General features: G+C 38.0%; 3 protein-coding genes across 5 annotated transcripts in view; all 3 read left to right on the top strand.

Moving 5' to 3' along the window:
• Nucleotides 1-10,463, top strand: part of DPH6 (diphthamine biosynthesis 6) — a 215,752-nt gene extending 205,289 nt beyond the window's left edge. For all 3 annotated transcript variants that reach the window (XM_059819671.1, XM_059819670.1, XM_059819669.1), the window contains one exon: nt 10,237-10,463. In XM_059819671.1, the coding sequence (XP_059675654.1) occupies nt 10,237-10,352 (116 nt within the window). In that variant the 3' untranslated portion in view covers nt 10,353-10,463. The remainder of the gene's footprint in view (nt 1-10,236) is intronic.
• A 43,823-nt stretch (nt 10,464-54,286) lies between these two features.
• ZNF770 (zinc finger protein 770) lies at nt 54,287-57,991 on the top strand. The gene has a single exon (XM_009814264.2). The coding sequence runs from the start codon at nt 54,464-54,466 to the stop codon at nt 56,645-56,647; it is 2,184 nt and encodes a 727-aa protein (XP_009812566.2). The 5' UTR covers nt 54,287-54,463; the 3' UTR covers nt 56,648-57,991.
• A 9,879-nt stretch (nt 57,992-67,870) lies between these two features.
• AQR (aquarius intron-binding spliceosomal factor) lies at nt 67,871-127,477 on the top strand. The gene is made up of 35 exons (XM_059819243.1): nt 67,871-67,960; nt 68,820-68,876; nt 70,974-71,014; nt 72,035-72,070; nt 74,520-74,640; nt 75,958-76,098; nt 77,555-77,623; nt 78,104-78,204; nt 78,887-78,963; nt 80,207-80,271; nt 82,176-82,292; nt 83,259-83,372; nt 84,185-84,288; nt 85,085-85,187; nt 86,261-86,381; nt 89,282-89,423; nt 90,311-90,489; nt 92,363-92,530; nt 92,999-93,168; nt 97,979-98,220; nt 99,890-100,033; nt 101,210-101,279; nt 103,894-104,004; nt 105,589-105,698; nt 108,322-108,457; nt 110,127-110,336; nt 111,169-111,306; nt 112,202-112,273; nt 115,926-116,113; nt 117,780-117,951; nt 120,589-120,759; nt 121,486-121,571; nt 122,358-122,532; nt 123,721-123,834; nt 126,984-127,477. Exons 1-35 carry the CDS (start codon nt 67,877-67,879, stop codon nt 127,230-127,232), a joined length of 4,398 nt encoding a protein of 1,465 aa, XP_059675226.1. The 5' UTR covers nt 67,871-67,876; the 3' UTR covers nt 127,233-127,477.
• Nucleotides 127,478-144,179: the final 16,702 nt, after the last annotated feature.

Raw genomic sequence — 144,179 nt, 5'->3', positions numbered from 1 at the left:
ACTTGGATCGATATGAATGATCTTCATCGACCTAATAATGTATTTAACATGTTCGGTGCACTTTTATCTGGTTTTGTTACGATAAGTTGTTTACATTAGTGCAGCAGATTGATTTAAAGTTTCAGAGCTCTTTACAATGGTAAACATCTAGAAATAACCTCATTAGTTTGCACATGATACTATATATAAATATGTTATCCACTGTGCAAGCTCCTCAGCAGGTGTAAATTAGCATAGCTACAATTCACAGCAGTTGAGAGTCTGGCCTAGAAACTGAAAACGATTATTCCATCAGTATTATTTTAAATGAGCACAGCTTATCTTGATGTAAAGCAAGGACCATATGATCTTCTCCGTACCCAGTCTGAAGATGCTTACCACAAAGCCTTTTAGAAACCTTTTCCATTATTTCTAGACTAAATTGTCCCACCAGCAGATGTATGTGGGTGTCCGCTAGTTACATAAACGTCTCTTCATGGTCAGGCCTTTTGGATGCAGTATGTCCAATCAGGTATTTCTTAAACCCATCGGTTTTAGAGACTATTTAGCAGACTTGAATAAACGAACAAATGTGGAAGCTGTACCAAACATATCATTTGGGGACGTCAGAGCACTTAACAAACGTTGTTACAACCAAGTCCATGTGTAACCACTGAAGGACATATTTGCTTCAGTATGTCTCATGACAGCTTCTTAAAAAATACACTTAAGTGAATTTAACACTTGTGAAAGGTGCCAGATTGACAGGCCCTGGAGATACAAGTTCTTGAATTACCAGCAGGCACAGCCGAGCTTCCCACACAGAGTGCCCCACCAGTGACCCCAGCCCTACCTGGAGGGCACAGCGACCAACTGTCCTACAGCTTGCGAATCTGCGCCATCTCGTGCTCGAGGACTATGGGCCAAGAGTCAGTAGCTGTAATGTGACCGAAAGGTGAGAAAGCAAGTTTCACAATTACTGCACAGGTGCTGTTGCAGTTGATCATTTTCACACCAAGTTTGCAATTAATCTGGAAAAAAAAGATCAAGAAAGTGCGCATTTATCTGATTTTGCATACAACAAAAAACGTGTGTGAGCCTCTAGTGAATCCTGCAGTTTTATCTGTCCGCATAGGCACATTCAGATGACTATATGGGCAAACAAGTGCTTGTACATACTGTGAAGTGCATTCTTAGAAGCCTCTTGAAAAATGGCTGCTTACTGTTTCACGCATTTGTAATAATCTGTCTCCATTCATAACTCATCTCTGCTTGGTGTCATTACAGCCCATCCTCCCCAGAGATTTTGAGCACAGCTGGCTTGCAAGTTCAATAACCATCCACCCCTTAAAGAGATTGGGTCGTTACAGGGTTGAAAGATAGCACACAGGGAAAACAGGCTCGTGATCTTTGCACTCTGTCATGGTTTTAGAAAAAGCACAAGTTCTTCCCTGAGTGACTGTACTCAGAAAGTTCTGTCCTCCATTCTCTTTGAAATTATATTTAAAACCTCACTGTGAGTTCTGGAAGGGCATGCTTAAATGTTTCTTTATTTAGTGCAGAAGGTTAATGACATTTTAAACAAAAGTGCACATTTATAACCTTGTATAGGCCAATTCTCAACCTGTATATAGGACATGGCTAAAAACAGAACACTGGAAAACACAAAGCAATGAGTTTTCATGCTCTGCTATTTTCTAAGCTATAGCCGGCAGCTTGAAAGAATTATTATGGAAGCTAAATCTTAATTCTTTCTACTGAGAAAGAGCCATAACTAATGCACAGAAGAGCTTGGCAACATTTGTTTGTCTTTAAAAGAGTCACATTTCTTTCTGCAACTTGCCGTTGATGTGCATAATAACATACCTAATTTGACTGGTACCGTGTGTACTTTGGAAGGTAACTTCTGAATATCCAGAGAGAGTTAAGTGGCATGTAATTGTCTTAGAGATGGCATTTGGGATTGAAATCATAATTGTTATAAATATCAGTATAAAACTTCATTTGATGATTATGATTGCCTGATTTGCTTACCTCCTCAGCATTCCTGGTGCATCTGTCACACTGTACAGCTTTAGAAAGAGTTCATACCAGCTTTCCAACTAAGCTGAAGTTTAGGTTTCAAAATTTGGGAGGAAGTTCAGGAGAGAATGTATATGTGGGAGAGCATGTTTTAAGATGGTACTATCCATGAACTCTGCTTAAATATCTTACCTCATTCAGCCTCAGTTCTCCTGTGTAGGCTGTCTGCTGGGAAACAGAGATGGACCATTTTAGGTCTTCTCCTTCAGAGGTTTGTTCTCTTCAGTATGTGGTTTCTTGTTTTGTCTAGCCTAGTTTCAAATATCCAGTGTAGCTTAAGTCAGGTTTTGTTTTGGGCTGGTTTTTTTTGTGTGCTTGTATTTGCATGGAACCTCAATGACTTTCATTCATTTTATTACATAGTTCCTAATTTTAACTATATCATGTTAGAAATTCCACTTCAATCTGCTATTTACCACCCGCCAGTACTACGGTATCTTTTTTTCATCAACCACCTTTTTAAGATTTTTTGAGCTCGTAGCTGGCCTTTTGCTTGCAGAAAGGCAAAAGGCTTTTCTTGTCTGCTACTAAGAGGGGAGGAGGAGAATGCCAGGGACCTTCTCTTACAGAATGACAATACTCCACTCCCAGAAAAAAGCAGAGGAAGGGAAATAGATGGTTACCTGTTTTTCCTAAGATGTATAGTATACTTGGGCACCACTGAAAATATTATTTAGAAGCAAAGGCTTCCTAAAGTTTACCTGCCCCATTCTAAAGCTCCGAGGATGTATCTCAGTTCATTAGTTTGAAAACTCTTTATAGATGTGAAGTATTATTTTTAATTTTGTATAGGAAAGGCCAGAAATTAGAATACCATATTAGGGAAGGAAGGGAGAGAGGTTCTTTCATGACTGAGTTAAACAGAAGCCTTCAGAAGAACAGAAAGGGGTTGGTTCATTCCCATCTTCATGTAACTTGAATTACAGGGTTTAGTAAGTGAAACGGATCATAAGCTAAACCCTGCAGAGTCCAGAAAGCTCTAATTAACGCCCACAGCGAGTAACTTTTCTGAAATAGGTCTTTAATCAAACTTTGCTCTGAAAACAAAACAAAGTATCGTGGCAGCTTGATAAAAGAGATGCATTGCCAAGGCTGACAGGCTCACAATCGAACCAGCACTAAAAATAACTGTTTTGTCTACTAATTTTCTTTCAGATGCTAAAAAAATGCATTAGCTACAGTCTAACAAAACTTCCATAGTTACTCAGCCAAGTGACTCAGCTCTAGAAAAGTGAGGTTCCTGTAAATGTTAATGCCATCCCTGATTATAAGTGAGCCCTCTTTCCTTCCCACACCCTCCCATCGAAGCAGAGGAACAGCAGAGAGGTTGACGAGGCTGGGAGGGGAAGAGGCAACTTCTGGATTCCTTCAGAGCGAGTCATTTGAGGCCAGCTGTCCCTCTCCTCTGGCTGCTGCTGGTGCAGAGCACAGGCATCCTCATTGACTAACTAGTTTGGATTAAGATAAGCCAATCACCCATCTTTCTTCTATCTCCCATGAACAGTAAGGTCCACGGCCGCTACCTTGCACACTCGCAACTTCTCCTCACTGATTCTGAGAGCAGGAGTTATCAGTAAGGCATGCAGGGAAACACAGCTCATTTTCCTCTTCCTCTGCTCAGCTGTAGAAAGAGTTGCTCAGACTCCTGTGTGTACCCATACAAGCCTACAGCAACTTTCATTATGTTTTCACTGTAGCCTGTGTAAAAACATTGCTAAAACTGCTTTTTCGGGTTCGGGATGGGGACAAGAAGTTGCCTGCACAAACAGGACTAACAGTAAAATATAATAAAACTGTAGTCTTCCCTTTACTGTAGATTTTTGTCTCAGCACAGGAAAGACATGGACCTGTTGGATCGGGTCCAGAGGAGGGCCACAGAAATAATCAGAGGGGTGGAACACCTCTGCTATGAGGAAAGGCTGAGAGAGTTGGGGTTGTTCAGCCTGGAGATGAGAAGGCTCCGGGGAGACCTTATTGCTGCCTTTCAGTACTTAAAGGGGGCTTATAAGAAAGATGGGGACAGACTTGTTAGGAGGGCCTGTAGTGATAGGACAAGGGTAATGGTTTTAAACTACAAGAGGGTAGATTCAGACTAGATATAAGGAAGACATTTTTTACGATGAGGGTGGTGAAACACTGGAACAGGTTGCCCAGAGAGGTGGTAGATGCCCCATCCCTGGAAACACTCCAGGTCAGGTTGGACGGGGCTCTGAGCAAGCTGATCTTGTTGAAGATGTCCCTGCTCATTGCAGAAGGGTTGGACTAGATGACCTTTAAAGGTCCCTTCCAACCCAAACCATTCTATGATTCTGTGATTCTATGATTTCATTTAGTGAATGGTCTGCTGGGTGAAGTGTTACCCTGTTTTGTATGTGTCTGTGCCTACAACTCACAGTATTTTATGACCAAAATGGCAGAGTCCTATCAGTCTGGATCCTAATAAACATATCCTTCACAGAAGAGGTTGCAGTCATCTAAAATGGTTCTTTGGTATTAGGGACAAGCCAAAAGAGTATGGCTAATTTTGGCTTTAGTGCTTCCAGTCCAGGCTGTATTTTCATCTGTTACGTGATTACTTGAAAAAGACATTTGCATGGTTACAACTAGTTTGGTGTGAGAAGCAAGAAGCCCTTCAGTATAAATGGGTCCATAAATGCAAGACAAATTGAAATGTGACGAATCCTTGAAGAGACATTTTTATGAAAGAATTGTTTGTAAATACAGACTTGTGCAGATCTGCATGGCTGTTTATGCATCTGACCAGGCATGTGTTTGTAGAGACCTGAGTTCCGAATGCAACTGCAACTCCCTCTGTAATTTCTTTTTTTTTTTTTTTTTTAATTTTGGGGTATGTATACTTTACAAATAGGCCTGAAACAGTAAATTTGTGGGTTTTTTGAAATCCAAATTACGCCAGTTACTTTTTAATTTTTTTAAACAGATGTTATTATGTATTTACCATGCAACAGGAAAGCTCATTCATCGATTGTTGACTTTGAAAGAAGGGAGAGAAATCTAGACACAGCTTAAGAAATCTTCACAACATGGATTAGATTTTGAAAGTTATGTAGCAAAGAACACAAATTCTTTTATTGTCATAGTTTCAAAGACTGGCTTAGGTAATCACAGGTTTAAAGCAGTTTCACAGCCTTATCTAAATTCATATTAGTCATTTGTCTCATGTATCATGGCAACAGACTTCCCTGCAATTTAAAGCAGCTGCTTAACTCGTATTCAAACTTCCCAAGCCAGAGTGATTGAAGTGCATCATCAGTATTGCATGAAGGAGCTTGCATCATCTCTAATCTGGTCTCCCAAAAGGTGCTGGGGAACTCCCCTTTTTACCAGTCCTTAACAAAACTCAGTTACACCCTGATCATCATTAGAAATATGCAAATCATCACTATCCTGATCTTATAAGTAGCCAAAGTCAGACTGTAACTCACTCAAAACCAGAAGGACCAAGGGAAATTAGTGTAATAACCAGGATAAATAATCAGGAGTGTGTGGCTTCCAAAGCAAGTTCCATTCCCATCCTCCTAAGTTTAGTTATTGTTGAGTTGCCTTTTTTTGTGCATATGAATGCTTCCCACTTGAAAAACAATCAAGACTGACTTCAAATTTTATAATTTAGGAAGAAATTTATAAAAGCATTGAGTAACATATCTTTGGCCAGTTTTCCCTGGAACTGGTAGGCTCTTAGTATTTTTGAAGATTTAGCTGATATGTTTTCAAAATGGAAACACAAATATTTACAAGATGTTGCCTCCATTTTTGCTGTGGGCAGAGCAATTTTGAAAACCCGGTCCCTTAACAGGGAAATGACCAACATGACCAACATGAAATAATGTCATCAAGAATAGTAAAGAATACCATAAAGTACCATATGAAAAGGCAAGTATTGGGCTATGCAAAATGTCCACATTATTGTCATTTAAAATTTTCACAGCTGCAACAAAAAATCAGCACAAAATCATGTTTTGCAAAGGGACTCGCTTTTATATTCCAACAGTATATCTTTGTTTACTGGGCTTATTTTGGACAGCGAAGTATTAACTAAAATGAAGCAAGCCAATTGTACAGGGTTTTGTTTTAAAATCTTATATTCCACTATGTCATTTTATATTATCTTAAGTAAAAGTGTGGGGAAAATCCTGAACTGATTTCTTTGGCACATAAGCCTCATAAACAGCAGTAAAACCAGGTAATTTTTTAAAAGCACATTTTCCTTCCTTGCTGTGGTTGTAAACCACAGAGACAGTCAGCTGGATGTTTAAGAAAGGGAGGGGGGGTCTCCAGTTCCTCATGTTTCACCCTTTCATTGCTCTGCCTGATCATTTAAGGCAGAGGCTTGTTCAAGACAGCTTTAATTAAACTATGCTGTGGAACTGTATATAGATCAATGGAAATGATCCATAACAAGAGGCTAATCATGTATTTAACAGTGTTCAGTCCAGTTCAATCACCTTCTACCATTTCTGTGGCTTTACATTCATGTGGCAAAGCCTTGAATGTGTATATGTATTTTTTAATCCATCTCATTAGTGACCATATGCTTTGGCTTCAAGGGAGACAAGAACTGTCTGCAATCTGCCAGGGATTTAGGGACATCAATAATTTGTGAATAGTCATGTTGGTACTGGTCGAAGGGTTAAGTGTTCTGCACACCAGGGGCACATCTTTTGGGACTGGAACTCTTAGTCAACTGTTAGGAACCTGATCCCCTGTGAAGCATCTTTTCAAAGTACATGCTGCATGTCAGCTCTCCACAGCTGAAGCAATGGAGCTTTATTAGCTTGGGGATTTAAAAACCTGCTCTAAGCAATGTAACAGTATCTTTTGGTTAAAAAGCGAAGGAGAGATAGTAGTTGTAATATGAAAGTGATTTTTTATGTACTGGGCTAAATGTGATCCTCCTTTTTGTTACCATTTTCCTTTTCACTATGAACTATTAGATTACTCCTGCCCTGCAAATATCCAGTGAAGCAAGAGTACGGCAGCAATAATGGGGACCTGATTTTGGAAACATAAGTGGATTCTGTGGCCTCACCTCATACTGCCTAAATCCTGCTGAAGCCAATGACAGCACAGATGTAAAAATCATCTTCCTAATCATTTGGAATGACCCTTTAGGGGCTCCCAGGACATTGTTTTATCTACTTAGAGTGAAAAGCACCTTTAAAAACAATAGCTTATGGTGTTAGATTGTGCCATGTTATATGGAAGGGCTGCCAAGTCAACGTGAGAGATCATCAAACTACTGCTCTTAAGTATCCTGTCCTTACAGAGGAATGGCAGAAATAGATTGTAATGCCAGAATTTTTGGTGAGAGAGGGAAAGGCTTTGAATTATTTTTGTTCATTTTAAGTTTTGGTTATGTCCATATCCCTCAGCTGTACCCAGGTCAATAGAAAAATGCATATAGGTACAGAAAGAAGCTCTATATGGAACCTGTGCCCTGAACTTCTGCTGATCGGTTGGGGGTAGCAGGGATCCATCTTACAGAATGAAGCTCGCCTGCTTTTGACAAATTTCATGTGGTAATAATAATTAATGCTGACTGTCACAGGAAATGAAATTAAAAAATGCACAATACACACCACTTTTTTGCTGCTTGCTAATCAGCTGGTTTTGTTTGTACTTTAATAAACATGCTGTATCAGGGCAGATTAAATAACTTTAAGACCTATATCAATCATATATAGCTCCTGTTAAAGTTCCAGTAAACACAGTCACTGTAACCGCCTGTCCTTTACTTGTTTTCACTTTTAAGATCAACTTTTATAAATATGGCATGCAACTGAGCAAACATTTCCATAAGTGATATAAAGGAAAGACATTTTTGAAATCTTTGTATTTGAACAAAGAATTACATACTTCAGAAAGCACTCATGCTCATGACTGAGGCTCTTATTTATCTAAAAGCATAATTTGCATGAGTGAAAAAGATATAGATTGTGTCTTTATTAGTGTCATATCATTAAAAATATACAATTAGTATTGCAGGATTTAGAGTAACTTATTATAGCAGGTAAAATACATAGCTGTCAATTCTTGGACTATGATTACATAGGCTGACACAGATTTACTAATTGTGCATTGTCTTCTGTGGGACCTTAGAGTACAATTTTACTGTTTTAGAAGACCAAGTCTCCTCTTTTCAGGGGAAATTTGCACGAGCAGACTTTTATCCACATTTTTTAAATATATAAAGATGCACGTCTAAAGTAGAATGTTTTCGTATCAAACTATTTGATTTATAAGTATAATAAAGCATTTAGAGGCATATGTCCCAGATTTTCATCCACATTTCAATTATACATGCAGGCTTTGCTGCAGCAGTTTGCATTTGCAATAGAAAAGGCAGTGGTCTTTTGGAAAGGTGGCTCTTTCTGGCTGGCAACCAAGTCTGCTAGGGTGTGTTCAGATGTAAATATTTATGGCTATTTTGGCCATCTCAAAAAACCAAAAGAATGGAGTTATATTTCCAGATAGCCTCACTTTCAAATTCTCCCTTTGAAAGTAGTCCCTGGTTTTGTTACGGTAGCTTTTAGTACTGTTGCACAGCTTTTAAGCCTGTGAAAAATGTTGAAGACTAAAATTATATTTTCACAATTTTAATAGAGGAAAAAAAGGAAATGTAGTTTTAATAGGGTGGAATTGGTGATTTTTGAGGTGGCTTGCCTTTTCCCACTTCCACTTAATGCCTTCTGAGCCAGCACAGCTATAAAGTTTTCTGATGTCAAAGTTTAGAATGAAAACATTAGCTGATGCTTAATTATCGGGTCACTGCTGAATATCTCCAATACATAGACTGAGTCCCTTTTTACACACAACATGTAGAAGTCCTTTGACCTTTGAGGTGACTGTTGATCTTTGGCTCACCCTTGTCTGTTTTCACCTCTAATGTCAATGATGTTAATACAAAAGGAAGTCAGCAGAATTTCAGAAGACTGGTACTGTCTTTGCAACGTTTCATAGGTAGCATTGTCATTATTATATTAATTTATGCTACTGCTGCCAGGTAGCAAGAGAGAAGAGTTTTGGCTTCAGTGAATACAATTGCAAAATTCCTGTTTTATCCTGGATGAGGTAACACTTTGACTGAACTGCCTATTCACAGTTTCACAGGCACTGATGCCAAAAAAAAAAGCTCTGACAGTCTTCAAGTTCTGCCCTCTTTACACCCTCTCTAGCCAAGATTGCTTTGTGTTATAAAGAATCACCATAATCACAGAAGCTGTGGACAGAAATAACTTATTGAAACCAAAACCCATGGAGGCTGTACCTTACCATTAGGAAACTGCCTTTTGTAGGGTCATTTATATGGTTTATGGTAGTCTTTAAGGGTTCTGTGTGGCTGGATTTCTAGCATGTCCACTGAGCCTGCAACACGACCAGAAATGTCTTGATGCTGAATTTAAGTTGCCCATTCTTTAGTTTTTGCCCATATTCTCCTATTTAGATCTTCTCCGTTACCATTTCTGTTCCCATAATGGACTTTAAAATTACAAAATTCTGTCACATACCAGTCTCTTTACAGCTCTTTATAGCTAGATTCTGTATTTTTATCAGTTTGAATCTCTCTATAATCCTAAATATGCAGTCGTATGTGTTGCCATCCCTGGACTTCCTCCATTGTATCTTCAACATGGCATGCTTCCATTGATTTCAAATGGAAATCATGTTCATAACGTTTTTAAAATGGCCCACTTTAACTTTTAGCAGATTGATGCACCACAGTGGGACTTAAGAGCAGAATTTCCTTTATAGACAACTACGTGCTGATCATCCAAACATCAAAAATTACAAAGAACTGAATTTCAACTGGCCTTTAGTTATTTTTACTACCTGAACTTAGTTTCAGCTTGCTATATCTGTAATCAACAGACCACTCACTCACTCAAGGTTGAGAAACACGCTTTTAACTGTTTTGCTGAATTATGGCCTTAGGCAACGTGTAAAGTCAATCTCAAATTAGGTGATGAGGAGGTGGGAGATGGTGATTCTTCCTTCTATATAAAGTGAAAACTCAAGAGTTGCATTTCACTTTCATTTGTTAATTGCTACTCCACAATAATTTTAAAAAATGTATTTAGAAATAATTTTTAAGAAATAGGACACAATAGAAAATGAGACAAAGAGGATTCATTAATTGTTTTGTTTCTATTTTAGGACTGCAAGAATACCTGGAAAAATATTTCAGCAAGAATACCCCCGCTCTGATTTTAGCACCAGTGGTGGATTTACCTGGCAAGGAAGTTATTCATGTGACATGCTGGCTAAGCTAGCAGTTCAAAAGAGATGAGTTGATAGCAAGACACACATTCCATCCAAGAAAGAACGAAGAAAGGAATTGATCATAACTGTGTTGGATACTTTCATTAAGCAATATTGTTTGATTTAAGCAAAGTCATATTTAGCTTATTAATGATGCCTCATGATATGTGACAAGAGTCAGCTTTGTATGAACAATAAAGGTTTCTTTTCAAAATATTGTGCTTTTTTCTCACTTATTTTTAGATACATTCTGGTAATAGCTGGTGGCTCTTGGGAGATGTCAGTTGCTCTGATCACATCAGTTCTTTTGTTTGATATATTTAGGCCTGGTTAAAATAAATGGATTATAACTTCAGATCTTTTGGATAGAGGTGAAATCAGAACATTAGCTGCAGTACTGTTTTAAAGACTTGATTCCTTTCAATTCTAAGTTGAATTTACTGACTTCAGGCCAACTCATTAAGACTTTATTGGTGGCCAGATTTTAACCCTTTTGTTGCACCGGGGAAGAATGATTCAGAGGGGTAATCAGGATGCATGTTTTACCAAAGTGAATAATGGAGATGATGGCCAGCCTGTCGGATTTGCCATCCTGCTTTCTGAGGCAATAGTGGGCATACTCATGCTTTACATCTGGTAGGCAGCACTTATTAAAGAGCTACCAATATTCCCCAGGGCTTCAGTCTTCTTCAGAAAATCAACAGGAGTTTTACCACTGCTTTCATTAAAACAGGCTCAGAGGCATAGGTGAAGCTCCTGTCGATTTCATTGCAACTGATATTTTACTCATAACATGATATAAGATCAGTATAGGAGAGAAAGCCTTTTGGACTTTGCTTGGGGCAGTAAGGCACTGTAGAGAAATCTTGTTTTCAGACAAAGGCTGTAAAATTAAACCTTCAAAAAAGAGTATCAAACCTTTGCCTGTGTTCTACATCTATATATTCTCATTGCTTCTCTTCCAGTGTGTGAGCACTGGAGCTACATGCCCAGCACTCCAGTTGTCCTTCTCTTACACCAGCGTATATCTGAGACAAAAGCCACAAAAGCCACCTGCATGGCAGTAAGTTTACATCGGGGTGACTAAGAGGTGGACTTAGCACTCCAGCTTCATTTTCTTACCCGCACCAGATATGCATTTGGCAGCAGCTGATACGAAGCCAGTGACTAAAGATAAGAGGATCTTCCTCTGTTAGATGCTCTGTGTGTGTCCAGCATATTATGCTGATCATTACTCGAAACAGAGATTATAAAATGTCATTGTTCCTTACCATTACATCAAGTAATACAGCAGAGCTGCCATCCACTTTAATAAGAACTATTTTTTTCACCGTTATTTAAATATCTTTAGAAAGGGGAAGGTGAAGAGCTTTTTATATACCAGTGTATAAATACATGGATTATTAAATTAAATTTCTTAAGAAAAAAGGGAAGAATCTGTTAACGATATATTAGTTCATTAGCATTCAGTATCATTTTTAGGTTAGACTTAAACATACTTGATTATTCTTTCCCATGACCAGAAAAGAACTTGTTAATACCTGGATGTGTCTGTTTTGTTTGAATTCTACTCTTTTAGAAGGCTAAATAATTTTCTTACTTCTCCCTGGAAATACCAGTATTTTATTTCTTTCAGTGTGGAGTGCCCACAGACCAGAGACACGAGCTGGACTGAAATAGGAAAAGAGAAACAGATGATACTTTCAGAGAGATGAGGGCAAAGCTTAATTTTTCATAGACACATATGGAAGTCAAATAGATGGTATGAGTTTGACTACGTCTCCTCTAGCAGTCATTTTTTTCATAGTAAGTTTAAAAAAGATACTCAAACATGCTGATCTTGGGTTTTGTACTGTACTGCATATTTTAAGGTGGCAGGATGTTTGCTCCTAAAGAAACCAGCTTTTTCTGCAAGTTTTCCTGCAAGATTCGTGGCTCAAACTATCCTTCTTTTCCCCAGTAGATGTGCATTGAAAAATGGTAACAGAATGCATTGGTCTGAAAAACAGTGTGATTTTTTTTTTCTCAACAGAAAACAATTTTTTTCCTTTTTTGAGACGACTAGAACTTCAATAGGCTTACTTTGTGAATAGCTAACAAAGAATAGTTTGCTGACCTTTTCTCCTCGAGAGGCTTCATACAGCTTCTAAGTGGTGTAAGTAACTAAAACTATAAGCTGGGTCTGTGGTGTTTTAAGTATGAACAAGGCAAGTTGTTCAACAACGATACGCAAGGTAGGTGAGTAAAGTGATGCTCCATATAGAGACCTAAGACTTTTATAATAGAAAGAAATAACTTAACACTTTTATCTGCCTTATGCTGCCATACTTCCATCATAATTACTGAGTCCTACTGCGACTAAGTTGTTTCACAGAGCTCTTTTTCACCTTCTTTGTAACAAAAGTGCTAGCTGAAGACGGGAGGTGGGGAGGTGGGCACGTGCGCACTCACGCACACGCACACTCATATGTTTTAGCGGAAAGAGGGAAAGACAATAATACTTAAAATCTATAGATGCAGGGTTTGTTGGTTGATTCTTTTTTCATGACTAGCTTTGGTGAGTGTTTACCCCAGCAGGTTTTAATCTTGAGATTATAAATTCATATATTGTGCTAAGATACTGGTTTTGAGGACTTTATATATATGTACACAAATTCTTCTGTTTCTCTGATTTCTACTAAGCCTGCAGGAAGATGTTTTGTGTGCCTGTTAAGACACAAGAAGTTGGCTGATCTAGGTTCCAGCGCTCAGAACGCAGAAGGGCTATGTAGTAGGTGGGAAAAAGTCTTTAAAAATGTAACCCGAGGTTTTAATTTTTCTTTTCTCTGCTGTAACAAGTGTTAGAATATGGCTTACACATCTTTTCTTTTTTTTTCCCAAAAGAAATCTATGCCGTCTTATAGATCTTTATGTTAGTGAAATTTTGTCTCCTGCCTCTTTTAAAAATCTCTCTATATCAATTTTTTTAATTGCTTGAAAGCATGTTAAAGTGAACTGACCAAATGGGACTGCAAGACCAAAACTGATTTAATAACTTTGTGTTTTAGTCATTTCAAAACCCAGTGATGGCTACAGTACCAGCGAGCCTTTACAATGCACATGGCTAAGCTGCTATAAAGGCACCAGAGCTGATCTTCCTAAATAGATTTAAAGATGACATTGAGATATTTTAAGCAGAGCTTATTTAATTTTTTCCCTGTGAGTTTTATAGTTAGGTGATTCAGGAGCTGATTTGTTACACCAGATAGCATTGCTGCATCTTTCCTCTTAGCCTTCAGAAGTCTGATGGGCATTGGAAGCAGGATGTCTCATGAGTATTAAAGAGGTGATCTGAAGCAGCTCTTCTCTTTCAAGGACATCCTGTTCCATCCATTATCTCCTGTCTATGTGCAGTAGTCTAGTCTATCAAAATACAGTGATTGAATAAAACTTTTATTTCAAATAAATGAATGCACTGATTTAATAAAAGGTTTGTACTGCATGGTATAATAGTTCTCTAAATGAACACTGAAATCCTAAAATACAGAAACTTTTCATGTGTCCAAGTTAAATCTTTGTTACTTCTTTCAGGATGGGTTTGGTGAAGCAAACCTAGTTTATTCTGTCTGTTAAAGGAAAACTGTCCTGAGCTTTCTGAGTAGTAACTGGCACTTATTATTTAAGTAACCTGCTTTTACTTTTATAAATGTCTGGCATTGGCAATACATATTAAGACTACTTGACAATTTACTAATTTATGATCTCTTTAGTTGTATTTTAATATTTTTGGCAAGCCAGCCTGTGTTGATGTATTAGCCAAACATTCAAAATACAGACTTGAGATTTTGAAAGCTTCTTTTTTTCAACTTTCATCTGAACACTGAATTTTTTTGACATATTTTAAATTTTAATTTTAAAAAACAGACTGGGTACCTGTGAACTGAACCCGTATGTTACATGCAAGTGCCCTTTTACTGATGACTCACTGCTCACAATTTCTTGGCTTTGACTTCTGTTGGATTAATTCATGCCTAGGTTTCCTGCTTTTCTTATAGTTTAGAGCACTGTCTGCTTTTTCCCTATATTCCCAAATAGTCAGGTTCTTCCAAGGATCTTCTCACAGGATATGTCACTGGCAGCAGTCTCCTTGTCATTGTCTTGACTCTCCATTTCATTTGCAATGTTTGAAAACTATTTCTTGGATACGTCTGCTCATCCTCCATTTCCTATTAACTTGCTATTTTGTGGTTGTACCATTTATTCCTAAATCATTTTGAAGTACTGTTTGCATAACTTAACCCAGTTGACAAGACTTACTGTCCACAGTAAAAACAGGATGTGCTCAAAATAGGTCAGTTTTCACTTTTGTCCTTCCCAGCTTTCAGAAATTCCTGCTCTTCTCTAAATTCTTCAAATTTCCAGTTTAGAAGAAAATAATGTTTCAGAACAAAAAGATAAGCTGAACTAAATGCCCTGAACAAATTGACAGCTGCCCCAATCTAGTAACTTGTTAGGGGACTCCAGAGTCAGGAGGCATAGGTTAGGATCACGCCACCCCTTTCCTGGGTGAGTTTAAGCATATCCATTAGTTTTCTTGTGCCTCTATTTCCATATTTGTAGCTTTGAAATAATGTTTTCTCACCCTTGTAAAGGTGTTGGCAAAGAGATGCTATGTTGTAGTCATACAACCTGCAATAACAAAAAGTTTAGACTGAGTGAGCTGCACACCAGAGTGTGAAAGTAATGTTGTAGTGGGAACCATAATGAATGTGATCACAGATACCTATTTGCATGAGCACAATCTGGAGAGCTTTTCTCCCAGAACACTGCCTGCAGCAGTCTCAGATCACAGGAGAAGTCTGTAATACATCTAGCAACATTAACGATACAGTTTACAGCGTGACTCATCCCCGATGATCCCAAAGTGCTTTACAAGTCCGTTGCGCAGAATTTGCCAGGGTCATCACCGGGACAGCCACACACACGCTGGAGGCCTCCTCTGCACGGTGTGAATGTAGACAGGTCTCTGAGGTTATGCTGCTGGGAGAAGAGCTCCTCCGCTCTCCGCGGTCCCTCGAGTAGGGGCATTTGCTTTGGCAGAAGAACAGTTACCATAGAGTTCAGCCTCAAAGCCGCATCACCAGGCAGCCAGCATTATTACGTACTGGTACTCATGAGAAGACTTGTTCCACTTTAGATTTTGCCATGGTAGAAGGGAAAAAATCCCTCTTCTGGGCTCCGTCAGGCAGAGATCTATATTCTCAATAACCATAACATCCTTGGTACATCGTATTATTGCCGTACCCCCACTTTACAAGAAAGACATTGTTTCTCTGAGATAGAAGTTGTGAAATTGCATTAGGGGTGCAAGCTTGTGCAAGCTTCACCTTCTCTGATTCCCGTGGTTTTGTTGGTAGCTGCCTTGACAGTAGCTTATTTTGTAGAAGAACAGGGGTCCAGAAGGAAGAAATACGTTTCTCAGATGTAAGAGTTATCTTGTTGCAACAAAGTTCAGTCCTACTCCCACACAGACCCAAGCGTTCTGCAGCAAGACCCAGATACATGCAAATGTAGAGCCTTTTGTAACTGAACCAAATTTGCACAGCTCTGGAGCTGGATCTGTTAAGGTTCACAGCAGGAGGTGTTAAATGATATGAAATAATAGAAAGGAAACATAGGCAAGAAGGAATAGTATTATTAGGAACCAGTGAGGAAGCCAAGCTTAAAAGGCAAACAACAGGTCTAGGGACCTAAGGGGTTTTTTTCTTTATTTATAGGATGTCTTTGAAGGAATGGACCCTGGACTGTCTTCTCACTATTACTGGTTGTAACTATTAAAGATTAACATATGAAGAACAAAGAGGAATAAATAGAGTTTCCGGGAAAGAGATCCAAAAGTGCACTTTAAAACACATCTCTCATCCTTTCAACAAGGTATAAACCAGCAAATGCTTCAACTACCCTAACAGTGTGCTTTGGTATGGCTTCTGAAGGTGAGGATGCCTGAAATGAGGGAAATACGCAAGAGGAGCCACCACCTGTGTGCCATCGTGCTGTTAGGGAACATTCCTCCGGGGCACTGGCACAAGGAACGTGGCTAATGGGTCTTGACTGGAGAGCTATAGCCCATGAATGTGCTTCTCATTTGTACTCCTCCTTCATCAAGGTGCTACAGTGTACCAAGATGTTGATTCAGGACTTGCCTTTCATTGTTATGAATCTTGTTTAAAACTAACCATTTAAATACTAAAAATCAGAATATCTTATATTGCTGCTCAGATTAGGCAAGCCAAATGTGATTCTTTTTATGCTACACTCCCCAGCGCAGACAAAAAGCTTTCTCAGGTTGAGATCCTGCCACTCACGTAATTATTTAGAGAAAGACAGCTCCACTGCTTCAGCTCCGGTACTTCACAAGAGGAATGGAAACATTAGGAAAAGTTTTTTCTTTGATGTAGAATATGCTGCCACTTTTTTGTTATTAAAATAGGAGCTAACTTTAAATAAATAAAATTTTGCCTGAAGGCTTCTGAAAACTAATGTTGTGTTTTGACAGTGTCATTTTTCTGATTCCTGAAAGCATTATGTGAGTTAGCTCAGGACTTCATCATGATTTTTCTTCTATGCTACATACAGTGAATTATTTTTTCAGCTCTGGATTTTATTTGATTTCTCTCTCTCACACACACACAGAGTCACATCACCGTGCAACTTTCTTATTCGACAGGCGCTCCCCAAAGCTGTTTTTTCGCCCTTTTCAAGGGCAGGTCGATCAGCTCTCTGTAGAGGAAGTGAAAGAGAGGGTGTAGTAAAGTGGAGGCAACTACCGCTATTTTTTATTGGGAAAAATGAATGAAAAGCAGTCATCTTTGAAAGTCTTTGAAAAAGAAAACAAACTAAGGAAATGAAGAAAGGTCACACAAAAACCCTGCGAGAGGACAGAATTTTGTTTAAAAAAAGCACGCTACCATCAATGTGCAATTTGTATGTAATGCCTTTTTAATTAGGCTTGTAGGTTTTATATCCTCTGAATTTGTGCTTTGCTATAAAGGATATTGATATAAAGATGATACAGGACTTTGAGAAGAAGCAGATAGTCTTCAAATAACAGTTGATTTGAGACCCCAGTCTTTGACGATAATATATGTCCCTCTTCAAAAAAAGTAAAAAATTCATTTAGGTGTATGCTCAACTAGAAAACTCAAATAATGTGTGCTTAGTGAGAGAAAAAAGATCGCTAACAGCACAATGTGTCTCACAGCATAAAGTGCAACGCTAAAATTGCACATTGCTGAGCATTCTTAATGTGCTGTGAGCAATTTCATACACTGTATTTCAAACACTGAGTGCACACTCTAATACGTACATATATCAGGGGCGGCCAAACTTTTTGATATGTGTCACAAAGTGATTTCAAGAGATAAAAAGAGCTGGCTAAAGGACTTCAATTCCACTTTACAAGAACTATCAAGGTTTCAAATTTATATTTACTTCCTATTTGAATGAAAATTAAAGACTTTAAATGGGGTTTTTTTTTGTTGTGGTTGTATGGGGTTTTTTCACCAAAAAGGAATCAGGTCAAAGTGTTTATTTTCTTATTGAAAAGGTCAGGTTTTCTATTCAGATTCTTTGTTTTCTGAAATTACCAGAAAGCGTTGGACCATGGAAAGCTTTCTCTTGCAGAACCTGTTGCAATTTACATCTCTTAAAATGTTTGGTTAGAATGCCAAATTCTATTTAAAAGATTATTTTTTTTCTATGATACTTCGAGACACCTTATTTCAAATAAAAAAAGAACCTTCTCCCTCTGGTGTAAATAGAGTTCAGAGATGTGAGCACAGTCCTCAGAGACAAGAACTCAAATTCTGATGCTGGCATTGAACTTTGCAGTGGTTGTAAGTTATATATTTATGACCTCTTCCCTCCAGTAAAATGAGGACAGCTGTAATGGGTTAGATTAGATTGTTGTGAAGATTCTCTTGTAAGCAGCGATAGGTCTACAATGAGGTATCCTGTAAATGGTATATGTCATCGGAAAGGAGAACATGTCCATTGCTCTTTAGGTCCTTAGTTGATGAGGTAGATAATTTCGAGTGCTGAGTGAGCTGTGAATTACAGAGACTTTTTAAAATACAACACTGAGAGCTTTTCAATTCTTTCTGATCTACCTAGCGGACTTCAGGATGGTACGGGGATGCTATTGCAGGTACAGATTGGCCCAGGAGCCTGGAGCATAGCACAGGCTCCTGTCTCCTGTACAGCTGCAGGGTAACTGTCCAGGCTGTGTCTGGGTTTGTTCATCTCCACACTACACAGCCCTACGTAGCATAGGCATACTTTGACTTTCAGGGCTATTCTTACATTTTCATGGTTTTCTCTGTGTCCTCAAAACTAGAAAACAGCGGTTTTAATCTTACTGAGATTTTTAAAAAATTACTTCTCCACAGAAGTTGTGGGGTTAAGAACTGCAAATAGGGCAGGAGGATTGAGAAAACTGCTTTTTCTCTTCTGTCATCAGATGTTGCATGCCTTTGGTCTTTGGACGACTCTTCTTTCCTTTGTTACCACCGTGTTTCTCTTTTCTCCCCTTTCTATCTTTCTTTCCCCCTCTTTGTGTTCCTATTCCTCCTTTTTGATTTTCTTTTCTGCCCTCTCTCCCTGACACTGTCTTGCGCTGTCCAGTGTATGTTCAACAAAAGGAAAGCTCCACATTAACTCTTCTTTTGCAGCCATATCTAAGGACCTTAAAAATCCAAGTGAGGATGAGGACCATCAGCATAAGTGAGCTGGCACACAGAAAAAAAGCTGAGCATTGCGGCTAGCCCCCTTGGCATCAGGTGTATCTAGAAATACAAACTGTAACCACCTGATGGTTTCATAGATCGAAGGTAAGGTGAGCAAGCCTTCCATGCTTTTACTCGGGTTTTACTTGCATCTCAACAATGAGACTCAGTAGTGAAATATCATCTGTTGCCTTTACCAAGCCCAAGCACTCCAGGTACCTTTTTCAAAAGCACCTAAGTGACTGGGAACATAATTCTCCTTTTGACTTTGAGTAGAATTTATGCTCCCAAGTCATGTAAGCGCCTTTGACAAAATGTTTCTTGGGAAGGTAATGTTTTATGATCTGGTAGCTTGAACCAAGATTTCCAAAGTTTACCAGAGCAGACCTTATAAATAAACTGTAAAGCCAATCTACTGTGAAAGGTGTTAGTATAATCCTTGTTATTCCTTGTCTCTTCTACTCACGAGATGTATAGTTTTAAAGGAGCTGCACAAAGAGCGCAGCCTGCTTAGGCTGAATGTTGCAGAGCAAAGCCTGTCACAAAAATCTGAGCCTTTGCATAGTGGCTCAAAGAGGAACTGATTTCTTCAGCAGTCAAACACTGGAACAGGCTCCCTACAGAGGTGGCTGATGCCCCAAGCCTCCGTCAGTGTTTAAGAGGCATTTGGACAATGCCTTTAACAGTTTGCTTTAACTTTTGGTCAGCCCTGAGTGGTCAGGCAGCTGGAGTAGATGATCATCGCAGGTCCCGTCCAACTGAAATATTCTAGTCCAGTCTGTTCCGACCCTCCGTCTGGCCCGTTTCGGAGTACCGAGCAGTCAGGGCTCTGGGTCTGTTGTTACCCAATGTAAGGTCCCAGGTGTTTGATAAACATGGTACAGGTTAAGCCCGTAACCAGTTAAAAGCCCTGCCGAAAGCCTTTTTAACTCTTCCCGAGCAGAGGTGTCACTGACGCCACAGTGAACACTCGGTGCTGGCGCTGACCTGATTTTTTATCTTTCTTGTTGCTTTCACAGTCTCCCCCGAAAGAGAAACGCGATAGAGCCGCTTCCGCCTGTGCCGCAAAGAAAGCCTCAGCAGCGTCCCAAGAGGCACAGAAAAGGGGGTTCTCCCCCCCGCCCCGCGCCCCCGTCCCTCCCTCCCGCGCCTGCCCCTCCGCCGCCCGCCGCCGCCCCCCGGCCCGGCCCGGCCCCGGCCCCGGCCCCGGCCCCGGCCCCGGCCCCGGCCCGGCCCCGGCCCGGCTGGCGGCGCCATTCCGCGGGCAATGCTGCCCCCGCACGCTCCCGCCGCGCAACAGCACGCCGCCGCCGCGCGCCCCCGCGGCCGCTGCAGGGCGAGTCTGGGGCGCGGGGACGGGGACGGGGACGGGCGGGTGCTCGGAGCCGGAGGCACAAGCCCCGAAGGCAATATTAAGCCCCGCGGCGCGTGTTGTGCACGGCTGGGACACGAACTCGGTGGCCTCCGCGGTCCGTTTTGGAGGGGAGCCCGAGGTCCTGGAAATTCTGCTCTCGCTCTGCTATTGTGCAAACCGGGGCGCAGTGGTTATGGTTAGCGATTAACGATAATGACTATCATTCCTGATTAGTGCATGACGTCTAATGTTCAGCGAACACACACACACAAAACCTTATCCTACAGGTTTCTGCATTGCAAACTTAAGTTTTTTGTTACTTCTGTGTTACTGATAACACTTTTGTGTTACCTTTTCGGTCCTAGAACTATAAATACAAGAATTGCATACAAAGCAAATATAGAGAGATCTGAGTAAAATTTATCAACTAGGAGGGTGGGAGAAAAAGGTTGTAGCATGAACCATTGCCAAAAGGAGAGTTAAAACGTACTAAGAGAAGTCTGCTTTGTCTTATACTTTTTAAAACCCTTCTGTCGGTTGCTATCTCGTGCTGCAGTTTCTTCCATATGCTCCCTACACCCACTAACACACCCACCTACACGCGATCACAATTTACCAACATACTTTATGTCTTTGCTGAATTAAAATCCACACCATCATTCAAATAAAATAAAATAAACAGCTGTTTTCTTTCCACAAAAAACTAACATTTTCTGACTTGGCACTTGCGAAGCATTTGAAAGAAACAGGCTGCTGGAGATGCTTTTGTACTAGCACATCATGACACTGCGCAGAAGGCCCACGGTTGGATCTAGACGCATACCAGTGCATTTAGGACCACTCCGCTTTGGAAGGGGACACTTCCCAGGAGGGAGGACTTAGAAGCTATGCAGACAATGGCAGATTGTCCAAGTTGTCACCGAGATTCCAGAATAGGTATCAGTTGACTCTCCAGGCCTATTAAATAGAGTATTTAAAGCAGCACTGACAGGCAGAGCACCGCAGAATCTCATTGCAGGTATTTATTTCAAGGTCTCCCTTCCTACTGGAGAAGCACAGCTCAAAGTGCAAGCACCAGAGACTGTGGCTAGCATTTACCCTACCTGTATTATCTTCTGTGTTAGATGCCAGCTTCAGACTGAATTCCCAGCTGAAATTTGAAAGTGCCCAGCACACAAAGAAACGGTAGGACGTTAGGGCCTGGAAAGAGTCTGCAGTAGATTATATTACTGTGAATCCTGTGTTGGCATCCATCCCTGCAGTTTATCAGCCATGGGCCACTGCACCTCACTCTGAAGATGAAAAGAGCTAAAAACATGACAACCACCTCAAGTTGCCACCTCAATATGAGTATGTCTCTTTGCTGTACCACTCCTTTCTGACTAACCGTTACAACACAGCTGTCCTAACAGCTGTGGCAGGAACCGTTTTCTCAGATCATGTTGGTCACAGCTGAGGGAGCAAGGATGCTGCACTGTACAGGCAGAAAGCAGATAGAAGAACAGTAACTAACTCACAGGTGCCTTGTCATCTAGTAGAATCCAAAGACCTAGATTACACACCTGGTTTATTTATAAAACACATTGTGAGACACAGATCCCAAGAATACATTCCTTAAATTGGTTGTATCAATTTCCCAGGATACTGAGTAGGTACATACCAAGCCAGCTGGCAGGAATGACTGAAGGAAGGACTCAGATCCCTCTCTCTCAGCTCAGGTGCCATTCAAAAGTCATAGTCCTGAATTCTCTCCTAAGGCAGGCTGGACCTTGCACAAAACCCAACCCAGTGCTCTCCTCTTTTGTTGTGCAATACAGTTCACTGGGATATGGGGCAACTATCATCAAATGCATTTACTGCAAAATTTGGAGAAAGGTTTTGAATCAGTATTAGCTGTTGGAATACTGTAACTATCGATCACTGACCTATTGAGTTTCTGGCTCTTGCTGTAAGCTTTAATAGGTTCAACCAGTCTTGGGTGCTTAGTGTCACTGCTGTTACTGGGTACAAAATTCTACACCTAGGGAGGTGGAGCAGCAGCCAGTGATAAAGGATGGGGCACCAAAGAGAAGATGTTTCACCTCCATTTCAGAACAAGTCAACTCAGAGCTGCCCTCTGATAAAAGCAGCTGAAGCACATCTTACTGTAGCGATAAGAGTAGTCTTTATGCTCTCCTTCCCCCAAATCACTCTCTTTTGTTCCTCTGCAGAGGGAACATTCATAAACCTGGTCTATACCAGGGCTCAGGGAAAATCTGTGATGTTGTTTTAGGGTCTGTGAGCTAATATTTCCTAAAAGTGGCACATGTTGATGTCTCTCTTTTGACTCTAAGGCCACAAGTCAGTGCACTATGAGGACAAGAATCCAAGGAAATACATAATTGTGTTGTCTACCTTAAACATCAAAAACACGAAGTGGGGCCAAAGTGAATGTCAGTAAGCACCATAGTTAGCATCAGCACAGAAAATGGAGGGTCCAAGACATCAGTAGTATTTTCTAAGAGGCTACGCCTTGTATTGCTTTTAGGGTACTGGAAAGTATTTTATGATACTCGTTTTAGGATACTGAAAGCTTGTATTTCTGGGGCTAGCTGAGCAGATGGTTATAGAGAAATCCTGGCTCTCCAAAGCAATAGAGCATTCAGCCTTTACACATGACATGGACAGAGGGGAATGCACTGGCTCCAAAGCTGGAGGAGAGCAGTGGTGAAACCTACTGGTTTACTGGATCTGGATAACTAGAAGAAGGGAGTGTACCAGGGAGAAATAGAAAAATGAGGATATAGGAAAAAGAAGAGAAACAGCCATGCTAAATAAATTAAGAGGGAGCAACGAAAGAAATAAGGAAAATGCAGAAAACTAGTTTTTTACCTTGTCTAATCCACTACTCTTCCTCACCTTATACATAGAGGGCAGGCAATGATAGTTATATATGAGAGAATGCACCACACTGTCAAATGAAAACAGCCACATTTTAAAATCAGTATTTTCACTCTTTCATTTTGTTCTCTTTTTCCAGTGGTACCACTTATATTCAGAATTTATGAGCAAATAGAATCACAGAATCACTAAGGTTGGAAAAGACCTGTAAGATCGTCAAGTCTAAACATCAACTAACACCACCATGCCCATTAAGCCATGTCCCACAAATAGGTCCCCCACAGCAGCTGTGCTGGGTCTGGCTGGAATTAACTGGGAGTTACTTTCTTTATAGCAGTCCATACGGTGCTGCTTTTTTGGATTTGTGGCTAAAACAGTGTTGATAACACACCAGTGTTTTGCCTACTGCTGAACAGTGCTTGCACAGCATCAAGGTTTTCTCTTGTTCCCACTCTGTGCCTCCCAACGTAGGTTGGGAGTGGGCAAGAAGCTGGGAAGGGACACAGCCGAGACAGCTGACCTGAAGTGGCCAAAGGGATGGTCCATACCATATGGTGTCATGCTCAGCAATAAAAGGTAGAAGGCAAAAAAGGGGAGATTGTCTTCCAAGGTGGCTACTGATTGGAGATTGGCTGGGCATCGGTCTGCTTGTGGGAGGTGGTGGGTGATTGCCTTTGCATCACTTGACATCACATTTTTTTTCTTCACCTTCAACTTTATATCTCGACTCATGAGTTTTCTCACTTCTACTCTTTCTTTTCTCTTCCCCATCCCACTGGGGTGATGGGGGGGAATGAGCGAGCAGCTGTGTGGGCACCATAGCAACATTAACAGAATTTCATTAAGTTAGTCAAAATGTCTTGAAATTACTCAAATTGCTAGTTTAAGCAATGTATTCTGGAATCCAGAAAATCAAACAAGCTACAATACCTTCAGACCCTTCAGTTATCTTCTCGGTTTTGGTCCTATTATTCCTCTTACATAAATCAGGCTGTCATGGAAGGCAGGGGAACCTTTGCATTGCTTTGACTACATGAGGACCCGAGGAAAAGAAACCTGTTACAACAGGTCTTCTAGGATGGACATTAATCTGTATTATTTGCTGAAGATGTCTTGCAACATGGTGCCCCAGACCTCTTTACTTGAGACACAAGAAAAGTAGCTAGTGAAAACTAAAGGTAGGAAGCAGTCTGCTTCAAAAGTAATGACAATAAGGAGTAAAAGAGAAAAGAAAAAGGAGAAAAACTCTCAGCACTCCTTCCCTGGGTATTGGGAAGCTGATTTTGGCAGCTCTGCAGGCTCAGAGCTCTGCTAAGATGTGTTCTTTCTTAATATTTTAATGAGCTGAGCAATTGACAGTCCCAGCTGAGTACTCGTATTTGTTGCTGTTGCTAAGCAAAACCAATGGTAAAAAAAGCTCCTTTTTCATCTTCTAAATCATAAATACAACCGAACCATTTGTTTGATATGTGCAGAAATTCATTCTACCTCCATGCCAGCTCAACCCACGTATGTCAGTTCACTCTCTCATGTTTTTCGTACATACTTGTTCAATCTCTCCAACATATCCCAGGACATGTCCAGATTTGATTGTCCTGCACATGCTATATACCCTTCAGGCCACACAGAGTTTGTTCAGCTTATCCTCTTCATTTGCACTCCAGCATAACCCACTGTAATATAGATTGATGCAGGTTCTCTGTTCTTCTCCATATTGTCTGAATATCTTGCCTTGCCAGCTCATAGAGTTTTAGAGTTCAGCAATGATTGTCAACATAAGAGATGGTGGGAGATTTTTGCATTCTTTCTCTCTCTCCTTCTCTTTTCAAATAAAGAAACCTTCCACACTCCCTTCTCTTTGTTGCCTATTTATCGAATAACTTTTTGTATTTCTAATTCTCCCTTTCCTTTTCCATTCTCTTTTACATTTTCTTTAGCCATCCATCTACATTTTCCTTAGCCATCCGAGTTTTCACTCATGGATAATTAAAAGAAGTTCTAGTCTCATGTACATTTTGGTAAGATCTGATATCATCTCTCCAACCCTGTTCTTCAATGGCTTGTCTGCTCAGAATCTGCTTTGTGATAAAGTTTTATGTAATGTGATATTAAACAACTTTGTCTGTAATGTGAGTAAGGAAGTTGCCACTTAAAATGTTAGTGAATCATAACTAACTGTGGGATCCCACTTCGCATATTCAGAAGATATTTCTGGTTCCACTCTTCAATCTTCTCATGATATGTTTTCATTTACTGTAAGCTACACTTAGAAGCTATTGGTAGGAAGTTCCCTCCACATCAAAAATGAAACTATCCATTCCTGACCAATGCTGGTCTTTGACCCTGAACCCTGACCTGTAAGGCATAGTCAACAAGCATTTTGGGGCAACACAGATAACACAGTTCCGGTTTGAATGGAAAGGCAGAGCAAAATAAGCAAACTATCATTAGCCCTTCACAGGTCATTGCTAATAGGGCAGCAAGAGGGGAAATCTCTACCCCTTGGTGATACTGTCTGACATAAGTGCTTTTATGGCAGACAAAGAAAAGATGCTGAAGAAAGAACAGTAAGTAGGAGAAAACATTTTCGGTCACACTGAGTGTTTAGCTTTGATGGATCTTCTTTTGACTATGGAGTTCAACGTTACAATCGTGCTACTCCCAGGTTTTTAATATACTGAGGTTACTATAAAAACACCACCAACAAAGAAAAAAAACCCTAACATAGCATCATTTTTCATATTCCAGTATAGCAGCACTTCCTGTTCCAGCACAGGAGAACTTTGAGCACTCATGAGCTCATTGTCACTGAGCACTTTGAAGACAGGCTACTGGACCGCAAAAATGTTTTCTATGTTCACCACAGTTCCCTTTTTGTCTGTCTGCTGGGCACAAATCTTGAGCAAGCTACAGTGCTCTACCTCATTTTCTTCAATCTTTTTCTCTCGTCTCTGGAATCCGCACCTTTCAAGTGCAGTTAACCAATCACACAGGGAAAAGGAATTTAATAAATCACATAGGCACACTGTGAAGGATTTTCATGCATTCCTTTCCTATGTAAATGGTCTGTAACTTTTTCATGAATCAGGCCCACAGACTCTTTATTTCACACTTCCATCTTCTTTTCCCTGTAGAATTGCTATTTAAATGATCCTGAAACATTTGAAGACAATTAAAGGTTAGCTTTGCCTATCAGTGACCTACCAGCAATTCCCTGTAAAGCTCTGATGTATGTACACTGTTTGATCTACAGCTGCTTGATTTCAGGAAGGTAGAAGTGTTTCCATACTGCTCTGAACTCTAGGTAGGGTTGGAAAATAGGCTCAAAAGATACCACAAAATAGCTACTACTTCATTAGAGCTTCACACAGTTCTAGGACACCATTGTGGATCGCCAGGACTTTTGACTTCCTTCAAGTTTTGAGCAACATATAAATCATTAAGAGGGTTTGGACTGCCTTGCTAGAAAGATTTAAAGGAAGTTCAAAAAATACTTTTGGTTGGTTATGTATTGTTTTTTCTTACAACAAGCCTTAACAGTATTTTTTTAGAAATTGTATAGCCTTTATTCCCAGAAGCAGAAATGGAGACTTACAACAGTGGCTGTCTTACGAAGAGCAGAGTTATGTTGGGGGAGGGATTTAAATTAGTGTACCATACGGTGCAAAAAAAAACCCAACCCAAAACTTGTGATTTCTATATTGCAGCAGCCCCACCAGGCCTGATCTGCATGGGTTCTTAGAGGAAATGAAGGCTGCTTGCCAGCTTGGAGTGACCGCATGCAACTTGATCAAAGGTGGAGTACGAGGTACCAACCAGTAGAGACTTCTGCAGGGATTGGAACAGCATATATTTTGAAACAAGGGATGAAATATGGTCATGAAAGCTGACAGGAACTCAGCACTTAACTAGATTTTGAGTGAATTGTGAAATATTTGGACAAGATTCTTTTCCTTCCCCTCCAGCCCTTTCCAACTTCCTCCCTCTGGAAAAGCACTTTAATATGTAGAATATAAATTAACAGGTCTCCAAAAGAGTTGATACACATTTGAGAAAATATTGTTGCACAGCATGACTGGACAGTTTTATTCCATTTGAGACAGATTCAAAAGATGGAAATTACTATAATATTGGATGATGGAATAGCTCCAAACTCTTTCAGCTTCGTCTGGAACAGGCACAGCTTAGCTACTATTGTCTTACATAGTGACAAAATATAAATACTATAAAACATTTATAAATAATGAGTGCCAAATGGATCACATTGTAGAGTTTTACTGGAACACGTAAGTCCTGTTATTAATCAGACATTTATAAAATTTTTACCACCGATCACTTAAGACAGTCATCTGTCCGTATATGTTGTCTTCTGAAAAAAATAAAAAAATAAGGAGATGGAAACAGCTCTGTGATTTATTCAAAATCTCTGAGACTGTTTCTGCCAGTGTGTGTGCTGATAAATGTTATGTTAACAGGTTCTCTGTTTGTTTAACATTCCCCTGAGGAGGGCTCAATGTGATTTAAGCAGTCTCATATATTTAAAGTACAGCATTAATATCTAGTCTGCAATGAGAAAGACAGAAAGGGTCACAGGTGGCACAGTCACTAGTCTTGCGGTTGATAGCCTTTGTTTATTCACATCACAAAATACAACTGATCTTGAAAATCTTGATTTAGAAAACATAGTGTGGAAATTAGTGTGTCCTTCACTGCAAGACTAACAGCATTGTAGGAATTTGTCCAATAGTAGTCTACTGTCTGTTTTCTACTTCTTTGCCTAGGTTTGCATGTGGTTTGCTATACATCAGCTTTTCCTTAAAGGAATCAGAAGGCTTTTTACAACAGATTAATAATTCCCCGTCCTCAACACACACACACACAGGCACACATTCACGCTTATCTTCTTGGAAACTATTTTCTAGAACATTTTTCCTTGTCAGTAATACAGATGTGATGAATCAGGCCTCAATTATGATTCCAGTTGCATTCCTGTTTTCCAGAGAGCATTTGGAATTGCTAAAGTAATTCAAAGTCTTATATCGTTGCCTTTTTGTCATGAATATTTGTTATGCCTTGCCTGCATTTGATGGGCATCTGATTAAAACGAAAAAAGCTGAATCCATAAGACACAGAGGCTCATTTTTATCACTGTAGACAGACTGAAAGTAAAAACTGCTGCTATAGAGAGCCCATTAGATCAAGTAATCCCAGTAAGGTTATGCAAAGCTGGTTGTTTTTTTTAAATCAAACATTATAGAAGAAACATTATCGCTGAGTATCAGCCGTGGGAAACCCAGGCTGTTAGAACTTAATGAAATACCTGGTGAGAAAAGCTAATGGAGACTGCTGTGTGTCCAAGTTTTGATTCACCTGCAATTGCCAAAGCCCACACATCAGGCTCCAGGGGCAGAGTGCTCTCTAAAGGAGGACTTAAAGAGTAGATTATCTAGAATCTGTCAGCTTTCCTTTGGGTGAAATCATAAAGTTGACAACCAGATAGTTTTACTTTTGGATGAGCTGGCTCCGAGGTTGCAGAAGTTACAGAAACTGAGGTGGCTGTAGCCCCTCTAACATCTCCCCTTCTGATTTACCGTTCATATAATGTAGTGCTTGGTGTGTATAAATGAGATTACCCCTAAGAGATATTAATTCCAAAAACTGGGTCTGCTGTTTATTCATAGATTCAAATAACTTTCTCTTGGTCTTCAAGCCCACAGGCTAACTAAAGATTTCAAAAGAAGGGCAGAGATTCAGCACTGCAAGGCTTTTATCACCAGACACACAGCTGCCCTTAGGCACTTTTCTGGACTTCCTAAAATACATCACCTGACTACAGAGGCGAAGATGATTTTTTCAGATAATGTCCTAAAGATACTGACAATTTTGGTGACTTTACTACCTTTAGTTCAGGATGCTGGTCAGCAGCAGCCTCCACTACCTGAATAACTACTGACTGGTCATCATCATTCTCTGGAGCCCACAATGAGATATTAGGGCACGTTCAAATCATGATCTATTTTCAGAATCACTAGAAGGGCTTTACCACTTCTCCTAAAACATTGATTCAGTGACTGTTATACACACAAGCAGAAGTCTTGATGTATTTCAGTTAAGAGCTATACTTCTAGACAAATGGCTACTCCTATAACTGAGGGATCCGCCAAAGGAAAACCAGAAAATGTCTGTAACATTACCACTGAGGTCATGCTTTTATTAGATGCAGTAAAATGTCCTCAAAGTGCAAAAATTAAATCATTTTTCATTGTAATATATTTAATTAGAAGATTATGTTATGTCCAACTACACGTTGCTTGCAAATCCCTTTTGTCAAAACTTCTTTTAAAGGAGAAAGACAGAGACAACACAACACAAATAATTGAGTACCTGATGATCCTGTTTATCGTAGCTCTCTGTTTCTCCACTTTTTATTCTTCATCACCTGAGTTGGGTGAAACCAACACTTGTCACTTGTGGATTTAACTGCTTTGGACATTTCTGAATAGGGCATGTTATTGGGGTTTTTATGTCAGTCTTAACTAGCTGTTCTTTTTGCCTTCATGTTGGCTGGTAAGTGTAATCATACCACTGTCTGTCAAGATACTGTCCTCTTTAACAGGTGCAGAAATGTAGTAGGCTGGCAACTACTGTTGTCACTGAATCCTTACTGTGTCTTTGAAGTAGACAAAGATAATTATTTGTTGTTATTTCACTGAAGTTTCACAAAGTGGAAGTCCAGGTATAAGAAGATGTCTTCAGTCTGTGCTTTAAAACCTAGGCCTTACTGGCCAACGCTCCGATTTCGTACAACCAGTAATGTGCTGGAATTCGCAGTAACCAGCTGCAGTGGTGCAACCACATAAAATACCACATGTGAGGAGACACAGGAAAAAGTCAAGACAGTAAAATTAGAAACATGTACCCCCAAAGCCTTTTTAGTGGTTGCAACTAAGTCCAGTGAACTTTATTAAAGTGAATCTGATATAAAGGAACCCAAGGTCTGGACACTCTCTAAAATTTACCGTGCGATGGGTTAAGTATCTCAGATAGAACATAAACATTGGGGAAAGCTTCTTCTCTGAGCCAGACCATGAAGACAGTTTGCCAATATGGAAACAAGCCAGAAATGCCACAGTGAGGGAGGCGTATTTATTTAGCAGATTCCTACCAACTCTGGCAAACAGACAACGTAAGAGCCCTTGATCTTCTGTGTGGATCTATGGGCATCTGCCACTCAGTTACACCTTGGGGGTTTTTGTACTTTTCATACTTTAGGAAAAAGGAATCAGTTGGAGAATGCATATTTATTGTCATGAAATGATTCGATTGGGTCAATGTGACTAATCAGGGACTTGGAGCCCCATGGTCATGTATGTAACCAGTGAAGAAGATAGAGAAGAGGAAGGAGAAGGAGAAACTGCTGTGGGATACGTCCTACTCCTGACGAGCCTGGAAGTAAAATCTGCTGGGTCGCAGTCAGTGACAGGATCTCCACGTTTTTAAGTACTGAAATAGTATTTTTTGTCTGCTGTCCTTTCTACATAAGCCACTTCTGAAAACAAGCAAATCACATCCTTTTGTTTGTACTTAACCGCACCATCATCAGCTTCATCTGGTGGGCTGTTGCTTCTTGCACAGGAAGAGCTAATAAGCAGTAGGTGCCTATCCAGCTCCTCCATTGCTGCTCATTTTAGAATGTATGATGATTTACACTGCAGAATACTGTGCCATGTAGAGATTTCGATACCACAGTCATTACTATAGTACACAAACTTCTGTCTGCAGTGCATTAAGCAACATATTCCAATATCCACATGTAGTCTTCAGCAGCTATGTAGAGCTGGAGTGCCTTGCTCATAGCCTGCAGGTTAGGTGAAATTTGTAAGGTCAATTCAGCTACTGACATATGTAATTCTCTTTCCTCACTCTTTTAAATAAGGATCAAAACACAGATGGATTGGCCTGGCAACCTGCTCAAAGGATCAAACAGTTCCTCTCCCAGGTACGTACATACCAGGTGATAAGGGATGCTGATACTCTGGTCATACATTGAGCACATCTGCTGGTGACCGTATTCTTCATTTCCTTCTGCAGTCAGCTTCTGCAGTTTCTTCAGGCAATTTATAACACATGCTTTCAGGCCGGGGGGTAAAGGAGTTTTTATGAGTGGGATCAGAGAGCAGTTATTATTATTATTTTTATAGTACCAAAACCATGCAGAATTCTCTCTATTCTTCCTAGGAGAGCTGAAAATCCAATTTAGATATGATGTAGCAAAATGAAATTTAAAAAACCCCAAAACATAGAGCAGCTGGAAGAGGGGTAAGGACAGAGGTTATAGCATTACAGCTACATGGTTGGGCAGCAAAGGCTAGCATGTAAATGTAAATTTAGCGAAGTAAATTTATGAGAATAAAATAAAATAAAATAAAATAAAATAAAATAAAATAAAATAAAATAAAATAAAATAAATCTATGTCTTTTGTATCATGGAATTTAGTAATCGTAATAACAGAGGTCTCTGTAATACACCAAATGAGGTTACTCTTGCTACTAGAATGTCCAATCCAGAAGAAATAAAAGTTAACAACTGATCAAATCAAATTAAAATATAGAATCCCCAGCACACCCTTTCATCATGCTTTAATGGCATGTAAAAAGCACATACTTAGATAACCAAGTGAATCTGAGCAAATCTTTGTGCACAAATGTCATGGTCAAGGACTTACCTCAGCTTTTTACAATATTCTTTTGAAGAGCTGCAAATCTAAACCTAAATCTAAACCTAAATTCAAATGTATAATTACTTAGGGTTTCTATACCCAGAGACCAATCAGATAATTTGAGAAAGAAAAGCCAGTCCAGCATACAAGAAATCTTTGAAATGTACATCCCATTTAAGTGTACATTATAAGCTTGTATATAAACAACAATACACAGCTGAGTAGTTGAATAAAAAGGGACAGTAAAACTAGCTTTTTCTTGAAGCAATGCAAGGTATCTGAAGAAACTAGCTTTGTGTAATTATTTGGAAGGTGGATTCCAAGCATACTAGTATCATCCTAAAATATTCTTCTTTCATGGAATTAAATTTTGTGTATCCAATCTTTATTTCTCTGTAAAAAGAAATTCAATGTAAGTTACTCTCCTGTCCTAGCTTCAAAATCCTGGAGGTTACTTCTGTCCTCATTAGGGTCTGTCTGAGTTTTGCTATTAACCTCAGAAGGAACAGGACTTGATTTTAATACTACTTCAGGGGCCTCCTCCAGATTCAGTTGCTAATCCACTTTTACATGTGAATCACATAAGTCATTGATATATATGAAACTGAGGGGAATGAGATGCCTGTGATTTTGCTAGATGGAGAATAAAGGCCTAAATAATTGCCAGCTCTCAGAGTTAAAAAATTAAAATAAAAACAACCCCCTTCAGAATAGCAAGAGTATCCAGTTCATCATCATTCTGCAAACTGGTACCCTTTATGGTTTTTGCTCTTTTTCTTTTCCATCCTCACTGGTCTTAATAATTCAGTACCTTCTTTCTTTAATCATATTATTAAAGGCAATGGACTGATGATTCATTTTGCTTTCTTCGCTCTCTCAGTGATGTCCATTAATGAAGACTTACTTTTCAGCGCCATTGACTCACTTATCTAAATTATTTATTTGGTTGAGCAGTTCAGTGTATCAAACTTTTTGTGCTCAGTGCAGCAACTACTTATAGCTCAGATTAGAGTTTCATATTGATTTTCTCCTGGAAAATGTGTATAAAATGGATTGTGCTTTAAAGTGCCAAAAGTGGTAAATGCAGGGCTGAAAAAGGTATAGCTAAATAGATAACAATCATTCCTCTTTCTGTAGCAATTGTTTACATTTGTTCTTCTTTCCATTTAGAATGAGGAAAAGACTTTTGAAAATCTTAATAGCGCTGAAATTCCCATAAAGAAGCCCATTTCCTGCTGGTTAGGGTACTAGCCTAAGTTATGAAAGTCAGATACACATTTTTTTGCATGCCTTTGGCATTCAGCACAGAGTATTATTCCCTGGCCACTCCAAATCAGAAAAAACAGACTTGAATGTCTTCCCCACCCAAGGCCTATACACTAAATCATCACTGCCAGAAGACTTCATGTAAATCTTCATGGAAAGACCATGTATTAAGAAAATTTATTTCACAGAAAATTTTTGAGCCATTTCTCTTGTGTCAATGACTGCCCATTGCCTTGTTTGTCCTGACTCTAACTAAGGAAACCTAGGTTGGTTGTGGAATACGTTGGTGTGGCTCAACTTCATTTTATCCCCCTTTTTCTCTCCTATGACTATCCAAATTCATTATCCCTCCTTCAGCTGCTTTCACAACCGATCCCACTATCTTCTTCTACTCCTGTCTCCTAATAAAAATGTTTTTAAAGAAGTTAATTGCTTTCAGTCTTTCATGTAATCGAGTCAAAAGAAGTACTTGTTTCTATTTGAATACTTGAAAAAAAAAATAGTCTGATAAATTTCCAGATACCCAAATTCTCTTCATTGTGCTCCATGTGACATTTTGAAAGATTATTCTCTTTGTTATGCCCAGATTCATAGATTTCTGCATAATGTTCATATCACTGTTTCAAACTCTCAGCTGTAGATGAATATTGGGAAACTTCTCTTTCAGTCTCAAAAAAAGAAAAAAAAATCTGTGAAATAACATTTCTTTCAGGGAACAATACTTTCTTCACCTAATTACAGTGGTTTGCAATGATGGGAAAAACTTTTTCCGTTCAAAGTCCTTGATCATCTGGTGTTTAGATTCCTAGGACTATCTGTACAATTCTGATATATTCTGTAGGATCTGTGTAAAGCAGTTATCAGAAATAAGGGTGGGAGCTTAATTATGAGTACAAAAGAGTAAAATTAGCAGAAACTATAAAAGAAAAATGGAAGGTGAAACTTCTGATAAAATGTGACTGATATTTGGCAGACAGGAAGGACCTTTATTGGCTATTTAGTTTGTTATGGAAATGATACAGAAAAAGCTTTGAATGCAGAAGTCAAGTCAACACAGACACGGTGCAGCTGCATAATCTGGGTTCAGGCTGTTGAGAACAAGAGTTGTGTGAGAAAGAACTGTAAGAAGGGGGATGGTTGCCCCCCACCTTGCTCGGAAGCTGCTTTCAAACCCCTGCCCTTGCCCTTGTTCTCTGCCAAGGGTCCCTACCCATGCCTGGCCATGTACCCCACAGATCCAGAACTGACCCTGGACCACTGACTTGATGACCCACTTGGACTTGCACCTGTCTCACAACTCCACATTTGTCTGGCAACCCTTGGACTGTTGGCTGACCCTCATTACCACCACCAGACTTGCTCTGCTCTTCTTCTTTGTGTACTGTGGGACTAGACCTTTGTCAGTGCAATCACAGCCCCACATCTGCCTTGGGTCACGCTCAGCTCCTGGCTCGCCTCCCCTTACAGAGCATCCTGCTCTTGCTGCTCCCTGACAACATCTTTATATGCCATAAGAAATCCAGGCCTAATACACCCACCCCCCCTCAAAAAAAAAGAGAGAAAAAATAAAAGACAAACACAGCAAAGGATAAAAATCCTTTTCAGGTCACCTTAGGCATTGCTTTTTGGCAGAAAGCAATTTGAGTATTTATAGCCAAGCTAAAACCCATTGAAAGCACAGGTCAAAATGGAAACGCTGACCCTTACCTACTGCAGGGCTAGTGAGCAGCACCTCTGTCTAAGCACTTGTAAGCTGCTTGCAATAAAAAAACCCTCTTAGTTTTCAGCCCTCCAAGTGTCAGTCCTCTGTACTGGTTAATATTATCGGGGGAATCCTTGCCTGACAGAAAGTAATTTAGGATCCATTAAATATGATTACTTGGCCTTGAAAATGATGGATATTGAACAGAATTATAGGATCACTTTACAAAAGAAAGGTCTCTTTTACATCCTTTCTTGTGGGGCATTAAATAAAGTCAGAGAAAACTCCTAAGGGATTCCTGGCATTTACAGGTTACATTTATGAAAAGAAGGATTGATATTCATATTAAAAACTCTAAAAATTGAACCGGGTGATGTGGCAAGTATGTGGACAGCTGTGACATGTCTAAAAAGTGAGTGACATGTTCACCAACTGTTTTCCTTGCTTCAATTATACTAGAGATATGAAAAGTGCCTTTAATTCCAGACTAATCTTTCATGTTCTCTACTGGAATATTAACACCAAGCAGTTTCCTGAGTTCCCCATACTTTTGACTATATCTTCATTTGTAACTGAAGTACTTATGCCAGAGATTTTCAAAATTCTCAGGTCACTGTTTTTATCATATCCTTTAGCAGCCATATGTTGAAAGTGAGTTTGTGTAGAGACTTGGTATGTTTATGCTGCTTTAAACCAACCGAAATCTAATCTTGAGAAGACTGTATTTTAGGTACAGGGGAAGTTTGACTTCTTCATTACTAAAGGATCTGTCCTAAAGTTCAAACATACAATGAAAATTGCCAGACAGTTTGATCTTCCTCACTTTTCTCCCACTTGAATTTCTGATCAAAATTGATAAACTGAAATCCACATTTCTTTTTATTCTTTTTTCTGTGGAGAAGGTAAGTTGGCTAATATAACCTACGGAGAAGGCTGGAAATATGGCATCAAAAATTAGAAAAATAAGGTTTATGGATGGCTCCCCCTGAAAATGAAGGGAGAAAAGGGAAAAATAAAGATAATAAAATGAAGAAAAATTAGGTCTTCTGCTGTGATCTTCCTCATCTCACTCTGTTGCCACATAACAAGCTGTCCTAGAAATCACAGAATCCTGGAACACCCATCTTCACTTCAATTGGTCTCTATAGATAAGGGTTCACCTTACAGACAGAAATTCCAGGTGCTTTACCAGAATCTTCCTCATTAACCATAAGGCAGCAGATTCACTAAGACAAAAAGCACATTCATCATCTACTTCACAGACATAAAAAAAAAATCACAGTATGTCTGGGCACAGCACAAGACATGGCCCACTGACGAATCTTGGCTTATATGCTTTCTATTTTGAGATGCGGAAGAGCTTTATTATATTTTAGATGTAAAATTTTTAAGCCAGTATTGTCAATGAATTCCCTGACAACTGATTTTTGATTACAGTGTGTATGTTGAACACATATTCAGACAATACAAGATTGTTGATATATACTTGGAACCATTCGCATACACTGGCATCTAAATTTTAGTTAGTTTTTAAATGTTAATATATCATCTCAACGACATTAAATCACCTCTCTGGCTTCTTTGATCTGACTATATGCAGTGCACATCTGAAGCAAGTTTGACCACTTCCAGAGGCAGCATTTCTGCTACTTTGCATTATGCGTGATCATTTGTACCTGTGTAAACATGGCACAATATTTTATGGGACTACAATGCTTTAATTTATACTGACAACAGCTGCTACATACATCTAGAGCTGGGCAGATTTCAGGAAATCTCTGACTCTACAGTAAAGTAGGTTAACTCTGAGCTGTTTTTTTTAACTAGTAAAACAGCGACACTCAGCAGCCTCGTGCCTCAGGCACACATCACATACATACAGATGGGTTTAAATTCCAGTTTCACCAAATTCAGAGCACAGATCTGAACTAGGATTCACCACACCCGCTGTGAATGCCTTAGCTATTTGTTTGTTCGGGAAGGGGGGCAGTCTCACTTTCCAGTTTCAATGAGGAAAACACATGCTTGGCATGAGATAACTTCTCCAAAAAAGGTTGCGTTAAAACTGACAGACAGCTCCAAAAAATCACAGTTTTAGTGAATGACCATTTTCTGATAAAAAGGTGGTTTCACCAAGCAGTTCTTGACCAGTTCCACTTATGTGAGCTTTGTATTAATTTTGGTGACTTTATAATATGTAAGAAAATGAAGAATAAAGGCCCCATATTACTTATTAAATTTATACAAAAACATTCCCTGATAGCATCATTATAATTTCATAATCCTTAGCATGCAAACCAATGCAGTACTTAACCTCTCTTTTTTTTAAAGGAATCTATGATTACATATCTGGGGATATTTAGCAATATATGAAGTTTACTTTTGTTAAATTTTTCTTTTCAGTACATAACTGGAATCTTCTTAGAGATAACGATACCTGAAAAGTTCTATCAGCCAAGTATAGAAGGAGATGCAGAGGAAAAAAGAAGATAGGTGGTTGTAAACAAAGGAGCACTAGGCAGCCTTTGATCTATGTACTAAAAATCTTTAACTATGTTTCAATGTATGGAAATGCACATAAAACTATATTTTAATTATGCATAATTTAATTATTCCTTAGACAGCAATCTTAGGCAGCCAGACTAGGTCAGAAGCACATTTTAATGGTTGTGACATAAACCCTGGCAAACAGGAGCTTATAATGGAAGTACTAACACAACCTTAGCACTTCAAGTGCAAAGGGTATAATCAAATTTAAAAACAATTGTATCTCATCCATAAAGCATATTGTAACAAGCTGGCTGTATGACAGGAAAGTAGACAACAACAACATGCAAGCAAAATAAATCAGGATTAACTGATGGTGTTTGTCATATGTATTTGGTAAGTTTTAAGAATAAAATACACTACACAGTTTTCAGTGTTGTAATTTTTTATAAATGCTGCTGACTATGATGCCGAAGTAGTCCAGCAAGTTGCACTGCAGTATACATTTTCTTTGCATATCCCTCTCTTCTCTCTAGTCTAGAAGTGAACCTAATGAGAAGCTGCCACACCCGGACTGAAGAGAACAACATTTCATTCTGTGAGACAGTTTAGAAATGTGTCCTCGGCTTCACTTGCATGCATCAAAATAGTATCCTAAGTTTTTAGTTTCAGGCTCTTTGAGGGTTACATCCGCATTTGAAATTTGCCAATTTTTTTCTGATAGTTAGACGATTTGCAATGTCAGCTCCCACCCTGCTGTGCCCATACATACACATCTAAACATCCTTCCTTTGCATTGTTGTGATTACACTGCACTACAGTGTTTTAAAAAAGGTGCTGAACCCCACAGTCATACATTATTCCGCTCTGCTGCGTACTGCATGTGTTGCAGGATTTATCGTCATGCACTGTCGGATCCCTATCAGAAAACCATACAATTTCAGACCAAATAGTTCCTATAATTTTTCTTGTTTCATTCCATCATTTTTTTTTTTTCCCTAAACAGTGCCATTTTCAAAATGCTGATAGGTGGCATGGGGAAAACATGGAAGACCTGTTATTCTTTACTGTGATTAGTATTGATAGGCTCCTGAAAAAATATCCAGAGTTGTGCTGTGAAATTAAAACAAAGATTCTAAAGATATGAATGAAGACATGGCTTGACAAACATTGAGTGGGACTGAGAGCAATCCTATGGTCCACTCAGACAAAAACACAGGATGATGCAGGACCGTGGTGAAGAGCAGTGAAACTGTTATGAATTGGCCAACTCTGACTATGGCTGATTAGCAGGTAACTATGGCAATGTGTTCTCAGTTAATCATTCATTCATCTTGAAGTTAAGATGCTTACAACTACTGAGTGAGTGCCTTTTCTCTAACTGATAAACCTGGGTAAAATATAAGAGGTTCTGTTCATTTGTGGTCATTGGGTTCCCAAAATCTACTAAGGCAGGTAATGGGATACATGGAATCATCTTCCTTCCACTCCAGTTGTCAGCATTCAAGAACAGAAAGGAAATCTCTTTGCACTGGTGTTTTGGTTTCTAATCTTTCTATATATTGTATTGGTCTCTGCCAGGTGACTTTTAGGTGCTGGGATTCTCTACTTCTTCATCTCTTCATTGGCTGAACTTCTACAGGTTATGAAGTCTTATTATCTTTTCGAAGTTACTAAGTTGTTACTACAGAAAAGAGGGTGGTTTTATAACAAATGTCCCATGTAAAGTTGGAATTCATCATAGGATGGCAAAATTGTGTCATGCTTTTGCCGGACCAAAGACAGACTCTTCAGAGTGAAGCACCTTCAGCTTTTGACTTAATGAAACAAGAGTTTGAATGGACAGTTACCAAACTTAGACCACAGAGCCCAGGAAGTTGTTCATAATATTTTCTGCTTTCTGACTAAGAGATAAAGCGGAAGATGTTACAAACTAAGGAATGCATCAGGGTTTTCAGAGTTTCTGTGTAAAACCCATACATACCAATACATCAGTGATCACACTACTGGGCAGAAGCAATCTCAGTGTCAGTTTTGAAGCCACACATGTCACCTATCCATACTGCTTGACTACTGGAAAGCTTTCAGGGTAAGCTCTGGGCGACCCACTCAGTACAAGAAAGCTGCTTCTTATAGCTGACTCAAGGATGTACTTTATGTGAAGACAGGTCCTGGAACTTCATGACTAAGCCTGGCAGCTTGCTTATGCCATTGATCTGTGCAGTGATGTCAGATGACTGATGTCAAACAAGGTAGTTTGGACTTTGTCCTAGAAAAGTCCCAACATCCCCATGAGGGCAAGGTTAGACAGGGTTTGTGAACAGATGAAATTCAGATTGCCAAAGAAGGAAATATGAGTGCTTCCAGATTTTAAGAGGATCTTGGATCCTCCTGGAGCTCTTAGGATTGACCAGACATCCAAGCTATATTCTTTTGCTTGAAGGGCTTCAAGAATATTTAAACTACAAATAGAAAGCTGACAACTTCAGTAACATATGGTAAAAGGTAGAAAATCTGTAGAAGGGAGGGATGGGACCCTGAAGAATCAGCATTTTCTAGCTCTCAAATGCAAAGGGCAGAAGAGAGCTGCAGGCTGGTACTTAAGTGGAAAGGTGTTACACTCTCATGAAAATTCTGGAGTAGTAGAGGACACACAAATAAATATGTAGGCTGACATGAGTACTCATAATGTATTATGATAACTGGAGGACCTGGAGGGTGTGTAAAATTTACAAATTTTCTTTTTTTTTTTAACTATTTTTGTTACTTACATTAAGGAAAGGTAATTTAAAGCTGAAGTCAGCAGTGTGAAGCACTGTGAGATCAAAAATATCTTTTACCTTAATATCCAGTCCTACAGATCTTATGCAAGTAAAAATCTATCCCTAGAAGCTAAATGTGTGTTTTTCTCCAAGTTAATAAATTTATGCTCCCTGCAATATGACTTTAACTGACATTAAGCACATCTATTAAATTTCAACATATTATTTGATTTATCAGAAATACTTACGCTACTTGTAACTCTATGTGAGACTCTTAGTTCTTGATTTTCAGGGTAGCTTTATGATGAAGATTCTTGCACCTGCAAAGAGCTCTACTGAGTTTTAGAAGACTCTACACATGTGCAGGCATATGGCCGTGCACAGATGCTTGCAAGAATGAGTCTAGATTGTTACTCAACTCCTGATCTGGAAATTTGAAACACTTAATTATTAGTTACCCTTGATAGATAATTATACCATCTGCATCCCGCTGCATTTACACGCAATGATGTGCCCATACTTTCTAAATTACAAGATCAAATCTAACTGAAAACATTTATATTACAGATCAAGATAATTTGATTTGTTAAGATTCTCTGCGGTGTAGAAAAAGCTAACTGTATTCACGGACAGGGGTTTTTGGGCAACTCAATAGAGGAACAATGGAGTTTAAGAACAGAAAGGTTTTCTTGGCTCATCAAATCCAATTTCCTGCTGTCACAGGTGGTCATGTGTTTCATATACTACTTCCATTATACTTCTGGAAAAATAAACATACAGCTTTCCTAACTGACCAACATCAAGCTTTAAATGTTTTGCTGCTACTTCAAATTTTCAGTCCCCCTTTCCTTTTATCTATCTTGTGATCCATATTGAAAACTGAGGCAAAATATTAAAATACGTTTTGAACCATGCGTAATTTATCCTCCATTGCTCCTTCATCTTCCGTGCACAGGGATCTCACTTACTGTTTTCTTAAATTTACGTGGCTGAAGAACCTTTTGCTATGTATTTTTTTAAGACTAATAACATTTGACTTTTTGACATTTCCTATTTCACCATTACACTTCCCGTCACTGAGGTTTAGCTTTCCTTGCTGACCACTCTTTGATTTAATTAATTAATTCTCCTAATTTCTTGAAGTTCATCCTTCCTTTTTAAATCAAGAAACCTAAAGACCAACTGCTATTAATCCTCCAGTTAATCTAAATGTAATCTATATGTGATCACTTAAAAGAAGGTTGTTTTTATGACTAACTGTTCTTTAATGCACTTACCGCTTGCCAAAACCAAATGTAAAACAATTCTAAAATAGAATCAGCTATAATTGATTCAGTAATCATTCAGTATTGCCTACCACATCCAGGAATAACTGTCTCCAAATATTATTATTGACACTTGTTTCCCAGGGAGTGGCACAGAAACTGGTCTGTCCATCAGTAATTTTGACTATCGTGTTCCCAGCTCATTTATTTCTCCTTAACTCGAGCTGTGGTCCCACAGAACTATAAGCCAGTTTAATTGCTAGCTCCTTTGGTCTTTCAAGCCTCCATCTGCTCAAACTGTGGATTCTTTTCTTCTCTCTTGTACTAGTTCCAGTACTCTTCAAACCTTTAAAAAAAACACTCCAGAAAAATAAATGACAAACAAAAAGCTCTGCCCTGAAAAAATTATAGAACCTAGTTGATGCCAATGCAAGAAAACTGAAGTCCTTTGTAGACTTAGATCAAGATTCTCAGTGAAATCATAGGCTTAAGAAGTTCTAATACAATATAGCTGGATTTAGTGTCTTCCTATAAAAGTGCAATATTAGTACGTAGGTAGATGCTTATGCTTCCTTGAGTACGTAGGCCTCAGAAACCAGCTACCTCTAAAGATAAGAACCTGCACACTTCATGACTAGAAAGCAGTTTTAAAAATGAAATATTACAAGTCCCTTACATGTTAAGCATGTTAAGAATATCCACAGAATCACAGAATGGCTGAGGCTGGAAGGCACCTCTGGAGATTATCCAGTCCAAAGCTCTAGCCAAAGCAGGGTCAGTGAGAGGCAGAAGGCTGAGGGACAGGTTCAGCCAGGTCTTGAATATCTCCAAGGATGGAGACTCCACAACCTCTCTGGGCAACGTCTTCCAGTGTTTTACCATTGCCAAAGTAAAAAAGATTTTTTGCTCATGTTTAGGTGAAATTTCCTATATTTCAATCTGTGCCTCTTGCCTCTTGTCCTTTCAGTGGCCACCACCGAGACGAATCTGGCTCTAATTTCTTTACTCCCTCCCATTATGTATTTATACACATTGATAAGATCATCACTAAGTCTTCTCTTCCTGAGGCTAAACAGTCCCAGCTCTCTCAGCCTCTCCTCATATAACAGATGCTCCTTAATCATCTTAGTGGCTCTTTGCTGGACTCATTCCAGTATGTCCATCTCTTCTCTTCTACTGGGGACCCCAGCACTGGACACAGTACCAAGATGCTTGTTTTCTCCAGCTCTGTTTTTGTTTATGTTCATTTTACTGGTTCTGTGAAAGGAATTAATTTCCATTTTACTTAGAGTCATTTTCAGCTCCACTTCTGCATACAGACATATACCCTGGCATGATATTGCACAGTTTAATGTTTCAGTGTTGTAAGGAATGCTTTATCACTCAGAGGCCACCTAGGCTAGCAAATGGCACCGAATGTGCAAAATCAGAAACAAAAACTTACATACTATACACAGCATGTGCAATTTTAAATTGCATTTGAATTTTTTACTTCTAGATCATGAGAAATTAATTTTAAACTGAAACAAATCAATCTACAGGAAGTGAAGAGAAAGGGAACTTTCCATGGAGTATGTCAATCTGTAGATTAATTAATACATTGATTCCATTTGAGAGCCTGCATGTACCAGCCTTCCGACTGAGATACCCACTGTGCAATCAGTGGTAATTTAAAAATCAATTGCTCTTCTGTAGTAATTAAATTTGTCCATTTAAACAGATATAATTGATAGAGCCTGCAACTAATTTCAAAGCAGGGATTCTTAAGGGATTCTTGAGATTAAGGGCTGTGAGCCAACAATTTGTGGGTTTTTTACTCAACAAATGAACATCTAAATAAACTGGTTTGTGTATTGGTTTTAAATAAACTATACCAGTTATTAAATTTATCTTGAAATATACTTCTAGACAAAGCCAAAAAGTTAATGGAAGTGATTGTAGTTAGGCACAGCTGTATCTTGAAGGTATTGAAATATAATTATTCTTACATTTCACAGAACTAAATGTGTTGCCTATAAAATTTCATCATATTCTTTTAAAATTTCTTTTTTTTTGAGATGATGCTCTAGCTTTTTATAAGTCTAGTTGAATAAAGTTTACTTTTCTCAAAAATGTCATCAAAAGTTCCTTCTTGTTTTGAGCATATAGACAGAATTTATGGAGCTTTTGCCACACATAGTGCTTAATCGAATAAAATATGATACTTGCACGTGTAGAATACATATTTCTGGGATTCATTAAACAACTATCTCCCCTCAAGGCAATTCATTATTATACACCAGAGGGCTTTAAAATGGACTATTTAGGAAAAAAAATGCAGAAAATAGGACAAGAGGAAAAGGGAGAAACCTAAAACGAGCAGGAAATGCATATTCACAGTTTTAAAAGTCTTTGCAATTTACTTCAGCCCTGAGGTGGTATTAATTGACACATTAGCAAGTTACATACTGTGTTATGTGCCTATTTAGCCTAGAATTCAATAAAAAATCACTGTAACACATTGCATATACAGCACGCGCTTAAAGTACAGAACAGCTTACAAAAGCAGACACATTAATGATAACGTGTTGCAGTTAACTCACAGACTGCCCCTGCAACTCATATAATTGAATTGCCAACTGTCAGTTTGTGGAGGCATTATTACAATATTTTAAGGGAAAATCTTATAATGCTTAAAAATTAAAAAGAATTGGAATTTATTTGAACAAAGTCTGGTTTTCCATATCAATATACTATAGCATACACCCACAAAAAGAACGCTCACTCATTTTTTGTTAACATTAAAACTAAGATGTTAATACCTACTCCAAACACAGTGCCTTCTTCTATAAGAAGCAGAGTAACGTGCATTTAGAATAGAGATAGCTTATGCTGTTGTAGCAAGTGGGAAATAAAGTTTTCTTTCACAAATGAAGGGACAATTCAGCATTTCAGGATCTTAAACTCAGTTCCAGCCTTGTCCAGTTTTTTCTTAAGGGAAGTTTAGGAATTCTTTCATTGTTTATTTTTTATGCTTTCTTTTCTTTGAAAAAAAAAATTCGAAAAAATAATCTTATATGTAACACTAGAGTTACACTAGAGCCAGATCTGTTTAACTTCTTGAGTGCCAAGTCAGAACACAATCATGCAGATTGTTTCAGCATGCTCCTTTTTTATTTAGCTATTAAATATAACCTCATCTAGATAAATAAAACAGGGATGACATGTATACCGAAACAGGCACATTCTGCACTTTCTCAGTATGCAGAGAATTGTTACAGAAATGTTAAGATTAGTATGCATGGAGGATGGGTGTGGAAGCATCAGAAGGAAAAACCAGCTGGAGAACAGTTACAAGAACGGCAGGTATTCAAAGCACCCGGTTAGCAGATCATCAAGATCCTAGCACATATCTACCTACAGCTTAGCAGGACACCCAGATGAGGCGGCAAAGGGCAGTGAGTAAATCCCAATGACTTGCCAGTGTGGGAGAGGATGGTGAAAATAATCACCGTCAGGTTACAGAAAGGCATATCCAAAACCAAGATCTGTGATGAAGGTGTAAGTGAATGACTGAAATCAGTTTAGATTTAAAATAAAACCATTTTCCACTCCTAGGACGTCTTGTGTTGTTGCTACAATGTTCCAACATTATTTCCTACAAACGGTGCATATTTTATTCTTCAGCATCATAAAAGCAAACAATTGATTCCCTGTGTTCACAGGGTTTTCTACAAAAACATATTGAATGAATTCCCTTGTTTTGTTATAATTGGGCTATAGGATTGAATTTAGTATTTTTGGATTACACTCTCTGCTAACTCCCAGAACTATACAAGCAGATCCTCAGCTGGTATACATAGCTACATCTTCATTAAAATCAAGAAAGCTACAACAATCTACACCAGCTGTGGATCTGCTACATTAATTTGTTACCGGGCACAAGCTAAACTCAGCTGCTTGCATTCTTGCTTCAGACCAGACCAGAGGTTTCATGAAGAACAGACTGCTAAGAATGGATATACTTTAAAATGAAAGATGCTTTAAAAAGGAGGAAGATGTATAATCAGGTGATCTGCAATTATTAAATGATTAATTAATTTTATGAATAGCTTTATAAGATGCATGTGGCAAATATTATGCACTTCTTATAGGTGGGAAATTGACATCTAGAAGACTAAATGACTTGCCTGTGGTCATGTGGTGTTCCCAAGCTTTCAGCTATAGGCTGTCCCAACCCCCTTTTTAACTACAAGACTTGGCTGTCTTTCAATGAGGTTAATAAATGACTGTATGCTATTGAAGTAATGATCAACACTATTTAAGCTGTTTCCTTGAGCATTTAAGCTTAACTGCAAATAAATTTTGTCCTGTAGTGTTAAAATTTGGCTTATGTGTTGCAAACTAGGTTAGGCATTACTTAGTACCACTGGTGATGAGACTGAGTTGATTTCTAATAGTGCTAAACTAAGAAGCAGTGATTGTTATACAGACAGTCTTTTCTAGATATCAAACATACATCTCAAGGACAGTTCTGCAGAGATACCGGAGCCTGCAAAATGATCTTACGCTTAGGCCTGTAAATGCTGCCAACTTCTCTTTCATTAATCTATACAAAATTTCACAGCATCATTAAGGTTGGAAAAGACCTTTAAGATCATCAAGACCAACTACCATGCCCACTAAACCACATCCCGAAGTGCCACATCTACATGTTTTTTGAACACCTCCAGTGATGGTGACTCCATCACCTCCCTGGGCAGCCTGTTCCAGTGTGTTACCACTCTCTCAGTAAAGAAATTTTTCCTAACATCCAGCCTGAACCTCCCCTGGCACACCTTGAGGCCATTTCCTCTTGTCCTGTCGCTAGTCACTTGGGAGAAGAGACCAACACCCACCTCACCACAACCCTCTTTCAGGTAATTGTGGAGAGTGATAAGGTCTCCCCTCAGCCTCCTCTTTTATGAGGAAACAACTTTATTTTTTATATAGCAACAGCACTTTATTCATCAACAGTGAAGGAGAGGTGCTTGGGTGTATCCTCTATCCAAAACCAGAATTATGATTACCAAATTCTATGTTTTGCTCTTGTTTAATCAGCTGGCATCATACTGCAATGGCTTGTGCTACATAAGTGAGTAAGTGCATCAATGAAAGATGACTGAGTCCCAGGTTAATTCATTATTTTAAAAAAAGAGTGACATAAATTACTAGTCTCATTCTGTCTTTGTCTTTGTTTCATTGCAGGTAGGAAGAGTGCTGCCCCATGAGTGAGAAGCATAGGACTGGGCAAGGATGAAGTCTCCAGCACAATCTGAGTGACAATTACGTGCCTACATCCTTTACTGGGGCTCTTTAGAGTAGCTTGTTAGCAATCTGAAGGTAACTTAAAAGCTCAAAACGAAACAAAACATCCCAGCAAAGAAACCTGGGTGAAAACTTTTCTCTACATTAGTGCTGACAAAAGACAAAATGTGGGCAGATCTTTTCTGAACTATTTTGTGAGTAGCAGGGATTTGGATCGTGCACATGTTGGAAAAGAAAGATGAAATTTCACTTTGTAAGCTGAGTTCCTCACTGCCACCTGGTTCTCAGCTTTCTTATAGCCTTGACTTCCAGCAAGCTTATCCAAATAGTTTTGAAATAGCCATGCTGTTAGGAGTTTCCTCAGCATACATGATTGCCCGTTGAATTCCCAGTAGGACTGGGAGATGGGGCTCAACACACAGAGCAAAAAGACAATACAAACTATTGCGGCTACCTCTTCTGCCGGAGAAATCCGATGAGAAATATTACCTGTTCTGTGCCCATGCAGCTGCTCTCCAGGACAGTTCCTAGGGTTTTTCTCCCTATTATACCAAATGGTCCAGCCTTCCACTGATTTAAATTTTTGATTTGTTGTCTGTTCTGCCCTCATCCATTCCTCCTGCTAGGAGTCAGGTCCTAACCTCACCCATCACACAGAGGTGGAATCTCAGAAAAAAGACAGCTGAAAGAAAAGTATGAGTGAGCTGGCACTCCTGTTTTTCTAAGAAATAAATGCTGCACATGCAAATAATTACTTTTGTTTAATTCCAGTTTGCATGAACAAAAGAAAGAAAATAAGCAAAGCTCTTGGGTAAATGCACCTATATGAAAAAAACCCCACCCTTTAACAAAGTGTTATCTAATAGAATGACTTATTTTGTCTTCAGTGTTGCAAATTCACTCACAGATATGGTCTAATCAATTATCTGATTTTTAAAAGGTGGATTTTTGTGGGTTTAGGGGGGGTTGTCTTTTTTTTTTTTGAGAGGAAAGCAAGGCATCTGCTGGTCCTCTGTACTTCCTGGGTTAGGGCAGATTTCTTAAAAAAAAAAAAAAAGAAAAAATCTGCAGCCTGTCTTTATGTGAAAATTTTGATTAAGAGTTTAAGATTTGACTAATACAGTCCATATTGAGCTGTACACACAGGTGGCCGAGTCAAAACTCTGGTGACTAGAATTTCTCTGTCCCGATGGGGCTACAACCTAACCAGCCTCATCGATGTCCTTGTGTTTTATGAACAGGCTTTTATGGTGAATCTCTTACACTTAGCTCTGTCATCTGTAGGCTCTTTTATGAGGTAGAATCACAGAATCATAGAGTGGTTTGGGTTGGCAGGGACCTTTAAAGATCACCTAGTTCAACCCCCTGCTGCGGGCAGGGTCATCTTTCACTAGATCAGGTATCTGAAAGCCTGGTCCAACCTGACCTTGAACACTTCCAGTGATGGCGCATCCACCGCTTCTCTGGGCAACCTGTTCCAGTGTCTCACCACCCTCATTGTAAAATATTTCTTCCTTATGTCTGACCTAAATCTACCCTCTTTCAGTTTAAAACTGTTGCCCCTTGTCCTGTCACTATGGGCCTTGGTAAAAAGTCTGTCCTTATCTTTCTTTTGAGCCCCCTTTAAGTACTGAAAGGCTGCAGTAAGGTCTCCCTGGAGCCTTCTCTTCTCCAGGCTGAACAAGCCCAACTCTCTCAGCCTTTCCTCATAGGAGAGGTGTTTCAACCCTCTGACCATTTTTGTGGCCTCCTCTGGACCACTCTAACAGGTCCATGTCTTTCTTGTGCCGGGGACCCCAGAACTGGATGCAGGACTCAACTGTAAACAGTTTCCATCTTTTCCTGGATGTTTTCAGCCCTTTAGGCTGCTGTTCCTCTGAGGTAACCTCAGCCAAGCTGTGCTCGCTGAGGGGGTTCTGGCTACCGCAGGAACTCCAGTCTGGCCTTCAGCCCATGAGCTCCCGCGCTTGTGTGATCCCTTTCTCCTGCAGAGGAGGTAAAACTCTGCAAAACCTTTAGTTTTGCATGCACGTGTTATCGAAGTTCTTTTTAGACTTCCCAGGGAAATCTCTTTCCTCCTTCCCTTCCAGGCACCACTTCCCAGCCTTTTAGGCCACAGGGTTTGGCCTTATGGTGTGTTTATTGCACAGCAGGGGAATTCCGCCACCGCGCTTTAGTTGCCGCAGCCACCGGGAATCGGTTACTTGCTTTTAGGATGCTGAGGTAGAAAATACGTCTTATTTGTAGGGAGTGACATGTCACCAAGAATTAATCAGCAGAGACGGGGCTTTTTCTGCCCGGACAGAAATAAAGCCGAGGAGCGCGTCCCCGCCCCTCGGCCTGGCCGCAGCCCAGCCCCGGCCGCAGCCCAGCCCGGCCCCTCAGAGCGGCGGAAGGCGGGGCAGGATTGCGCGGGGGAACGGAAAGCTCCGGCCCAGGTTTCCCAGCGTCCCGGCGTCTCGGTGCCATCCGGGGGGAAGAGTTTAGGCGGCAGCAACCCTGGGAGGGATGAGGAAGGTGGAGGTGCTGTGGCTGCTTTTCCAGGTCGCTCCCTTCGCCCTCGGTCTCCGCTTGCCGCCCTTCCCCTCGGCCGGGGGTCAGCACCGCTGCGGGCACCGCCACGGCCCCGGGGCGGCGCTGCCGGCCGCCAGCGCAGCGCGTCGGGGCAGAGCCCCTGGGCACCGCCGGCCGCGAGTGCCGGTGCCGTGCCCGCCCCGCCGGCAGGCGGGAGCGGCACTGCGCGCTGGGAGAGCCGCGGCGGGGGCGGGCGGGCAGCCGCGGGCCGGGCCGGGCCGGCGCGGCCCCAGCAGGGAACCCGCTTTCCCCTCTGGGAAAGCCGCCCGCGGTTGTGTGCCTGTTCGCGGTCTGCTTTCTGTAAGAGCCGCCTCGCTAATTGCTTTTAAGTTTTTAACTGGATTTACGTGTGTCCTGCTGTGGGAGGTGGGGGGAGGTGGTGGGGGGGGGTGGTGGCGTCAGCCGCGGGGGTTTCGGGCCCCTTCAGCAGAACTAAGGTTTGTTCTTAAACCAGCCCCATTTCACCGTCATACATCTTTTATTTTGTTTTGCTTCAAGAAATGTTTGAAAAAATACATGGAAGATAGGGGAACATGAGAGGTGTTAGCTTTGAGGAGCCATAATGCGTGATGTTAATTTCTATATAACTACAGGTGGGGGGTACGTTTCTGGTGAAATTTGTTCCCCCATCGCAGCAATCTAAACTTTTCCCAGGGAAAGCTGGTGAGGAAATCCAGCGTGCAATGCGTGTGCCTCAGTGCTCAGATTCCTATCTCTGTTGCACGCTCTGTGTTTCATAAATCAGCAGCTCCATTTCCACTTGTGTGTTTTGTAGTTATTGTTACAAGAGGCATCTTATATTTCTTCACGCATTTATTATTATAATTAATTTTCTTGTAATTGTGTCTGGAAAGGTATAAGTATTAGCTTATCTCAAGGGTCTGAGGATATACTAATAACAAGGTGGAAGAATCCTTCAGTGGCAAATTTGGAAATGTAGTGAATTTTCAACTCTTAAGTGGTTTGTTTTGAATTATATCAATGAGTCATAGGAAAACAAGCCAGAATATTCATCTTGTATAGGGTCAACTATATGGGTGTGGGAATTTGAGAGATGTTTGTATAGCCGTTTTTGGAGCCCTCCGGTGTTGGAGGCAGAGCGATCTCCCTGCACAACTTATTTGTGTGCTTATTAAGAAAAACTTTGCAACTCTAGGGACAATATTGTACTTGAATCCTCTCTGCTATAATTTGAATCAATTTCTAGTCACAACTATAAATGGCTTGGGGAACAGCTTATTTCTGTTTTCTTTAAAGCTGGCTCTTATGTTTGGTTTTGTTTTGGGGTGGTTTTATTCTTTTTAACCAGCTCTTCCCTACTTTAACGTTCCCAGTTACTTTAATCTTTTCCTGTATATTACGCATTTAAGCTCTGATCATTCTTGATCCTCTTCTCTGGATTAATTCCAATTAGTTCATATACTTGGCTCAATTTGAAGGGCAGTATTCAAAAGTGGATAGAGTACTGCAGCTGAATTCTAAAGAGTAGTGAGTAGTATGGAAGAGTTATGTGCTATCAAAACTTTACTTCTGTTTGTGGATCCTGGTATGGATAGCATGCTGTTGGCATACTCAACTTGTGTTTCAACTTGGACTCCAGGTCTTTTCTGCACAACTATAACCTAGTAAGTTGTTCCCCTTCCAGTTGATTATTCCTGCCTAAATAGAGAAGCCTGCATTTCTTATTAAAGTTCCCTTCCCATTTTGTGTTCTTGTTTTATGGGTTTTTTAAAAAAAAAACCAAACAACAACTTCTCTGATTAGTAAAGGCTGGATTAGAATTCAGAATTTTCTTCCATCATGTTTTCATTTTGTTGCAGCATGTTGCCATCTGTAATATTAATAAACATAATATTTACTTAATCATTAAATAATACTAGACTTAGAAGAGTCCTCTGTGGACCTTCAATGGCCTACATTACTACTTGACTCTCTTGTTCTGCATGACCTTGCAGCTAAGATGAAAAGTAGTGTCAATTTAATATTAAATTGAACCTATGCCACAAACTAAATCCTTATCGCATAGGGAAGTACATTTTCTGACTCTAATTAGGACAAGACTGGCAGGAGACAATATTCCAAGCTTGTCTTTTGCTCTTTGATCTTTAGTAGCAGCATGTTTATTCCTTAGATGAGCAAGGCACAGAGCAGCCTGAAATAGATGTGGAGAAGTCTGTCCTTAGTAAATAGGATTTGAAAATATATTTGGGCCACACAGTAATGCCCGTCTTAGCTCCTTTCTCCTTCACCTGCATCCCCTAAATTTACCTCATCTGAGCCATTAGTCTTTCACAGGGCAAGAAGACCGCAGCAAGAAGCTCTACTCTGTTTTTGACACCTTGTACTACAGAGCATTTTCCTCATCACCAGATAGCTTATAAATTTTTTAAAGATTCTAAATACAAAATCCCTTGTGTAATATGCCACAGCTGTCTCTTACTTCGGACTTTTTTTCTTTGCATGTCACTGTACTGTTTGAGCACTTTCCTGATGTGTAAATTAGATCTGTATGACAGTATGTTAACTAAAATTCATCAGTCTTTACAGTTCTTTCTCAGGAGGTTTTCCTTCCCTGCTAATGGAGGCTGCCTTGAGCTGTACAGAAGCTTCCAGCACAGCAGAGAAGCTTTTTGCCTTTTCTCAGCCTACCTGTCTCTAGCTTCACGGTAGCACAAACTAGAAAGTATTTGGTCTCACACACTCTCTCAAAACTCTCTGCCTTCACATGATGTGACAACAACTGGGAGGAAAAGGGTGTATCCTAAGAGTGTTGCGTTTTCTTGCATCTTCAAAAGAAGACTGAAACTGAGTAGCTGTTAAAATGCTACAGCAAAAGAGAATAGGAAAGGAGAAGTTGACTTTATGAACTGCTGCTTCATAGCATTGATAAGTCCTATCCTGACGATTTCAGTGAGATTAGGTAACTCCTCAGTGTACTGAGAACTGCATCTAAGGCGTACATGCAAAAGTTATTTAATAAGGCCTACGATTATATAGGAACATACCTATTAGAGGTGGAGCAATCCTACCAGATGACCAGGCTTCTTTCCATTAGCCTTAAGAAAAATCTTGATTCACCAGATATTTTCAGTCTTTTGTGCATGTGTCTTGAATCTCATTGTAACTTGCTTTAAATTGCAGTAGGCTTTTATTCTTTGCAATTACTTTGAATGGACTTTTCAGATATTTCTGAGTTTTTAAAAACTAGGGACATTAACTCTTTGTGAAGAGGCAGGGCTTTTAGAGACGCTGAATAAATTAATTTTTGTTCTACTGATATGTAGAAAGAATATACAACTTTTGAGTTGTAGTATCAAAATACTACAAATTATAGTTAGTAGAAGTGTATCTCAAAGTTATTACAAGTCCTAACTATTATGCTGTTGCTTTAAAGTTTGCTCCTTCAACCCCTTTTCTTTTTTATAAGGGGATATAGGTAATACCATAGAGGTATTTTTATTCTGTTGTTCTTACTACTCTTGTGGACTGGAATACTTAATCTGTCTTAGATGCTGCAATTTAGGACCAATTGAAGTTAGTCCAGGGATGATTAAAAAGACCAATCAGTACTTTCTTTTTTTTCTACTTTTTTTAAGTGGACCTAAAAGCAAAACTTAGAAAAAACCCAGAATTTTTGTAGTTAAAAAAAAAAAAAAGGAGAGAAAGACTTTATGTATTCAAAGTTGTGACACAGAATGCTTCTTAGTTATTTTCCAGGTTCACAGGGGGAAGGACAATGAAAATAACTTTATAGTAAAGAAAGGCTCAGCTGAGTGCAAGGAAAAGCTTTGTGAGAGGGCGACACATTGGAGCAGGAACCCTGCTGAGATTAAGGAAACTCCTTCAGCGGAAGTTGTTAAGACCACTTTGGAGGCTGTTTAGACATGAGTTGGCTTCACAGTGGAAGGCTTGGACTAAATGGTTGCTTGAGGTCCTTTCTAGGGATTCCTATGAATATTTTAATACCTTTTCATGCACTCAGGTACTTGCAAAGTTATTGTTTCTTGTTTGCAAGTCATTATGCCTTGGCTGAGACACAGTAGCTTGTCCAAGTGTGTTTTGTCTGTTGAAAATTCAAGGAAAATTAAAACTACGTAATGATTTTGGTTTAGACTAAAATATTCATTATGCTGAATTATGATAACGACCTTTACGATGACTTCAGAGTATACACATGGTTAGGCATCACAACTCTGATATTCTAGTTCTGAGATAAGACAGTGACCATAGCCTGTGTTCATCCTTGTTTCGGGGGGTATCCTCATTCTGGTTGTATGTTATGGTTATTGTGTTGCTCTTGCTGACTGGTTCTGGTGTTTGCCATTTTGAGATAAAGCAAAAATGATTACACTACTGTTTCTTCTGGATACAGTTGGTAAGATGCAGAAATGTGAATATAACTTTGTACTTAGTTTCAATGTATTGTTAATTTTTATGTCTCACTAACCCTGCCTTAATTTAATTTTTATTTCTGAAGCCCAAGAGTCCTTAGTTCTTGTCTCTTTCTCTCATCTTCATAAACATTATATCTGGGAGTTAGAATTACTGCTGTAGGGGAGAAATTTATTACGGTAAGTTTCTGTGTGTTGGGTTTTTTTTAAGAATATGCTTTATTTGTGTATAACCTAAATATCATAATGTAGCTGAACTGTATATTATTTGGAAGTAACATGCAGGACTAAACAATATGCGTTAACAGCACAGATGACTTAAACTTGTTTGTTTCTTCTGGAAAGTAGTCTAGTTGTTCTGTATCATGTAACGTTAACGAGTGATTACTCTGTTATGAGGAAAGCATTTTAAGCTAAGTTAAATCAGGAGTATTCTAATCTAGATACTTTTGGTCTCTTATGTAGAAAACAAGACAATTTTAGGCAATTATGTATTAATATAGGCTAAAATAATGCTCTCTTTCTTATTTTAGGGACCTGTGGGATTTAAGAATCTCGCCTAAAAAAATTTGCTACTTCTACAGCCTTCCATCTTAGTGTGCAATTGATGATTCCACTTGAAATACCTATCTGAAGAAACTAACAGTAGGCAAGGTGTAATTGCTTTTTAAAAATGTTAAAAGTTCAGCAGTGTGTAACAGCTGACAGAATGCACAAGAAAAGGCCATATATTTGTGACATTTGCTATAAACAGTTTGAAACTCCATCAAAATTAGCTAGGCATTATCTGATACATACTGGTCAAAAGCCATTTGAATGTCATGTATGCCATAAAACATTTAGGCAGCTAGTCCACCTGGAGAGGCATCAGCTAACTCATAATCTGCCTTTTAAGTGTATTGTCTGTCATAGAAACTTCAAAAACTTAATCACTTTCTTAAAGCATCAGCAGCTTCATAATGAAAATTATCAGAATGATACCAAGCAAGCAGAAAACTCTGTGAATTTTGAGCAAGACAGGGTCACTTCTGGCATATTTCGATGTGCTATGTGCTGGAAGTCTTTTACAACTGAAGACAGGTGGATGCTGCATCAGTGCCTGAAGGCAGATCATCTACATGGTGCCAGAAGGAGAAAGAAAACTCACGCTTGTGAATCCTGTAACAAGACATTTCCATCAAGATCTAAGCTAGAAAGACACTTCCTTATTCACACTGGCCAGAAACCTTTTAAGTGTTCTTCATGCGGTAAATCTTTCAGACAGTCAACGCACTTGAAAATCCATCAGCTCACACACACAGAAGAAAGGCCTTTTCAGTGCTGCTTTTGTCAGAAGGGGTTTAAAATACAGAGCAAACTCATGAAGCACAAACAGCTCCATGCCAGAAATAAGACTTTCCCCAATATTTTATACAAAGCAAAGACTCTTAAATATCCCAGACCACAGAACCTGTTGGAAGAAAAGAGAGAGAGTTTTGAGAATGCTGACACTTATGAGTCACAGAAGAATGACCCACATGATGTTCACTCGATTTATATTGTACCCTTTCAGTGCCCAGCATGTGAGCAGTGTTTTGAAACGGAGCAGGTTCTAAATTTGCACAAATGTTGTTATCTGAGAGACGGCAAAAGTTCAAATAATGGTACAACAGCACGCAGCCACACAGTCAGCAAGAAAAATAAGATTCTGATGAAGCTGAAGTGTACTGGAGGAAAGGCAACAGATTTTTCTCTGTTGGACAGAAAAAAAATAAAAACGGGTCTCTTTAAAAGTCCTGACCTGGCTGCAGCTAGAGATCAGCGTTCTGATCAGCATGCTTCCACTAAACCTTTCAAGGATTGCCATAGCAAGCTTGACATGCACAAGGCACTTAGCAAACGTTCTTTTCATCCGATTATTGTGCCATTACCTTGGCAAGAGCACCCGCAACCTCATGACTTTGGAATTAATTTAAAAGGTATGCTTACTGGTGAAAGCATGTTAAACATCGATGATTCACTGCATAATAAAGATGACGCTTTTTATGGTTCATCAGATGATGGTTTCTTTGATAATCCAGAAGTACTTCACTGTGCTTTTTCAGCTTCTGCTAAAAATATACATAACAGACACAAAGTGTGTAAATGTGACAGATGTGAAAAAATCTTTCCATCTTCATCCAAACTTCAAAGACATTATCTTATACACACGGGACAGAAGCCCTTTGGCTGTAATGTTTGTGAGAAGACATTTAGACAGTCAGCTCACTTAAAAAGACATCAGCTCACCCATACTGAAAAAAGACCCTATAAAAGCCCTGTTTGCCAGGTAGAATTTGAAAACCTCAACAAACTTTTCAATCATCAGGGAGATCACATTGAATTTAAGTCTTCTCAGCCTGTGGGTTATTCTCAAACACCTTCACAGGCATCTGGCTTTCAAGAATTTGAGCTGATTGAGTCAAACCAAGCAGCTGAAATCAAAGTTGAAATCGAGTCAGGGGACTTTGTTCTTGACACCATCAGTAGAAACACACAGCCGTATTTTTGTAGTAAATTGTTGGAAACAGAGCAAAGCTGTTACAGTTATTGGCATGATTTTTCTGAAGGTACTGAAAAAAGTGAAGTTGTTAAAAAACTGTATCAATGCAGTATCTGCTTTAAAACTTTTAAATCACCTTCTAAGCTTGAAAGACATTACCTAATGCATGCTGGACAGAAGCCATTTGAATGTTTAGTTTGTGGTAAAAATTTCAGACAGGCCCCGCATTTGAAAAGACATCACCTTATTCACTTTAAAGAGAGATTAAAGCTGAGTTCCACTGAGCTACAACCAGAGAATATATTGTTTTTATCAAAACTGGATAATGCCCTATGAAATTATATATTAAATTATTTGGGTGCATAATTGTTAAAAGGCTTATGTTAGACCAAACAATTGACTGAAGGGGATTATCTTTTTCTATTATGGACATGACCTGGTGAAAAGTTAATTTACTGTCTTCAGAACTGTCTGCTTGATATAATTTGTGATGAAGGTGAGAATATGTTTAAAAGAAAAAAACATGCAACAAAAAAGCCACTTTGCATTTCTTTTCCTAAATTGATTTATAAATACACATTCTTACTGTATTAGTAGTGTTGCAGCAATCTGCAATGCTCTATGAATCAGGTATTTTTAAAGTTATACCTTTTCCTGTATAGTATTTTATGACATTATGCTGTCCAGTGATAACTATCAGGAAAGTAAAGATAAAAATGTAATTTCCAGAACACAGAGAAAATGGTCATTTTACTTTCTTCTGGCTCCTTGTATGTTACAAACAAAGGACGCTTGCTGTATTTATTTCATACTTCTAAAAAACCCAACAGTTATTTTTAGATAAAAGATGCAAAAAAGAAGAAAGTAGAAAAAGGAGAAAAAGTTTAATGAGAAAAAATGTTGATGTGACATTATAGAACAGTTAATAGAAAAAAATTAACTGCTTTGTAATGTGCTTGGAGGTCTATGGATGAGGAATTAGATCTTTTCCCTTTTTGTGATAAAATATAAGTAGACATTGTTAAAATAGCAGGGTTTATAATCAATCCATTTCACCACTTCATTATCTCCACTTCTTTGTATATCCCTTGCCTTTTCTAGCTTTTCTGGCCAATTCGTATAGTACTGAACTATTTTTCTGCAAGAAAAGAGGACAAGGAATTATCATTAATATTACAAACGGGCTTACTATCTGTTCCAGTCTCCTTTCCTTCTAGTGTACATATTGCACCAGTAAAAGAAATGTTCTCTAAGATGTGATGATAACTCAGACGAGCAATTCTGTCGGGAATTCATGTTCTCGTTACATTAAATATAAGAGACTGAAAATTACTTTTAGCTCAAATTAAGTAATTCTGATTTTGTATTAATAGAATCTGTAGTTATACTTTCTGCTAAGTAGAGAGCTTTGCCCGTTGTGCCTGTGGGGCTGGCAAAAATTGTAAGTGCAGTGGAGCTTTATTCATTATGAACAAGAATGAAGTTTGTTTCTTTTTTTTTTTCCTCTGCAAAAACTACATTTTAGGATATTTTCCTTTGTTCTGCAACTTCTGAATAGTTGAAACCTGAAGTTTTTAATCCTATTTCTAAACGTATCTGTAAGATACATGGCATTCTTTTCACTATTTAAATAGATCCATATTTATTTAAGTAAAATGGTTTTGATTTTTTTTTTTTTAATTTTTGAAGTGATTTATCTAGGTTTTGCTGTGGCATGAGCTTTGTAGTATTTGGTATAAACGAAGTGAAGAGTGAAGGGAGTTTTTATTTTATTTTTGTACATGTTATTCTTTCCCATTTTCAGAGAGAATAAAACCAGGAAAGATACCCAGAAACAGTCTGTAGTTACTATGATTTTTGTATGACAGACGAATTCAGTACCTTAATAATTACTATAGATACATATTGAGATTTTTTCTCCCTATGTGAGTTGTTTCATATTGAAAGACGAGATACTGTATAAAATGTTTTGAAAGTGTATTGTAGAGCTCTTTTAAAATACTTGTAATAAACTATTTTATTTATATTGTACTTTTATTGTATACTTTATCTGCAAACCAGAGTTTTGAAACTGCATAACATTCAATATGCAGAAAAGTTTAAGACTACATATCAAAATACCTAACTTTGCATGTTAGAACAGTAGGTTTTGTTTCAGATAATTTTTATTGTAAAATAGAAGTATATTTAAAGATAGTAAGATCTTTCTTAAGGAGTCACAGTCATTTTAAAAAATGCTATGTTTGAGAGTAATGTTTAGAGAACACTAAACTTGGTATGTTTTGAAAATATCTATTTGAGTAAAATGAGGGGAAGGTAATACAGAAAGCTACTTTTCAGGAATGAATAGACGTATGTGGGATGTGTTACTGTCTGATTAATTTGGAAACTAATGTAATCTTTGGGCTCCATGGGATTTCAGAAGGGCAGTAAGGGCTCCTGTGTTTATCTGGCTCTCTACCCCTTTATGAAAAGTTTTGTGTCAGTATAAATTCACAATTTTAGGGGGATTATAGCATAAACTAGTTAGAAAGGGGTAAAGTGGTTTCTAAGAGTCAGGAGAAAAAAATCTAAGGTTGAAATCCTGTCTTTTGAAGTTAACAGTAAAATCCTCCAAGTCCCTTTGAGAATTTGAGCTAGAATGCTTTTCTCAGTGTTAACAATAACACTTTGTGATGTTCATTAGTATGTTAGTAATTTTCCATAACGCTTCAAGGCAAGTTCAAGCCATCAATCTTTGAAGTATCTTTGGTAACAGAAACATTGCCTGTGGTTTTGTTAGAATGAGCTGATGGCTAATAGTAGTAATCTCATAGTACTGAAGCAGTGGATTTTTTTAAGACTATATACAGAACCAAAGCATATTGTAAACCGAAAAACTGTGGGTCCTCCTGTGTTAATATTGAGCTCCCCCCAAGGAGAACAACTCAAACTGCGTGAATTCAGCTTTGAGGTAGTTCTATGTGGAATAAAAGAAGGGTCAAATATTTTAAAACAAGCAGAAAAAGGTAAAAGGGATTTTTTTAAAGACAAATAAAGTATGCAATACTAAATTCACTGGAACTGCAGTACTAACTGATCACATTGTCCGTTTTCTGCCTAGGAAGTGTGGCTATAGATAACTTATAAGTGTTTATGATTGTGATTGATGTCCCATCCTTGCAATGTTTGCAGAAAGTAAAAACTTGCAATATAAATATATAAGTATTGCTATATATGTGTAGGGAAGAATTCAAAAAGGAAAAAAAGTAATCATAAACCACAGAAAAAATGTTTAATCACTTCTGTAGCTGCTTCTTACTGAGTTTTTGGTTTCTCACTTGTCTGTGATCTGCTCTCACTATTATACCCAGAGCCAACAAGAAAAGTTAGTGAGGCAAATGAGAGATAGACACAAAAGAAACTTAATTGAAGTTAATGAGACCTTAGACTTCAAATTGAGATGCTGGATCTAATGTTTATTTTTCCTGGCTGCCTTCTAGTATAAATGTAAAAGTCTGAAAGTCATAATCTCACAACAGTAGCTCACTCAAGTAACACTTAGGTAAGTACAGTTGGATGACTCTTAAATCAATAAAGACTACGGATTTGGTCCTTCTAATGGCCCCTTGTAATAATGTTGAAAATGCCTAGATCTCCTAAATAACTAAAGGGGTCACGGTTCATATTCCTAGCACAAGGTTTTGTGGATTTTTAAAGTGCAAGTTTTAACTTAATAGCCTAGTTTTATGGTCTGATGGCTCTGGATGAGATGTGTCTGAGAGGCAGTTATCATAAGGAAAAATGAAATTGCAGAAGTGACTCTTCTATGCTCTCATATACCTTATTTTCTCCAGTTTGAGCAAATTAATTGTACTTCTTTGTATAATGACTAGTTCTGTCAAGCAGCTTTTAAACAGCATCTTTTTTAGCATCTGTTAAAAAAGTGAATCTTCAAAGGCCATGCAAGTGAAGGAGAAATCAGCCTTATGCCACCAAAACCACTCAGAAGTAGAATTGATCATTTCCTTGTTCAGAAACTGCCTTTCTAACATGAAAGTGTCATTATGTCTGCCCTCAGTTATCACAAGTCTTTGAATGCTGGTTTACTTGTGTACTCTGCCATTCCAGTTCCTGTCTGCTTCCTGGATATGCTAATGTGTGACTTGATTCTGCTATATACCTGACATAGTTTGGATATGTGGCTGAAATTTTTCCTCTTCACTGGATTCCCTCCAGTGGCCCTGGTCCCAATTTCTATGGATCTGTGAAACCGCATATGTGACTTATGGAGAGTCATGGAGCTGGCTGTTGCACGTGTGCTGCCATGGTATGCAAAATGGTGCCTGAGCAGGTGAGAAGCTGACCGGCTATGATGTAGGCTGATCTGTCGTTCTCCGCTGAAAGTGGTCTGAGTATGTAGGGTAGTAAGAGCATATGGAAATGGTGGCTATCCAGCATTGCCTATGGCTGCTTCATCGGATGTGGCACTGAAATGTGCCTTGCTGACATTGTGAAGGAGGGGAATACAGAGAATTATGTGGCCACTGCTATATAAAAAAGTAAAATTCTATTCCTAAGCTAAAGAAACCAACTACCCATGCTGTCTCCCATTTGTACTGCTAATCCACTGCACTCAATTTCTGTTGACATCAAGGAAAACCCTATCTTCCTGGTATGCAAATTTGCATTATTTTATTTGTGCATTTTTTAGAGGGTATAAATTTTAATGCTTAGTATGTGTTTGCAAAAGTAGCTTGCTGAGCTACAGAAACTCAGATGCTTCCCTCAATTTCTACTTTATTTTGATTCTAAGAGGATCCTGAAAATACAGCTGAGCAGAGAGATTCCTGTTAGTGACAGTGCAGTCCTTCTAAACTGAGTAGAAATCTTCTAAGCCATCTAGACACTTCAAGTGCCTCAGTCAATTTGAGGATAATTTTTAAGATTGAAATATGTTATGATTTTTTCATGACATTGAGAGCAACCTTGGATTAGTATCTTGGCAACCTTGTTTGCCATAGTGCACTTTATCTTGTATTTTATACTCTGGGTCTTAATAATAGCAGGTACTTGGGTAGTGAGAATAGCTTCCTAAGAATTCCCTCAGGCATCAAATAGTGTGTCTGATGCTAGTGCAATTAGCAGAAGAAAAATGTCCATTTGTCAATAAGTTAAAATTACTTGTGTAATATTTTAGTCTATATCACAATAGAAGGCTTTTTTCAGTAAAAGAAATTATTAGAAGTTAATAAATTATTTTTTGGTTATTCACCAGTGTGAATTTTGCTGTTTTCAGTAGGTATTCTGTTTTATTGCCATTTTATCCTCTCTTAAAATCCTTACATGTCCATGGAATTGTCTACCAACAGTCTAGAAAATATGGAGAAAGGCAAGGATGAAAGCTTTAGGAGACTGGAGCTAGCTCTCAGCATCTTAGAATTGTTCTCTCTTGATTAAGTTTTATGCTGCATATTGTATGTGATTCCATTTTTTCTGCAATCTGTATTTTTTTCTATATCATGAGAAATGATATGCGATCGAGAATCTACTTTTACAATGATTCTGCAAATAGACTCAACTTTCCGTAACATTTCTCATGCTAGCACTAGCAGAAAGGAAATGATTTGCCTCAGAATCTCATTTCAGTGACGAAGGCCTCATGTTCCTCCATCAACCAGATTTATCTCACATTAATTTTTTTGCCCCATAGAAATTTTATCACATAACAGCCTTTCACAGGATATCTAGCAAATATTTCTAGAGCTTTACTGGCCATTGGTCTCTTATGTTCATTTCACTGTTCTGCTCCAGTTGGTAGGAACCTAGCTAAAAGTCTCTGAAGAGAATTAGAGTAGCACAGAGTCTGCTCTAACTTGAGCTGTTACCCAAATGTGTGCCCAGCAACAGAAAGCTAAGAATGACATAAACTCCCGTATTTCCCCACCTCCTTCACTAGAGGCACTGCTTGCTATTCTGGGATATAAAAGCAGCTGGGTTGCTGAATTAACCATATTTTTCTCTAGTCATGAGCTCAGAATTTCCATTGAAGTTACTGTAAGTTTTGCACAGAAATCAAGGGCAGTACATTGGCCAGAACGTGTGCTAAATAAATATTTATACACAAATCAGAATGCTACTGACGGCTTCTTTACACTTTAAAATTCTAAATATTTTAAGAAGCATCTGTTACTAAACTGAGGCATCATTTTTGAAAGTACCCATATTTACTGACTGGAAGTACACATATTTGCTGAGTGAGTACCCATATTTAATGAGATGAACACAGCGACAAACTCTTGGACTAGAAGAATGCACGTAAATAAAACAGTAAAAGCAATGTGATGTGATTGAATTATAATGAACAGACTGAACATTTAGTTTATGTGAATGCTATGAAGGATAAACTATAAACAAAGGAATAACCCCTATCATTGTGCCTGAACTTTTTACATGCTAAAAGATTCCTCTGATCTTTTTAAAGAAGTTTTTCCAAATTTTATTTACCTGAAAGCAAGTTAAATCAATGCTGCTTCTATCATTTCAACAGGTAAGAGAGAAAGGAGGTTTCTGGTCTTCTTTGAATAATATACTTATTATTCCATTTCCATACCATTCATTCCCCATCCCTTTCAAAAACTTATTTCATATAACTTTGCAAGTGATATTTCAAAATGCTATATATTCATAGTCACTGTCCTTTGGTTAGAAGAAAAGCTGTATGTGCAAATTTGTACATGTACATGATGAGACTTGAAATTCTCATGTTTGGAGCTTTGTTTCAGAGCTTTTCAGAGGGATGCCTCTCAAAAAACTTTTGTTCCTGTGTAAAAGTCAACAAGGTAAGAGATAAAAGCCGATTTTAAAAAGATGCAGTCTCCAAAGCTTTACAGCTTTGCTTCACAGAAAGCCTACCCAACATATGGCTTAATGTCACTGGGGCTGGGATTCATCTGCTCTAAGTTAAGGTGTCCAGTGTGCAGTTACGTACTTCCCCAAAGCTAAGCTTATGCATTTAGTGTAACACAATTATATTAGACCAGAGAACAAACTCCTGTACACCAGTGAGATGCACCTCCATCCTGGGAAGCACAGTTCTATTAAAAATTACCTGGACCACCCTGATATTTTTAAGTAGTGAAGTTGTGCACAGGGAAGGTACAATACAGCCATCTCCCTCTAGGACTTAGGTGTCTTTGACTTCCTGCATATGGATGAACTTGGTGCCAGAACAATCACAGCTCGGTTTTGAAAAAAGTAATGTAGGCTTCCATTTGCCTCTGAGTCACATACCACAAGGTCCAAGAAACAGTAAGGGTATTCAGCATACATAGAAAACAGTAAAAACTACCGTCGTAAGCAGAAGTACAGCCACATTCAATTATCTTGGAAGGAAAAAGAGACCCCTGCATCTCCATCAAGAAGAAATGCAGTCTCAACAGCCTTGATCAGGCCCTTGAGCTTTAGGCCTAGCTTGAAGTTGTACTGGTGGACCAGCAGGAAAAGAACCCCTGGGTGGGAGAGTGTGGAACAGTATGAGAACGCTGCCAGTGAGCTGCTCTTCTCTTTCATCAGAGCAGTTTAGCTGCCAGCATGCCCTCAGCTGTGAGGTAACAGAGTCCCCATCCAGGCAGGAAGGTTTTGGTATTTTCAATCCTGTCTTATGTTAGGGGAATCTTTACTACCTCTGCTCCTCTGGCAACCAGGAGTTCAGGCGATTGTAGAGTTGTGATAGCCACCGCATCGTTCTAGATCAAAGAGCCAGGAGAAATTGCTGCTGCTCTACTGCAATGACCAGGCTGCAGCACATGGGGAATCATCTGTCCCTAACACAATACTTGCTTGGAGGAGGACAAGTCAGCTGATGCCTGTTCATAATTTGAAGGAACCTGATGACTAGAATGGGTAAGGTAATGAATGCCATTTTGCAACCTGAAGGCAGTGTTGGTGTTTGTCACCTGCTCTGGAGCAAAGCTTTCCCACCAGAGTTTACATAGGGGCAACATGGTATCCATACTGAGTCTGCATCTCTCAGTGCAGGGTTTCTTTATGTCTAAGAAGCTGAAAGATAAAAGATTCAAAGGATAAATCTCTGTGAAAGAGAAACAGTAAAAAGTGAAACAACTTTTATATTAGAAGTATGTAGCTGCTGAATCTAGTTTCACCGGTCACGTCTCACTGAAGACCCTAAAACAATAAAAAACCTTAAAATCAATTAATATTAGAAATCCTTATGGATGAATATTTTGGAGTTTTCATTGCTAGAAATTAATCACTTCTGTGACTCTAGATAGAACCTAAAATAATCTAAAAGGTAGAAAGGTCAGAACATAACATAGAATCAGCCCCTGCTGATTATCACTTCCTGACCCACTAATACTGTATTTGGCAGAGTATCATTGAAATAAAAGCAATGGCCAGCTTATTGATGACCTTGGCTTGTGTGGTTTACAAGGAAGAGTAGAAAAGCATGTATTTCCTGGCTACAATAATATAGAAGGACAAGCAACCAAAATATGAAGGGCTAATTAAGCAAGAAAGCAGCATTGAATATAAATTGACCAGGACTGTATTGCAGCCTAGAAATGAGTAATAGTTTTGAAAACTGCATCTACTGAAATGTGTGACTTCTTAAATAATACATGTCTTCATGAATGAATTAACAGATTTTTGAAGAGAAAGAATATTTAATTTTCTTGACGTGTTAAGTCAATGAGTTCAGAAAGATGGAGAACTTCACAGCAGGCTGTGGGGACAATGGGGTGCAGGGTTCTATTTTTCCCCTGACTACAAAGCAGTGTGGGGTGGAAAGTGACAGCCGTGCCTCTACTCTGGGGGGAACTGAGTGTAGTGTTCAAGAGACCAGTCTTAATAGACCGCTGCGAGCTGGGGTGAGAGTCGCAGATGGGGACATAGGTACAACACTGGGTGTCATTATGCCTGGTCTCACCACAACTCCTCTTTAAAGGTCCAGCTGCTCTTGAGACTTGAAAGCGATGTATTTTGCCAATGCTCTAATTTATGCTTTTGCTATTCATTTGTAGTCCTACTGTCACAGCACTCTGTAACTAAACAATAGCCTTTATAGAGAAATATTTAATGCATTATTTATAGGGAGGAGATCTTTATAACTTTATTTGGCATTGTCACTGAGGGATGTAATCATAATGCCTAACATTAGGCATCTAATATTAGTTTCCAGTATCAGAAGCTCCTTCAGCAAATGAGTCAGAGCACTTAAATTAGTTCTGGTTTGCCCTCTGGTAGGACCTCTGTCGCCACATTGACTGTAGGGAGGTTTAACACAACTAACCTCCTCACTGGGACACCCAAATCCCGAAAGTTAAGTAAACATGGGCTCCTCCTTAAGCTTTCATAGTTTTGATGCCATACGGAAATTTGTGGGTTTTGCCACAGGACTGATGATCTATCATAAAACAGAGGTCAGAAGGTTTAAGTTAGCCTTGCAAAGCTGTTCTAAAAAATTTACCAGCCCAAGTCCAAAATCTATTGCCTCCCTACTTTTTGGCATGGTAATAGTTCTGAAAAAATGTCACGTTGTGGGTGATACTTGAGCATGTGATTAGAAATCCAAGGTCATCAATTACTATCACCTCTGATCCCAAGAAATCATCATAGTCTCTCCTAGGTGTCCCACACTGTCTTAAACACAAGTAAAAGTTTTGGCTCCCATCTGAAAGCCAATTTTAGAAGCTTTCCTATTTTCAGCCTACATTTATAGGTAAGGAAGTTACATTCCTTTGTCCTTTTTCATCACTGATTTGTAGCTTCAATAGTTCTTCCCCTTCCTGCCATTTACCCATCTAGTCTACTTATGGATAGTAAAAGTACTCTTTTCCTTTTTTGCCAAACTGACAAGCTGTTACATTTCTACTTGTTCTGATACATGCAAATATAAGCTAGCTATGTTGATTTCTGAGCTAGTCAACTACAGAACAAGCTAACTGTGGAAAACAATACTGTCTAAACGTGTCTTAGCAGCTAAGGTGCAGCAACATGCTAACATGGCTCAGCCAGCCAGCTCAGAGCTCGGGTAAATTTTACTCATATTTTCTAGACCGGTCCACGGATGCAAGTGCTAGCAGTTGTACCAAGTGATGGAGAAAGGGCAGATACAACTACCCCTTTTGATGTTTGCATTGATTTCAATAAGGCTAAGCCAATCATGAAGCTGCAACCTCTAGGTCAATTAAATTGAAGCTTCTTAATTTGCTGATTTTTACCACAATTTAAATGTCAAACGGGGTACATTGGTTTAAGTGTATTTTAATTGCTTTGCATTTGCATATTTTCATCAAATACAGATCTCTCTAAAGGCTCCAATCCCTAGACAAGGCAGTGCTCAGTTCTTGTTATTTACAGAATTTATTATCGGTACTTGTGTAACTTTTTGATTTCACTAGTCTCCATACAGAAAACTTAGATTTTTCTGGATCTCTTAAAGCAAAGGCACGCAGTAGGCACATTTATTTGAATGTAGCCATTGTCTGATCCTATTCAAGATGCTGTCATTACTTTTTCCATTCCCATTGTACATTCTAATTCAACTTCAAAAAGAATATTTAGTTTAACCTCTGCTTGAAGAAGTGGAATGGAGATCACCTTGATATCAAAACAAAGGAGGTCATATTCACACAGACTTCAATGGGATCTGCCTGGAAGTCTAAAGTACTCCGGTGGCAGGTGCTGGATAATGAGCGCAGGAACAAAGGACTGCAACTTCTCCGGGGAGTCTCTTAATTTCCTCCTTAACTAATCTGTTTACCAAACAGAATAAGTTAATTGCGAACCATTCTAAATCACTACCAAACTGCTGACTTCTGTGAGCGTGTAATTTTTCCCTCTTACCTCTCCCTCTCCTCTCCACCACAGACCTCCCGTTACAGGGACGTGCATCAGACAGAGCGCGGAGCTCTGCTCAGGCCTCGGTGGCCTTCGTTTGATGTTAGTAAGCGTGTGTCTTTTCCGCGTCGGATGGACAGAGACCTTTGCTCTAAATGGTAAATAAATAACAAAACAGAAGGAGTCTATACCCCTACCTAAGGGTATCTACCGAGCGCCTGACGGGCGAGCGCAGAAGCAGCCCGCTGCGTTGACTGCCCCCCCCTCCTTTCATCGCAGTCTTTCGGCTTTTACAGACCCCTGGGCAGCTCGTGGAGGTGTTCCTTGCAAAGGCCCGGTGCGCTGCTGGGGACGGCCGGGCCTCGCAGCGGCCCGCTGCCGAGGCTGGCCCCGGCACCGGCCCTGACAGCGACCGCCAGACGGCGGCCCAGACAAACCCCACCGCCCGGCGCGGCAGCCGCGGGGAGCGCCGCCACCGCCGCTCGCCGGCGGCAGTGGCAGGGAGGGCGCGGCAGGTGGCGCAGCCGCCGCCCCTCACCTCCCCGCGGCCGCTCTAGCACTCTCGCCCCGGAAGTGCTCCCCTCTCAGCTGCTCCTTGTGCGGAGGTTACTTCCGCTCGGCCTCCGCTCAGGCAGCGGTGCGCTGGGCCTGGCTTGGGCTGAGAGCGGTGGCGGGACAGCGGCGCTGCCCGGCGTCTGCCAGGTTGCTTGGGCCGGCGGCGCCATGGCGGCGCCGGCGTCCTCGGCCCCGCCGAAGAAGATCGTGGCGCCCACCGTGTCGCAGATCAACGCGGAGTACGTGACCCAGGTAGGGCCGGCGGGGGAGCGGCCCGTGGGGGTCTCCAGCCGCCTCTCCCGCGGCCGGAGCCAAGTGCTGGAAAGCGCTCCGGCAGCGACGGCGCCTCGGTGTTGAAGTAGTCTTTGCGGGCCGTGGGTGGTAGGGAAAGGGTCTTGTTTTGTCGCAAGTGAGGAGAGATTTAACGCCTGTGTTACACGTGAAAGGCTATACGCCCCCAACGTTTTCAGACTGGAGAGATTTGCAAGAGCAGCACAGCAGAATAAATCAGGTTTGTTATAATACATGAAAAGTTGCTGACAGCTTCTTGTAGCTGAGTATTTTAAGTGGTTTTATACAAGTGTTCATTTTTTGTGCTGGAAATGCTGCTTTCCTTCCTCTTCTACAGCATAAAGAGGCTTGAGTAAAGTTGGTTAGGAAGCTCTTGCCACCATAGCTCATGAGTTTTGGTGCAGTGATGCTACAGCGAAAAGCCTTAAAACAGTAGACCTTTAAATATAGCCTCTAGTTCTTTGTCAGATTCCTCAATGGGACCTTAATCATTTGCAATCTGGGTTTGCAGGCCCAGAAAGATTATGGTATGTTTTTTGCTAGAAGTAACTTAAGAAAAAAAGTTGTTTATTACATAGAAGTCTGTGCATCTGAAATTTTTTCAGAGAATCGCATCTCTGTTGGAAAAGATTTAGGCATAAAACCTTAAATGATTGAAAAGCGTTGTCGTTGGAAAACATAATTTTGTTACTTGTAGTTACCGTAAGCTGAAATTAAATAAGATATTAGTGAAATGAAGTTTGGGGATGGGATGTGTTATAGAGTTCACTACAATTGAAAATGTATATATTTAACCTTTTTTTATTTTTCCCCCATACAGTTAGCAAATAAATACTGGGCTCCACATGTGAAGAAAAAGTTGTCTTTTGAGTCAAAGGTAAATACTTCTACTGGAGTTGTGTTGGGGTGTAAAAGAATAAGGATCAGCCCTTTTCTGATGTGCCAACCTTCAATGGTGCTTATTTTATACAAGAGTATAGGAGACTGCTTGAAAGGTCAACAGTTCCTTAACACACTGTAAATATAAATTGTCTATTATGTATTTGTAGTTCATAAATGTAAGCACTGTTATGATGAAGGTGTGCTGTAGCAGTGCAGTTCTTTTGTATGCTATTTGTTCAGTTTATTTTGGCCAAGAACTTACGAGAGCAAAAGGTGTTTGAGCATCTCCTTTGTAGTTAAAAGATGTTTGAGGAGGGGCTACTCTTAGAAATCAAAGAAGGGTGAAAGATGCAGGTATTGCTGAACTGTATACTTCATTCTAAAAGCTTCTTCAGACAGTTTTGATCAGACAACTTTAGTGCTGTTCTGGTGGATATGTGTGTTTTGAATGTTTAAAATTTGGCCTGCTGTAGAACCATAGAATTGTTGAGGTTGGAAAAGACCTTTAAGATCATCAAGTCCAACCGTAAACCTAACCCTGCTAAGTCCACCACTAAACCATATCCCTCAGCGCCTCATCCACACGTCTTTTAAATACCTCCAGGGGTGGTGACTCAACCACCTCCCTGGGCAGCCTGTTCCAATGCCTGACAAACCTTTCAGTGAAGAATTTTTTCCTAATAGCCAATCTAAACCTCCCCTTGTGCAACTTGAGGCTATTTCCTCCTGTCCTGTCACTTGTCCCTTGGGAGGAGAGACCAGTACCCACCTCTCTACAACCTCCTTTCAGGTAGTTGTAGAGAGCGATGAGGTCTCCCCCGAGCCTCCTCTTCTCCAGACTGAACAACCCCAGTTCCCTCAATCGCTCATCATAAGACTTGTGCTCCAGACCCCTCACCATTCAACCATTCACCATTCAACACATCTGCCCAACTTGGTGTTGTCTGCAAACTTACTGAGGCTGCACACGATCCCCTCGTCCAGATCATTGATAAAGATATTAAACAAAACTGCCCCCAGCACTTGAGCCCTGGGGAACACCACTTGTGACCGGCTGCCAACTGGATTTAACTCCATTCACCACAACCCTCTGGGCCCGGCCATCCAGCCAGATTTTTACCCAGCGAAGAGTCTGCCCGTCCAGGCCATGAGCAGCCAGTTTCGCCAGGAGAATGCTGTGGGAAATGGTGTCAAAGGCTTTACTAAAGTCTAGGTAGACTATATACACAGCCTGTCCCTTGTCCACTAAGTGGGTCGCTTTGTCATAGAAGGAGATCAGGTTAGTCAAGCAGGACCTGCCTTTCATAAACCCATGTTGACTGGGCCTGACTGCCTGGTTGTTCTGTACATACCGCATGATGTGTTTGGTTTTGTGCTGGTTTTCTGTGGTGTGGGGTTCTTAAATGTTAGGTTTCTTTCCCTTGTGGGTATTTGGCTAAATCTCCCTTTCCAGCCTCAGTTTACTCACTCTCTTTGTAGTATTTGTGGTAGTATTTGTCTGTGATTGTTAGAACTAGGTGTACATAAGCAGCTGAGTTGCATCTCTGTGTCATATGGTGTCATATGGTGTGAAAGTGTGCTTATTTTAACAGATAGTGCAGATTCTTTCATTACTGTTGGAAAAATTAGGTTAAAGTGTCTGGATTTGGTTAAACGTCAGTTAAAAGAAACAGTGACAGCAGATGACTGAGTTGATGCAGACTTGACTCCTGAAGACTGTTCTTTAAATTCAACAGTAAGCCAAAGATTAACAACAAAAAAGTTTGCATATCTGTTTGACTGTTATATAAAAATCTCGGTGAGATGTAGGTTATTCCTTTAGAATAACCTGAATGAAGGTACTATCAATTCTCTATCATTGTGTGCCTTCCCCTAAGTTGATTCACTTTCTTTGTGAGAGTGTATGTCTATGAAGCTTTTGGACTTTTCAGAGCTGAAACAAAATTGTTACATTTTTGATCAAATAGCAGTAAGCAGAGAGTAACTAATTCAGAGTATCTCTGAGTGCATAAGATATCTTAATGGATTTTTAATCACTTTATTATGTATATAAAATTCTTAACCCTTTTATTTGAAATATTCTTTCCCATAGGTTATTGAAGATATATATACAAAAGAAATTGTCAGGTCAAAGTAAGTACGCTACTCACTTTCACTTATAGACAAGCGTTCCAACATTATCTGTATTGAAGTGGTTTCTAATGTTTCATGGAATATTTTAAAATGCATTAACAAGTTGAAAGCAGATGAAAATGATTCGAGTGCCTTTGAGTCATTTAATCATTATGGTATTTCAGAGTCTGAATGCGGCAAAAAGAAAGTTCATGAGCTCGTAATCCTTAAATGTGGTGGCTGGACATAATACTGGTTGGTTCCTTGATCTGGTAGTCTGTTGTATTTTATGTTGTTTTTGTTGTGATGGTTGTAGAAGGCTGGTCCCTTCTTCTGTCACTAAGGTATGTAAAGAAAAAAAAATATCAGTTGAGGAGTGTGCTGCTTCTAGCTTTTTTCTCTTTCCCTAATTATTGTTACCAGGTTTATAAAGGGCAAGTCTCATTTCAATGAATTGTGATGTTAGTTGGGGGAGACAAAGAATTCAAGATAAACTGCATTCTACAACTGTGTGTACAGAAAAGAGTTGTAACCATAGTTGTTTGGAGTTCTTCAGGGGAAGTTCGAGCTCTGGAGAGAATTCTGTTTGATTCCTTCATGAAAGTAATCTAAGAATTGCCATACAGGATCAGAGCAAGCTTCCATTTCCGGCCACTAAGAAGAGAGACCATTATGAACTGATTAAATATATAGTTGTAGTTTTCCAGAAGACACTCAGCTTCTAGCAGTTTATGTTTTCAAGACTGTTGGAAGTAGTGTTTTCATATTTAAAAGATCTAGATGGATTTTTTTTTAATGTGAATTTAATTGCTTAATGATCCTGCATGATCTTATCTTCCGCAGTGTTACAGCAGTTGCTTCCGTATTGAAGTGGTTGCTCTTGCACGGAAATGGGGGTGTCAGAAATAATTCCTAGATATTTCTACAGGTTTCATTATGTAAACATTCAAAATAAGGGAAAATATAGCCATTTTCCATACAGCCATGACATTTATGGGAGGCTTTCTTTCCTGTGTTAATTGATTACTTTTTCCTTTTTAGGTTTGCTATTAGAAAGATAATGCTTCTTGAATTCAGGTAAGCTAAATGGAGTGAAATTTTAAGTTACTTTTTTGTAGGAACCTGTAAAGATAAGAAGCAAATGCAGGGCAGTAAGTCAGTTTGAAGGTAATATACTTGTTTGTTCCTACTTACTAAAGCCTTGAATTCTGTGAAAATGAAGTGGGGAGAGCTTAATTTTAGGACAAAATAATTTCGTAAGCATAAGTAACATATCAGAGTATCTTGTTTTATGATTCTGAATTTCTAGTGTAAGTGAAGCACCAAAGAAGAGAGTGTGAATGAAAGAGGTGAAAAACTTGGATCTGTTATTTGGAATGTGTCATTAAGCCTTAAATCAGAACTCACCAAAGTCAGAGGAAGTCTTTGGATTAAGTCTGTTACTGAGAGGGTAAAAATGAATTGTGCTGCAGCAGCATCACTAACATTGTCTTCACTTGAAAAGAAATGGAAATCTGTTTGAAGATTCTTACAGCTACTTCAGACTTTCCTGGAAGAACTTATAAAGCATGTCTAAAATAATGTAAAATAAGTATTTGCAGTATTTACATATTTAGAAACACAATTTTTAGTGTTCTATTTGGTTTTGGTTTATCTCTCAAATCTTATAAGCAGATAGAATGAGATGGTTTTTGGTTGAGATATATTTCAGCTTTTTCAAACACAGAATCTGTAAGTAGTACCGCTAAGTAGAAAAGTAGGACAAACTTCCCTCTGTTTCCTGCGTCTTTATTACAAAAGGTGGAAGAGAAAATGTAAGCTACGGTTTGGGGTTTGACACAAACAAATGGCATGCTGGTAGCGTGACTTCTTGAATTTGTATGCCAGCAATACCATGGAGTTAGAGTTTTTTTTAGCCTTTCTGTGAACATTGTTAATGTTACCAGTCTGTAATGTATCTTTAGTACTTTCTGGTCTATAGCCCCATCTACTGCCATTTGTCGTGTAAGTAATTTTCTCTCTTTTCTTTCCCCCACCTCCCCATCCGTCTGTCAAACTCTCCTGTCTTTACACACATGAGATTTTCCTGTCCTTCATTCTTGCTCACATATGTTTATCCTCACTTGGGGGCATAATAGTATTTTTACTAAAACCTGTTGAAGGTCATTGGAATTCCTGGGTGAAATGAAGTATGGAGTTCTGTGGATTTTGTGAGGTTTTTCCGCCTCCTGTTGGCAGATTCAAGCTTTTGGGAAGCAGCATGTATTTCATTTTGTATATGCCTATGAAGTTCTCTCAGCTCCATATGAAGCTACGCATTCTGGCTGAGGTCCCAGAAAGCAGAAATCACTGTCTGACCATTAGTGAGCCTTTTGTTCCTGGTTACACAAAACTTCTCACTGCCTTTTTTTCCACTGTCTCTGGTACTCGTCTTATGTGAAATTATTGAAGTAGCTTACAGTAAAACGTCAGAAAAGTAAGCTGTGGAAAAAAGTAAACAGGTAAAACTGAGTTGGCTCATGAGGGGCCAAACAAATGTTAGAGCTGACTTTAAGAGAAAGGAATGAATCAGCAGCTTGTTTCTTCCTAAACAAGACTTTCCACTTTGTGGTGGCAGTTCTTAATGAATCAGCAGCTTGTTTCTTCCTAAACAAGACTTTCCACTTTGTGGTGGCAGTTCTTAAAGTAACACAAGGTGCAAGTGCGCTATTGAATATTGTGGATTTAGGGATTGCCTCCTCAGGAGGCAACCTATTCTTCATAGTTTCTAGTAAACTATTCTTCACAGTTTCAAGAGGAATTTAAAGGAGGGAGACAGTTTTTTGTCCAAATAGCCTCTCAACCCTAAGATCTAATTTTAAGGGTTTCTTCTATGAGAAATGTGCTATATTAATGAAGAAGAAATGCTCATTGCTGGCAAGCTGCTATTTTCCAGTGTCCAGTAATTTTTTTACATCTTCTTGAAAACACTTAATTCCTCCCCTAATATTTGACACTTTGTTTTAATTGCACTGTAATGTAATATTTTTATTGCCTTTATATAATTGCAAGCATAAAATGTCTCTAGACGATTCCTGATTTTTTTTTTTTTTTTTAATAAAAAGGGTATTTAATAATACAGATATTGTTATGCAGTAGTTGTTCTTTGCATCTTATGCTAGGAAATGCTGCATGTGACATTCTTTAGACAAGTGAAGTTTTTTCTCTTTTTTCTCTTTCTGGAAAATCAATATGAATTTATGTTCTGACTTTGTATTGAGCTATGGCTACTCGTTACATTTGAAAACCCTCTGGTGAATGTGTCTTCCTGATAAGAAACTCATCTGTGTCTTGTAGCAGTTACCGAATCTAACAAGTTTTGCTGCAGTGACCTAGATGAGAGGTAACTTCAGGAACTACTCACAAACTATAAAAATGGCTTTAAGGAGAAGAAGGAAAAAAAACCCTGCGGATAACTGCACTTTCAAATGAGTGACAGATTATGTGGGTGGCAGCAACTAATGAAATATTCTTTGTCTCTTCACAGCCAGTACCTTGAAAATTACCTGTGGATGAATTATTCTCCAGAGGTGTCCAGTAAGGCATATTTAATGTCAATCTGCTGTATGGTGAATGAGAAGTTCAGAGAGAATGTCCCTGCGTGGGAGGTAACCAATTTCAATTACAGCTAGAATTGCCTTTGATCTGTAAGTTGCAACTTTTGCGGTGTGCTCACTTATACTGACAGAAGGTAGCAAAGCTCGTAGTGTTAGAAGTAAATGGTACCTCAGCTGGAATGTCTCACATGGTGTTTTAAAGTGTATGTTCTTTTCGGAGAAAGCAACGAATGGATGAAAAACCACCTGATTCCTTCTGGTGCACAAGTCCTTTGTTCTGCTGTGTGATGCCTTTACATCATCATCATCATTTGCTTTTTTGGGACTTGACAGAAGTCTGGCATTTGCAAAGAAGTTCTTGCTCTGATATTGAAAGAAAAAACGATTTTTATATCTGTGGATATAAGAAGGCACAACTGGAAGTCTAACATTTTATCCAACAGTGTCTTGCTTAAAACCTGTGAATATGGTTTTGTAGCTTTCTTACATGAAATTTTATACTAAGATAATCTCTTATTCTGCTTGTACGTGTACTGTTTTTTGTAATAATAAGTTCAGAAATAATTTAGTGTTTCTGCAAACAGTCCTGTTCTCACAGGCCATCTCAACAACATAAGCCTAGTTAGAAATTTTATGCAATCTTTATTTCAGAAGCACACTTACACTGATAATAGCGCCATTACTTAGTGCTGGCAAAGCACAAAGGATTAGTAACTTGCGCATAGGATGTCTGTGCCTTTTTTTTTTGTTCTGGCATAGGTACTAGAAGCAAAATGACAGATGCGTATTACTTTTCAAGCAGCTTATTTAAATCTGTTATTTGGTATGTAGCTGCCCTTGTGAAAAAAACCCACGTTTTATCTCCATGATTATTCAGTTTATCTTCTGGCTCAGAGAGCTGATTGGGAATTCCACAACTGTAATTAATGTCTGGTGGTTTTTACCTGCTCACTTTTTGCAGATCACTGAACAGCTGCCATAATTTTCACCAAAATACACCAATTCTCTTCTAACCTGTGTCATTTTACAGTAATTCTGTGCAGTCAGCAGTTGAGCATTCCCACAGAACAATCCACTCCACTTATGCTTCTTGTTCAGTTTGTCCTATGCCTCACCTGTGTTAGACCACACAGAAGGCAGTAGTCCCACTAAGAGCACTCCCACAGTGTGAGGATCCCTGGCCAGGAGGATAGCATTAGTCTGTTTTGTTTGTGCTTCCTGGTCACAATAAATGAAAAAGAGAAAACTAATCCTTCCTTTTATACATTTAAATGGGTTTAGAGAACTTAAGCTATGTTATATGAATGAAGATTGAAATGATTTGTCTCAACCTGACTCAAAACCGACGACTTCTTCTTCTATTCCTAGACGTTCAAAAAAAAGCCGGAACACTTTCCCTTCTTTTTCAAATGCATATTGGAAGCATCATTGGTTGAAAATGACAGTGAATACTCTCTGCATGAACAGACAGTCTTGCTGCTTTTCCTTGATCACTGCTTCAATAGTTTGGTATGTTGAAAGTAACTGTAATACTTCCAGTGTGAACTGGAGGATTGGCACTTACTGCAATTTAAAGGCATATATTCAGACTTATATTTAAAATGATACTTAAAAAATACATATTTATATTTGAAAAGGTGGTTTACATTTAAAAGCAGATTACTTACTACTGTGCTCTTTTTAGTTTGGCTGGGAAGTTGCACAAAATTATTTCCATTAACTATTGAGAAAGTTTTAAGAAAGCATTGGGCCAACTCGAGAGACGTGCAGATAGAAATATTATCTAAACCTGATTTCAAAAGTGAAAAAAATACTAAGTTGTGTTCTCAATCTGGAATAAAAACACAGTTACAGATCCTAATTATCAAGTGTGGAGAATAATTTACAATTATCTGTTACATAAAACAGTACTCTGTTACCTCTCTTGCTAGTGGGCTTTTTCTTTACTTATATTGCACACAGGATGTATCAGTCAAAATCAGGGCCTGCACAAGTAAAGAACAAAATTGTGTCTTGCCGACAAAACAGTTTAGAAAGTATATGATTTTATTTTGGGATTAGGAATGATTATGGGAGCCAGTAATCATCCTGAACCTTACGTGTATAGTTTATCAAGGTAGTATTTTTTCTATAGTGGTCATGGTACGGATCTTCATTTTAAAGGAGGGTTTGATAGTGACTGTATGGAATCCTGCTTGCAGAGCATGTTTCTCATATAACAGGATACGAGAGTAAGCCAGTAAAAAGGTGTTTGTAAAAGCATACTGCTATTAGAAGCTGCACTTTTTTGTGAAATGCAGAACAGGATAGTCACAGTAGTGTTTTAAGTAAGGAGCACTGAAATGTGACATTTCAGAATGCTGAGAATGGAGTATTTGTCCGTGAAGACATAGACGTATTTAAGATGTCAGTGGAAGTTTTCCAGTAGTTTAGGAAAGAAAGAAAACTTTGTGGATCGAGATCACGGACAGAGTTGGAGAGAGAACATTTGAAACAATAGTTGAAGTTAAATGAATTATAGAGAAAACTAGTTATTTCAGATAATGGGAAGAGTGTAGATAAAGTGGGAAAAACTTGATAGATGAAGGGCTTCAGGAGAGGGAAGAACAGAGTAAAAACAGATAGAGAAAGCACAGTAAGAAAATTCAGTTCAAGAGCAAGAAATGACTGAAGAAGGTGCATCAGTTCTCATCAGCTTCTGTGATAAAAATACATGGATGGGGCCCTGGCTGAAGTATTAAGAACTGAAAATCCATGAAAAGATCCCAAAATGCAAAAACATTTTTAAGTGTTACTGGGTAGGGCTATTGTGCAGTTTCATGTTAGGAAATTGTGAAATCTAATACAACAACATATGTATTTTTGTCAGATGGTAATGTACCTTGATGTATTTTGTAAGACAGGCACATCAGAAAACATAAGAATTTTAAAAAAAACCCATTTTCTGTCTGTAACTTTCTAACAGGAGGTGGATTTGATCAGAGGTCAGGTGCAGCAGCTCATTTCCTTACCAATGTGGATGGCTCTACAACCTGTAAGCATAACACTGTAAACTAGCAAAGCAATCTTCTATGCATTATCCAAGTCCTATAAAGTGAACTTTTATGGAATACTGTTATAGAAGTCTAATATTTAAAGCTGCCTGCATTGCTATGGGATTATATTTTTGTTTGCTTGGTAAAATTCTTTTTATTGTTTGTTGCGGATTTCCATGTAATTGTAATTATGAAAAATTACATGATTTATTAATAAACCTAAGCTTTGTGGCTTATAGCTTCTTCAAGCTATGAGATCACAGGGACTGGGGAATGGAGCTGACATCCAGCCATGGCTAGACTCTCTCTAGCAGTATTACAGTCTTGTTTTACAGTGATACTTATTGAGATTAGTCTGAGACAGCTATTTATTTTAGTTTGTAAACATATTTTTTTCTTTTTTAATAAGACAGGATTGTATTTTTATCTCTCGTGAAAACAAGGATTCTTGGTGATTGAATAACATTTTAACATTTCAGAAACGGCTGGAACAAGAGCTGAAAAAGACACCAAAACTAAGAAAATTCTGGAATCTGATTAAGAAAAATGATGAGAAAATGGATGAGGAGACAAGAATGCAGTATGTTACAGAAACTTTTTTTGCTTTTAAATCCAAAGCCCTTAATGCATTCATTGTGTTTCAGCTAAAATAAATTATCTCAATAAAAAAATGTGTTTTCTAAAAAAACCTGTGAAGATAGCAAATAAGGATTGATCATATGTGGTCTCCTGGAAAGTATTTTGTTTTCCAGTAGTCTTTATGCAAAATACTGTTATAGAACTCTTAATATTTTTTTGATCAGTGAATTTGTGATACAAATGTTAGAGCTATAGGATGAAAGCCATAAGAGAATATTCATGTAGTTATATTTTTTCATGACCTTTAGCAAATGTTTAGCTGTTAAGCAAATAGCTTATGCAAGTATTGGAATAAAATTGTGTGTATCTCACCAAAGTAAATGTTCCAATACTTTTGTGTTGCAATGTGGTAAGTTGTAGGTGGTAACATACTTCTCCTCTTTGACTCAGTAGAAGCATGGGTTGTTAAATCAGTTCTGTGCCTAAAAATGTAGACTCTGCTAATCTGTCTGCCTGAGTGCAGAGAGAAAAGTTATCATCTAGACAGTTTAGGTGTGTTTCAAAGTAACCTGCTACCATTATATAAATTTTAAAGCAGCTACCTTTTTATTAGTGAAAGATGTGACGTACTCCTAGTCTGCATTTAAGGAATATTAATGTGTTTGTAATATCTCTGATTTTAGAGCGTATCGGGAGAGAAGATTTCTTTCACAGCTCATTCAGAAATTCATTTCTGTGCTAAAATCAATACCTGTCTCAGGTAACTGGTTCTTATGTTACTTTGTTATCTGGTAATCTGTCTTAAATTCTTTTCTGTTGCTGAAGCAACTACGCCTTAGGATGCCAACCTGAGGTTGGAGACCTTGTCTGGATGGGGTTTTAGTGAAATCCATGCCTGTCTGCATGGATTTCATGTCAAAATTAGTATTCAAATCTGTGTATGCTTTAAAAATGAAATAGCAGAAAGCTACTTTAAACCTCTTCTTCTGTTCAGTATGGACTTAATAAAAAAATATTTCTGGGTAATGATATTCTTTATTGTGTGCTTACAGCCTTTTTACAGCATTAAAGCGTTTCGTACATACTTAGATGCCTTGTTAAACAGGTGGTATAAATGCATATGATAGGTCTTTATTCTGTCAGTACTGTTGATTTATGGTGAGAACAAAGGCCTAAGTGAAGTGAAATTCTGTAAGATTTGACTGCTCTTGATTTACAAGTCATTGCGACAAGCAAAGTTATATGCTTGCCTGATTTAGAAGGGAAGAGTGTTTGTACAGGAAGGTGTTAGCCTTTTGACAAAAAAGGCTTATTATACTCTAAGTATAGCACAATTTGGGTGAAATCACTTCCCGCAGTTCTGCTTGTGTTCTTAAACTCTTAGCAAACTTCAGCTCTTAACTGAGCTGTGAGGGGAAATTCTGTCTATTGCGTCTTCCTAAAGGTTACCTATCCCCTCTGTTTTCCCAATTATGCAAGACCTGTTTTAGGAAGATTTACATTAACAGTTCTTTGGAGGCTTTAGGAAGTAGATATTCATTAAAGCAGACTTAGTGTTGTGTTTTGGCATAATTCTAAAGGCTCAGTAGTCACCACTTTGAATGTTATCAAGGCCTTATGCAAAAGGCCTTGATTGCAGCTTTTAAATAGGTATTTTTGAGTACCCGGAGTTAAAAGTTCATAAGAAGCTTAGCGGGCCATTGGTATCTTGTGGAGGTGTGCATTTTTGTATGTCACATTGGTTGTTTTTTTTCAGAGTGGATAAAATCATTCCTCAAACTCTGGTTCCATTACTTTCTTATATCCAAAACTTTCCTGGTTTGCAATGAAAGAAAGGATTGTTCGGAAAAAAAGAAGAATGTGCTAGTTAACTTTTTAATCTTGTTAAAAGCTAATACTGGTATATTAGTAGCATTTATTACACTTTTAAAGAATAGTTCAAGTACAAATATATTGTGGTGTGGATGAATTACAAAAAAAAAATTTTTTTTTTTTCTATCTAGGGCTGATTTCTGTGGACAAAGTTCATTATTGTGAGAGATTCATTGAACTCATGCTAGATCTTGAGGTAAGTTATTAAATTGTTTCAACCAGTTTCCAGGTGTACTTATCTAAGTTTTAAATGTGTAAAGTCATTATTATGGCCTTATTCCAATTAGCAGCTGGTTATGTCACAGTTGTGCATTTGGTTGCTTAATAGTGGTTTTTCATCTGTTAATAGGAGGTTGTAGCAGTGTGTCCACATTGGGAACTGACTAGTAATGTTTATAAACCAGATGAACTGTTAGAGAAAGCTAGGATCTTAAGTTGCTCAGTGAAGAAGACTTTAAGTGGAGTAGTGGTAATAATTCTGGCAATTGATGAAAATGTGTGATGCTTTAATTCACTAGGAATAACCCAGAAGTATTCTTCCCAATGCATAATAGGTCCCTTAAGGTATCTTCTGTATTGTAGGGTATAATCCCAAAAAGTGTTAGCAGTTCTGAAATGCAAACTATTTCTATTTGACTAGAATTCATTATTTAAAATAACAGTTCTGGTGATCTAGGTTTGTTACAGAATAATAGGAGGCCAAGCAAGGTTTTGTGAAATTTTTCAGCAGGTACTGAGAAAGTGGGACAACTCTAAGCTTCGCAGTACTAGAATTAAAAATAAAAGACATTAATTTACAATTTCTCACATAAGTAGCAATTTATTTAAAATAACTTCAGATTTAGAAGACGTTCTGGAATAAGACAGAGCTTTCTGAAACAGTAAGCACAAGGAGCTTTAAAATGGCTTGATCTTGAACTCGTACAGACTAACTGTCCTCTGCTAAATTGCTTAAGTAGCCTGTGCTTGCAGTTGCAATAGAATGAATTCTTTAAATTAGAGCTTGTTGTCTTATGGATATAATATACTCTTATGAGAGAAAATACGTATTTGAAGTTAAACTTAAGTCTGGCGCTTAGCCAAAATACTTAGAGGCAGTACATTTAATGTTGGTTCTCACTAGGTTAGAATTCAGACAGTTTATGAAGCCCGTTTAAATAGCAAACAAGCAAATGAGAAATTAGTTGTAAATCCAGGTCTTTTTGCCTCAGTAGCATGTACTGTGTTAATGGGCTCTTTTTACCTATGTCGAGGCCTTTTTCAGAATATTTGTTTTGTATTACAGTATATAGACTGCCATCAAAACTTGGCGTTTGTTTGTTGTAATTATTGTGCAGGGTAATTAATGTTTTCTACTACAGATTCTTTTATTTTCTTCATCTTAGTTCTAGACACCATGTTGATACTTTTTGGCTCTCTGAATTCAGTATGTAGATTCCATTGAGAACAACTCATTTTTTTCTCATGAATTGTTAAGGTGTACTGCTGTATGCTGTTGAACAGTTGCTACGTATAGCAGCTTAAGCTATTTACACTGAGAAGAAATGATCTCTGTTTTGTTTACAAAAAGCTTTTATAAGTTTTTAATTAAGATTTGAAAAATTCTTAGATCTAATTTGAGTATCTTAAAAAGAGTAGAAGGTACCATATAATATTTAGAAGAAACACAGTTTGCAGTCTTGAGAAAGACAAGTTTAAAATTAATGAAATTAGTACAGAAAGCAAACATTTAAAACAATGTTGCAGCAGTTTGACGTATCTTTTTGTAGCACACAGGCATTATGTAGACAACAGTAGAAAAATTGCTTTATTTAATTTACTTTTATTACTGGCAGGATGCAATCTCACTAATGGCAAGTTTGTGCTGTGCTCGCAGTCATATAAAAGGCTGTGTTCATAGCAGCCTACCTGCATAAACCCAGTGTCTTGGCATATGTAAATGCTGCTTTAATATAAGAACCTTTGTTAGGGTATTAGATATGTAAATAACTGTGCAGCAATCTATCTTGATATGCCTTCTTGAAATGGTAAATTATGAGAAACCAGGATTTACTACATTTTGAAGAATTGCTTATGCTAACGTGAGGTTGTTTACCACAGGCTTTGCTTCCCACGCGGCGCTGGTTTAATACAGTGTTGGATGACTCCCATCTTGTTGTTCACTGTTACCTGTCCAGCCTTGCTAAAAGAGAGAAGGAGGGTCATCTCTTCTGCCAGGTGAGATACAAAGTTGTTGAAAATAACCTTTTCATTCTTATGCAGCTCTGAATACTGCAATTGTTTTGTTTTATATTTGTTTGTTAAGACAGGTTTTTCTGATGGATGCAAACCATGTATGTATTTAAATCCTTCAGACAGTAGTTCTTTCTTACCTATACCTATGTGTGTGACTGCTCTTATATTTCTGGCTCTGGTTTTGAACAGTTCTTAAAAGTACAACCTAGAAAGCAGTGCAGCTTCTGGCATGCTTTACCCCAGGTATAGCAGAAGTTGTCACTGATGCATTCTTCTGTGCTTCATTTTGACCTCAGGCTGTTCTACAGTGCAGCTATTTTTCACTACTGTCCTTCAGTTTACTCAGTCATAGACAGCATATTATTTTTTATGGTAGGATCTGAAGATCTCTCCTCTTTGCTGCATCTCACCTGCTTTTCCTGCTGCTTCCTGTCCCCTATCTCTGGCATTTGTTCAGTTTCTCTTAGGGTCAGTATTGATGGAACACAAAGCCAGCACCACATCTGAATAATTTTCTTCTTCCGAGTTAAACAATCTCATTGAAAGGTAGGATGAATTCCAGAGCTGGCATCAGAGAGGGCAGGAGGGAGCAAGACCTCTCCCTTCTGGTAGCAGCAAGCCATAAGTTGGGTTCAGTGTCTCAGTGAACCTCTGGCTAGGTCACCTTAGTGCAATTAGTTTCAGTTTCAAGTCCTAGCATGTAAAAGAAACCTCATTGGTTGTGGGCTGTGCTGTAATTTCTATGGCTTGTATATGAGATACCTAAACAAAACTATTTTGTGCATCAGCCAAGTATAAAATTTAGATACCACTCCTTAGTCTGTTTCTTCAAGAACTTTGAGGAGCTCTTGGTTGTGCATGGTGCCCAGATATGTCCTCTTAAATTGTGTTCTTGTTGTAGGGTGTCTCTTATTGTTAATCCACTAATTTATATGGATGATGTCTCAGCTTTTAGATATGCTTAAATTCTACACTGGCTTTGAAATCAACGATCAGACTGGAAATGCTTTGACAGAGAATGAGATGACAACAATTCACTATGACAGAATTACTTCTTTACAGGTAGGCAGGAGGCGAAGTCCTTACGGGAGGGAAAGGATTTGGTTTTCTTGTTTTAGTCTAATTTGCATCTGGAATAGACATTAAGTTATTTTCCAAAGCAAAGCCCTTATTTTTCCTATTGAATTACAGGAATAGTTTTAACTGGACTTTCTATGCTATATTGAAGACGCTGACCCTTCAGTGTTACCTATGTGACTGACTAAATAATATGCTCTAGCAAAATACCACCACTTCTGATTTGATATTGTTGAGATGAACTGCTCCCATTAAATCTATTCAGAAGGGAAAATTAAATGCTGTAGGATCTTAACTTATGATTATGCAGTAGGTGGCACCGTTTCTTCAACATCAGTACACACGTATGGTAGCAGTAGTGCTCCCTATTCCATAAGAGACAAAATAAAAATTGGCATTACTTTTAGTCGTATAGGTAGTTACACTTTTCAGAATTTTTCCCATCAGTTTTAACAACAAAATTCAAGGAAGCATGGTTAAATTAAACTTGTTCCTTGTTTTTCTTAGTTGTCTGCAAGGCTATATGTCTGCCCCTTTATGTTTTATTTTAATGACAGGACAAATGCTGATTGGAGGGTATATAAAAAAGATACTGTGTTGGAAGCACAGGAGTAACAAATAGGCGGTGTTAACTTAGAAAAATTGAGATTTTTATTTCTATCCTGGTAGTGTCCACTACTAGGGTGCTAAGTGTTATGAATCAGAAGAAGCTATGCTTTTGTGTAAGTATTTAGATTGTTATTAAATTGTTTCATTAATATGCTTACATTCAGTTTTTGGGCATGGGTCTTTTGTAGAGAGCAGCATTTGCACATTTCCCAGAGTTATATGACTTCGCACTCTCAAATGTAGCTGCAGTAGATACTCGTGACTCACTGGTGAAGTTATTTGGACCCCTTAGGTAAGTTATCAAAGTGAAATTTAACATGGAATTGGAATTCTTTGTTCTCAAAATGTTTCAATTTAAGAAATTTCTAGCCTTTTTCTTTCTGACTTCTCGTGTGCCTTCTCAGGTCTTTCGGACTTGTCATGGTGCCTTTACATCTGCTGAAATAGGGAGAAAGGGAGAGTTTGTAGTGAAATACTAGGATTCCAGTATAGGAAAAATGTTTTTATTTTCCTTTTGTCTAATGAAAGTGAGAGAGTACTAATTTTTGCAGAAAATTAGTAATCTGCTTAAAGTAATTGTAGCAGTAATTAACTTGCAGTAATTAACCTCTAAGTTTTTTAATTTAGCTTTTTTTACTTTGTTCTGTACAAAAACTGCAACAGAAATCATGCAAATATACCACTGTATTAACTGTACTGTATTGTAAATGCTGGGATTAAAAGGATAACAGTCTGTATTTTGAAAAAGGCAGTGTGTGCTCTGTTGTCTGTTTCTGTTTTCAGGTACATGTCTTGATGCCATAAAAAATATTCACACCTTGCTGTGTTTGTTGCGGATGAGTGGTTCAGCTTACACCTGTGGCTGAACACTCTTCACCCATGGAAGTGCTCGAGAGCACTTTGTAACAATTCCAAAAATAAATATTTTAAATGTCTCAAACTTCACTTAAAATACTGATCTGTAGTTGTTGGTCTCTGATGAAATCCATAGTTGGAAAAGTTTTTTTAAGACAAAAAAAGGGACGGTAAGTGCTCTCTCCCAGGTTCAGTCTAAGTGACAAGCTTCCGTTTTTCCTTCTACTGTGCAGCTCAAATATTCTCCACCAGGTGGCGTCATACCTCTGCCTGCTGCCGCCCCTTCCCGAAGGGGAAGACTCAAGCTATGAAAAGGAGTTTCTGCTGGAGTTGCTGGTAAAAACATAGCTAATATTGCATGTATTTTGTCTTTTGCAAACTCAAGACATGGCTAAACCTAGCAACTACACTGTAGTGAAGTAGCCATTTAGGACCTGAACCACCTGTGAACCACAGCAGTGTTATAGCAGTAAACTGCAGACTAAGGTGGGGTTTAAAACCATAGAAATTAAGTATTTGAAAATATTTATTTATAAATTTAGTTTCCCTGGCAAACTAGTATGTGTGTATTTGGTGTAATTGTAAAGGTCAATAAGCAGAATCTCAGCAACAATTTTGAGTTCTTCTGGAAAAGTTGTTGCTCTTTATGTAGTAACCTGTTTGTCCCCTTTAAAATGAAAAAATTTGCTAAAGTAGGTCTAGATATTCTATTTGGTTCCTCAAACCTGTTTGAAATACTGTTTGATGCACATAATGTTTTTTTGGATTTTCAGTGTATAACAATATTACTGTAGGCTTCTAATCTGATAACATTATTAGAATGGCATAGCTGTTTTTCAGTCTTTTTCATAGGCTTATTTTGTGGTTGTTGATTTCTTTAAAAATCCTTCATGTAATTTCCCAAGGTTTAGACGGTAGTAATATGATACTTAGGGATACCATGGAGAGATACTTATTCAGATGACATATTGTAGTATTGGATGGATTTTTTTTTTTCTACCTAAGAGGGAATTAAGATTAGCTGTTGCTGAATGAGCAGTGTTAGCTATTCACCATATGTTTAATGGAAAGCAAAATAAATTTCATTTGAAGTTTATTCTCTGCTAAGCCTTGACTGAATATTTTCAGTTCTGTTGTGCTATTTTTGATCTGCTGAGTATCCAAATGATTGTTTGACTCTAATACTGTGACCGATAGTTGGACTATGTGTTTGTTCATTTTCTGATGTCACTGTGTGCATTTAGTTATAAGTAATTAAAAAAACCCAAATGAACAAACCCAAAACTTACCAAAAGAGAGAAAATGGCAAGTGACCATCAGCAGTCTTATGGATTAATGTGTGTGTTTCCAAGATAGCTTTATTGTCCATTTTTTACTTAATGGAAGTTTTAAATGCATCCTTTCTTTAGGTTTCCCGTCACGAGCGGCGAATATCTCAAATTCAGCAACTCAACCAGATGCCTCTTTATCCCACAGAGAAGATTATTTGGGATGAAAATATTGTACCAACTGAATATTATTCTGGAGAAGGTATGATTAGTAGTTCAGTAAATGCTGAACAAGACAGTAAATGCTGCAAAAAAAAGCAGTTCCGATGCCTGTGTTCATTCTGTCTTTGGAACTTCTATGCAGTGCTTTGGCATCTTCCAGCATCTTAGAGTAAGGCCAGTTTTTTTTTTCCAGTTGTGAATCAGGAACTCTGAGATGAAATTTTTAGCAAAGTTGTAGTGGATTTAAAGAAAAATCCAAAGGCTTGTGTTTACAAAAAGACATTTATTTGCTTCTAATCTGGGTAACCGATGTGCTATACGACCAGCTGTGGCACAGGTAGTTACTGTAAGGTGAAATAGGTTGTAAACATGCAACAGAAAAGCTGTTGTCTGTGTTTTGCTCTTAAGTATGTTCAAGAAAGTATTTTCAAAAAGAAAAAAAAAGGGTGGTGATGGGAGGAAATGAGTATCTTACTCCTTGATTTCAAGGTAGAAGAGTACATAGTCACTGAAAGATAGTGTATGCACTCTAAATTCAGAACCTAGTGTTCTTGCTTCATGTGCTCATGATCAAAGAAGCAAACAAGGAATTATGTAATTTTAAGCTTTGCAGTAAACAACGTATGTAGTTTTGTCCAGCTACTTTAAGAAAATGTTGTGCTTTTTAAAATCTCATGCTGAAAATTTTAATTTGGAACATAGAAATACCAAATAATGACACATATCTTCACAGACTAGTATACAGTATGTTTCTGGTTTGACCAGTGAGTATTCTGTACCCTCCTTCAAGTAGTTTTGATTCAGAGTTTTTTGTGTAGGTATGAGCCTTAAGTTCAACTGCTTAGCATAAATTAGATTTTTGGGATAAATTCTCTGTGAACAAGTATTAATGAGAAGAAAGAGATTTTTGTAATTTGACTGCTTTAGATAAGGGAGGATTATAGGCAACAAAGGATCTTTTTCCAAACAGATAGGATACAAATGCCATCTAGAGATCGGCCCAAGAAGATATAAAGTACTTATGTTTAGTACAATGCAAGTAGTTGAAAGCTGACTCAGATTCTTCTGAATAATAGGCCTCATGATGGGGGTTATCCTTTAAAATACAACAACAAAATGACAAAGACAAGAAAACCCCAAAACAAAGTTAAAAAGAAAAGAAACAAACCAACCAAAAAACCCAAAACAGGGTGATTGCTGTAATTTCTAGGAAATTAATATGTAACCCAAGATTTTTCTTAAATTTTATTTTTTATTTCCGTGAACAATACATAGGTGGTTCTAATGCTCTGGAACAGTCAGGTTCTTAAATACAAGTCAAGGTAGCTTTACGGTCATTCAGACTGTATTGTAAGGCTGACTTTGGAGGACTTAACTTGTGCATGCATTGTATGTGTATTTTGTATTTTGTTAGCCAAATACATTAATCACAATATATGTTATTGCTGGGGGGGGAGAAAGAGCAGCTCATCACACCTGTTTCTGTGCTGGTTTGTGAATTTTTAATAATGCATTCAAGCAACTGTATTAAAGGTGAAATGTAATTTTGGCAAGTTACAGTGATTGCTACTGGAAACATTTCCTCCTGTGGTGGACTCTTTTGCTATTACCATCTGTGTATTGATAGCACTGTTGTGAAGCATTTCTGTTGCTGTCAGTCTGTTATAAGTATTCTTTTATCTTGCTTCTCTTAGTTTCAGTTTATGCTTTCTCTTTTTAATCTCCCTGTATTCTCCAGCCCTGTTTTCAAACAAGACAGTTTTGTTTTCGTGGTCTTGTTTTGGGGTTTTTTTCATGTTCCTAAAAGTAGCTACACTCTTTTGGTCTAAAACTTAAATAAAAGTAATTTAGCCCAAGAAAGATAAGAGTGTCGTTTCTATTTTCTTTTAAAAAATGATGGAAGAAAAATATGTCGGATAAATGCTCCGCAGCCTTAAAGGGGTGTTGCTTCAGTCCCTGCCCTTTGTGCATATAACTAGCTTTACAAGACAGGATTTGTTACTTGGTGTTGGGAAATGTGTTAAAGTATTTTATCACTATGAAGCTTTCCAGAATAGAAATTACTGTGTTCTATCGCCTTTCCTTACTGCCATTGTATCTTACTGCATGTGAAAGCTAATATGTATTACGTATACCAGTGGAAGGTTTCAAGGATAATGTTGCAATTTATAAAAGCCAGCTTTCACAGGTCTTAAGCATAGGTGTTAAACTGGAACATTAATCCAGTAATGTTAAATGTTTCACATAAGAATTTTTATTATGAAAAATTTGCATCTAAGACTACCCTAAAGCTAGGCATTTTTTAATACTTCTTGTTTAGTTAGATGTAATCTTCCTATGTTTTTCATTCTCTTAAAACAAATGAATCTATAATCAGTAACAGAAACTTTTGAAGAAAGTTGTGTTTTAAAATCTGATTTCTTGGCTTAAAACTTTTTTCTACACTAATGTTTTTTGTGGCTTCTAGTAAATGTAAATCTACAAATTGGGGAATTGTTGGATAATGCATTTTCTAATTAGTTAATGAGCCGTTTTCATCATTATTTAGTGGTGGCTTAACTGTTGAATTCCCAAAGTACCATTACTTTGCCCTGCATTTGATTTTTATAAAATCAAGTTTTTTTGTAGTCTGAATACAGGGAAGGATTCAGTCTTTAAATAGTTCACTGTATTACTGCCAGAAGGATAGAAATTCCTTTAATCTTGTGCAGGTTCATTTAGAGAAAACCTGAAAATTTGGGGGAAGGAGGGAGAAAAATGTGTACTTTTTAGTGACGTATATTTATAAAAGGAGTAGTTCTTAGATTCTCCCATGATAACAACTATGGCAGTTATAGAATAACGTGTATGTATTTATGAATTCATAGAACCAATATATTAATTAATTTTCTTTTTGTTTATCCATCAATTACCTCTTCCCTTCCACCCTTACCCCCTTAGGCTGCCTTGCACTTCCCAAATTGAATCTACAGTTTCTGACTCTTCATGACTACCTGCTGAGGAACTTCAATCTCTTCCGCTTAGAGTCTACCTACGAGATCAGACAGGACATTGAAGATAGTGTCAGTAGGATGAAACCATGGTAATATTTATTAACTGATACAAACCAGTCAGTTCAATTGTAATCAAGTGCATTCAAGAATGAATAACTGATATTGCGTATATACTAAATGCATACTAAGAAATGTATTTTAAATTATGACATAGGTACTATATTTTATACTAACTTCTTCCATAAGTTGTTGCCATCCTGTGGGATATTTTTGTAAGGGTGTTTTGATATATATCCCTGTAGATGTGTTAAGGCAGTATGTTGGATGCTAACAACCAAACCTTTGTTGTGTTAAGACGGTTGAGTTAGTTTTCCAAAAGTACTAAGCATTGGCTGACATTACAAAATCTGGAAACTTTACCACCAACTCTTCTGGTTTATGGAGGTGTTACTGAGTATTCTTGAATTTGCCATCTGCCTCATTTTGATCCTCTTTAGATTTCAAGGTGTCATTTGGTGTGGTATCTTGTATACTCAGTAGTTGCTTTTTGTTATCTTCCCTTTTTCTTCTGTCCTTGAGTGTGGTTTTTTTTTTTAATAATGCTAGCACAAGCTGCCTTTGTTTCTTGGAATATAAGATTAAGTCAGTTCATGTTATGCTTCAGTTATAAAATGCAGGATTATGTGAATCTACTTCAGTAGCATGTAAAATTAAGAATTCTACTTTTGTCTTAGAGCTGACTGTGAGGTAGATTGTTTCACAGTTTAAAAAAAGAACTGAATCTGTTATCAGGTAATGACTAACAGAATCACAGAATGATAGGGGTTGGAAGGGACCTCTGGAGATCATCTAGTCCACCCCCCCGCCAGAGCAGGTTCACCTAGAGCAGATTGCACAGGAATACTAAGATCATGTGTAGACTAACAAAACTTTGGTGCTTGGGGGTTTTTTGTTGGTGTTTGGTTTTTTTTTTTAGGTTATCCGAATATGGAGGTGTGGTCTTTGGTGGATGGGCTAGGATGGCGCAACCCATTGTCTCTTTCACAGTGGTGGAGGTGGCAAAGCCCAATATTGGTGAAAACTGGCCCATGCGAGTACGAGCAGATGTTACAATTAATTTGAATGTCCGAGATAACATCAAAGACGAATGGGAAGGTACTTGCATTCTTTGAAATAAGGTGCTCAAAATAGGTGCTCACCGAAATGCACTTTGGTGTATCTTACTTGTAAGAAAGTTTTTTTTTTTTAATCTGAGATACAGATTTGCCAATCTTAATACACTGTTTAAAAGTCAGTTACTCAAATTGCAAGTCTAAGAAATTTATACTTTCCTAAAATGAAGATTTAAATTATTAAAGTATTTACATGTCCATTGGGAGCAGAATGTTTACTGTTTCAGACTGATGTCGTTCAGTTTGTAACTGTAAAATTCTGCCCTTTACAGGGAATGTGGAAAAGTAACTTAGCATTTTAAATTAATATGCATGCTAACAATGCCATATTGGAAAAGTAGTGGGGAATTGATATCTGTCTCATACGCGCAAGGAGAGGACAGATTTTGATTTAATTCAAACCAGTGCATTTTAGTAGTTTTCAATATATTTGTATGTTGTTAGGAGGTGCTGACTTTACAAATACTGTTTCTTACGAGCATCCACAGGCGACACTTCTTTTGCTTGGGGAATTGAACTTTAGTTGACCGTGTTGACGAGTGGCACAGAAGCATGTACTTGTACTTGGATTATCAGTAAACGTCACTCCCTTCTTTTGTTAGAGAAACCTGCTAAATGTGCTGGAGCTGCATAGTGTGATTACAGGTCATGTAGCACAAATGCTAAAGCTGGATCGTGTCATAAATAAGCAGATAAAAGTTTGGAAATGTAGATTTCTATTAAAGTAGAAAAGCTAGGAGGATGGCAGCAGACTTCACTATACTGAAGGTAGCTATATAGTGGTGCACCTAGCTTTTTAAAAACTAGAACAGCCTCTGTGATTTCAAAAGCAGTAATGCTTTAATTTAATCAAAATTGAGTTGAAGAATTGATGAATCATTGCCTGACATAACAGGGTCTTGATGAAACTGCTTTAGGTTGGATAATATCCAGTGAATAATGAGAAATTATTTGTCTCATGAAAAATACAGCATGTGTTTACTAAATTTTGAAGGTGTCTTAGATCTGTGAGGATCTGTAGGTATGCTGGAGAAAAGGATTAGTGTTCAAAATTACATCAGTGAATTGGAGAAGTTGCATTTTAAAAGTAGGGTGTAATTCAACAGGGATGAATATTAAGATACTAAACTTAAGCAAGAGCAAGTCACTGCACAAATGCATGTTGGGGGAATAACCTGTTAGGCAGTCACTCTGCAGAATGAAAAGAGTCCGAGGTCATCATCACTCAAAAGCAAATGTGACACCACAACAATATGTTACTGCTTAGGGAAAAAGAAAAACATTCAACCAAGTCATATCAGGATTTATAATCTGGAATGTAGTGTGGAAAACAAGTAACTTGGTTAAGTGACCTTTTACCCTATTAAGTAGATAATTAAAGTAACTGTGTTTAGGATTTTGTGCCCAGTTCTAGGCACTGCACTTAAATTATTGTGTAAAAAAAATTATAAAAAATTGGAGGTTAGTCCATAAGAAAGCAATGAGAATAAGAGATTAATGACACACTGCTTTTGAGATAAGACTGAAAATATCTAGGTTGTGTAATCTAAGATTATTGGGAGAAGAATAATTTTGAAATAAGTTTGTTGTCATGAAAAAAGCAGTCAATTTCTCCTTTTCATATCTGAAGTCCTAGCAGATATTAGTGTGCCAGGATAGTGGAAAAGATGACAATATCCTGTGTTTCTGTATCCTCTAAGTTTAAAGGCATATTTCAAAACGGAACACATTATTCTCTAAACAGGTGGGGTTTTATTTAAAAGAAACTTTTGAGTATTCTATTGTTAGATATATTAAGGAATGGAAAAGGAAAATGGCATTCAATCAAATCACTGAATGTTTCTTTTTGGAATCAGGTCTGCGTAAACATGATGTCTGCTTTTTGATTACGGTTCGTCCCACACAACCTTATGGCACCAAGTTTGACCGACGACGACCTTTTGTTGAGCAAACTGGCCTGGTGTATGTCAGAGGCTGTGAAATCCAGGGCATGTTGGATGAGAAAGGACGTGTTATTGAAGAAGGTATGATGTACCAAAACTTGTTTGAAAGATTTATTTGGGGGGGGGGGGGGGGGGGGGGGGGGCGGGGGCGGGTGTGTTGTGGTTTTTTTTTTTGTTACCAGCCTAATTGTTGACTTGCCTCTCTTGTAAGTAATGCTCAATGAATTCATTACCTACTTGAAAAAACAAACCAGTTCCATAAGCAGTCCTGAGAAAGTTTAACTAGTTTTCTCTGGTAAAATCTGATGTAATTAGATTAATTAAATAGATCAGTACATTTTGGTTTTAGGAATAAAATAGCTTATATTCAAAAACTCTTAGAAGTGGGATGAAAACACAAAATAAGAATGTAATGCCATGCAGAAATTCGTTTCATCATACGAATTTGTCTAAATTTCATTTCAGAAACAATTATGGATCACTTATTTGAATGATAATCTGCTTTTAGCACTACTTCAAATTCTAATCTTATTGTTACCTTACGGGCAGGACCTGAACCCAAACCAAGACTTAAAGGGGACTGCAGAACATACAGAGTATTTCTGGACCCAAACCAATATCAACAAGATATGACCAATACAATCCAAAATGGAGCAGAAGATGTTTATGAGACATTTAATATAATAATGAGAAGAAAACCAAAAGAAAACAATTTCAAGGTAAGGTACTGCTCATTGACTCTAGGATAAGAGTTTGTCTGAATATACCAGCTGTACTGAGACATGCTCATTTTAGATGCATGTAGTTAGGCTTTATAGGTGGTGTTGGATCACTTCAGGAAGTTAGAGCCTGTCACCTGGTGATAACTTCCCCCGACAGCTAAGTGTTGAAGTAACTGAAAATCAGAACAATCCTACTTCACTTTATATAATAAAACAGTAGTTTATTATTTCAGTCTACAGATTAGTTGTATCTGGCCCTTTTGGGTCAAGAGAGTATGTGGAACGTTTTTGTTACCTGATGTAATAGTGGACTGTAGGAAAAGGAGGAGTAACTACTTAAAAGGTGAAAATCAGAGAAACCTGCTAGCTTTTGAGAGCATCACTGGATTAGTTTCTTATTAGGCTTTGGAGGGCATCAGATGAGATTTTTAACATTGATATATTTGATAGTCCTTATAGAGACTGTATGCTAACTGGAGCTTTGTAGATTGAATGGTGCTTTTTTTTTCTGCCCTAACAGTGTTCACACAGTTGCAATGAATGATTCTTTGGCATTTTACTTCCTTGGGTATTCATTGTCAAGAGACCCTTCAGGGAATTTGGTCAGAGTGCAAAATAAACCTGTTGCTAATGCTTTACGATACTGTATATTGCCTATAAGTAAGATTAAAATTATGCACACAGCTTCAATTCAGTTTTGCATATAAGTTCAGCAAATGTTGTTTTTCAGGAAGTTTATGAATAACTTAGGTTTCCTTACCCTCTGTTAAAGCAAGAACAGGAAAGTTTTCCAGCAAAGTTGAAATGTATATTTGAGCTTCTAGAATTGTGAATTGACATAAATTTAAATTTGACCAAGTGGTCTGTGTTGCCCATAGTAAACTTTTTTGATCAGGTGGCATATTTACAGTATCATTTATGTTGCAAGGCAACTCTGGATATTATCTAGTCCAAGCCCCCTGCTCAAGCAGGGTCACCTGCAGCAGGCTGTCCAGGACCATGTCTAGTTGGGTTTTGAATATCTCCAAGAATTAAGAATCAAAACTTCTCTGGGCAACCTCTTCTAGTGCTGAATTGTCCTCACAGTAAAAAAAGTGTTTTCTTGTGTTCAGATGGAATTTAATTGTTTTTAATTTGTGCCCATTGTCTCTTGTCCTGTCACTGGACAATACTGAGAATAGTCTTGCTCCCTCATCTTCCTTTCCTCCTATCAGTTATTTATCGCATTGATACGATAGCCCAGCTCTCTCGGCCTCTCCTCATGTAAAAGATGCTCCAGTCCATTAATCATCTTTGTGGCCCTGCACTGGACTCACTTCAATAACTTGATGTCTCTTTTTTACTGAGGAGCCCAGAACTGAACACAATGCTCCAGATTCAGGGATGGGATGCCATTCAGAGGGACCTGGAGAACCTGAACCTCATGAGGTTCAACAAGGCCAAGTGCAAGGTCCTGCACGTGGGTTGGGGCAACCCCTGGTATCAATACAGGCTGGGGGATGAAGGGATTGAGAGCAGCCCTGCAGAGAAGGACTTGGGAGTACTGGTGGGTGAAAAGCTGGACACGAGCTGACTATGTGCACTTGCAGCCCAGAAGGCCAACTCTATCCAGGACTGCATAAAAAGAATTGCGACCAGCAGGTCGAGGGAGGTGATTCTGCCCTATATTCCACTCTGGTGAGACCCCACATGGAGTACTGCATCCAGCTCTGGAGTCCTCAGCACAGGAAAGATATGGACCTGTTGGAGTGGGTCCAGAGGAGGGCCACAAAAATGATCAGAGGGATGGAACACCTCTCCTGTGAGGAAAGGCTGACAGAGCTGGGGTTGTTCAGCATGGAGAAGAGCAGCTCTGGGGAGACCTTACTGCAGCCTTTCAATACTTAAAGGGGGCTTATAAGAAAGACAGGGACAGATGTGTTAGCAGGGCCTGTTGTGACAGGACAAGGGGTAATGGTTTGAAACTACAAGAGGGTAGATTCAGAGTAGATGTAAGGAAGAAATTTTTCTGCTGTGAGGGTGGTGAAACACTGGAACAGGTTGCCCAGCGAGGTGGTAGATGCCCCATCCCTGGAAGCATTCAAAGTCAGATTGGACGGGGCTCTGAGCAACCTGTTCTTGTTGAAGATGTCCCTGCTTATTGCAGGGAGGGTTGGACTAGATGACCTTTAAAGGTCCCTTCCAACCCAAACCATTCTACGATACTATGATTTAGCCTCAACAGTGCTGAGCAGAGAGGAAGGAGCACCTCTCTTGACCTGCTGACAACTTCTTAATGGAGCACAAGATGCTGTTGGCCTTTTTTGCTGTGAGGGTGCATAATTTTGTATACCTGAAAATATTTCTTGTATGCATGCTCAGTTTCTTTGCTGTTAGATCATTTAGACCTTTGAATCTTTAACGTTTCTTGGGTTTTCCATTATGAAAATGCAACACGAATGAAAAAGTGCCTTTCTTTTGGTGCCTTAAAATCATGCATTGCATAATGGAAATTATTTTCTTTTTAAAGGATTCTGCAACAAGTTCTGTGCAGATGGATAAAAGAGGAGGCAGGAAGACTTTGACTTTTTCTTTTCTGTATCTGGAAGGATGCTTGTGATCTGAAATAGTAGCTTGTGGTCTGTACAGAGCATTCTGGTGCCATCCAGCTGTGGATTGGTATATTGGAAGTACTTCATAGAGAGTCCTTTATAACTTTACATTTAAAAAAAACCCCAGAACTGATTGTTAATGTTGTGTGTCTGTGGAAGGTTCATCTTACATTATAAGCACAAGTGCTCTCTGCCAAAGCCTGTTTGTGTGCCAGCACTATAGTTGTGTTTTTTATTTGCATATGTATGCACTTTTATGTAGTCAGAAGGAAATTGCCGCAGTGAATACTTAAGTTTGCTCAGAATTGCTGTTAGATGTGAGCGTAGCTTTCAAATTTGTACTGGGTACTTGCAGCTAATTTACAGGCAAATCACAATGCAAACCATTCTATGCTGGTTTTTACTTAAGACTCATCCATTCATTTGTCAAGCCAAACTAAGATGTTTCCGTATTTGTCACATCACTACCAGTTTGTGCAAGCATTCCATGTCATCTGTAAGCATTTCTAACTTGAGCTGGATAGAAGAAAACAAGGTATCACTGTGATGAGTGTTGATAGTATATTGAGCAGATAGAAGGCAGCTTGAAGTTTTAAGCTGAGCTTGTAGGAGAGAAGACAACAGAACACTTGTGCAGTCTTAGTAAATTAAGCAAATGTGACAGGAGTGGAAGTGCAGATACAATGTGTTTGCTGGAGGTGGCACCACTACATCACTACAATTGGTCAGCAGTGTTAGTTGTTAAAAGAACCAATCTTATTATTTTTATGTGTATAGAAGTTACTTTTGAAAAAGCTCGTGTGATGTAAAACCAGCACATTAGCTTTTAGGGACATACTTCTTAAACTTTCCTCTGAGAAACTGGACATCTAGTTTTAGAAATACTACCTGAAGAAGGCATGTGTTATATCCTGATGTGGGCTGCTGATGCAATAAATTTGCCATCTGTTTGTGTTCATGTTTGATGGTGTGATAAGTTGGAGGATCTGGAACTCAACGCACGTTTCATATCCTGTGTTTCTTCTGCTGAAGAGCAGGTACATGATGTCCTAGCATCAACTTTCAAGTAAGGTGGTTGTTGAAGACTTGCCACTAAAGTAGCCGTTTAACAAGAAGACTAAAGTTCAGCTACCTCTTAGTTAAAATGCATACCCTCTGTGCAAGTCCAGGGTCTGGAGCATTGGTGTTTACATGGGAGGGGGAAGGTGAGAAAATAGTGACATAACCCCAGATGAGTAGAGCAATTAATTTGGGGGTGAAGAGCAAGCTTTTGGATGGAAATTTTAGCTGGCTGCAGGGATGAAATTTATAGGTTTGAGGGAGAAACTTTAAGTTGCATGAGGTTGTTCTTGAATTTATTACATAGCTAGTAAGAACTGGATCTAGGTTTTAGGGTGGCTGAGGCATTCATTTGCCATACAGTTGTGCGTTGCACTAAATATGATTTTTGTGCTGGTCAAAGTAAAGAGTAATTGTTTTAAAATGCCCTGTGTCTGTAGTCTTCAAAAAGCCTGACGTAAGGCTTACCATTTGCTGCTTCCAGAAATTGATAGCTCAATCAGTATCCACAAAGCTGAAATTTTTTAGAGTATGTATGTGGCAACATGTTGGGGACTCTGTGGACTCATCAGTTGTCTTGTTGGATTAGTGAATTTAAGTGGGAAAAGAAAGGGTTGAGAATTAAGGAAGGTGCACTCCAAGTTTGTACATAGAAACCCAGTGTGCATTGGGACTATAACCCCATAGAAGTTTGAATGCGTTTTTGGTATAAACAGTGTGACCTTATGGAAGTCCTGGAGAAGAACCTCAAGGAGAAATATGTGTAGCTATTGATAAAATGTGAATTGTTCGCTCATTGTAAAACCAGGATGATAAGCTAGGGCCATAACAGATACTTACTTTTGTTTATAGGTTATTTTGAACTATGCCTTTTTTTTTCTCCTCTGAGTGTTCTGAAATGGAAATGTTACTGATAATTATGGTCCTCTTTACTAGCTCTCTGCTAACAGGATAGTTTAAGAATTATATGATTCGACACTGGTGTTTTGTTGCGTATGCACACTATATATATATTGACTCAATCTAACCAAACCCCTGTCAATTAAAGACTTACATGCTAGCATCTTCGAATAGACTTGATTAGTCTTCAGTATGTCACATTTTCTTGGTAAAAAGTCAATCTCTACAATAATTTTTTCTATTTTTCTAATTTGCAGGCTGTTCTGGAGACTATTAGGAACTTGATGAACACAGATTGTGTGGTTCCTGACTGGCTGCATGACATCATTCTCGGATATGGAGACCCAAGTAGTGCACACTATTCGAAAATGCCAAATCAGATTGCAACTCTGGATTTTAATGACACTTTCCTGTCCATTGATCACTTAAAAGCTAGCTTTCCTGGATACAATATTAAAGTGACTGTTGACAATCCAGTTCTGCAAATACCCCCCTTCAGGTGATCTCAAAATTTCAAGTACTCCTGGTCTGGTATTCTTGCTGAAGTGCATTGTCAGGTGGAGTTCAGTTCAGTGTGTGCAGGGAGGTGCTCTTTCCTTTGAGAAAAGATGTTAATATGTTAATATTAAGATTTAGATAGTTATATAACAGAGGTAACTATACTACAGTTAGGTTCAGGACCAGCTTCTGCTCTGTTCTGTACAAAAATGCATCGAGCATTGCTTGTAGGTCAGCCTATTGTATATATGGGAAAAGTAACAGTATGAGATAGAATCTAGACACGTAGTATTCACTTCTGCATTACGATATCTATCCTCCTCAGGTTCAGCCTAAAGACTTTTAATTACATAGTTTCCTTACATCCCTCATTAAAGCAAGCTAAGAACAGCAATTTCAACATCAGTTAAAATTTGAGCTTTTGGAAACACCATTCGATCAAAATGAAGAATTAAGTCTGAAATCTCATATTGCTTATTCTTTTTTAGAAATGGTTTCTAAAATAGGATGCCTACCTTTGTGAGGGCTAAATGAGATTTACATGTTTTGTTTCAGTGCTGCTGTTCAGCATTTTTAGACTTGACAGTTCTGTCCCTCCTAGTGGACCTCCTTGGACTTTGGCAACTGAGTTTCACAGTGCACTGTGTTGGAGAATACAGTTTCTTCAGTCCAGCTGAAGAAACTATCTTTTTTCCCTTTTAAATTAATGAGAATTGAAATAGATTTCCTTTTTAAAGGAATGAATTTGACTGGGGAGGGAAAAGATGGCTTTCCCCCTGAACGAGTCAGTTCTTATCATGGCTAAACTGAATCTTGAAAAGCAGAGAGGTAATCTTCCATGCTTTTTTTTGAAACACTGTATGTAGACTATGTGGGGAGAAGGCACTAACACTGTATAATGATATGAAAATAGTCTGAAGGTATCGAGACAGGATACCATACACAATTTCCCTCAATGAACTAGTGTTCATTTTCAGTTCATACATTAAAATACAGATATTCCTCTTTATGAAGAGCTATTGCTCTTCCGACTGCTGCATTTGTCCTGTAAAGAGACTAAGAGATTATTGCTGTTAAAAATGTCTGCATTGTTGTCTCAAGATAATTGGATGGCCATTGGAATTCCTTCACTGTGATTTGTTTCTGAATTCAAGTAGAGAAGCTTGCTAATATATGATACAGAGGGCTATAAAAAAATTGAAATGGGAGGATGAAAGGCTTCATGTGTTGGAGCAGTTTAGAACATTGATGTATCTTGTGTGTGTTAAAAAAAAAAAAGTGTGCATCAGTTCTAGAACAAAATCAAGTTATTACTGCTGAACAGACAGGGCCGGTGGCTTTACTCCTGTCCCTTCCGTTTTCATTTATGAACTCTTTGCCTTCAGTGTTTTTCCAGCTGTCTCTCACCACTGCTTCTGGCTTTTCAACCTATGTAAAGAGCACTTTTGACATACTTTTTGTGAAATACGCTTTCTTAAAATCAGCTTCATCAATTCAGTTGCCATTCCTTTTCCTTATCCTCATTTATACTTTGTCATCTGCAACTCTTGTTTCCCTGTTGTATGCAAGTTTGTCGTAATGGTGACAAAAAATCTTTCTGTATAAACTTCTAAGACAGCCTGGTATCATAGTGAACATGTTGAAGTGTAGTCTTAAATTATGCGTTACAGGATAACTTTCCCAATAAAGGGAGGTAAAGGAAAGAAAAGAAAAGAGGATGGGAATGAAGAAAAACCTGAAGAAGCTAAAACACTGATTGTAGAGCCTCATGTCATTCCAAACAGGGGACCATATCCATATAATCAACCAAAACGGTAATAAATGGATGAGAATTTATTTACAAATGGTAACACATGCATAGCAGTTCATTTTCAGAAATACTTAAATATAATAGTGTTGATTATAAAGGAAATGTCATTTTGATTTCATTACCAAAAGAAGATTTGAATATGAGACTGTTTTGTTTTATATTTAAATCGAACTATTCTATAATCCCTTCTCTGTTAAAAAATTCTCTTGAAGAACAATGAGAAATACTGTCTTTTACTATTGTGTCAGGACTTTGAATATTAGGAGAATCATACCTAAATAATTTTACAGCATTCTCAGCAAATAGTAGCTAAAAACAGACAATCTTTTAGATGATTTTGTTGTCACGTGGACATGAGCTGGCAGTGTGTGCTTGCAGCCCAGAAAGCCAACCATATCCTGGGCTGCATCAAAAGAAGTGTGACCAGCAGATCAAGGGAGGTGATTCTGCCCTTCTACTCCGCTCTTGTGAAACCTCACCTGGAGTACTGCGTTCAGCTCTCAGGCCCCCAACATAAGAAGGACATGGACTTGTTGGAGTGAGTCCAGAGGAGGGCCACGCAGATGATCAGAGAGCCGGAGCACCTATCCTATGAGGACAGGCTGAGAGAATTGGGGTTGTTCAGCCTGGAGGAGAGAAGGCTCCGGGGAGATCTTATAGCAGCCTTCTAGTACCTGAAGGGGCCCCTACAAGAAAGCCAGAGTAGTGATAGGACAAGGGGTAATGGCTTTAAACTGAAAGAGAGTAGATTTATATTAGACATAAGGAAGAAATTCTTCACCGTGAGAGCGGTGAGGCACTGGAACAGGTTGCCTAGAGAAGTTGTGGATGCCCCAACCCTGGAAGTGTTCAAGGCCGGGTTGGACGGGGCTTTGAGCAAGCTGGTCTAGTGGAAGGTGTCCCTGCCCATGGCAGGGGGGTTGGAACTAGATGATCTTTAAGGTCCCTTCCAACCCAAACCATTCTATGATATACTGTCTTGCTTAGAAATTGCAAGATTGTCATGTCTACAAAGAAGATAGTTGTAATGATGGTTTAATTTATATAAAAGTTTGCAAGCATGTAGTTCTGGAGAAACGTGTAGCCAGTTAATTTAAATCAAACATGTTAAAACAATTGCTTTTATCAAAACTGTTGGCAAAATCTGTCAATTCTCTGATCTTGTTTTGCTTTGTTACAGCAATACTATTCAATTTACCCATACTCAGATTGAAGCTATACGTGCGGGAATGCAGCCTGGGCTAACTATGGTAAGAATATTTTAATAGATTTTGAGTCTTATTTATTTGATTCTGGCTTTAGGTACATTTAGTGAAATACCAATAATGCCGATTTCTGTAGCCTTGCTGAGGTCACTTCTATTAACAGTTTAAAAATATGGAAAATTAATATACGAAGGTTTAACGTCCTCCTACCTTCACAAAATCATACGGAAACACATTTGGTCTCTGTAGAACTGTTTCTTGTGTTTCAGTGGCTGAAGACTTTCCACAACAACTGAATTTACTTTTTCAGTGGTTGGATTGCTAGTTTTAGCTTGTAAAGCTTTTGCCATGTCTGTCATTTTTGGCTGTTTTAAATTATTTGCATCATTTTTAGTTCGATCTAATGCCATTAAACAAAATTAAAGTCACTGAATTGTCTTCAGGGAGTTTTTTTCTGCTGTCCTGTGAAATGTAATGTGCAATCCTTTATATCCTGCTGACTTCTAGAACTAAGAAGTTACAAACCAAACCAAAGGTGTGGATTTGTTACGAAAATAATTTTTGATCAGTGAATTTCTGCAAAGGTCTTTAAGATTTACCGCTCTCAATCAGACTTTGACTGCAAGTACCTGTCTCGCAATGAAGTACAGTCTATCCTGGTGGTGACTCAGTGGAATAGTTGAATGACTTTTCTCTGATACTCTTAATTTCTTCATTGTCTATATAGGTAATAATGCTAATTTTTAGGTTTTTGTATTGGTATTCATTAGTACCATACTTTTCCTCCTCCCCTTCCTCCTTATGTTTTACCACTTTCTATACGCTTTGTAGCTAGCACACAAAAGATGCATGGCAAAGAAAAAATAAACTTCAGTGGAATCGTGTGCCTTTTGTCTCTGTCTGACTAGGTGTGCTGAAATTAGTAGTGTCGTAAATGTGTATAAAAGTTACCTGAGTTCTTGGCAGTGTTTTTGAGCATGGTATGTTTTCTGCTAGAACACAGCAGAACTTTCTGGTTGTTAGAATATGAACTTTAAGGTCTACTGAGAAATTAAAGCCCTTTTTTTTTTTGAATGCTGTGAAAATGCCACAGTGATAGATGCTTTAAATTTGGTTATTAAACAATGTTGGAAGGGGGTTTTTTTGAATGATTTGAACTGGTGTATTTTACATAATTAGAGTGTTTGTCTAAGAATACTCATGCCAGTGTATAGGAGTATTGTTTTCTATCAGTAGTATTATCAATAGGAAAGAATATTGAGAGATTAAAATCTTTATTACGATTTTGTAGTATATAATTAACACAAAAAATACTAGGGGGGGTCTCTCTAAGTAATCTAGTTTTTATTTTTTGTCTTATTTTTTTAAAAATAGCATTGCATACCATTTGTCAGTGTCATTAAATATTTGTTGAACTATTAATGACCTTCAAATGCAAGTGTATAATGCATTATAAACTACCATCTTCTTCACTTTCGGAGGGCTTTAAAGAAGAAAAGTAACTTCCTGGGCCTGGTACTTTATCAGCTTTCATAAATACTTGAAAAAATGGTCGTTATACAATTTGAACTTTTCTACTAAAACGGCATTTGTTGACTTTTAAGAGGTTAGAGAATGAGAGTCTGTTAGGTCAAAAGGGAAAAAACAATGACAAAGTCAGCATTTTGTTTTTGAGGATGTATTTCTGATTTTCTTAAAGTTTTTTACTACCCACTTTTATGCAGGGAGTGAAGTCAGACTGAGAAAACACTTACGTAATATAGGCCTGTTTTATTTTTTTTGTCATTACATTATGTATTTCTGTCAAATATTTTTGAGAAGTACAATCATATTTGCTTTTGAATCCACTGATCAATGAGGTTCTTTAAATAAAGCAAGCGTTATTTCATACCAATTTGTAATTTTATGTGTAGAGACATATGAAACCAGGTATTCTGTGTTACTTAATGCTGAACAAATTACTTTGAGATGCTTTATAATACTTGGATACCTTTAAAATGTCTCAGGTGACAATTTTTGAATGTTGTTGGTATAATTGAGCCTATAGAAGTAATACCAACAGTTAACGTTTTTATCTCATTCTAGGTTTTTGAGTAAATAAAAAGAATGGACTCTTTTTTTCTGTTCTTTATATCTGCCTCACCTTATTTTTTTATTTTTTTTCAATTATGTGTTTTGATACTTTTTTCACCGTTTCCTATATGTTTAGCCTGTCCTGAGGCTAAACAGCCTTTTTTCTCTGAGGAGGCCTGTTTTCATGGGTTGCGAAACAGAATAGTATATCATATGCTGGATTACCATATTCCTCTTAGGCAGGAATCTGTCTAACTAATCTGAATTAGTCTTTCATGATATATTCTATTTGTTCTTGAAGTTCACAAAAGCCAGCAAGTAATTGCTGGATTACTGTATTCCTCTTAGGCAGGAATCTGCCTTAGCATTGGGCTAAGTCTTTCATGGTGTACGTACGTGTTCTTGAAATCAGCAAGCAATTGTACATGAAACAGAAGATTTTTTGCTGTTAATGTATGATGTCAGTGTCTTGTGAGATTTTTCTGCTTTTTTTCCCCCAACTGTCTATATTTCTGTATTGTGCAATATTCTGATAAATTGTGTGTTGATTTTTGCTTTTAATTTTGTTTGTTTGTTTGATTTTTAGGTAGTGGGTCCACCTGGTACTGGAAAAACTGATGTAGCAGTCCAGATAATATCCAATCTTTATCATAATTTCCCAGAACAACGAACTCTTATAGTTACCCACTCTAATCAGGTAAAGTGTCAGTCATGCATGAAATTTTCCTATAATTAAAATCAAGAAGAACTGCAGGTATGGAGATCAGTAGGTTTGGCATTGCAGCTGTCTCTTAACAATGAAAACTTGAGTTGTCTTGTGTGCACTTTTGCCAGTTTCATAATGTGAAATTAAATTTTTGAATTTCAGGTTTGCAGTTCTGAGCTATTTATCAGAAGTTTTCAATATATTTAACTGGTTGGGGGTAGAAATTAGGAATTATTTTGAAAAAGTGTCTGCGCAGTTCAACAGTTGCACATTCACTGCATGCATGCCAGATTTTTGCTAACTAACTTTCTTGGACAGTGGTTACTCAGTGCTTCACGCTGCTAAGGGAAGGCATAAAAGGTAACATGGCCTCTTGAACTGAATGCTTGCTTCCCATTCGTAAGAGATGGGCTCTAGCTGCTACTTCTCAGGCATGTATAAAATAATAATGATAAAAGTCTTAAAGATTCTTACTCTAAATCTGCATCTGGTTTGGAAGGATTTGTTTGGAAACCAGGGTCATCTATTTCCTGGTCTGTCTCATTAGCCTATCCTGTCTCAGTTACGAGCTATTTTAACTGAACATACCACTTCAAAAACATTTCACCTTTGTTCATCAAAGCAAGATCAGGCACTTACGCTGTTGATGGGACTTCACTTTGGTGAGGAGTTACAACCTGGAATAATATAGGCCAGTCTACAATGGGTTGCAGCAGAGTAACAGGTAGTGAAGCTGAGAGAAAGGGTTGAGAGCATGTCCATTGGGGAGAAACGGAAGGAAATAATTTCAGGCAGGTAGGAGACTCTTCTTACCAGACAAGACTTATATGAGAACATGAACTTGAAATCGTACTTCAGGAAATGAACTCAACAAAGTTCATTCCCTATGCCTTGGCGCTGCACTTCAACATGTTTGCATGACTTCCAGCTGACTTCAAATACAAGTGGAGCTTGCTCATGTTTATTCTTAGTTTCATAACTTGATGATCCAGTGGTTACAAACTTACTCCTTTGAAATACACTGAACTGGACAGTTGTTATTAAGCTGTTAGAGAATTGGAGAGTTTAAGGCAGGACACGTAGCACACCTTGAAGTTTAGTTCATCAAAATTTATTTATCCTTATGGAATAGAGTCTGGAATAGAGTCACAGCACCTGCCAGTCAATACCAGATCACGCTCTTCTAACGTACAGTAAAAGTTAAATGGTTTAAAGTCATCTAACAAAATCAATGTTTGCAAAGTGTGCTTCTTGAGACAGTTCTATAAACTGATAGCTTTATCAATTAAATTAACTAGGTGACTGAATCGAGTTTCAAAATAGTTTTTAAATTGTAAAATAAAATTTAATTGTTACATAAAGTGTGCAAATACAAGAGTTTTAGTAGGCAAATTTCCCTGTTGTCAAGATTAAGAGCTCTAGCTTCACTATTGACTTCATGTTTGCTTTGGCTTCCATTTATAGCGAAATAGGCATAATTTCCTAGCTGGCTTACCAGTAATTCTTCAGTTTTCCCCTGCAAGAGCCTCTGAACTTCTAAAAACTACCTTTTCTCCTGTTCTTGTCAATCTTTAGGCCTTGAACCAGCTGTTTGAAAAAATCATGGCTTTAGACATTGATGAACGCCACCTCTTGCGTCTGGGTCATGGAGAAGAGGAATTAGAGACAGAGAAAGATTTCAGCAGGTGAGAAAGGAGGTGCTAATGATAAAGTTGTTTGCATAAACATTGTAGCAAGTTGTATGTGTTGAATCCATTCTACCTCCCTTGTAAATGAGCAAGGGGCTCTGCTTGGCAAGTTTTACCTTTCTCATGTTACTGAATCCCAGTAATGCAGAGTGCACTTGTTCTCAATACAGGGTTAAGTAGTTTTGGTTCTTATTCAGTAGAGGAACTGTGTTCTCTTGAAAATCCAAAGGCAGAATCAGGCAGTTGCTTGTTCACAAACTCAACTGCTTGAATAAAAATAGTTCATTACATTCTGGGCCCATATACATTGTAGAGAATTGATCTGTTTTATGAGAGACAGTTGAATAATAAAGGTATGTTTTTAGCTAGGAATTTTTTGTGCAAACGTGATATCACTTCTATTGGCATGGTGAATATTGCATACATAAATATAAGCATGAAATTAAACTTCCTGCTTTTAATGCTTCAGAATATTGCTTGGTTACGAAGTTACTTATTTCATTAGTAAATAGCACATTTTGAATAATACATGAGGAAAACTGTCAAGTCTGTATCAGTACAAAGACTTAAGAACCTGTTCTTGTAAATGTTTGTATGTTTGTTACGTGTTAGTCCAACTGACGTCAGTAGGATTACATACATTCGTAAGTGTAAGCAGGGGTATAAGGGTCGTGCACTGGAAATAACTGAACTGTCCAGTACTGGATTATTATAGCAATACTTTGACTTCAAAAGCTGTAGTTAAATTTATATATAGTCACAAGAAGTTACCCACATATGCATAGTTGAGTTTTATTTAGCAAAATAAATACCCTGTGATTTTTTTTAAATTTGAATGCTTTGACATAGTCAAATTATTTCAGAAATTTGACAGCCAAAATCTTAGTGAAATGATGCCTTGGCAGATACTATTTTAGTAATATCCATGGTTTAGTATATTCCTTGAACAGTAGTGCTCATAATTAAAAGGAATTTTCTTTGAGACACTCTACATTTGTCTATTTTCATTCTTTTTCAGAATAACTCCAGACCTACAGGGCATTACTGCAAAGTCCTATGGGTTCTGGCAGTTCGGGAGGGAGGGATAAGGGTTGAGGAATATATTTGAAGGTGGGCTGCACTACCGTGAGAAGAGAAGTTTGTTTCCCATATGCCTTTTTTTGGTTTTAGGTTGCTTCTGAGTTTGTGGGTTTTCTGTGTCAGGCTGCTGTAGAGGGCACAATACTGCTTAAGGAATTTTTACTGTTTGCAAGCTTAGTGTTCCTTCTATGCTCCCTCTGCAGGCACAACAAAGCGGGACAGGGGATATAAGAACATAAGGTGGAGAGGAGCTGATTAGACTGGTACTCTCACTTAAACACAAAGGGAATCACAGCTAAAGAAAATTTTTGTAGCAGTGAATTAATACATAAAAGAGGGCATGTGACTTGAATTGTGAGAAATAAGAGGACATTGGAAGAGAGGGGAAAAAAACCAAACAAACAACTGGTTGCAGTCACTTGTAATTATAATGGATTAGTTTTGTTGAAGAAGAAAAAACTATTTAGTATTCCAAGGATTTTAACTGTCACAGTTCCTGAGGAACTTGTTTTTTCCAGTTGTGAACAACATCATATTCAGTTGTGTCTTAGTAAATTCAACTCTCCAGCTTTACTCTCACCCTTCTAAATAAGACAATAGAACCCACTGAGATTACCAGGGATTGTGTCTTTTTAATTTTTTTTCCTGTGCAGAAAGCATATTTTATGAATAGTAAGGTTAATAAGAACTTGAAATTTAGCCTTTATTCACATTTGAGCTTTTAACTATGTATGCATTTTTAAAAGAAGGTGTCCTGTTCCTCTTACTTCTTTAATTCCACTCATTTACACCACTTTTTACCTTGTTTTCTTTTGTAGAAAATGTGATACATTGATTTTTGGTTTTTTTGTACTGCTTCTGGAAGGGGGGGGACTGCATGGATTAAGGAAATTGATTTATAAAGGAAAAAATTGGGCTTGACTTGGGTAAGAGGAGGAAGAATGGAAGAAGAAGGTTACAAACTAATCAGTCATAAAAGTTATTGAACAGGCAGCTGTGAGTACAGTACCTCCTGTGGGTGGATGTAGACCTGTCTGTTATGGTGGGCTAAGCATTATTGCAAGACATTTTGTATTTTGCCAAAGGAAGTTAGCCTTATTGTACTGAAACTTTGGGTATAGGTTCCATTTATGATGGTCCATAGACTTGTATAACTTGCTTATGTTTGTGTAACATGTAGTGTACCATGGTTCCTAAACAGTACATTGGAAGTAATGCTTTTCTGCTTTACAGGTATATTATGAGAATGTTTTACTAACACTTACGAAGCTTTTGTTGAAGTGGTAGGATAAAAGGAGCTTTTTCTACAGTAATGGCTCTTGCATGGCTTTGTAAATTATTAGGGGTCAGCTGATAGAATTAGTCAGCGTGTAGCAAATTCTTGGGTTTTGGAACCTGGTAGTAGTTGTGAGGTTTTTTTGGAGGGAGTGTGGTGGTGGTGGTGTTTTTTTGGTGCTCTCTCATTGTGATACTTGGATAAAACAGCTTTGAATTAAATACATTTAAATACAAATTATGTTATACTTAATCCATTGTGTAGGTATGGAAGAGTTAATTATGTGCTGGCTCGAAGACTTGAACTTCTGCGAGAAGTTGGGCGATTGCAAGAGAGTCTTGGAGTCCCAGGAGATGTTTCTTACACTTGTGAAACAGCTGGCCACTTTTTCTTATACCAAGTAAGGACTGAAATACTTCTACAGAGACTGTATAACCTCAGTATGTTATGAAACACTTTATAAAAATTTGAGTGAATTTTTCAGAATTGAGTCTAAAAAAACACGCATTTTCTTTGGTGGTTCAAAATACAATAACAGCTAAAGCTATAATTGCAACATTACTTACTTGTTTGCTATTGCTTTAAATCCTGCCTGATGACTCACGAATTGAAAGGCGAGCATTGCTGCTTTTCATGACTGCTGGCAAAGATTCTAACCTGAAGTTTCTCCTTCAGATAGGAAAATCTGTGGGCTGCTTTACATTTTGGACAGGCATTAGAGCAGCTACTTGATGATCCTGCTAGAAAGTTTTTATGGTGTTAAATGCCAGCGTGAAATCAGATGCATAGTACACAAAACAGTGATTTTCTGTATATTGTATATCCCTCATTTCCTTTCCATGTATTTTTCAGTGACATGGTCTACATAGCAATTAGTGTGGCTTAAGCAGACTTGTAGAGTGGTACTTAGGATCAAATGCATATGCTGTATATGTTTTTACAGAAGTTACTCTGGGATAGCTGCAGTGTGGGCCTAAACATTAAATGGTCATTAGGTGTTGGAGAGTACTAGGAGCTCTGCTAGAGCTCATCTTCTGGTTCAATTTCCTCCCAAAAGAATCCAGCCTGGTATTTAAACCAGAGTACTGTAAGTGGAGATAATAAAGAGATTTGCTTCTGTATTGGGTTTATGTGGCAAAGTTTTGGTAGTGGGGGCTGCAGCGGTGACCTCTGGGAAGAGGCCAGGGGCTGCCCCGTGCTGGACACACCCACCACTGGCCAAAGCTGAACCCATCAGCGGCAGTGGTGGTGCCTCTGCGAAAACATCTTTGAGAAAAGGTCAAAAGCCGCTGTGCAGCACCTGGGATCAGAGAGGGGAGTGTGAGAAACAAGCCCCCCCACCAAGGTCAGAAGGAAAAGGAGGGGCAGGAGGTGCTCCAGGCACCAGAGCAGAGGTTCCTCTGTAGCTCGTGGGGATGACCATGGTGAAGCAGGTTGTCCCCCGGCAGCCTGTAGAGGACCGTGTCAGAGCAGATACCCACGCTGCAGCCGATGGAGGACCCCATACTGGAGCAGGTGAATATGCCCTGAAGGAAGCTGCAGCTTGTGGAAAGCCTATGCTGGAGCAGGGGAGAAGTGTGAGGAGGAAGGGGTGGCAGAGTTGCGGTGTTATGAACTGTAATGAGTGAAACTGAGCCTGGGAAGAAGGAGGGGGTGGAGAAGAAAGGTGGTTTTGGTTTTGTCTTTGTTTCTTGCCATCCTGCTCTATTTTTAATTGGCAATAAATTAATTTAATTTTCCCCAAGTCAAGTCTGTTTTGCTTGTGATGGTACTTGCTAAGTGATCTCCCTGTCTTTATCTCAACCCATAAGCTTTTCCATCTTATTTTCTCCCCCGTCCTGTTGAGGAGGGAGAGTGAGAGATGCTGGGTGGGAGTCTGGCAGCCAGCCAAGGTCAACCCACCACAGCTTCAAAAATGTTGTCCTGATACAAAGTCAAATGCTAATTTAGACATACCTTGCTTTTGTGATTTTTTTTTTTTTTTTTTTTAAATACTATGTGTGCAAGACTATACCTTGCCAATGACTTAATATGAAAACATGTCAGTATGACACTTTTGCTTGCCATAGGTAATGTCTCGTTGGGAGGAGTATATCAGCAAAGTGAAAGTTAAAGGTGGAAAATTGCCAGATGTTACGGATGTTTCCAGTTTCTTTCCTTTTCACCAGTATTTTGCAAATGCTCCTCAACCAATTTTCAAAGGCAAGTCCTATGAAGAAGATATGGAAATTGCTGAAGGGTGTTTTAGACATGTTAAGAAAATATTCACTCAGCTTGAGGTAAGACATGTAACTGTTAAAGGTAAGTGGATCTGGCTAATCCTATAAAAAACTTTATACAGTTCCAAAATTCTCCTTTGCTCTCTACATCCTAAAAGGGGTAGATACCTCTAGGCAGCTTCATTATCTTGCAAGGCATTCAGGTGAGAGTTTCTACCTTGTAGTAATATAGGCATGTTTCACAATAGGGGCAAGGGTATAAGCTGTTTTATTTTGACCTTGAGAAGCAGCCGTTCTGTGTGTTCCATTTTCACTGATTAGGCTACTAGGGTTGGTGCGCCTATCACTGCTGCTCTGATCCTCACAGGGTCTTTGTATTTACAGTGAATTGCCTTTAATCAGATAACCTGTTTAAGTTACTTCTAGGTTAGCTTCTCTTTTTCCCAGAATCGCTTGAGAGGCTTTTAAAAGTTAGGATAAAGGTGATCTGGGTATCATTTGGTCATATTAATTGTATTGGTCTTTCTAATACTGAATTTGATGTGATGTTATGTTGCAGTAAAGTAGGAAACAAGAAGATATAGTGAAACAAAATTTTGGGGGCTTCTGAGAGGGTTCCTCAGAATCAGTTGAACAGTTGTCTGCAAATTTATATATGCATACAGGTTGCAGAATTCTTGGATGTGTTTTTAAAATACTGTTTTTTGAAATATTGTTGTTTCCAGGTTTACGTTAAAAAAATTATTCAGATGGGATTGTTAACAAAAGATGCTCTCATAATTTTCTTTCTTAATTATATTAAGAAGGTGGCCAGATAGTTTGAATGAATATATTTTATAAGCAACTTTTTTTTTGTATTCTGACTTTCAAGATTTTCTTTTCTCTACCACAGGAATTCAGGGCATTTGAACTTCTCCGCAGTGGCCTGGATAGATCCAAATACCTGTTGGTGAAAGAAGCAAAAATCATTGCTATGACTTGTACTCATGCTGCTCTGAAACGACATGACCTGGTTGAATTAGGTTTCAAGGTAATGATTATACTAGCATTACTACACTAATTGTTTTTTGGGTTTGTTTGTTTCCCCCCCTTGTATAAGCCTTTTTATCTGTCCTAAATCGAGGCAACTAGATTATTTTGAGTTGCTTGGGGTTTTTTACCAGTGTACTTGAAATTTAATTTTACTGAAGAAAAATTTAACTTCTGTAAGTAAAAGATGAGATTGCTTTTAAGTTATTGTATATACAAAAATGCTTAATAGTGCATCTCTATTAAAAAGAAAAATTTAGTTTTGCCATACTAGATGATGAACAGCAGTGATATGATTGAGTAATAAAAGAAAGGCGGAACTGGGCAAAAACCATGGCCTTTATAACGTTGTTTAACTAAAAGAATAATTTGAGGAAATAGAGCTATGATGCAATGCTGTTTTTACTCTGCAGTGTTAACCGTTGGTATTTATTTAGTACAGACTTTTATCTGACAAAAATGAAACAAAACCCCACCACTAGTAATTCTTTCAGTATTATTTTTCTCCGATAATGCACTGTATTGGATCACAGAAGTGCTCCTTTCCTGCTTCACTGCAAAGATACCAAATTAGTTTGCTCCACTGCAGAAAGCATTTCTCTTGTGGATGGATTATGGCATATGGGAAGCATTTCATGTAGTTCAGTCATGGATTCCTTCTAGATGTAAGCCCTGATTGGTACAGATAGATCTGTCATTGATGTAGTAGGATTTCACCCTCTGACATGGATTTTTAGTAGTACTGATATTTTGCCTGTAAGTTAAAATCCTGCTGTAACTGTCCCACCCATCAAAAACCAAATAGTGTTTGATACTTTCTTTTGGTAGGCTGAATAACAGCATTAATTTGTATTACTTGGTTAGTGATGGACATCTCTTTACTTTTTCTTTCTCAGTATGACAACATCTTAATGGAAGAGTCTGCTCAGATTCTGGAGATAGAAACCTTTATACCTCTTCTGTTGCAGGTTAGACCTGAATTATAAAACCTATAACAAAAAATGATAAATAAAAGTCTGTGCTTTTGAACAATACAGAATATTAAAAGGAAAATATCTTGTGCAGAAAGTAACCTAGAACTGATATTTGCAGTTTGAGTGGACAGTAAGAACTTTCACATTGTTCTACATTAGTTGTTTATCCTTGTTTTTTAATATTACGGAGTAAGCTAATAGGTTCTAAATATGTTCCTTTTATTGACTAAATAGTAGTATTAGCAGGCTTTCATTTTGAAAATAAAAAAAGTGAAGGGACTTATGTAAACTGGCTTTGTTACTTTTATTCTTTGTCATTTAATAGTGATTATTGCTAATTTTTAAAATTGTTAAAATTAATACTTCTTATGAAATAACGGGTTTGTTTCCCAAGAATGTAAGGCTTCCATAATTACTCTGTGTTATCCTGTCTGCTTGTGGTGTTTGGTCAGTTTCAGTCAAGATTAACAGAGGGAGATACCAAGCACCTACAACTTTCAGGAACACTGGAGCCAAGTAGAGGAGACATTCTAATTGATGTTACAACTCCACAGAAAGACAAGAAATGGTTCCTGCTTCTACTTCTACTTTTGCCCAATAATTATGCACCTTTTGTCTAGCTGATTGGTAAATGTTTAGCCTGGAATAAACTGCAGCTTGTACTGTGTTTTGGCAAACCAATAACTCATGGATAAGGGAATGCAGATGTGATACAGTTGAATGGAAGTCTTGCAGCTGCAAAGGTACTGCTAAGCAGGGAAGGAAAGAAGGAAACCGAAGCTAACGTGGCACAGGGGATGTTTATAGCACAGTCTTTAGGAAGCCAGGTAGCAATGGCTCTGTAATGTAAGGGATTGTTGTAATAGAGGGCCAAGACTGCTACTTTTTCCAGTTGAGTATCTTCCCCTAAAATCATTTACTCTAATCATTCTAAACTCAACACATTCACTCAGACTGTCTTGAAATTTTTTGTGCCTCCAGTGAAGGTTATCTAATGGTTGCTTTTAGCAATCTGAGCTTGAGATGCATCACTCTCCTCTTTTAAGAGCTAGAGGATTTCACATTTAAGCAAAATGTACTTCTCGCACATCTGTGGCTCTGTTATCCCTCTGATCTCAGATTATCATGAGATAAAATTTCACCTCTGGAAATGAAGTATGGGTTCCCGCAGGAACTCTGTCCAAACTCTTTAGCTGTGGGAAGTCAGTAAAACTGAAGACAGTCTGTACTGTTGATTTGATTCTTACTTGAATGGCTTTCTGAAAAATACACAGTCTGCATTTGCTCATATTCTAAAATTAAGTTTCCTTTCAGAAGTTTTGCCTGGAGCAGATATTTTCATTGAAAAGGAATAATTTTAAGTCTTTTACAAAACCATATCCAAGCCTCTGGATATTCATTCTAAAAGGAAATTAATCTCAGATGAAAAAGTTGTAATAGAAACTCCATGAAATATTTGATATATGTGTAATTGCAGCTCATAATTTTTCACTTTGCTCTTTAACAATGGAGAGCAGAATACAACTGCAGGAAAGTAATTGAGTATGGGCCTAGTGCACAAAAGAACGTGCATGTCCAAGTTAACCATATTGCTATTAAAGCCCAAGTCCTGTTCTCAGTTGCTGTTTACTCTGTAGGTTTTTAAGTTTTAGGTATATTAATGTACCTCTTTAACACCTTCTCGATGTGTTAAAGACTGCTGAGTTTTGATGATTCTGAGCAGGTAGGCAACTAATTCACCCTCTAAACCCCAAATGCTGCCTGAACTCTGAACAGGAGCACATATTTGTCCATCTTGTTTGGGGTGCTTAGAGAGCAAGCCTCTACTGGGTGAGGCTTCTCACAAATCATAAAACAGTGACAGTCAAGCTCTCTTTTCCTTTCACTTATTGGTTCAGCAATTATTATAATACAATGAAATAGACTTGGTTCCTTTCTGTCCTGGAGGCTTAATCAATCCTCACTGTAGTCTCTAGAACAACATTCAATTTAGTTAAACCTGAAATATAAGATTTCTTCTTGTTGCTTTGTTAAATTCCCGCAACTGTCAGAAAAGTACGGAGGCATAAGTTGTTGTTTAGGTGGCTGCTTCTTCAATTAGGTATTTAAATCTTTGTGCATAAAGACACGTGTAATACTTTAGGCTGTTGCTTTTGCGTTTTGGCAGTCTTGAATTTAATGCTACAACATTGTACTGTAGTGCTGTGTAATGAATAAATGCTGCGTGGCTTTTACCATGGTTTTCATTGATAATGAAAATATTGTTTTTAGTGAAATAAGCATCTTACAGTGTTTTTCAAATGTTTGAATGAACATTGAACAACCAGATGCATCAGGCTGGTGAGGGGAAATAAGTGTATATAAGAAATGGAGAAACTGAAGAATTTTGTGTAATTAAAGCAGACCTTTTCACCATACAGCCAAATTCTGGGGGATAGTCCATGACCGTTCTTACAAGAGCCATTCAAATAGTCCTTGAAAATTTAGGGTTTTTTTTAACAAAACCTAAAGAACTAGGCTTATAGAGCAGTAGTATCTGATTTCTTGCACTTGCAATTCAGAGTAAGAAATTTTCAAAAACAGAGTTCTTCGGAGGGCTTTTTGTCCAAGATTAAACTTACTGATAAGAGCAGAATGATTATATAGAATGCTTGGTCTTCTCCAAATCGGTAACCTTTTTGGAGGGAAAAAAAAAGTGAAATCTTTCCCATGCCATTGGAAATAATTTCCATCCTCTTCCACTTCAAGTGGCAAGAAAAGGAACTTCAGGCTCTGTCTTGAATAGTGCTCCTCTGGGGAAAGGGAAATATCACAGGAGTGTGTAAGAAATTGAGGGTCTGAATTGTAAAACTGGCAGGTAGAAATCTTCAGGATTCTAATTCCTGGATAATGTTACCCACACATCTGTTCCTTTTTTGTCCCTATCTTACAATGTTCCTTCATGAGCTCTGTCAGTATGTGACATAGGTACACAAAGGATGATGAGGAACTGGAAAGACATGTACCAAACATGCTGAAGAGCATTCAGTCCAAGAGCCAGGGTGAGGATTAATTAGAGGCACATCCTGGTCATGGAAGAGGCCATGTGTGAATTCCAGAGGTAAACAGGCGAAGCACATGAACCACAGAGACACTTGAAAAGCAGGCTTGGTTTGTGCCCCAGATGTGTGAGCACTAAAATTGTTTCAGATGCTTCAGGCACTTCATATTCACTATCTCAGAATCCAAAAAATATTGTTTGAAAGACTGTTCTAGGGTAACAGTACTGCATAGAAATCAGGTTTTTTACTACTGTAACTTCTGTAATTGGATCTCCCTTTTGTTCTCTGATAATATGTAACTTTTGGTGTTCAAAACAATGTAATGTGATATTTATCCTGATTTTTCTCTACTGATTTTAATAGATAAACTTACCTGTTGCTTTATAAGAAACAAGACTATTTAAAATACTGCTCCCTTTTACTGGTAGTAGATTGGAAAGAAGATAGTAGTTGTCTTTAAACTGACCGCAGTTCAGTGTGGCTTAAGAACAAATGTTGAAATATAGGACTTAGACTTAAGACAGGCAATTTGACTATTAATGTGTTGTAATTGAGTGCCTCAGTTATATTGTAATAGTTATAATTGTGTAACTGTTTAATTCTAGAACCCCCAGGATGGCTTCAGTCGTTTGAAGCGGTGGATTATGATTGGTGACCACCATCAGTTGCCACCAGTCATTAAGAACATGGCTTTTCAAAAATACTCCAACATGGAGCAGTCCCTTTTTACACGTTTTGTTCGTGTTGGAGTGCCAACTGTTGATTTGGATGCACAAGGAAGAGCAAGAGCAAGGTGAGACAGAGCAAATGGCATGTCTAGCTTGTAAGAAACTACCAGGTTAAAAATTGGAAAAGCACACATAGTATTGGAAACTTTTCCTACTGTTAGGACGGGAGTTTGCAAAACTGTAATTTAGTTGGTTTGTTCCATATGTTTCAGCTTAGACTAAGAAGTCAGATTTTACTTTGCTGAAATGCAATCAGGTTTACTTTCTTTTTTTTTTTGTATAGTAGTACTCTGCTACTGTATGAGTACTTTAATGAAAATGCTATTTAGAGGAACTTTAATAGTCTTGAGTTTGGTTTTTTTTACAGCTGAGACTTTCTTGCACAAGCTTCCCTTTCTGAACTAATATATTTAATATATTCAAGGCCAAATAAAGAATTCAAGGCCAATTTCTTTATTTGGCCTTGAATATATCATATTTTCCTTATGGTCTGCAAAAGGGTACATTTCTTGTAGTATTTTAGCAGAGCTTCAGATTTGATTGATTGGAGACAACCAGGCTGTCCACACAAGAACATAATGCATTTTTTTATATTAAGAGATACTGCTTCTCTGTAGTAAGACAGCTTTTCTTTTTATCCATGTATTTGTCATTTCATTGTGGTAACCTAAATGTCAAATGTATTGCATAAAGTGCATGTTTGTGGTGTCATATTAACAAGGAAAAATAAAACCAAAGAAGAAGAAATGACTCCATATAAAATCTTGCTACTTTAAATTTAGTTTTAAATCCTAATTTTTTTTAGCCATAAAGTGAAATGAACAATGTGGAGAACTGCATGTTTTTTACGTAACAAATGTTGGGGATGGTAGAATATTATTTTCTAGTCATATGAATAACAGTTACTTTCAGTTTGATTTTAAAAATGCAGATTGTATCTAAGTATGATGATAAATGAAGTTTATTTTTTTTCCATCTACTGTTTTGCAACATCTCAGAGAACTACTTAGAGATACAAGAGCAATTTCTTGATCAAGGACTTTTTCCATGCCTTCCTACGCTTTGTCTTTTCTGATCATAGGTAGCTTCCCCTTGAACTATCTGCTACTTTATCTGGTCTGGATGTTGTTGTGCGTTTCTGACTGAGGCATTTTGGTTATATTACTGTCCCTATAAATACGAGATATGATTCAGAATTGTGTAGATTTTGGGTGCTTCCCTTCATGTCTCACATTAATACTTGGCAGTACACAAAATAAGAAAATAAATTTCTTTTTGCATTAAGAGACCTTACGGCAGATAATGCAGAAAATCCTTTTTCCTTTACTCCTTCCTTTTTGTAAAGAAGCATTAATATTCCTTAAGTTTTGTTCTCATGAAAACTCCTACTAGATTTCTTGCAAAATTTGTGCCCTTCAGCGTAGAGCTGATCAGGTGTAACAGGCTTAAGGGTTAGTGTGCTGCATTGAGCTTTCTAAAAAGAAGTGAAATCTGAAGTTTTCTGTGAGAGAGAACCAAACACAATCAAAACTGAAAAAATAATTGCTGGATAGCTGTAGAAGTATGTTCATTTATATACATACAGGCTATCCAACAGTATTTTTTTTTTATTGAAAACGTACAGAAGCATTCATTTTCAAAGTGAGGGGTTGTGTGTATTGGAACTATTTTGAATGAGTTCAAGAACCCGCTTTAACTATTTGGGGTTTGTCTCTGTGTGTTTTTGGACAGTTTGTGTAACCTCTACAACTGGCGTTACAAGAATCTGGGTAACCTGCCTCACGTGCAGCTTCTGCCAGAGTTCAGAACGGCCAATGCTGGGTTTTTATATGACTTCCAGCTTATAAACGTAGAAGACTTCAATGGTGTGGGAGAGTCTGAACCCAATCCTTACTTCTACCAGGTAAGAGAAATATTACATGTATACTTTATTTAATCTAGATATGGCTTATTAACTCTGCAATGAAAACAGCCTATCAAATACAGTAAACTGATGTTTAATTCATGTTCTCAGATAACTGAGTCATGCATATGCATGGGTTTTTTTTCTCCTTTTAATCAGCTTTGAATGTTGAAAATGATAATTTATTATGTTGTGCTTTTTGCTCAAAGTGAATGACTTTGCTTGATATCTATGTTTTCTCAATGTTACGAGAGGGATGAGATTTGGTGTATAATTCATTATGAAATGTTGCTTTGGCCTATGACAAATTAAAGTCCCTTGTAATTCAGCTGTGCTGCCATGATAGTGAAATAAAGTTGCATTTCCTCTGTACATGAAGGATCAAAGTCTGCTCTGTGGCACATACTTGAGTTTGAAGAGTCACTGTTTTGATTTGATCTATATGTAAGAATGCTAAAAAGCCTGTTCATAAAAGAATGAAACAGTACTGCAAGAAATATACATAAGAGGGAAAGAGACGTTGAGGGTAAAGTAAGTTGCCAGAAAAACATTAGCCTTAGAATTTTTCAACTAAATTTTCAAATTAATCCAGCAACAACAGCCTCCATCTATTTGTCTTAAATATAGGAAAAATCTTTTATACTTGTAATGAGATGCTTATATTTTCAGTCGTCTTACTTTTCTTGTTTTAAAAACAGTGATGAAAACAAACTCTGGTGCCTAAATTACCAGTTTAGGTTTTGGCAAAGTTAGAGGCTGGAGCTGTGTGCAAGTTAATGAGTTTAATTAAAACATGGAATTAACACCTTATATTTTGTTTAATATTACGGAAAGCAAATAATATACTTTAAGATGATAATACTCATGGTCACTTTTTCCCTGTGAAGATCATTGAGAGTTAAGTTAATCTATTTTTTTTAAAAGGTATGAAAGAAATTCAGTGTTTATGCTTGGGTTCCTCTCTCTTTTTTTTTTTTTTTTTTTAAATACAAACTATTGTGCTGTTAATGAACAAAGCCATGGTGAGCCATAATCCCCTATATCTCATTTCTAGTTTGAGGACAGGGTTGTTTGGAGGGGAGAGTTTCTTATGATTTTTTCTTTTAAGCTGTTACAATGTAATGTATAAGTAGTAAAAAGTTGTCCTGTGGAACAGCTAAAATTAGTGCCTTAAAAACAGGATTCTGATAACTGAGAATCTGAGCGCTGCTTTAGTCCCCTCCTGGGCCAAAGAAGACTGAGAACACTCATGCAAGGGCACGGAACACCTTTATCATTACAACAGTTCTTCCATGAGCAAACTCTTGTAACACATCCCACAGTTAATTTTTTTCATGATCTTGAGGTTGGAGAGAGATGAGCAGAGTGTGTTGGTGGCATTGCATGGTTTTTCATGCTATGTATTATTTCTCTCTTTGTGAATTTGGGCATTTCTTTCCGGACTTAAAGGGGATTAAGATTTGTAGAATAGCTTTACGCCCACAGGTGTTTGATATGCGTAGCAACTGCATTTTCCAAGTAATGCGGAGCCCACTTAATAAGAAGAAATAAAGGAGGCTGGTATGTCTAGCCTAGTCAAACATACACCAAGTGGGGATAAGATTCCCAGTATAAATAGAGTAGGAATAAATGTCAGCAATTGAGAATAACTTTTTAGCCTGAAAGATAATTTTTGTTGATGGAAAAGGGATTTAAACAGCTATGAATAACTTCGGTCTGGAAATAGGACAAAACTTGCTACAGCCAGAAGAGTGATGCTTTGGTCCAGACATTTATTATTAGTAATGGCACAGAAAAAAGTTACGAAATACAAAATAACAGCCAGTCATTTGAAATTGAATAGGTATGGCCTCAGTAGAAATAACTGGATTTGACAATCCAGATGTCTGTCTCCTAATTAATAGTTGAAAGGAGTTTAGTTACTCTACTTCAACTAATTCTTGCTTTCAGCTTACTAGAGAGTGAGTCATTGCAACTTTTTGCGTGCTTATTTGGAACCATGTTAAATTGATGCTAAGTGTTTTTTTTAAAACCCTGGGATTTAAATACAGGTATCTGTAAACTATCACCTTGTAGTACTTCTTAACAAATAATAATTCCACAGTTTTACATAACAGGTGTTTTTTTGGCATGTGACCTTTAAGAAGGAAAAATGAAATATTCTATTGGTTGAGTTCTGTAATAATACAGTTAAGGTGGCAGTTCCATTGGGCAGACAGCTATAAGCATATAAATGCATTTATATACAAATGTGTAAATATTTAATAGCTCATAAATGTAATTTAAATGGACTATTAAATTTAGTTTTTAATCTTGTATTGAAATAAAACTGGGAACTTCTGAGTAGATATTGGAAAGTGTCAATCCATGACTAACAATGGTACTAACGTAGAGATTTTCAGCAATTCTGTGAAGAGGTATCAGAGTAAAGTTATTAAACCTACTTGTGGTTCTTTTGTTCTTTAAAAATGGCTTTTAAGTGAGCAAAGAAAGGTCAGATTTGTAGACGTTTCTCAGCACTGAGATTTATGTCTAAATACATGATAATGTCACAGATGTTATTCTTTCCAGTGTTACAAGTTGAGTAACCCCTTTTTTATTTTTTTTTTTTTCCCTCTCCCCTTTTTTAAACTTAAGAATCTTGGTGAAGCAGAATATGTTGTAGCACTCTTCATGTATATGTGCCTGCTTGGTTATCCTGCAGACAAGATAAGTATCCTGACAACATACAATGGGCAGAAACACCTAATCCGTGATGTCATTAATCAGCGGTGTGGAAATAATCCACTGATTGGACGGCCAAACAAGGTGACTTTGAAAATATATCAGTCATTGGAGTGGTTCTGGTTTGTTTGTTTTAAAATTGTCATATTATAGAACAGACTAATTGAATAGATTCACAGCTTTCTGTGCAAGTATTTCCTGGTTAACTACGCAGATTATTGACCTACATTCTATGGAATTTCATAAAGTAGTGCCCTTGTTTCTGCCTGTTTGTAATTTGACATACAAACAAACTGAAGTCAGTGAAGTTGGAAAGGCTACATGGGACAGAATAACTTTTCTTTGTCATTTATTTTGTCCTCAAAAAACAAAAACCACGCCTTTAGGAAGATCCACCCAGAGTGGAAATGATTTGATAAAACGTATGATGACAAATCTGATGAAACAAATAAAAAAAAATAGTTACAAAAGTCTGATGCTGATTCAGCAGGTTGAAACTCTTTATTATAAAACTGATGGCTTTCCACGATCTTTTGGTATTAGCACCCCACTGTTAGTTGTCTGAATTGAATAAAAATGTAACAGAAGTGGTATACAGTCAGACAAAAGCTCCTCCCAACATCTCCCAAAATGAACAGGCTGATGATTTTTGGTTAGAGGTCAACTAGAACAGAGTTAAAGCATTTTCTTTTCTTTTCCCATTTATTGCAGTCTCAGTACAAAGTTGATGTTAAAATTTTGGTGTCATGTTTTAACTGAAGTGGCAAAGATTAACCTATGGAGTTTTTTTCTTGGCTTTTGATTCTCTAGGTAACAACTGTGGACAGATTTCAAGGTCAACAAAATGATTATATTCTTCTTTCACTAGTGCGTACCAAAGCTGTAGGCCACCTTAGGTATGTAAGAAGATACTCTTGTACCGTCATTAAACTACATGTTTTCTGTATCAGAAAGGTGTTTATAGTACATCATATAAAAGTGTTCAATTATTTGAGGATACAGTAGAAATGAAGTTTAAAGCTATGTATTGAATGAAGTTCAGACATACTTCCTTTTATAACTGTCTGGTATCCTCTTCACAACCACTTTATCCTTTAGTAACGGCTCTTCTACTATAATTAGTTTATATTACTGCAGATAGGCTGAACTTGGTTTCACCCTAGTAGAACGATAGGAATGTAATGCTTGTTGAACAAATGCAGGCTTAAATTTTCTCATAGATTGTTTCCTATAAGTGAGCTTTTTATTTGTTTTGTATCAGAAGTGTTTGATCCCTGCATACGTTGCATTATGATGTGTAGTTTACAATGTTTGCACTTCAGTTTTGGGGTGGGGTGAAGGAAGACTTATCTATTCAGTAGTAGTTACGTGAGTTCTCAAACTCGTGTTTACTCATTCAGGGATACAGAAATGCTGTTGTGATTTGTTCTCAATGGATATCTTTACTTCTGAAGTCTAGGAAAATAGTAAAGGGTGATTTTTTTCATATCATTATTGGTACAATGAACCCTCTTTTATATAACGGTGTTATTGAAACAGTATGTAGGGAAAACTAAAGACAAAATGGTATTTTAGCAGATGATTTTGTATTTCCTTTAATTAAGACTTCTGTATACTTCTAGTTATTTTTATTGCAACTATGTCATCAGTGAAAAGAACATGATTGATTTTGTTTTCTGAAGGGATGTCCGACGATTAGTCGTTGCCATGTCAAGAGCCAGGCTCGGGCTTTATATCTTTGCAAGGGTATCGCTGTTTCAGAACTGTTTTGAGCTAACTCCAGCTTTCAGCCAACTCACAGCTCGACCACTTCACCTCCATATCGTTCCCACAGAACGTTTTCCAACGGCAAGACAGGTAGGAACAGCTGCTCTGAATTTTGCTATCTGTAATGGATGTGTGTGTTTGCTCACCTTTTTTGAGTAGGCTATAAGAGGTGGGACCATCTTCTCTGCTAAACCAGTGCCTCTTGAATAATTATGTCCCTAGGGTTAACTTTTATCATGATACACACTAGCTGTTTTTAACTGATTTTTCCACAAAACGTAGTTATCAATGTAACTCTGTTGTGCCTGCCTTTTCCTAAGTTCGGCCTGTGTAAGAGATTCAATATTTTTCTCTTAGGATAAATAGGTAAGTTTTTAGTGTGTTACGTATTTTTGGTCTTGTTATGAATCACAGAATCACTAAGGTTGGAAAAGACCTGTAAGATCAAGTCCAACCATCAAAACAACCATGAAACAAAATAATGTTACTTCTCAAAAAAAAAAAAAAGGCCACACAAACTTAAATGCTTCTTATTAAAAGAGGTAAAATTACATTTGACTGAGTAATTCAGGATAACCATCTAACTTTTTTTTTAAATTGGGTCCAGAATCGCAAGAGTTTTGTTGCTGAGCTAGGTTCATAAGTACGAAAACATAATCTGTAATACTGCAGTAGATCTTTAGAGAGAGGTTTGTATTAAGCATCTAAGCACAGGACACACAGAGTGGGGTGCTAAATGAAGAAATGGAGGAGCATATCTGCTTTGCTTCCTGGAGCTTCCTTGAGAAGAGGTGCCTACATGAACTCAAAATTCAGTTACAGATCTTTCCCTGGTCTTCAGTGCTGTTGACAGGTTTGAGAGGGAGGCCTTCAGTTGAAAGTTTCAGGTCCACTGTGCAACAAAGAATGGTATGGTCAGAGAATGTGAGAGAGAAGGAGCTGGACAGTGGTGGACAAGTAGGCTAAGTCCTAATCTGATCTTACAATATTTGTGCCTTTAATATGTTAAATGACTCAAGTCCAAAATGTACTTTATGGAGTAAGCATCAGAACCTAGCCTTTCCTTTTGAAATTTCTTCGTTGGGCTGCAGTATCATGATCCAGTTTCCCAAAGTGTAAGACCTACACTTCCTATCTTTCCAAACAATTGAGCTATTTTTTTTCTTTAAAAAGCTTTTAATTTCTTGGGGTTTATGTTTTCTAATATAGATAAATAACCTTTGAATAATGGTTGTTTTACTTTGCTTACTGAATGTCTACTTTTTTCCTCTTTCTTAGAATGGAGAAAGACCATCTCACCAAATACATGTTATTAAGAACATGCCTCAAATGGCTAACTTTGTGTACAATATGTATATGCACGTGATACAGAGTACACGCCACTATCAACAGGTAAGGACCTTCTAACTTTTGGAAGGTGTGCATTTAAAATAAAATTGATTTTTAGTAAGTGACATGAGATGCTGTTGAAGTTTGAGACTGTTTCTGTTACATTTAAAACTCAAGAAGGTTTTATGACTGGGAGTGAGAATATTGAGGTCTTTAAAATCTTGCAGTAGCAAGAGCTGTATCTTTTAGTAATTTAAGTCCTAATCTAAGGCCCCAAAACCAGCAATAATTGATGCTGAGTGCTAGACATGGCTCTGTGCCCAAAAATTCCTCACTAAAGAACTAGCCTGTCCAGTATTTACTTGAAGTAAACTTGTGTTTCAGGTAAGTACAGCTAGTGGTATTATAGCACTACTGCATGGTGCAATAATGTTTTGTAGTAGAGGTTTTCATGACAAGCCTGCAGTGTATAGAAAGACCAGATCATGTCTTGGAACCATTTTAACCATGTTAGCTCACTGCATTATCCAGGCTGGTTGGCAGCCGTAGCATTTTTATTCTGGAGCAATTTTTTTCAGCACTGGTTCAGCACCAAGCAAAATAGCATGGGGTTGGAAGCAGTTGTAGATGCTTTCTCAATTCTGTACCTAATTTTGTCATTGTTTAATCCCTGAAGCGGAATTCAGAACCTAACAGAAACACCTTGTCGTCTTATGTATGTGAGCAGAGCTTTAAGGTAGTTCAGTTAGTATATTGAGCAGAAAGTTGCCTTTACTCAGCATACTTGGATCTGTAGATGCCTAGATGTAGTTGATAGTAAGCAGAAAGCGAGAGGTCTTAAATGCCACCCCTCAACTGCATCAGCTTTAACTTAATGTCTGGGGTGTATCATGATTGTTACCTATAATTTATTCTTTCATGGTGCTCTGAAGTTCCCTTGTTGGTTTTTGCTCCTCTGAAGGATTTCCAAAAGTGGAAAAAATTGATGTAAAAGGACACTACTCATTCTGTAAAGCTGGCTGTGGGAAGAGAGTATGAGCATGGCTCTGTATCCTTGAACAGATTAGTCCGAGGTACTTGTCTGTGAGATCTAGGGTCTGTTCTTTAATGCAAGGATGTTTCTCTGTCACCTTCTCTTCCTTCCTTCTTCTAGTGACTGTTTCATTTAATATGGAACAGTGTAATCAGCAGAGATCAGAACCCAAAACTTCCCCTTTAAATGAATGTCAGACTTTAAGATAGAAAATTTCCTTTCCTCTGCAGTTCTTATCCAGTGAATCGTGGATAATTTTTTTTTTCCTTCTGGGAGGCATAGCTTCAAACAAATTTGAAGCATTTTGCTACCCAAAAAAAGCCTGTGCCAGGTGGACAGGATACTTTCTCACTGTTTTGGGGAAGTGCTCTAATTATCTGTCTGCTGTAAAGAAAAGGGGATAGAGAAAGAGGAGTGGCACTAATAAAATCTCCTCTTCTCGTAACTGTATTTTTTTTTTTAAAAGCTCACACTGTTTTGTTAGAAATCCAGTCCTATAAGCACATGACAAGACTTGTTTTGGAGCCAGTTTGTCTAATATAGTTGGAGATCTCTCAACCATGCAGATCGTATGTTAATGAAGACTCCGTGGACATTGCAGTTGGTCTTGTTCAGATGCAAATGAATAGCCCTGTCAAAACTGAGAAGTGTATACATGTCCTGAAAAGCAGATGGTAGCATCTAAATTTTACCAAAATTTTTGCTTGACACCTTAATCAAATATGGATCCTTCTGCTAATACCAGTTATTTTTAGCATCCTAATCTTATCCATTGCTAGCTAAAATTACTGGTTTCCTACTGTGGCAATGAATCACATTCTCCTTGCAGGAGAAGCCAAAAAGTGAGTTACCAAAAAAAAAAAAAAAACCAACCGCAGGCATTAAATTTCTTTTACCCTATTTAGTAAAACATGATATTTTTCCTTTTCTTTTACACTAGTCTTAACAGTAGTAGTCACGAAGCACAACATGCATCTAACTAAATCACAGAAGAAGTCTGAGTTTGTCACATGCATCAAGAATATTTTTTTGTAACTAAAACATCTCTGGTTTTGAAATACACTTTTTTCTGTGAACAGATGGATTATAGGGACCAGTATGATAACTTCAAAGTCTATAAAAAAATGCTTTTCATATCTCTGCTGGTAGTCATAAGTGCTTCATAGATTTGCCTATGCTTGTCAGAAATTTGTAATATTAGTGTCATCTAATTGAAGATAAGACTTTGCTGTAATTAAACACTTAATTTCTATGTGACGCCAAGTTGCCTTTAAGCAAAACAAAATTAAACAATCATCCATGGGAGGTTTATTGAGCTTTCATTTCATTAAAATGCTTCACAATATTCCAAGGAAATATCCATCATGTCATTAAATAATTGTCAGGCTGCAAGAAGTATGAGTGTTCCTGTACAGCCTGGAGTTGTATAGCATTCATCCTCTTCAGCTCACTGTGCTCTTGGTATTTTTTTTCCAAAGTCTGTAATATGGCTACCATTGCTGCTTATAATGTTTTGCAAACTACTTTTTTGGTTGCAAGCAAAACACTTCAGTATATTCAAAATACTTTTCCAGAAGTATTATGTAAAAAATATCTAAGCATTGCATCAACTGTTAGTGGAACTGGCATTCTTCTACACTTAAAGCTGTGGGAGAAACTCGTGTAAGTATAGATAACATTCACATAGCATTTTATAAGATGTTTCAAGGGGAAATTACTGGGATGAGTTGTTAAAGACAGGCCTGTTAAAGGCCTCAAAAATCAGGTTAAACATATGTAGGAGTTCGAAATGTTAATAGATGAGATTACAGTAGGAATGTGCTTATTGCTCCAAGTAGGGATTTACCTTAGACCTATTACTTGTCTGGCTGTTTGGGGTAATGAAATGTGTTTGATATCCTTGAATTGGAAGTAAGGAGTTTTTAACACTGACTTTTCAGGCACAAAATGTGTCTAATAAGACCATTGTGTGAGCCAAGATTATTCTTATTTTTTTTATATAGGAGTTAAGTGCCTACAAATGATTAAGGCTTCTAAATTTTAAGTCTTTGTTGTTAACTTGTTATCTAATGCGAAATCCTAAATATAAGGTGAACAGTTCAAGCAAAAATAGGAATAGATGCCCAAATAGATGTATTTGTTGTAAAAACTGAAAATCCTTTCTTTTTTAATCATCTAGCGTTTACTGCCCCCACCTGCCATGATTGAAGAACCAGAAATTACTCAGACTCCAGAGATTGAAGAAGAAGGTGAAGGGCAAGGCATGCAGGAAGATGCAGAAGAAGAAGAAAATAAGGTAGGGGAAGACATGATAAAGGAAGGAGAATTGAAAGTGGCTGAAGTGGATGAACATCGAACAATGCCAGAACACCCCGGAAGAGACAGTGATAGTGGAGACAGTGAACCTGAGAATGAGACTGAAAAGTGATCCACGTGATGTTTGTCCTCTACAAAAACAGCAGTTAGGAATATAATTACTATTTTTATATTGACTTTTTTTAAATGGTTGCTTGTGTATTGTGACCTGTTTAGTATATTTTTCACTGAATACTTTGTGGACAAGCAAAATGTTTGGCAAACATTTTACTGAGTTCTTGTTGGTATCAGTAATGTAATTTGTGTAATGGCCTCAAATGATACACAATTTCCTTTTCATAATTTCTAGTAAAGATGTTTTTTATACCAGTTTTGAATATTTGACCTTTTAATTCAGTCACCGAGTTATCCATCAAACCTCACTGATTAAGTATATTCAATATTGGTCAGACAATCTTTATAGTTTCATTAATATTTTGCAATGGAGAATTCCTTACGCAGAGCTGTGCTTGTATACACCGAGATGGTATTTTAGGCGTAGGCTCAAGTTCAGTAAGATATTTAATTGTAAGTCCAAGAAATGTGAATTACCATGAGACTTTGAAATGTTTAAAAGCTTTGTTGAATTGGGATCTTAGCAGGTTCTTGGAATTTCATAAGGCCCAGGTACTTGTAGCAATTTGTCATTGTTGACTTCTGCTGCTGTTTTTAATTGACCGATATTTACAGAAGAAGTAAGGATGTAGCTTTCCAACAGCACTGTTTTTTAAATTAGTGTTTTGAAATAAATCTCTTTTGTTTTAAGAGGACACAGTAATTGCTCAGGATAAAGACACATGAGGAAGAAAAAATGAAAGTAGTTCCCTGAATGCAGGATTAGCAAAGGATACAATATTGATATTAATGACATAATGGTGAATGAGTTTTCTAGGGTAACTTCCAAGTGTACATCTTTCATAAAGTTATCAGAGAAAGGTTTTTCCTTGGTTCATTGAGAATGTCTGCCAACTTGGCAAATTATTCAATGGTTCAGTGAGACTTACGAATTTCCAAGTAGATTTTCAAGCAAAGCAATAGCCATAGTAACACCTTTATTGCTGGCAAAGAGAAAATGCTTGGGTTTTGGGTGTTGCAGTTGTGAAGCTGCCAGAAGGACTTCCTCACTAAATTGACTAGAGATTAATTAACTTACAAGCTTTTATTAATAGCACTGAAGTTCATAATTTTCCTTAATATTTTTGTAGTGTAATAAAAAAGAAATAGCATAAAGTAAGCCAAGCTCATGAAACACATGCATTGCATACTTGTGCGTGCGTGCTGAGATCTGCCCCACCCCCTGAAATCATTCTCACCCCGTCAGTTAGAGAGGAGCTCAGGACTAAGAAATCCTAATACTTGCTCTTGGTACGCAGTGTTATCTTAACTTCATTTCAGCGAATGGAAAACATTTCTCAAACAAGAAAACTAATCATTTGAGCAGAATGTGTGCTCTTTCATTGCTTGTTTTGATTGGGAGGGAGTGTACTGTTTACCAAATTGTCTGCCTTGGGAGAACAAATATTACCATGTTGAACATTTGGGTGATGAGTTTCATGCAGTAACATTCACGTGTTCATGCAGGGTTGAATAATACAGGGCCTTCAGGCCACAAGTGACTAGCTCAGCTGAGGGTTGTCATCTTTGTTTTCCAGCCTATTTTCTATAAATATTTGAGTCTGACAATCATTTATTGTGCTTTAGTATTTTAGGAATTGGAAGAGGATTCTGTAGTTTTTGTCTAAAATGGATAATGTAACTGACAGAGATTCTGTCAATAATTAGGACAGAATGACTGTTCGCCAGCACCCAAAACTGAAAGGAGCTGCAAAGACCTTTTTATGTTGAGCACAGTTTGCAATGAACTGTGATGACACCTGCCTCTGTGATGCTGGGTTATGTGTGCAGGCCCCAGGTGTACGTGGTCGCTTCTGGCTCAGTCCTTGTAGAACAACAGCCAAGTATAGAGTTGTTTTTGGCTAAGGTCAGGAAGAGGCAACTGAACTGCAAACAATTGCAAAACCTTGAACAGCCTTAATATGCAGTTTTCTGAGGGACCAAGCACCACCTGTAAAAGAGATGGAAGATTTCGTTGAATTCACTTGTGCTGAGCAAATCATTCATTATCCTTGCTGCCATCTTCTCTATGTTGAACTTTTTTTCAGGGATATGATAGCATTAACAGAATGCATTTTAAAAAGTCTGGAAAAATCATGCTTTTCTTGTAGCAGTGGTTGGAAAGTTCTTGAGGCTTTGATTAGGAGTACAAGGTTAGGGGTTTGGGGCTTCCCCCCCCTCCCCCAAGCTTTACAGTTCTGTTTCTTATTTTTGGTGAAGGATGAACTTTGTCTTTTCCACCAAAATAGCCTTTATGTTCTATTCACATTTTCTTATAAGAAAGAGTAGGTGGGAGAAGTGAAGCAGTCTAAAACTGTAATTTTGATTTACATAGTTGGTTTTCCAATGGCAGTATTTACTTGGGATTTAGCATACCCTTCTGATGTCCCTATCTTTATTCTAGTGAACAACAAGATCCAGCAGTTAAACTAAATGTATTGAAATTAAAAAAAAAAAAAGACATATACAAATTTAATTATTTTTAAAAGACAGAAGCTGTAAGTAAGTGAAGAAAACCATTGTTAAAATAGCTTTTAAAAAATTCTTTTCAGGCACTATTGCAAAGAATTATTATAGCACTGCATGAAAACCTAGTGAACAAAATCTTTGTGAAGACAAGATCCTTTAAGGGTATAAACCAGAGGAAAAGATACAAAATCATTTTCTTTTGTTGTTCCAAAGCCATGTAATAAAAAAAAAAACACTAAGGACTTTCTGAGTGAAACTGAGGAACTGTTAGTGTTTTCTTTATATTTATTTAGCCAACGCTTCCATCAATTGCATGATTTTCCTCTGTTACACTGAGCCTGTAAAACAACTTAGGCACTACTTTCCAGATTTAGACACTAGTAGACACTAGTTTAGAGTCCAAGGGTTGAGCTGTTTCTAATATTGTGCTGATATAAAAATTACACTGTAATTCAGTGTACTGTTCATTTCTGTAGTAGCCAGAAAAAAAAGGGCAAAGAGCAGTTTACGTAAGTTTCTGTCATCTATACATACCTGAGATAGTACTGTATAAATACAGTCCACTTTCCATCTGTGACTCTGAAATAACACAGGAAATGCAGGTTTAGGTATGCCTTAGTAACACTCTGAGAGCATGGCTTGCTTTTGCTTTAGTCTGTATGAGGCTTTAAAATGGCTTGGCCATGTGGCAAAGATGGTGGATAAGTTAGTTATAAAAAGTTCGGGACAAACTCTGCAAAGGGGAAAAGGAGACAAACTGGAGGTCTCAATAAGCAGTTTACAACAATTAATATGTCCATAAACTCCTAAAGATAAAGCCATTACTTCTTCCTAGCCTACCTTGCATTTGCTTTAGTAGTGGATACTGAGTACTGCTCTACACGTTGGATAAGGTAGGTTCTAACTTCCTTCAAAAGGGAAGCGAACATCTGGCTCCTTCCCCTCTCTCTTGGAATGGATCTGTGCAGTTTCCTGGGACATAAAAGGTTATGAATCCTGAAGAAAAATATGAGGAGTAGAAGTTAAGTTTTCCTGACAGAATGGCTTTGCTGACAGGACAAGAGAAACCAGTTTTATTCTCTGAAATCACAGAATTCTTTTAAAAAAGACGACCTAGAGGCAATGTTGATCACATACTGGATAAACATGATGACATACAATTCTATTGAAACAAGAATTAAGTAACACTTGAAATCTTGTAGAGGAAGCAGACAAAAGTGAATGTCCTAGCCAACAAATGAATCACAACCCACAGCAGTCAAGAAGCTGTGAATGCCATTAAGACATACATTAGTGTACTTTCCTTTCCCAAACATGGTAATCCTCCCAGTAGAATCAATCAATAGAAAATGAATGTTTTCAGGGGAGTTTTGGAGGCTGTTTTTATGGCCCTTAGTGCTTCCTTTGCCATGTGGTTTCTCAACTGTAGTTCTCTTACAATCTTTTTTCTCAGACGATTGGTTGCTTATGTACATGTTGAAAAAAACCCAGTAACTGTGTAAAGTTCATATGCTTTAGTACTGATAAATTTTAAAAGAATGTTGTTACAATTGCAAATTGAAAAAGAACTTTCTTAAAAGACTTTCAGCTAAGCATCCTCTGTAAGCCCATGTATTTTCCTAACTTTTGGGAGATTTCTGAAAAAGTACAGTACTCAAACTTCCAAAATAAAATTCCTCCTTGCCAACAAAGACATCTACAAAATTACTGCAGTGAAGAGAATGCAAGTAAGGAGGGAGAAACAATACCTGCAGTACTACTCCCTCTCAGTTTGTAAACACTAATCTTTCAGGAGACTAAATACCACTATTGTATTGAGAAAGTGATCTTTTCCCACTCGTATGGTAGGTAACAAGGACAGATCATTTCTCTGGGCCTTGCTCTGGAAGGGCTTTGATCTGCTTAATCTAGCCCATATCAGGGATAATGGAATATGTAGCTGTTAAGAAAAATAGTTGCATTTCATTTAGCTTCCATTGTGATTTTTCATTCACCTTGACAAAAGAGCAAGGACAAGGATCTTTGAATCAAGGAATAACATCCTTAAGTGTAATGCAGAGGAGCCTGTTGCTGTACTGTTGTATCTGGAAAACAAGATAAAAATAAAACCTGAAGAAGAGTTATTTCAGCTATAGGTAAGAAACTTTCCAGAGTTCAGGCATTATCTCTTTGCTTGAGAAACACTATCCAAGCAAACAGAGTATGAGTATCTTTTAAGAAAATGTAGATCCAAGCAAAAAGTTGAACCAGCTGCTGTCAATTACATAGTTTATCTATAGATGTCAGTGAAAAAAACATACAAAACTACAGTGCATGTTTGCCTAATGAAACATTAAAATTTTATGATTCCAGAGAACAGCATAAAAGAATAAGCTGGAGACCCAAATAAGGGTCAGGAATATATTGGTCCTGGCACCGTTTGGAAGAGATAAAAAGAAGCCGCCCTTATTGCATTTATCAAGTGTGAATTCCTAAATTGCTGCAACCCAGTGTAAGAGAAGCCCTGCTACGCATCTAGAGACGCTTCAGCATCCTGCCGTGCTAGCCTGACATCTCTTGTGTGTCAAGAGCACTTATTTTTAGATGGGACAGTCATTAGGGACATAACGTATCTTAACTACTGTAAAGGAAGTAGTTCAGGGGCAGCAGAAGTGGATAGGGAGAAGCTCAGTGTGGAGGCACTAAGATTCTGTTTCTGACCTTAATCCACAGCAGTACAGACTTGCCCTATTTTTTTAGAGTGATTTTTTGGCAGCAGCAGTGATGTCCTATTGGGCAATACCATGTTTTCTGAAATGAGACATACCACATGTTTTGCATGCTGGGTCAGAGAGGCGAGAAAGCTCCTCACCAATAATCCACTTGTGCTGAGGACACATGCAAGAACACTGAAACAAGACTAACTGGGAAAAAGAAAAGCCTGACTGCAGCAGAGTTGTCTTGCTGGCTGTCACTGACCACCTCTGGAAACATGAGCAGAGTTAAATAAATAACTGCCATATTGCAATGCATGTAAATATGACCTAAGTTTGAACAGAACTCATGCATATCCAAATATTGCCTTTGTATGGCTCTAAATTACAGCCTAATAATGACTAAAGATAAGATAAGAAAAGGTAATAGTTTTGCTTATGGGAAAGATATACTGAAAATTACTATTCTTTGATAGAAATCTTTACTGAAACTAAAGTCTCTATTAGCAGTTTTGTGGTTTCATACAGATCGTAGAGGACAACATTACATATTCACCTTCCAGAAAAAGTTGACTTCTTATTTTGCAGACTGGCTTTTACTGATACCCTAACCTGCATTGGTCTGGATTTTCTCATCTCTGCCAGTGTGTAGTAGTGAAAAATCATGTGGAGTGGAAGGCCAGAATGCATGGCATCCTGGGCGATTCTGTGTTTATTATACCGTTTTATCTAAACCCTTGCAGTGAATGTGATTTACGTAAACCTTAAGTGATAAATTAGGGATTTTCAGAACAGAAAACATGTTAGAGAATTAGGAAACTTTTGTTTGCACTTATAGAGCTGATGTCAATGCAGTATTCACAATTTAAAAAAAAACCAACACAAAAATACCCACACCAAAAAACCCCAAACACTTCAGATTTTTAATTTTTTTTTTTTTTTTTTTTTTTTTTGTTCCAGTTAGCACTGAACGGAAATTTTAAAATTTGGAATTTCACACAAAATGACCAGCTGATCAAGTATGTTTGGATGTTGAACCCTTCCTGCACTACCACTTGAGTTCCAGTTTTGAAAACTGACTGACCTAGACACAAAAGTGAATGATTCACTATAATCTTCCTGAAGTTCAAGCTACTAAAATTGTCTTCAACACCCTGCTTTTCTATCCTGGTACAGGATGTAGTAACATACCTTTTCTTTCCTTGTTCAGACTGACCCTGTTTCAGGCACCCGCTAGTTTTGCTCAGAGCTAAGAAATGCTCCCGAGTAGCTCATTATTTTCACAGTCCCCATTCTTTATCTCATTTCATCTCTGATGTACTATGAACTAATCTTGCTCCTGCATAGCCAGATACTTCAGTGATGGGGCAGTTATCCCAGATTGCTCCCTGCTCCTGCAATGTTCACCCACTGGCGTTCTGTCAGTCTGAGCTGTGTAATTGAGATGAGGCACTGAGGACAGCTGCTGCTCCTGACTCAGTGCTCAGTCCTATGCGCAGTGCCTTCCTGTAACTCTAAGCTGAAACAATTATCATTATAAATGGGAAGAAAAAAGTGAAAGGAAAAACTTAGCAAAATGGCAGGTTTAGTGTTTTAAATTTTATTTATTGAAACACAAATGTCAGTGGAAATACACATGCACATCTTGCGTAGTGGTAAATTTATGTAGAGAAAGTTGATTCTTAAGAGAATTTCTTACTATAATCACAAATGTGATATGCTCAGTTGTGTCAGTATGAAACCTGATATTAATCATATACAAAGCCTATTTTGCATACTGCTAGTTTAAACCAGGACTTAAAATGTTTTTGGTATGACAGTATATGGAACTCTGAATGAATATATACCCATAGTCTCTCTTTATGGCAATATACAAAAGTCTTTCAATTTAAACAATGTAATGCCCTTTTAAGTGGTGTTTTGGCATCTCATTTTTCCAAAAAGCTGTTGTCCTGCAAATTTAAAGTTATTCTATTTGGATTTATTTTATTATATTTAGAAATGATGCCTTACAGTGTTCCAAGATGAATACAGTGGAATAAAGAGCCAATGTAAGTTATTGCTGATGCTCCTGTACCGTGGAGAAGGCAATCTCTCCTGGGCTTCTGAATTCTTCCACAAAGGAGAGTACTAGAGGAGAGCATGTTCCACCCAAGCTAATGAGGGTTTGGGTCAAGAATTTTTCTCTTAAACTTCCTAGACCTTAGCTAAAGATACTACGTTTACATCCATATAAATTTATATTTGTCCTGAAAACTGCTATCCAAACTTTTGTATAAGGGATTGCATGACTACGAGTAACTGGGAGCTGGAAGGTGATAGGTAAAAACTGGTGGGGGCATTAGATCAGAGGTGCAGTAAGCATAATATGTCATAAGCGTATTATGAGGAGATGCCCAGTAACATGTAGCAGTAAGCTAAATATATACCTCAGTGTTTTAGCTTTAATCTATGAATGTAACAACAGTTCCATGTTTCTTCTAGCAAGATCTTTTAAATGAACTATAAATACATCTGTTTTGATCAAATATTTTCCCAGTTGGCACCTGTCTCCACCTTAGGCTACCTTTCTCCTTTGAGAAGGGAGGGAAGTGGCTGTTCATGACTCTTCTCACGCTCGTGCCTGCAGAGAAAAGCTCTCTTCCTCAAGTCAACCAGAAAAGCCTTAGTGGGAATCTTCCCCTACCCTCCACCTTCTGACATGGGTTCACTATCTCGGTTTGCTGGTGACAGGACCTTTTTTCCCTACTTGGTAACTGTTTGCTGGAGGGGTTTTGCTGTTTTTTGCTGCAGCTCTTTGCAATCTGGACATGGCCACGTTTAACACACAGTTGAGGGGAAAGGCATAAGCCTTGCTTGCATTTTGGACTGGTTGTGGTATGCCTTTGAAAGATGTAATGTGAAAAAGAATGAATGTGCTCATAAGTAGAAACGTGCATTAGGGTAATCAACCTAAATTGCCAAACTGCCAGTAACCTAATTTGCTGCTGCCCGACTCTGAATGTAGGTGACATACATCAAGTTCTCTCGTGAACCATACAACCCTTTGGGACTAGGCAGGAGCTGTGTGCAGATTTTCAGGTTACAGCTTTACATTTTGATGTTTACATGCCATTGTATTCATAAAAGTCTTCCCCTCCCCGAGATGTAGCTCTAGGCTGTATAGATATCAATAGATGGAGAAAAAATAGTGAGTATTGCAGCACCCTTTCCAAATCAGCAATCTTCAAGACAACAATTATTCATAACAATCTTTTTGGTAATGCTGACAAAAGACTTGAACGTATTCATAGTGTTTTCGTTAAATTTGGTGGACTATCAACATTTCAGATACCCTAGTAAAATCTGCTTAAAATAGGGAAGTCATTCAATAGAACAACAAAGACTGTACTTCCTTATCTTGTTCTAGCTTGAAGCCAGATTTAGGACATCTTGAATATGTTGGCAACTGAGATGTTTGAAGACAGTTTTAATTAGCTATTTAACTAGCTTGTTTACGAAAGGCAATCAGAAATTGAGGGCTAATTTGCAATATTATTTCAGTGAGTACATGTTTGGAGTGAAGATTAGCCTGTTGTTTTGTAATGGAAGAAAAAAAAAAAACTATCTGCAACTGAATTTTAAGGGCCTGTGCAGCAAAGACAAGACTGAAGATATAGTACCAATGTTTTGCTACGTCCTGTGCAGTTTCTTTATTTGAATTCATTCTTCTGCTTAAGTTGACTGGGTGTTTAAAATTTCAGCTGGCAAGCTGTCAGACTTGCCAGCAGCATTATAACTGTGAATATCATGACATCCATATACTTACATTTTCAACCATAATATTTGTTTAGCGACTTCAGTGCTGAAAAAAATTTATGAAAAAACCTCCACCTCTTCATACAGACTGTGAAAAACATGTTGACATAATTCAGGCATAATTTTGACATAATTCAGATCATTATGTATTTACCTTGACTATAGGATGTTTTGTAAAACTAAATGCTCAAATCATTTTGCAGCTAACTTTCTTTGAGCTATCTAGGTAACAAGAAAGTTACTTAGAATATCTTACACTATTTCACTCTGATACAGCCTAAGTGGGTTTTACCAGAATTTTCTGAAGCATAAACATAGCTGAATTATAAAAAGCTGCCTATACAACAACATTTGTAAGCTGTCTTTTAAAAAATCACCAGACGTGGTAACAGAAATACACGCTGAAAATCCCTTGGAAATTATAGAATGTTCTTGATCTCTAACAAAAAGATGGAAAAGACAAAATGAAGGAAACTGGAGGATTTGAGGAATATCTGAAGTGCTTGTGTAGCTGATACAAACAGAAACGTTCCCATAGTGATTTTGGGGCACATGTTTTCCTCCCTCTTTGGTTCTTTGCTGTTTCTATTGTGTGTCTGTTCCGAAATGGACTCTTTTCCACTGGGCACAGTGGAGTTTTCTGTAAGATTGCTGCAAAACCTTTTTAGCCAACCTTATTTCTCTACCCCTGTTATGGAAGAAAGGGGGGAAACACATTTTTAATAGCTCTAGGATATGCCAGGTCTCTCCTCCAAAAGTTTTCACTAATCAAAACATGACATGCACAGGTATTAGTGTCTATCTTTAGTTTCCCTACCTTATGGTTTTGTGCTTGAGATCAGAAGATACTCACTGTATCAACTAAAATGCAGCTGCTAAAACCATGGCTAAGGCTGGAAGCTGCATCTTCAGCTCTTGGACAGGTCACATACCATGGCTTTAACAGAGCAGCCAGCAGTTCCCCTTGGGATGTGCAGTCTCTGGCTGATGTTGGTGACTTCAACGCGCTTCTGTCTTTGCCCCGCAGCTCCAGCCAGCCCAGCCACCCTGTTGGGATTACACGAGCCAGCTCAAAGCTAGTTTCTCCCAAGGTTGCAGGTTTACAGGTGTGAATGTCAGGGAATGCCAGGCTCAGGGGTGCCTCAATTCCCCAGAGGCATTTGCTGTTTGCAGTGATCCCTCTGTTCCTTGCAGCCCACCCACGACCTGATCCACTTGCTGAGACCACATCTGTCGCTGTGGGCATGTCTGTGTTTTGGTACAGTGCGGTCGGTTGCGTTCAGGTGACAAAAGAGGAGACAAGGGCTTTTGTCAAACAATGTATTCACCATGCTTTCCTGCTTTGATGAATGCCTGGCAGAGAAAATCTGATCCTTTAAAAAGCCATAGAGTTGTGCTGTAAAGGTAAGGCTGTTTTCCATATATTTTTCTGCTTTTACTGATAATTGAGCAATTTATGTACTTTTCAGTATGATATCATAAAGCAGCATAAATTCAGCTAATAAATCCACACCATCCTTCCCCTGAGCCCTGCTATAGACTCTTTTTCTAAATAGGAACAGTGAAAGTAGTGTTAGTATGTTAGTATGAAATATTAGTGTGATTGGTATGAAAGTAGTCCATGAGCAACACTATCTAGGTAGAATTACATTGTTCAAGAAAACACTCTTTCTGGTCATATTTTAAATGTTTTGTAAACAGAATTTGGCAAAGGAAGTGGAACTGTTTAGACTGCCCATAGATCCAAAGTTTACTGTTAGTTTTCAAGACGTTTACGCTGTCATGATTTCAGAGCAGTGCCTGCTGCCGTGTTGTTCATGTATTTTATTAGCATCTGAATTAGAACAATCTGTTTAACTCAGTAATACTGTGCCACCCACAGTGATCGCTCATTAGGCTGAGTAATATACTGCTTTTTACTACCCTAACTTGCTTCCGTCTCTCTCTCCTTGATGTTTAACCACTTTATCACCTTATATATATGGCTGGTTAACATAAGTCCTGTGATAACCAAGGTGCACATAGTAAATGCTTGGTTTTTAATTTTAAAAGAATTTCCTGAGCAGTTTGTATTTTTACCATGAAATCTCAATTACGAATTGTTAAAAATGAAGCACTGAGAAATGTTCCAGTGTTTTAGTTATGATCAGTTTATTTTTCCATTGTTTTATTTTTCTTGGTTTATTTAGCTGCTGGACATCTCACAAGACTAGCAGAAAATGCCAGGTTGTGTTTTGGATTGTGTAGCATTTTCATACATATAAATATATCTGCAATTTTCCAGACTGCTGAAAGAATGAACAAGGCGGAAATAAAATGCTTGACAGCTCACAACACATCTCAGTCATGGGGGAGATAACTGTTAATAGTCTTGGTGGATAATAGGCTTGATGGATCTGTTAAATAAAGCTCAGCCCATGGAGTAGGTGATAATGAAAAGGACCAGCAGATATGTAAACTCAATTAACCTGGTACTAGTTATGTGCAACCTATTTCTCGTTAAGCCAAAGAATAAGCAATGGAAGGTGTCCTTCTTAGGTTGCCTATTGACAGCTTTAGAAGTTCTGCGGCTTTATGGGCTAGCCATAGTCTGGACCTCGGGATTTTCTTAACGTATTGTATTCCAAATGTATTGTATTCCAAACAGTAATTGTTGTCTTCATCTATAGCCATATTTTCTCATGTGTTGAAGGTCCATTGCAACTTATCTCTGTAGAGCTATGTTAATAATTTGCATCCAAGTCATTCCAGTCTAGAAAACTACTCATTAAAGCAGATCTGATATTTCCCTTTCCTCCTTAGGAAGATTCCCAGGAGGCATGTGTGACTTAGTATTTGTTACATTAGACTTTAGTTAAATATAGGAAACAGATTTTTCTTGGCTGAAAATATCTTTTTTTTCCCCAAAATAAGATTTGCAAACAAAAGATAATTCTATCTATATATCTCTGTATACACTTGCAGTCAAAGTTAACCCTTCTTTTCCGTGTCACTGGGTTTCAGATGGCAGACTGCAACTGCTTAGTGTGGGGATTGTTTTGGCTCATTGTGCTGGTGTTTCTTGGCTGGCCCATAGGCATAGCCTTGTGTGCCCTCTATGGGTTCCTTTCCCTTCTCGCTACTTTAATAGGACTAGATGAATTCAGTGAAGTGTTGCTGAAGGGCGCATATTTGGGGAGGCAGCGTGCTCAGAATGTGTGCAATGGCAAGCACCTGTGTTAAGCGATGAAGACAGCCCTGCGTCGGACAAGCATTTGACTGTATGCTGCTGGATTTCATAGTTTACTCTGCTAATCTTAATTTTTCAGTACTACAAACTTTTCTTCTTTTTTAACTGTGTACCTTTCCCTAGAGGGTGTCTAAGAAACCTCAACAATCCAGAGGTTTGTCTTCTAAAATATATAATAAAAGTTGCAGCTACTGTTTTGAAAATGAGTAATGATAGCATGTACTTGGAGAAGGTAGCTATGTATGCATCTCTCAGTTTTTGAGCTCAGTGTCAAGAATCTAATTAAATAGTTGAAAATACTGCCTAAGAGGTGGAATTCACTTACTGGGTCTGATTAAGACATATGAGAAGAGTGGATTCTGAACTGGAAATATATTTTTGTGAATATTTTAATCTACAGTGTACATTGCTCAGTAATAAGAGAAGTGAAATTACAATCTGATGTCTTTATAGTGTCTATTTTTTAATATATACATTTCAGTGCCTGTTTAGTTTAGTTCCTTTGCAATAGACATCAGAAATCTTGTGCATTACTATCTCGTTTTGTGTTAATTTCCTCTGAAGAGCAGTTTTTCAATGGAACAACTTTGCTCATGTGGGTTCACTGCAATGATTTCAAGTATATTAAAATAATAAATAATTTCTGTAAACACTCTCATTGAAATGTCTCCTACTTTGTCCTTTGTTTGACATATTTTATATTTTTATGATCCATTGAACACTAAGCATTGTCCAACCATTTGCTTGTAATACTTTGGATTTCAAACAATATTAGTAGGTCTCTAGAGAAAATATTTTTTATTTTGCTTTTTAAGGCCTGTGTTTCCTGGTTCTGTTATCTCATATTTTTATTATAGTGAGTAATTATATGAAAAATAAGATTGGTTTTCTGAAAGTTTCTTTTCTTCCTTTAAAAGACATTGCATAGCTTAAAGTGACCAGCTGACAGAGTGACAGTAACTACAATTTCCTGTGTGTTTCCATAAATGTTTTAGAGATTAGGAAGTTTAGAAGGCAGTTTAAAGAGGTTTAATTGATCCAGAGGAGGGTATGATTAGATGAAACAGTGTTTCAATGCCATATCAATGTACCAAGAAAAGAAAGAAGTTGCCCTTTGGAAATCAGAAAACCTTCAAAGAGGTCTATAGTGGCTGCCTAGTAAGCTCAGAGTTATACCCAATGATACAAGTGAACTCACTGCGGACAGAGAAGACTTACTTTCATTTGTTGATCATTTTCAGCTCTTTACCACTTCATCCAGTTTGTCACTGAAAGAATGTATTTTGGCTAAAAAAATCAAAGAAAGTTTCCCCCAATTCAGCTGTGAGAGTCTAGAACAGAGTTGACACAGTGCGATCAAATGCCTAACTATTTTTGAGTAGGACTTTCATTACTTCTTGGAAGGGGTAACACGACATGGTCTCTATGGTAGCTGAAGATTGGACTTGATAGTTTAAGAGACCTCCTTTATCTTGCCAAGACTGTGACCATTTAGTCAGACATTTTTCATGTAAAAAGTCTACCTCAGGTTGGATACTTCAGAAAGTTTGACCCAAAATTACTTAGCCATTTTTGAAAGCAAAGCTGGGGAAAAGTATGTATATATTGTGTAAAAATAAAAAAAGTAAAGCCATTTTGTTGAGAGGTTCTAATCACCCCAGTATTTACACATTTGAAATTTGACAGAGGGAAGTCTAAGTGTGATGGATGAATTTTTTTGCTATTTTCGGGAAAAACTGCTGAAATTCAACTGCTTCATAAGCTCTTAGAAAAGCCATGTGTATGTGTCGAGCAGCTGAAACCTCTGAAGAGTCTGTCTTCTCTGCCTATATTCAGCTGTGCTCATCTGTTGCACAAGACTGGGCTATGTCCGCACCATTCCTATAGAACAGGGGAGCATGCAATATTTGCCCGTTCATGCACAAGGAACTCAGTGGTTTTCCTTGCAACTGTGGGCTGAGGTGAGGTCCGATATCAGAACTCAGAAGAGGGAGATTTTTTCCCTTTGTTTGCAGTAGTCTTCCCAATGTGAATGAAGAAGGTTCTTGACTTAACTGTAGAAGGTAAAACTGAGTGAAACTGGGACTGGGAATGAAAACGTTTGGGTTCAGAGATGGGGCAATTGGGGTTGGCCACTATTTTCAGCAGAGTCATAGATATCTGGAAGAGGATTGAAACTGGGAGACTAGAGAAGCCAGACAAGATTATCCTGAAGAGCTGGAATTGAGTGTGAGTAGGCAAGGATGAGGTTGTGGGGGTGAAGAGACGTTGTTGGGAGAGTTACAGAATAAACACACACCCAGGAATGACACTTACCTACAGTACGGTTATAGAAACCTGTTACTCCTGTGACAGTGATACCTGTGAATGTAAAGACACCAGCCTTGCTGGGGAAAGAGTGTGGCATTATGATGTCATATGATGTCACTTCTGAATTTCAGCTTTCTTTCTATAAACTCCCCAAAACCTTTGTGCAAAGGCAGTTCAGTGAAAGCATATCATGCTTGCAAAGGCAAGCACCGGAAGTCAGGAATGGTCCTCTTACAGTTACTAATTAAATAGAAATTAAATGACTGCACATGTTTACTTCAGCAGAGGTCTTGGCATCATTCTGGGTACTGCAGGGACATGCTCCTGGTGTGATGCTTTGGATTTTGCTATCATCAAATCCATTCCAGAGCTTCTCATAAGGGGATATTAATGTATCATCTTGTTCTGCAGGACCCTTGGGAAACTCTGTGGTAAAGAAGGGTACAGCAAAGTCCCTGAGGGAATCAGCTAGTCCATCTTCTCTAGCCTACAACTTGGAGAACCAGCTCCAAGGACGGTTTACAGAATTTATATACAACAGTTACTTGGTAAAGTACTGAAAGGGAAGAACAGGCACAGAAGCAGCCCCAAAATATCTCTCATTTCCTCTTTTTGAGTAAGCACCTAATCATTAGGGTAGAGCGAGAGATTCAATCTTGTGTATATCTAGCTGTAATTATTCTTGTAATAGCTCCTGCCTAGGACTGCCTGTAACTTAGTTCTGGGAGGTGGGGACATGTATTTCTACGTCAGTAGGAACGCAAGAGGATTACATATGCTATTTGCCAGTAAGCTACTGCAATTAAAAAGCCATTGTAAAATACAGTTGGCCATAAATGAAGTATTTTTTGTTTCTTTCAATGAGAATAGCAAGGGGCTTGAGCCCTTAGAAAGAGGTTTCAGGGTGTGAATCCAGACTGGTAAGAAAGAGCATCTAAGCTTTGGAGATGAATGGTATTTCAGAAAGACCCTTGTCCTCATTTAGCCTCAACCATCAAGCATCATCTTATGCTGAATTAGGTGATGATACATAATTTGCATCCTCTTATTATTTCCTGTGAGGTTTTTGATAATTTTTTGATTTAGGATTTTGTGAATTGATTTTCTTTTCCTTCATTATATTTTCTACCTTCCCCTTTACCTACTTTATTTTGTTGAATTTCCTTTTATATTTATAAAGTTGCTTTTATGCCTGACATATAACTGTTGTAGAGTTTCTTGTGCTGAATATGTCTTACAGGGCTGTTGTGTTTTGTGTTTAGTTCCCAGTCTGTTAAACGTTATATTACTAGGTTTACTTGTTCAGCCACCCTTGATCAGACTTTGGACTACATCCTATTGTTTATTGTTTCCTTGTGGGAATGGACCTTCAGCAGTAAGTGTCCTAGACTGGTGGTCTCCAAACTTTTTTGATCACACACCCCTATCAGTAAAAAATTTTTGAGCATGCACCCCCAATATATTTATTAATGTCTAAATTATGTATGGGTACTACTGTACTAACACATTCTGTATGTTATAAAATATATACAAAAATAGAAATTAAAAAGAGAATGAGATAAAGATGAAATAAACACTATTTAAAAATATTTTAAAATTTTATTTATTAATGGTACAAAAAATATTTTCCTCCTGCACCCCAGTGGATTGTCTTGCACACCCCCTGGGGTCCACACACCCCACTTGGAAACATATTCCCAAAACAAGCATCGGTACCCCCAAAAACACTTCTTCCAAAGAGCACCTGAGTTCTATAAGCATTCTTAGTTTGTTGTTATTTTTTCCATATCTGGTAAAGGAAACAGATTTTGTAATAGCTCCAGAATAGCTAATGCAGCAGTAGAGTGACTTGAAACAATAATTCCTCATGTTCATCTTCCTCTTCTCCATTTTCTTACCTTTCTTGTGTATTTTTTCCCCCATCCTTTAGTAAACAATTTACAAACCAGTCAACCTTTTATGCAAAGCCATATACAATTCTGCTACTAGGTTAGAAAAAATTCCTGTTATGTTCTAAACCAGTCCACTCTTCCTTCATTACTAATGGTGTAACAAAACTTCTTTTAACTTCATTCTAACAGAACTTCTTATGCAGTTCTGTGCTAGTATTAGAAATTATTTAGGTCTGCATTATTGGTGTGTAATTCTACAGCTAGAAACTATCTTCCCTTGGTTATAGGAGGGCTTGATTCTGAATGATGCCAGGTACTTTAGGATGAGTAGCAGTGCTGCTCTTATTGCTTTACCAATTTTGTTCTGTCCTTTAATGATAGGAACAGACAAAATAACTAGAATCTCCCACAATTAATCTAGAGATCATTACTAAACAAGCTGTGTTTTTGTAGTACTTTAAAATTTACTGTCTTTCATTTCCTGTAATAGTAATAATATATAACAAATAGATAAG

This window comes from Gavia stellata, chromosome 7, assembly GCF_030936135.1.
Source record: "Gavia stellata isolate bGavSte3 chromosome 7, bGavSte3.hap2, whole genome shotgun sequence".
Classification (NCBI taxonomy): domain Eukaryota; kingdom Metazoa; phylum Chordata; class Aves; order Gaviiformes; family Gaviidae; genus Gavia; species Gavia stellata.
The sequence above is the reverse complement of the archived record's forward strand: the minus strand, read 5'-3'. Positions and strand labels throughout refer to the sequence as shown.

Excerpts from the sequence above, each read along its gene's own strand:
- ZNF770 (XM_009814264.2), top strand. The coding sequence starts at position 54,464 with ATGTTAAAAGTTCAGCAGTGTGTAACAGCTGACAGAATGCACAAGAAA.
- AQR (XM_059819243.1), top strand. The coding sequence starts at position 67,877 with ATGGCGGCGCCGGCGTCCTCGGCCCCGCCGAAGAAGATCGTGGCGCCC. Across the intron at positions 110,337-111,168 it reads AAATATTCACTCAGCTTGAG|GAATTCAGGGCATTTGAACT; the intron begins GTAAGACATGTA and ends TCTCTACCACAG. Across the intron at positions 111,307-112,201 it reads TGGTTGAATTAGGTTTCAAG|TATGACAACATCTTAATGGA; the intron begins GTAATGATTATA and ends TTTCTTTCTCAG.